Source organism: Budorcas taxicolor, chromosome 7 (genome assembly GCF_023091745.1).
Source record: "Budorcas taxicolor isolate Tak-1 chromosome 7, Takin1.1, whole genome shotgun sequence".
Lineage (NCBI taxonomy): Eukaryota > Metazoa > Chordata > Mammalia > Artiodactyla > Bovidae > Budorcas > Budorcas taxicolor.
In genome coordinates, this window is record NC_068916.1 from 16,608,218 (window position 1) to 16,730,113 (window position 121,896).

A 121,896-nucleotide genomic window follows, 5' to 3' on the forward strand; every position below is an offset into this window, starting at 1 on the left:
CCTCTTCTCATCCCCTATCACAATTTGTTTGAAGAATGGAATGGTTTCAGACTTCCGTGGTCATCCGGTGGTTAAGAATCCACTTGACCATCCAGGGGAAATGGGCTCGATCCCTGGTCTGGGAAGATCGCGCGTGCCACGGAGCAGCTAAACCCACGCACCACAACTATTGAGCCCCCGTGCTGCAAGTACTGAAGCCCTAGAGCCCGTGATCTGCCACAAGAGAAGCCATGGCAGTGAGAAGCCTGTGTCCCACAAAGAAGACTCAGCATAGTCAAAAATAAACATATATTTTTAAAAATTCTACTGTCATTTAAAACAATGAAACATTTTTGTTAGGTTTCGGTAGAGAATTGCATATGGAAATACAGTGAAGAAAGTTTTTCCCCGTTAACTTACGTGGAACCCAAACATCAAAGTGATTAACTTAATCAAGCTGGTGCAAATGATCTTCAACACTTGACTTGAATACTTTGAGTATATTGGCTATCTCTCGTGTGGTATAACATTGATTATTCTCAATGAACGTATTGATTTGATTGATATCAATTTCAACTGATCTACCTGACCATGGAACAATCTCCAGCACAAAACTTCATAGACCACTATTGACACCTTCACAGCACCTTCTCATACACTGCACAAATCTCTTTGCATTTCAGTTATGTTTTTTGTTGTTATTCAGTCACTAAGTCCTGTCCAACTCTTTGCAACTCCATGGACTGAAGCATACCAGGCTTCCCTGTCCTTCACTGTCTTCCACAGTTTGCTCAAACTCATGTCCTTGAGTCAGTGATGCTATCCAGCTCTCTAATCCTCTGTTGCCTACTTCTCCTCCTGCCCTTAATTTTTCCCAGCATCAAGGTCTTTTCCGATGCGTTGGCTAGAAAAGTTGCCTTTTTACCTTTCTTGAAATAATAAAGCATAGTATGCTAAAAATGTTGCTTTCTTTCCTTTCATCTTCAATATAAAATGGCCACCCAAACATTCACCAATTTTGATGAGTTTTTAAAAATGCATGCTGATATAATAGCTATCACAATACAATCTAACAAAATTGTTTCAAATGAAGTTAAAGACAACTAAGAACCACTGGAGCCATCTTATGGAAGAAAATGAATGAATCTTTTGGCCAAACCAATACAATCTTAGAACAATCAATGAATCTTCTTATGACTCAGTTCCCCATCTAAAAAATGGGAGAGTAAAATTAATAGTTTCTACTTCTTCAGATGGCTATGGGCTTATGAGTTAATATGTATAAAAGTTCTTTAAAATTCATGGCTATTCTTATTTTTATTCAATTATTTCAACTTTAATTTAAAAAACATCCCCTATTCTTACTTTCTTTGTGTGTGTGTTGTTTTATTTTTTTATTTTTTTCCCAAGTTTTATTTTGCTTTTATTGTTTTATTTTGGCTTTTTAAAAACTAATATGTCTATCTATGACCCAGCAACTAATGTCCTGGATGTTTATCCTAGAAAAAACAAAAAGTATGTTCACCCAAAATTTGTGTACAAATGTTTATAGCAGCATTGTTTATAATAGCCATTAAGTGGAAACAACCCACTTAAAAACTAACTTGTCAAGTGAGATTAATTCCTTCATTTTCAGTCCTTTATTAATGGACTGAACCATCCTTTCAATCCACCCTTCCCCCAACTCCTCTCTCTTACCTTCCACACATGCCCCTCGCCTTAGTTTTTTAAAAAAAAGAGTCTTCACATTTTTATCAGAAAACTCCTTTTGCTTCTCACTGAATCTCATTGTGGCTTTTCCCCCTCTCATTGTGGCTTTTGATCCTGTTCCCTGACTCCTGCAGATTTTGAGTATCAGTATGTATTAACTCTTCTGGTTTGTTTTTCTATACATTGTATCCTTTTTCCAACTTTTTCTATGAGATGGTTTAGGGTTTTTTTTTTTTCTTTATTAACTTAGAGAAGTTCTGTAGGTAGAGATACAAAGGCAAATAACATCTCCCAGGTAATGGAGGGTTCTTTCCATTTTTCTTGTGATGCTTTTGATTGCTTATTAATTAATAAGAAGAACCTGATGGGCACTCACTCTGAAACAAACGAGTAACTAGTTGCGTCGGTGGCCGTGGTCTAGAGCCCAGTGACCTAGGTTGACAAGAAGCAGAAACCACATGAGATATATAGCTCTGGGACATTTCTGTAACTTACACACACACAAGCACACCAAGTATGTATTTATATGCAAGGGTGTCTTTCACCCATTCAGAGAGGCTGGCCATGGTGTTGAGTTGGGGAGGATGATTAGACATTAAAAGTCAACAGTCAGACTTCCCTGGTGGCTCTGTGGATAAGAATCTGCCTGCCAATGAAAGGGACATGGGTTTGATCCCTGGTCCAGGAAGATTTCCACATGCCAAAGAGCAACAAAGCTCGTGCATCCCAACTACAGAGCCTGCGCGCCTGGAGCCTGTGCTCCACAAGAAGAGAAGCCACAGCAATGAAAAGCTCTCGAAGCACAAGAGTAGCTCCTGCTCACCAGAGAAAGCCCATGCAAAGAGAAAAAGAAAGCCCATGCAAAGCAATGAAGACCCAATGCAGCCAAAAATTAATAAAATAAAGTTTTTAAAAGTCATCAGTCCTGGGGAATTCGCTGGTGGCCCAGGGGTTAGGACTCTGCACTTCCGCTGCAATGGGCACAGGTTCAGGAACTAAGATCCCACAAGCTGCATGGAGTGGCCAAAACACAGTGATAACGACAACAGCAAAAGTCAGCAGGGCTCAGAGGCTGTGCAGGGCTGACGACGATTCCTGTCCACAGGATGGGAGGTTCCCACTCGTCTTTCTAGAAGTCCCCTGATTCTGAGATGCACAAGGCTTATCTTGCCTTTGTCATCAGAAATGGAACCTGAATCAACAGGGGCTGACAGCTGCCTTCCCAGCAGGAGGTTACAGAGGGGCAGGACATTCTGGGAGCGTGCACCCTCCTTCTAGGGCTCTCAAGGACAGCAAAACTCAGGAGGGTTGAGGGCTCAGTAGGAGGAAACGGAAGGAAAAAAAACCCACAAACGTTGCACAATCTCATTAGACTATGTTCTTGGGAAGGGATCTAGAAGGAATGGATTCGTCAGCCATTATGGAGGGCATTTCTATTTACTTTTGGTTGTCTTGGATCTTTGTAAAGAATCTGCCTGCAATGCTGGAGACATAGGTTCAATCCCTGGGTTGGGAAGATCCCCTGGAGAAGGAAATGCCAACTTACTCCAGTATTCTTGGCCTGGAAAATCCCATGGACAGAGGAGCCTGGCAGGCTACAGTCCATGAGGTTGCAAAGAGTCGACACAACTGAGCGACTGACGCACATATATGGAGGGCATTAGAGGAAGTTTTCTGGAAGAGGTGGCATTGGAACAGGGCCACCAAGAACTTGTGCACTGCTGACAGAGAGAGGAACAGTCCACCAGACAGAGGGCACAGCCAAGGCTAAGGCAAGGAGACAGGAAAGTAGATCTCTGTTGTACATACTTGTAGCTGAGGATACTTTGGGGGAGTGTGGGGAGGACAGGGGAGATGTGCGCCATTACCAGGCAACCAGAAGGCTGCCCACTTCCTGTCCCGTACTCAGAATTTTCCCACAGGGGAGGTTCAAAGGGAAGGGAGGTCCGAGGCACAAGACCAGCCACAGACTTCTAACATCTATCCCTGTCCTCCACCCAGGGAAGGAATGGAGACTCATCCTGGGAGTGGGAGAGAGAGAGCAAGGAGATGGGAAACATGTGACCAGGAACTTGAAAACAATGTGATGAGTCTAGGAAGCACAAGGGACCAGGAGAACCCCTAGAAGCATCTAACTCAGGCTGGAGGTTCCGGTGGGGCTTCCAGGAGGAGATGTTGCCTGAAAAAAACCCCAGAATTATTCCAGAGGACGAAAGAGCATGATGTTAATATTTGCTAAGATTGGGAGGAGAGAGGGCATAGGACTCTTCAGAGAAGCTGAGACTAATTCAGAGTGGTAATCTGAGGCTGGGGTGCCGGCTGGGGTGCCACCTGGGGCCAGATTGTACAAGGACTTGGATCATGGACACAGGGGGTTTGGATTAGTGTGGGAGGAAGGTGAAAGTCAGACTTCCCCAGGTGGCTCAGTGGTAAAGAATCTGCCTACAATGCAGGAGATGCAGGAGGCTCTGGTTTGATCCCTGGGTTGGGAAGATCCCCTGGAGGAGGGTGCGGCAATCCACTCCAGTATTCTTACCTGGAAAAGCCCATGGACAAAAGAGACTGGTGAACTACGGTCCATAGGGTCACAAAGAGTCTGAAGTGACTGAGTTCGCAAGGTGAAAGTCACAAGGTTCAGTCCCAAGGCCAAGACCACTCTGATTTCCATTCTTGCCAAAGACGAGAAGCTTGCTATTGACCAGGGTACCTGGTTTGGTGCAAAGCACATCTTGTGCTTTGGTCGCTGATGTTACTTTTGGGTTTGCCTTTTTATTATTAAAAAAACTAAGCATGTACACAGGTTAAATATGAAAAACCCCTTGCCTTCTACTCAGCTTTATCAAGTACTGACTTTGTGTTTTTTGAGATCTTCTTAAAAGTAAATAAATTGTAGCTGATATTCTCACATACCCACTCTAGTTTTATTTCTCTCCTTCCTTCCCCAAAGAAGATGCCCTCCCAAACTTTGTGTTTCTCATATTAAATCATATCTGAATCATGTGTGCATTTAAACAATTTATTGAATTGTTTCACACATCTGAAAACTTTGTCTAAACAGTACCATGTGGGCTACATCCTTCCACAATTTATTCTTGACCTTTCCACATTGCAGTTACAAAATATATCTATTCAATGCTAATTCTTCTTTAAAAAAAAAAAAAAGAAATAAACACACACAGAAAACAAACGGTGAGGTAAACAAAGAATGAGATAACAATTTCTTCTTTTGATAAGTGAGAATTTCTGGGAACCCACAGAAACGTCTTACTTGTGAATTAACACAACATTGTAAAGCAGCTATAGGGCCTCCTCAGTGGCTCAGTGGTAAAAAAAAAAATACACCTGCAATGCAGAAGACTTATGAGGCTTGGGTTCAGTCCCTGGGTTGGGAAGATCCCCTGCAGGAGGGCATGGCAACCCACTCCAGCTTTCTTGCCTGGAGACTCCCTTGTGGGTCTAAGTCCCAAGCTGAGTTACATAGTCAGTTTATACCATGGGATGAAGCTGAGACCAGGGAAGTGAGAAACGGAGTATTTCTTGCCATATTAATAAACAAGAGTGCCACAGTCATCAGCAATTGGAGCCTTCCAGGGCAACTGGGAAGAGAACAATACCTGCGATTTGACAGCCATTGAACTGCAGCCACTCTCCACTGTGAGCCCCAAGGGAGGGCAAGATGCAAAAACACGGGATACTGGCTCCAGTTAGCTGAGATGTATATGGAAGGAATGATTTTCAATGAGCCTAGACTCTTGCATCTTACCATGCATAGGTAAGCACTAAATTCCTTAACCTGGGATATCCGGTTTTCTTTAATTAACAATAATCTTCTGACGTTTAGACTACTGACCCTTTGTTGCAACACTTCTATATAACCTGGCTCCTCTCCTCACCTCCTTGGAGCAGCTCTTTCAAGGCTACTTGAGATGCTGCCTCCTGGCCTTGAAGTCCTAAAAATTCCCACTGAATAAAACATCACTCTTAACTTTTAGACTTTGACTAATTTTTAAGTCAACAGAGGGTAGAGGTGGATGAGAATGGGGTCAGGAACAGCATCTCTGATCTGCCAAGGACCACTGTAAAAAAGAACTTACAGTGAGCCACACCAATTAATCATTCTATCATTCTTTTACTCCTGTTTCTGCTGTTATTATGTTACTGTTGTTCAGTTGCTCAGCTGTGTCCGACTCTGAGACCCCATGAACTGCAGCACGCCAGGCTTCCTGTCCTTCACCATCTCCCAGAGCTTGCTCAAACTCATGTCCATTGAGTCAGTGATTCCATCCAACCATCTTGTCCTCTGTCATCCCCTTCTCCTCCTGTCTTCAATCTTTCCCAGCATCAGGTTCTTTTCTAATGAAAAGAAAGGCTTCTGCACCCATGGGCCCCACAGGGTCCTGCTCAGTTTCAGTCTTGAACATGGAGATAATTTTTAAATCCCTGCTTTATCTTGAGGAAGGAAAACAGAGGTGGGGGAATCAGGCTTCCTGAGCTTCAGGCTACATTACAAAGCTACAGTAATCAAAAAAGTATGGTACTGGCACAAAAATAGAAATATAGATCAACGGAACATAATAGAAAGTCCAGAGATAAACCTATGCACCTATGGTCACCTAATCTATAATGAAGGAGATAAGAATATACAATGGAGAAAAGACAGTCTCTTCAATAAATGATGCTGAGAAAACTGGACAGCTACATGTAAAAAAATGAAACTTAGAAAACTCCCTAACACCATATGCAAAAGTAAACTCAAAATGGATTGAAGACCTAAACGCAAAATGGGACATTATAAAACTCTTCGAGAAAAATATAGGCAGAACACTCTGACATAAATTGCAGCAAGGTGTTATTGATACACTTTCTGGAGTGATTAAAATAAAAGCAAAAATTAAAAAATGAGACCTAATTAAGCTTAAAAGCTTTGCACAGCACAGGAAACAGTAAACAAAATAGAAAGTAAGCCCTGGGAATGGGAGAAGATATTTGCAAAAGAAGCAACAGACATGGGATTAATCTCCAAAATATAATAATAGCTCAGGCAGCTCAATATTAAAAAAAAAAAAACTCAATCAAAAAATAGCAAGGAACTTCCCTGATGGCACAGTGGATAAAGAATTAACCTACCAATACAGAGAGCACAAGTTCAATCCCTGGTCCAGGAAGATCCCACATGCCGTGGGCCGCTACTACCCGCACTCTGGCCCCCATGCTCCACAACAAAGAGAAGCCACCACAATGAGAAGCCCGGGCATTGCAATTAGAGAGTAGTCCCCACTCACTGCAGCTAGAGAAAGCCCAAGTGCAGCAAAGAAGGCCCAGCACAGCCAAAAATTAAAAACTTAAATAAAAATAAACTAATTAAAATTTTGAATTAAAAAAATCAAATAGATAGTTAAGAAACACCTACTGCACAGCACAGGGAACTCTATTCAGTAGTAGGTAATGACCTATATGGGAAAAGAGTCTTAAAAATAAGTGGACATATGTATATGTATAACTGATTTACTTTGCTGTACGTCTGAAACTAATACAACATTGTAAATCAACAATATTCCATTTTTTAAAAATTCAGGTCTCCCCACCTATCTCTGCCACAAACAGAACAAACGAAAACAAAATCCACTAAATTAAGTCGATTTTGCTGCATTGGCATAAGTGGGCACCATCAAGCTGCCCGTCTGAACAAAAGGACAAAAGTAAATTCAGAGAGAGTAATTGGAAGCACCTCGAGAAAAAGGAAGGAAAAGAAAAAGATTTCTGACAGAGTTAAGGCTTATATTGATATCCAAAAAGTTCTCAAATAGTATCTAATCAGATCAAGTAACAACCTGATTTGTTCTTGTAGACATTATATATGTGTTAGTGTGTGTGTGTGTTTAATTCAACTTTCTAAAATTTGGTTTTATGATGTCTATTGGGCTTCCCTGGTGACTCAGATGGTAAAGAATCCACCTGCAATGCGGGAGACCTGGGTTCGATCCCTGGGTTGGGAAGATCCCCTGGAGAAGGGGGCATGGCTACCCACTCCAGTATTCTTGCCTGGAGAATCCCCATGGATAGAGGAGCCTGGCAGGCTACAGTCCAGGCATCACAGAGAATCAGACATGACTGAGCAACTAAGCACAGCACAGCACAGAATGAAAATACAGACAAAATCAACAAAGGAAAAAGTTCCTCTGAAGTGGAATCAGGAAGTAGAAGACAACTGTAAGTCAACACTCTAAAGAGAATTAAATGTAATCCAACAAACATTTCAGGATATGAAAAACCACTATACATCAAAAATTAAAAACTAGGGATTTCCCTCGTGGTGCAGTGTTTAAGACTTCACCTTCTGATGCATCACCTTCTGATGCAGGTCCAATGTTTAAGACTTCACCTGACCAGGCATGAAACCCTGTCGGGTAACTGAGATCCCGCATGCTGCAGAATGCAGACAGATTTTTTTTTTTTTAATTTAAAAGCTAAAGAGCCAAGTACTGATGTGGTGAAGAGATATTTGAATAAAGTAAGGAAAGAAATGGCAGAAAAAGACAAGCTTTTTTCAGAAATGCAGACTAAATAAGGTACCCAAGAGAGAATAAACTCAAATGAAAGTATAATAAAAAGACATTGGAAAAAGACAGAAAAACAAAGAAAGTGACAATGACATAAAGAGGAAGAAATGGAAAATCTTCAGAGACAGGGAGAAATGAATGGCAATGGAATTTTGGACATGGAAGGAGAAATACACACTTTTGGGGGGTCCTTGAAGAAACAAAACAAAACAGCAAAGATTTAAAGTCATAGGGAATCCCTTGGCAGTCCAGTGACTGGGACTTCACACTTCCCCTAGAGGGACCGTAGAGTCAATCCCTGGTGGGGGATCTAGGACCGTGCATGCCACACAAGCAAAAACAAAAATTAATCAATTTTTAAAAGGTTATGGGACTTCCCTGGTGTTCCAGTGGTTAAGAATTCATCTTGTGATGCAGGGGATGTGGGTTTGATCCCTGGTCAGGGAATTAAGATTCCACTGCTTTGGAGCAACTCTACCTGGGCACTACAACTACTGAGCCCGTGAGCCATAGTTGGAGAGTCTGTGCGCTGCCATGGAAGACCCTGCGTGATACAACGAAGACCCAACACAGCCAAATGAATAAAGTAAAATCATAATAAAATTTTTTCCTGAAATAGAAAATCACCTGAAAGTACACATTGAGAGGGCTGACTAGGTACCTGGGAAAGTAGCCCAGAAGGTCAACTCTGAGGCATATTCCTATGTCAATTTGACATAGGAAAAGCTACTTGATTTTGAAAATTAAGATAAAATTCTTAAGTCTTCCAAATCAAGAAATTTGCAAAGTCATAAGAATTATACTGGTATTAGACTTTTCAAAGCTAATATTCAAAGCAATACAACAGTGGAGGAACATCAGAAATTACTCAGTGCATGAAAGTATGAACCAAGGATTTGATATCCAGCTCAGCTGTCTTTCAAACATGTACAAGAAACAAAGGAATTTAATTTATGTGTGTGTGTATATATATATACACACACACACACACGTGCTTAGTCACTCAGTCGTGTCCGACTCTTTGGGACCCCATGGACTGTAGCCCGCCAGGCTCCTCTGTCCATGTGATTCTCCAGGCAAAAATAGTGGCATGAGTAGCCATAGCCTTCTCTAGGGGATCTTCCTTATCTCGGGTCGAACCTGAGTCTCCTGCAGCTCCTGATTGCAAGTAGATTCATTACCATCTGAGCCACCTGGGAAGCCCCAATCCCAGGTGGCTCAGTGCTAAAGAATCTACAGGCCAGTGCAAGAGATGCAGGAAATGCAGTTTCGATTCCTGTATCAGGAAGATCCCCTGGAGGAGGAAACGGCAACCCACTCCATTATTCCTCCCTAGAAAAATCCCATGGGTGGAGGAGCCTGGTGGGCCAAAGTCCATAGGGTTGCAAAGAGTCGGACACCACTGAGCATGCATGAAATGCACAAACAGGAGGGTGGCGGGGAAACACCAGGCAAACACAATCTGAGGAACAGTGGACAGAAACATTGACCAGCACGCATCAAAAATGACAAGAGAATGAAGGTTAGGGTAAGATTAGACCATTACAGATTGGAGGAGACTAACAAATGACGATTAAATGCTATTTGACATCCTGAGCCAGGAAAAGAACCAAATAAGTTTGGTTAATAATAGTGTATCAACATGACGTTCCTGGGTTTAATCATTATACTGTGGTTGATAAGACGTTAACATTGGCGGAATACGGATGAAGAGTATTTGGGAATTCGTGTCTATTTCCCCAACTTTTCTTCTAAGTCTTAAAATCATTTCACAGTACAAAGTAAAATAAATAAATGCACTCCAGTGCTTCTTTCACTCATAAATTTTATCTCAGCATAAAGTTTCTATTGCATTTGTGCCTTTCGTGGTTAGCCCACCAGCTGACCCCACACTCAGGTGTGGTTTCTTTGGGAGATGAACCTGAGAGGCTTGAGTAAGGCAGTGGGGATGTGAGAAATGAAAAAGTGGGAATTAAGATAGCAGATAGAAATAAGGTCTTTAGTTGACTTATCTGAAAATAGTGGGTTTAGACTGCTTATCCAGTGTGTGCGTGCTAAGTCACTTCAGTCATGTTCAACTCTTTGCGATCTTATGGAATAGCCTGCCAGGCTCCCCTGTCCATGGGATCGGAATGGATTGCCAATGCCCTCCTCCAGGGGTTCTTCCCAACCCAAGGATCTAGACTACGTCTTTTGTGTCTCCTACATTGCAGGCAGATTCTTTACTGCTGAGTCACCTGGGAATCCTATGCTTATCCAGTGGGACCAATGTAAGGGTCCTTTAAATGTGGAACAGAAGAAGCAGTGTTTGAGCTACACAAGGTGAGAAAGACTTGGTCATGGCTGGCCGACAATTGCAGGCAGCCTCTAGAAACTGAACAAGGCAAGAAAGCAGATTCTCCCCAGGAATATTCAGGAAGGAAAGCCGCCCTACTTGCTTTCAAGCCCATGAGACCCATTTTGGAGTTCTGAATTCCAAAACTGTAAGACAACACATTTGTGTTGTCTGAAGCCACTAAGTTTGTGATAATTTGTTACAGCACCAATAGGAAGCCAATATGTACTTAGTCACTCAGTCGTGTCTGACTCTTTGGGACTCTATGGACTGTAGTCTGCCAGGCTCCTCTGTCCATGGGGATTCTCCAGGCAAGAATATTGGAGTGAGTTGCCATGCCCTCCTCCAGGCGATCTTTCCAACCTAGGGATGGAACCCAGGTCTCCTGCATTGCAGGCCAATTCTTTACCATCTGAGCCACCGGGGAAGCCAAAACACACACCTAGAAATAGTGGGTTTTTTCAGATTCATATGAAGAAAATCATAAAACTTTACTGAAGAACATTTTTAAAGTACCTGAATAGGGGAGGGCAGGTGGGGAAGGGATAGACTGGGAGTTTCGGATTAGCAGATGCAAATTGTTATAGACACAATAGACAAACAACAAGATCCTACTGTATAGCACAGGGTAATATATTCAATATCCTGTAATAAAACCATAATGGAAAAGAATACGAAAAATATATATACATAAAATCACTTTGCTGTACACCAGAAACTAAGATAAAATTGTGAATCAACTATACATTAATAAAGTAAATTTTTAAAAACTAAAGTACCTGAATAATAATTGGTTCATGAATAAATGAACACATAGCTAGACAGACACATATAAACATATGCATATTGTATATATGCATGTTCCCAACCAAAATTACAAACTGATTCAGAACCCTATCTGGGGGCTTCCCTGGTGGTCCAGTAGTTGGGAGTCTGCCTGCTAATGCAGGAGACAGGGCTTCAGTTCCTGCTCTGGGAAGATCCCACATGCCGAAGGGCAACTAAGCCCGTGTGCCACAACTTCTGAAGCCTGTGGGCCCTACAGCCCAAGCTCTGCAACAAAAGAAGCCACTGCAATGAGAAGCCCACGTATCGCAGTGAAAAGTAGCACCCCTCCCCCATCCCATTCCCCGCTTACCGCAGCTAGAGAAAGCCTGCATGCAGCAGCGGAGATCCAGCACAGCCAAATATAAATAATTTAACTAAATTAAACAAAAACTGTATCTGGGGGACTTCCCTGGCGGTCCAGTGGTTACGACTCCATGCTTCCAATGCAGGAGGAGGGAAATACAGGTTCCATCCCTGGTCAGGAAACTAAGATCTCACACGCTGTGGTGCAGTCAAAAACAAAACAAAACGGTATCTGGGAAATCAACTTACACAAAAAAAGAGAAAAGGGTATTGAAAAAAGACAATGTCCTCCCTCCGGTGCATCAAACAGATTATCAAACTACAGGAACTCAAACAGTGGCAAAGGAACAAAAATAAGTTCAGTGGGACACATAATGCAAGGTATGACTTTATTAGGGGGATATCATGGTGGGACAGAGTGGGGAGCTGAGCCTGTCGACAGATGAAGAAAAATGGTCTATAGCTTGTGGAGAGATTGGTCTTAGAGGATCTCAAAGTCTTCTGAATAGTAAGGGGATGGGCATTCACCAGAGGGGAAAACAGAAAGGGGTGGGGCCCAAGAGGAACCCTCGGAGTGGATGTTCCAGTTGGCTGATCTCTGCTAACGGGGCGGGATCGGGAACGGGGCGGGATCGGGAACGGGGCGGGATCGGGGCGGGATCGGGGCGGGGCGGGGCGAGGTGGGAAGGTGGAGGCAGCAGCCCTCAGAGGTCTGGGCAGGGAGCCGAGGGCTTCTCACAGATCCAGGGGTTTTCTGTAACACATCTGCCATCATTCCAGCCATCGTTGTGCAGTTCCACACAATCCTCATCTCCGTGGTTGTTGGGCTCCCCTTTTTTCCAGAAGCTGTGAACCGCATCAGCGCAATGAGACCCCTACTCCACCCAGGGCCCACCCCCAATTTTGGAGGGGCTGGTCCCTGGACTTTGACAGCAAATTGCCAATCCCAGCCAGAGGTTGGTGAGGAACTAGGAGGCAGGGTTTTTGAAATGTGGGTTCAAACACCACATCCACCAGAATCAGTTCTGGGAAAGTTAAATGTGGGCTTCCCTGGTGGCTCAGATAGTAAAGACTCTACTTGCAATGTGGGAGACCCAGGTTTGATCCCTGGGGTTGGAAAGATTCCCTGGAGAAGAAAATGGGTACCCATTCCAGTACTCTTGCCTGGAGAATTCCATGGACAGAGGAGCCTGGTGGGCTACAGTCCATGGGGCTGCAAAGAGCCTGACACGACTGAGTGATGACACTAACACAGAATTAAATGCAGATTCCTGGGCCTGTACCTAGCCGTGTAGAATCAGACTCCCACCCAGCTCCTACCACTGCCCCCGGATGAAGGCAGGGCTCTGCATCTTCACCAAGCTTCTCAGGTGATGCTTTCCAGTCCAGAGTTTGAGCACCCTTGGTTTGGAGTTCCTGCCCACCTCTCCTGGGCTGTTGTCACTGGGAGGTTACCTGAGTTGGACAGGACTGTCATCCACCCACCGCCAGGAACCCTCACTGTGGTGGTCACTGAGGCCGATCCAGGTGGGTTTATTATTCCTGGCATACCAAAAGTTCAGGAATTTCTGCGGGTGGGTGGGGAGAGGAGTATCAGGAGGAGGATCCCTGAACGCCACACATCTCATGTCTGCCCGCATCTCCATGGTCCCCTGCCTCCCACAGAAGTTCTTCTCACAGTCTAGCCTAGAGGCCCTACTCAAGTTGTATGTGTTAACATGTGCATGGAGGCTGTGGATGTGTGTTAATGTAATACATATGTGGGTTTGTCTTGTGTCTCAGTTAACATGCATTGTATATGGCCTCAAGGGCACTCTGAATTCCCTTCGTATCCATACATGGGCTCCTCTCATCCATGTTCTTCTCTCACGTGACCTTCCTGAGTCCATTATGATTCCTCGTCCAAGAAGCCTTCCCTGATTGTATCTCACCTCTCATCCCCCTGCCACACCCCCAACTGCCCATCTCTCAGAGTGCAGAAGAGGGAGGCAGAAGGTTTTTTCTTGACCTGGCAATATGGCCCAGCCTCTCGGGGGACCTTGCCCAGCCCACCTCCTCCTCAGTACTATTGATGATAACTAGGTGGGCCCCAGTAAGCAGACAGGCAGAGACGGCAGATCTCCAGTCACTCTGGGTCCAGGAGAAGAAGTAGCAGCTTCCGCCAAAGAACTCCCAGTTCTGAGGACAAGGATGGCACAGGCCAGCTGGGGAAGAGGGGCGGAGTTGGAGAGGTTGCTTGGCTCCTAGGCTCCAGATCTTCGGAACCCAGGGCTAAGCCCTTCTCTTCAGCTGTCAGCTCAGTTCCTCAAGAAACCCATGAGGAACACCCCAGTTCTGCTCTGCCCTCCTCAGCCTGGCAGCTGCAGCAGGTGTGGCCCAGCCCCCACCCACCATCCTGTGACTTCCTCTTGACCTTGGTGTGGTTCCCTTACCCAGGGTGGCATTCATCCGGGTCAGGCGCTGTAGGATCTCCTCCAGGTTTGATTGCATCTGCTTCTGTGCAACTTCAGCTGGAGGGAGAGGACATCAATTATTAAGCACCTACTGTGTATGTGGTGCAGAGGGCCCCATGAGAACATCATGCGTGGATGTCAGGTGACCTGGAGAGCCCATCATACAGATGAGAAAACTGAGGCTTAGAGAGTGACTTGCCGGACATCGCCAATCCCCCAGGACCTCTTGCAGGGGTCTGGTCCCCTCCCCAACTCCTGCCCTCTCTCCTCCACCCCTGGCAGTGGTGGCTTGTCCACAGCCGTACAGCCCCAGAGCCCCCTCCCTACTCAGACTCCGGAACCTGGTGTCCAGCCATTTATCCAGGCTGTTGTTCTCATGGTCTCCCGAATCTCTCTGCAGACACCGGATCCTGGAAACTACAACGGAGCAGAGAATTCCCGCTTTAAGCATTGACCCTGAGCCGAATCTGCTTTCAAGGTCTCCCCACGGGGAGGATGAACTACCTTTCACATGAGGAAACAGACTGAGAGAGGGAGAGTTACTGGCCCATGGTCACACAGAAGGTGACACAGAGCCCACACTACCCAGCCCTAGTAGGTCTAGGGACTGCGGAAAAGGGCAAAGACCATCCCAGAGAGAAAACCCAAAGGGACCGAGGACCCTAAGCCCCTAGATGCTCACTCACCTTGAACCAGAGTGGTCAGCTGGAGCGTGAAGAAACCCAGTGAGACGAAGAGCAGCAGCAGGAGAAGCAGAGGGGCCCAGGTCAGACTCTCTGCAGGACCAGCAGATGGGTGGGGCTTGGGGCTGGGGGCAGACTCTGCCCCCACTTCACCCCCTACCCGCCCCCGTTCCCCCCAGCTGCCTGCTCCTGAACCAAGCACTCCCGTACCTGGCAAGCTCCTCAAACTGTGTAGCAGTCGAGGGCGTCTCTCAGCCAGTCTCTGGCCCCCAAATGTCTCCTCCTCTGGACAGAACAGAGCACACGCACTTGAACTTGGAAGTCTGCTGAGCCCTGCTCTCAGAGTTGCAAGCTGGCTGCCAGGCCCCAGCACCATCAGGACCCTGGGGCCCTGTCATCCCCACTATCACCCTAGACTGGGGGCCCAGCCTCACCAGAGTCATCTGGCTCCTTGTGTTCATACATCTCTGCCATCCTTCTCCCCTTTCTGTTCCTCTTCCCAGCTCTGGTCTGGACTATGGTTTTTATAACCTCATGTATTTCCCTCTGTAGCCCCTCCTCAGACCTGTTCTTTCTCAACTCACGAAGAATGAGGAACACGATAGGGATAAGACTTCCTCTCAGAAAAATCTGGGGACACATGAAGCGGCTGACACAACTAAGGAGGGGTCACTTAGGGCAGGGCAGAGGCCGGGCAGTCAACTTTGCAGCCAGAAGGCACTATTCCAACCCCTGTTCAACTCCGGTACCTGCAGCCACACGTTTCCAGAGCCTCAGTTCCCTCACCTGTGAAATGGGACAATTAGCCTGCCTAAAGGAAACTGACCCTGAATATTCCTTGGAAGGACTGATGCTGAAGCTGAAGCTCCAACACTCTGGACACCTGATGCGAAGAACTGACTCACTGGGAAAGACCCTGATGCTGGGAAAGACCCTGATGCTGGGAAAGACTGAGGGCAGGAAAAGGGGGTGACAGAGGAGGAGATGGTTGCAGGGCATCATTGACTCAGTGGTCATGAGTTTGAGCAAAGTCTGGGAGGGAGTGAAGGACAGGGAAGCCTGGAGTGCTACAGTTCACGGGGTCACAAAGAGTTGGACAGGACTTAGTGACTGGATGGTATCGATCCTGCTTCACATTATAATTGTGAGGTTGAATACAGTGCACTAGCAATGGATAGAAGCTGCCTCTTCTAATGATGAATACTCAATAATAACAGCACTGGAGCGTATGCCAACCATTCTCCTTGGTGTATGTTCTCCCTCACTGCTCCCAGTAATAAATCCAGATTCGTTAACCACAGTGTGTTCTTGGTGGTCTAAAAGTTCTCACAATAGCCCTAGGAGAAAGGTAGTTACTATCCTTCTTTACAGATGCGGAAACCTAGAGGGCAAGGAACTGCCTGAGGTCACACAGCTCAAAAGCAGTGGGGTTGGGAGCTGATCCCTGAATCCCTACTTAACCACTACACAAAGCAGTTACTTTTTCCCCCTTTAAAACTACTAACTATAATATAGACAGTCGCTTTGAAACTTTGTGTACCAAACTTCCAATTTATTTCTCTACGGACCCTATCTGATTCCACTGAGTATATATAACTATCTTTTTTCCCTTAATCTTAAAGTGAGTCTTTTGTAGACAGCATATAATGGGATCATCTGTTTGATTCTTTCTGTCAATCTCTACCTTTTAGTTGGAGGATTTAACCCTTTTATATTTAACATAATTACTGACACGGTAGACTTTCTATCTGCCATTTGCTGTTTGTTTTTCATATGTCTTATTTCCTTTTTATTCCTCAGTTCCTTTGTTACTATCTTTTTCATGTTAAATAACTTATTCTTTTTTAAAACAATGAAGAATAATTGATTTACAGTGTTAACTTTCATGTAAACTGGGAAACCAAAGAATTTATGTGGGTTGCTTCATTGCGGTATTTGCTTTATTGTGCTAGAACCAAAATTCACAATACCTCCAAGGTATGCCTTGTAATATAATATGGCAACTATGGATATCATATTCTACCTCCTCCTGAAGGTTTCTTGTCATTGCTATTTTCCATAGTAGTTGTTTCTTATTGATTTAATGATTTTTCTGAATTAATTCTTCAAAGTCTCTATTCTCTGTCATGTACGATCACTTAAATCTCTATTTAGCTTGGTGTTTAGCAAGTGATTGAACAAACTTCCTTGAAAATCTGAAACTAAAAGTCTCCCAGTCTTCACCCAGAATCTCTGTGTGTTTTGACACTCAGTCAGGAAGCTTGCAACCCAGCCTTAGCTGCCACTTCCGGCTTTCTTGGAGCCTTGAAGTCAGCCAGAATTAAGAGCTTAGGAACTTGTCAGATTATTCCTGAATATGCACACAGCCTTCCACATGCATGCGGCCTTCCAGATTCCCAGGAATACGTTGGAACTTTTCAAAGCTTCTTAGGTTCACGCTTAGTCTCTCAGTCATGTCCAACTCTTTGCAATCCCACGGACTATAGCCCGCCAGGCTCCTCTGTCCATGGGATTTCCCAGGCAAGTATACTAGAGTGAGTTGCCTTTCCTTCTCCAGGGGATTGTCCTGACCCTGGGATTGAACCCTTATTTTCTGCATCTCCTGCATTGGCAGGTGAATTCTTTACCACTGAGCCGTCTGGGAAGCCCCTTCAAAGTCCTTACGGACATCTCATTCCTTAACTTTTCTTTTTAAGACTGTTCGGTTAGGTTATTATTTGCCCCAGCTGTTATCCACCACCTCAGGGAGCTGTGATGTTAAAATATTTGACAGACACCACCTGAGGAGAGGTTTTTTAGCATTGGGCAAGTTCGAGAGAGGTCAATGAAAGATAATCTTTTCAAGGGTGGTCTTCCAGGGAACCACTAGATAGATCAGGTAATACTATTGCTTGGGAACAAGGCTTTATAAGAGCTCTGACTCCATTTTTCTTCCTGTACCAGAAATGTGACCTGTTATTTTTTAAGGCTATCTTGTTTTTAAATTTTATTTTATCGAAGTATAGTCGATTTACAGTGTTGTGTTAATTGCTGTACAGTGAAGTGGTTCAGTTATTCACATATATACATTCTTTTTCATATTCTCTTCCATTATGGTTTATCACAGGATATTGAATAAGGCTCCCTGTGCTCTACAGTAGGAACTTATTATTTACTCATCTTATATATAATAGTTTGCATCTTCTAATCCCAGACTCCCAATCCTCCCCACCCCCTTGGCAACCACAAATCTATTCTCTACGTCTGTGAGTCTTTAAAGCTATTTCTGTGTTGGAGAGTGGGGACTGGGACTAGGGTGAGTTAAAATTCCACCAAGCTCACTGTTCTTTATTGAGATTCAGCCGTATTTCTTGTCTAAATACTCCCTGAATTACTGTAAACGTTTGGTTGATTGCCAGTGTTCTAAAAGTGTTGATTCGGACAAATTCTGCAGTTTTTCCATTGCTTTCATGGAAGGGCAAAATTTTTACTCTGCCATTTTTGCTGACATTTCTTTTTTTTCTTTCTTTCTGTTTTTTTGATGGTTAGAGTGTCTTTGATTTGGCTAGTGGGAGCCTTTCACTCTGGCTCTGTGCCCATTTAACATGTGCTTATCAGTTCTTTTGCTGATCAGACTTTCCTTGCCCAAAGCCTGGAATCACCCATTTTCCAAAAGAGACCCAGTTGGTTTTAAGTGGAGAATGACATTCAGAAACCAAGACCTGAGTGTTAAGTGCATCGTTATTATTAGGGTGTCACTGATCCCAGGACCTCTGAGTAGACAGACAGGAAAACAGATACATGCACATTTATTTCTCCATCAGTCAGTTCAGTCGCTCAGTCGTGTCAAAATCTTTGGGACCCCATGGACTGCAGCACACCAGGCCTCCCTGTCCATCACCAACTCCCAGAGCCTGCTCAAACTCATGTCCATTGAGTCGGTGATGCCACCCAACCATCTCATCCTCTGTCGGCCCCTTCTTCTCCTGCCCTCAATCTTTCCCAGCATCAGGGTCTTTTCAAATGAGTCAGCTCTTCGCATCAGGTGGCCAAAGTATTGGAGTTTCAGCTTCAACATCAGTCCTTTCAATGAACACTCAGGACTGATCTCCTTTAGGATGGACTGGTTGGATCTCCTTGCAGTCCAAGGGATTCGCAAGAGTCTCCTCCAACACCACAGTTCAAAAGCATCAATTCTTCGGTACTCAGCTTTCTTTATAGTCCAACTCTCACATCCATACATGACCACTGGAAAAACCATAGCCTTGACTAGACAGATCTTTGTTGGCATATTTCTCTCTATATATCACAGAGTTGAGCGACTCTATATATCACAACTGAGCGACTAAGCACACACACATATATGTTGAAAACCATGAGTTCACACCAACACTAAATACAGTAGATTCATTTTTAATTTGCCCTCCATTTTTTTTTTTTTTTTGCCACACAGTTTTCAGCATCTCAGTTTCCCAAGCAGAGACTGAACTGGGGTCATGACAGTGAAAGCCTGGAATCCTAACCTCTAAGCCACAAGGGAATTCCCACTCCATTCATCTTTGTAACACTCTTCTCTGATGGTGGGAAAACCTGGTTCCCATTATCCTGGATGCATTTATTTACTTATTTCATCAGTCCCACCATATGTATAGCCAACCTCATCTTCCCATCACCAACCCTTATACTGTGTAGATGCACTGGGCACTGACCCCCTCCGGCCAGGCAGACAGGCCCTCCTGTTGTTGTCCTTCTTACCTCACTTGAGCTCTGACATCCCATACCACTCATCTCTCCACTAGGATGCTCTCCTCCCCAAGTCTGGACTCCAAGACTCTAGTGGCCGCCATTTTGAATGCTTCCTTCTGTCATCTAAGAACTGGCTGATCTATCTTGTCCCCAAAACACCTCTCCACCCATGTGCGCCTGTCCATACCCAGAGCTTGCGCCTGCCTGTCCTCTGGTATAGAAGCTGCAACTGCTGTTGGCTCACCTACAAGGAGTTTTTTTTTCTTGTTAATTAAAAAAAAAAAAAGTCACACCACATGGCATGTGGGATCCCAGTTCCCAGGCCAGGGGTCGAACCTGTACTCCCTGCAATGGCAGCAGAGTCTTAACCACTGGACCACCAGGGAAGTCCCTGAAGGGCTCATTTTTATTTCTGAAACCCAGCTCCTCGAGGCTTCCTTGCATTTACCACTCTGACTAGGAAAAGAAAAGTGTGGGGTCTTCTAGTTATCACCGTAGAAAGGAGGATCTTTGGGAAATTTCTGCATTCTCACCAGTGGAAATCCTGTCATCACACTTTCAACACTTATTTTGTGCTAAATGCTTTTCAGACATGATCTCAGCAAATCTCCACAACACAGCTACTACTGTCCTCATTTTACCTATGAGCAAACAGATTCAAGGGCTTCCCAGGCAATGCAGTAATAAGCAATCTGCCTGTCAATGCAGGAGGTAAAAGAGATGTGGGTTTGATCCCTGGGTTGGGAAGATTCCCTGGAGGAGGAAATGGCAACCCACTCCAGTATTCTTGCCTGAGAATCCCATGGACAGAGGAGCTTGGCAGGCTCCAGTCATAGGGTTGTAAAGAGTTGGACATGACTGAGCAACTGAGCACACACATACAAACAGAGGTTCAAAGGTCACACCAAATGTCCATGATCCATCAGCTTATAAATGCTGGGGTTTAGTCCATGAAAACACATCATTTTCTTTTCTTATATAGGTTCTTTTTTTTTTTTTTAGTTTTTGGTCATGCCCTGCTGCATATGGGATCTTAGTTCCCCCAGCAGGGATGGAACCCACACCCCCTGCGTTGGAAGCACAGAGTCTTAACCACTGGACCACCAGTGAAATCCCAAGCACATCATTTTCATTCATCGCTGTGTCTCTCAATTCAAACCAGCTCAAAAAATACCCATTGGAGTGCGGAGTGAGAATTGATAGTTTGCATCTCTTAACTGAGAAGTGTAAGAGAAAGAGAGCACCAAAGAATTGATGTTTTTGAAATGTGATGTTGGAGAAGACTCTTGAAAGTCCCTTGGACAGCAAGGAGATCAAACCAGTCAATCCTAAAGGAAATCAGTCCTGAATATTCACTGGAAGGACTGAAGCTGTAGTTAAAGCTCCAATATTTTGGCCACCTGATTCGAAGAGCTGACTCACTGGAAAAGGCCCTGATACTGGGAAAGATTGAGGGCAGGAGGAGGAGTGGGTGACAGAGGATGAGATGGTTGGATGGCATCACCGACTCAACGGACATGAGTTTGAGTCAACTCCAGGAGATAGTGAAGGACAGGGAAGCCTGGTATGCTGTAGTCTATGAGGTCACAAAGAGTCGTACACAACTGAGTGAGTGAAAAACAAGAAAAAGAGAGAAGAGGACAAGTTTCAGGTTTAAAAACTTGAACCTAGCTGTCTCACCCAGAAGGTAACCTTCTAGACCAAAAACTGGCAAATGTTTTCTGAAAAGGGCCAAATATTCTGGGTGTCATTTCCGCCACAGTTACTCCACTGTACCCCTGTAAAAACTGGGACAATATGTATCAGTGGCTGGGTGGGGCTGAGTTTCACTAAACTATTTATAAAAACAGCTGGAGCCAGCTGTTCAGAGGAAGGAGACCGATTCTGTTTTATTCACTGCTACATCCCAGTGTTAAGAACACTGACTGGCAAGTAATGGGCAATTCAAAGATGATAATAAATGAATTATCACTTGTGTATTCTTTTTTCCCCTTTATCTCTTTCTCTTTTTAAGTTTTTTTGGGGGGGGCATGCCATGTGGCTTGAAGGATCTTAGCTCCCCAAACAGGAATTGAATGCACGCCCTTAGCAGCAAAAGCACAGATTCCTAAGCACTGGTTGTTGTTCAGTTGCTAGGTTGTGTCCGACTCTTTGCCACCCCATGGGCTGCACCACGCCAGGCTTCCTGTCCTTCACTATCTCCCAGAGTTTGCTCAAACTCATGTCCACTGAGTCGGTGATGCCATCCTTTGAGTCGGTGTTGCCCACCCCTCCTCCTGCCCTCAATCTTTCCCAGCATCAGGGTCTCTTCCAATGAGTCAACTCCTCACATCAGGTGGCCAAAGTACTGGCGCTTCAGCTTCAGCACTGGTCCTTCCAATGAATATTACCTAACCACTGGACCACCAGGGAAATCCCATTGCTTGTATATTCTTGATGGAGAAGTAGTGATACAACCAGAGTGAGCAGTGCTGGTGGGATGGTTGGACAGAGCATGGGAGATTCAGCTGCGCAACATATTCAAGGTGTTTTGGAGGAGTTTTTGCTCTTTAAAGAAAGGAGCAGGAATGGGACTCCCATGGGGGTCCAGTAGCTGAGATTGCAAATTCCAAAGCAGGGGACACGAGTCCGATTCCTAGCTGGGGAACTAAGATCCCACAGGCTATGCCAAAAAAAAAAGTTTTTTAAAGGAGAGAAAGAAATGAATTTTATTGGGCAACTGTTTGGTGCCAAGAGACCTAACTTTTCTCATGATAGACTTGTGAGGTGGGTCTGTATTATAGACTGAATGCTTGTGTTCAACATCCCCACCTTGGTATTCCTACTTTGAAACCTAATCCCCAATGAAATGATATTCAGAAGTGGGGTATTTGGGAAGTAATTAGATCAAGAATGGGATCAACACTCTTATCAAAGAGATGCCAGGGACTTCCCTGGTGGTCCAGTGGTTAAGATTCCAAACTCCCAATGGAGAGGACTACGTGGTTCAGTCCCTGGTCAGGGAACTAGATCCCACATATTGCAACCAAGGGTTCACATGTTGCAAATAAGACCCGGCATAGCCAAATAAATTAAAAAAAAAATTTTTTTTAAGAGAGAGACACCAGAGAGCTTTCTCCCTGCTTCTGCCCCCTGAGGACATACCCAGAAGGAGATGGTCTTCCATGGATCTGGAGACATATCCTCAGGTTGTGCTAATGGTAAAGAACTCGCCTGCAATGCAGGAGGTGAAAGAGATGTGGGTTCAGTCCCTTGGTTGGGAAGATCCCCTGGAGGGGGAAATGGCAACCCCCTCCAGTATTCTTGCCTGGAGAATCCCATGGGCAGAGGAGACTGATGGGCTACAGTCCATGGGGTCACAAAGATTCGGACACGACTGAGCACACACACAAAAGTACAAAATCCTCAGCAGACACCAAATTTCACCACATATTGATCTAACTTATTTTATTTTGGGGCTGCACTGGGTCTTTGTGGCAGCATGTGGGCTCTTTGTTGTATTGTGCAGGCTTTCTCTAACTTAGTTTCCAAGCTCAAGCTTAGTTGCTCCATGGCAGGTGGTATCTTAGTTCCCTGACCTGGGATTGAACCCCCTGTCCCCTACATTGAAAGGTGAATTCTTAACCACTGGACTCCCAGGGCAGTCCCCTCACACGTTGATCTTAGACTTCCAGCCTTCAGAACTCTGAGAAATCAATGTTGGTTGCTTAAGCCCTCAGAAGTCTATGCTATTCTGTTACAACAGTCTGAATGGACTAAGATGATCTATGTCCCCATTTCTCATATGGGGACAACTGAGGCTCAGGAGTTGAGGAGACACACCACTCATGGCCTCAGAGCTAGAGACACAGTTGGGAAGGTGGTGGCTTTCCCATCTCCAAAGACACATCAGCAGAGTTGGAACACCGCCTCTCAGAAAGGTGAGACAAGACACTCTATTGGATGGGCTATTCCTACTACATTCATTATAAACCTCTCTGCCTTGTAGGGCTTCCTTGGTAGCTCAGCTGGTAAAGAATCTGCCTGTAATGCGGGAGACCCAGGTTCAATCCCTCAATCCCTGGGTCGGGAAGATCCCCTGGAGAAGGAAATGGCAACCCACTCCAGTATTCTTGCCTGGAAAATCCCATGGACAGAGGAGCTTGGAAGGCTGCAGTCCATGGGGTCACAAAGAGTCAGACACAACTGAGCAACTAACACACACTGCCTGGTGTTCAATACTTCGTGATTGGCTCCTGAACTGGCCACCCCGTTTTTCTCTCCTGGGGCTGCAGAGGCCTGCTGAAAAACTTTCTGTTCCTCTAGGAAGCCACATTCTCTTTCACTTCCCGACCTCTGCATGTGCTGATTGCCCGAACAGAAAACACCCATTCTCCAACCACCCTGTCCCATCTCCTCTTGAACAATCAGTCCTTCAGGATGTAACCTTTCCCCTAGAACATGATCTTAAGAAAGCTCCAGAGTATTTTCCAGCATCCTCGAGCCATTCTCCAAGTCTCACCGGACTCCAATGGGATGTCCTGCAGACTGAAGGCAGTTCTGACACCATCCACCTGGAGACCAAATGAAATCTGTTTAAAAAAAAAAAAAAAAAAGCAACTGCATATATGTTCAAGATCTCATTGGCTTTATCCAATGATGCATGAATCAGGCAGCATCCAGTTTGGCAGACAGAAAGGAGCTCTGAAGAGCTGTACAAGGCTAGAGGTTTTCTAGGCAGATGGGAGCAGGGTCAAGGAAGTTGTACCTGAAAAAAAGCGGGTGGGTCATTGCAAAGTTATTTTCCAATAGGGGGATGGCAGAGGTCTATCAGATGATTCCTGATTGGCTGGTTTAAGATTTCATTTCTGAAACAGCTGAAACTGTCATGAAGGCTGAGTTAAGCTTTATTGAGGCTTTCACTGGCTAAGTCAAAGATCTCCCTTGGTATTAATAAATGTCACATTGCACTTGAAAATATGTGCGTTACTTTAAAATATTTTTTGACATTGATTTCTGACATAATTCCACAGTGATAAGAGAACAGACTGTATGTTTCAATACCTTTAGACCACGAAATTTTTGCACCTTGTTTTATGTCCCTGGATATGTTCCAGTGTCTCCTAATTTATAGTCTATGGAAACTTGAATAGAATTTGTATCCTACTGTTGTGTGAAAACTGTATAAATTTTAATTATGTTGGATTGGTTCATAGTGCTTTTCAGGTCTACTATATCCTTCTACTTTTTGGTATATTCATTCTATTAATTTTTGAGAGTTTGATATTGAAACTCCAGCTAAAAATCTTAACTTATCTACTTTAAAAATTTGTAATATATAGTGGAACAATTGGAGAAGGAAGTGGCAACCCACTGCAGTATTTTTGCCTGGGAAATCCGATGGACAGAGGAGCCTGGCAAGTTACAGTCCATGGAGTTGCAAGAATCGGACACAACTGAGTGACTAAACCACCACCACCAGGTATATGTAACTTTGTTCTGTATTTTCCAAGTCTCCTGTAAATGTGTTATCATGCCTTCATAATTAAATTTTTTTTAAAAAAAGAAAGAGAAAGAAAAGACTGAGTTAGGTGTTGTGAGACTTACCATAAGTAACTCCACTTTTGGTCTGTTGTCTTGTTTTTTTTTTATCTTTATTTCTGTGCATGCATGCTAAGTTGCTAAGTCATATCTGACTCTTTGAGACCCCATAGACTGTAGCCCGCCAGGCTCCTCTGTCCATGGGATTCTCCAGGCAAGAATACTGGAGTGGGCTGCCATGCTCTCCTCCAGGGGATCTTCCCGACCCAAGGATCAAACCCACGTTTCTTATGTCTCCTACACTGGCAGACAGGTCCACTAGCGCCATCTGGGAAGCTCCAGTTATTTCTGTACATACCTTTATTTTTGGCTGTGTTGGGTCTTAGTTGCAGTGGGCTCAGTAGTTGAGGCCCTCGGGCTTAGTTGCACCCCAGGCATGTGGGATCTTAGTTCCCTTACCAGAGATTGAATTTGTGACCTCTGTATTGGCAGGTGGATTCTTAACCTGCCACTGGACCACCAGGGAAGTCCAGATATATTTCTTATTCTATCACAAAAGCTGTCCTAGGTTCCCTCCAGGCTGGGCCAGGTGCCTCTTCTGGGCAATCCCAACCCCCTTTTCAGGTATCACACAAAAGTTCTCTGCTTTCAGATCTGTGTCCCCCTCCAGATTGTGAGTTCCACAGGAGACCGTGTCCTTGGAATCAAAGCAGGTGTTCGACAAATGTCTAGTAAGCAGATGAGATGAGTGAAGAAATGTTGTCTCTTTCTATTGCCTATTTCATCTTCTTACCACCCAGACATGCGTAACTGCCCAGTCCTCCTCCATTCCCACCCAGAATCTCACCTCTCTCTTCCCCTGACAGATCACATCTTTTAATGCCACCTCCTCCAGGAAGACTTCCTTTCCCACCCACTTGGAGCCCCATCCAAAACCAGGTGAGGAGCAGACTCTGTCATCCCTTAGAAGGTCTCATCTGACAGCAGGAAGATTTCCCCAAAGACTTGCCCCAGGTTAGACCCCACCTTCCTCCTCTCAGACGAGTGCCATCCGCTGCTTTAGAGGTGTCATTGAAATAGGGCTCAATGGGCTGGCCTGGCCTTAGAGAAACTTGCCAGCATCAGAATTCCAGAACTTCAGCTAACATCGTAGACTGGGAGAAGACCATCCTGGGCTGTGGGCAGGAAATCAGGGAACCAACAGCCTATTGGGTTTCTCGCCAGGCTGGACAGCGCCACCCAGTGGTCAAAAAGGCTTCGACATAGGTTAACCAAACAGACACCTTCCTGCCTCCTTGACTTCGCGTTGGCTGGTCCTTTTGCCTGGCATGCCGCCCTTCCTCTGTCTCTTAATGTCTTACCTGCTCTTTAGAGTGACATCACAGTCCTCCAGTTTGCTCGTTTTCTCACCATGAGCCTTAGCTCCTCTAGAGCCCCAGGAAGGAAGGCATGTCCCACCACACATTCTACCCTGCAGTAAAATGTCCTGAGTCACCTGCTCCTCCAGCCTCGATGGCTCCACTCCTGGTCATGTGGGTAAACTGTGCCCCATGTCTTGGAACAGGAAGACTTCCAGGAACAGGACCACGCTTCTTCTATCTTTGGGGGGAAAACCTCTGGGTATCATCACACTTCTTAGAAGAGGGCTGTTCTCATTCTTGCCTTCACCCCCTCCCCAAATCACCAGTGACGGTATCTACCTTTCCTTTGAGAAAAACAGCAGACCCATTTTTGTCTTGGTCCCACCTGTGATAGGGGTGGCCACTTCCTCCTTCCTGCCTGAACTCCACTTTCCTGGGACTCCCCTGATAGCCTCACCTGCTGTGTCTCCCTCTTCCTCCTGGGCTGCTCCTGCTCCATCTCCCTTCCTCTTCTTTTGTCTGACCTTGCAACTTGCCTGTCACTGATGAATCTTTGCTATCCAAATCCTCTTCTTCTGTTAGGAGGACGAGAAAGGAAGAATGCCAAGGATGGACTGATTGTCCAGTTTCTCCAGGATTGCGGCCAGCCTGAGGTTGCAGAGGGCAGCAAAGTCAGAGGGAGACACCAGGGCCAGAGCCTAGTAAGAAATTACCCAAGATCCAATAGGTCAAAAGTGAAAACCCAGGGACTTTCCTGGTGGTCCAGTCGTTAAGACTTAACGCTTCCAGCCCAGGGACCTCCCTCCTGGCACTAGTGATAAAGAATCTGTCTGCCAATGAAGGAGATGCTAGAGACGCGAGTACAATCCCTAGGTCAGGAAGGTCCCCTGAAGTAATAGGCAATGGCACTCTGCTCCAGTATTCTTGGCTGGAGAATCCCATGGACAGAGAAGCCTGGCAGGCTACAGTCCATGGCATCATAAAGACTGAGAACAGGCACACCTGTGCGCGCGCGCACACACACACACACACACACACACACACACACTTTTCCAGTTCAAGGGGGCATGGGTTTGATCCTTGGTCAGGAAACTAAGATCCCACATTCTGTGTGGTGTCGCAAAAAAAGCAAGAATGCCCAAACTGGTTTTAAACACCAAATGGCCACAAGCTAGGGAGACCAGGATGAGGCTATAAAACCATCTTATCCTGATGCTGTTTCAGGTACTTGGTCTTTAATCATCTTCCTTTCTAGCGTCTCCTATGATGTTTAGTCTGCTCAGTTTTCAAACCTCTCCTTCCTGGATCCCTTCGGATATCTTGTGTTATTCTGTGGTCTATTTCCAAATTGTTCTTTGATTTGTTTGTTTCAACTCTGGCTCCTCTATATAAAAGTTATCTATTATCTATTATCTAATTGCTACACACTGAGTGGATTAACATACATTTATTATTCCAGGCTTTTGTGGCTTAGGAATGTAGCTATGTCTTAGCGGATCCTTTGCCTAGGGTCTTTCTTGATGACCTAGGGGGTGGGTTGGGGAGTTGGAGGGAGATTCAAGAGGGAAGGGATGTATGTATACATAGGACTGATTCACAACACTGCGCAGCAGAAACTAACACAACCATTGTGAAAGTTGCTCAGTCGTGTCCGACTCTTTGCAACCCCATGAATTATACAGTCCATGGAATTCTCCAGGCCAGAACACTGGAGTGGGTAGCCTTTCCCTTCTCCAGGGGATCTTCCCAAACCAGGGATTGAACCCAGGTCTCCCACGTTGCAGGCAGATTCTTTACCAGCTGAGCCACAAAGCTAAACCCAAGAATACCGGAGTGGGTAGCCTATCCTTTCTCTAGCAGATCTTCCTGACCCAGGAATCAAACTGGGGTCTCCTACATTGCAGGCGGATTCTTTAGCAACTGAGCTATCAGGGAAGACCAAAAATATGTGAAAGTCACTCAGTTGTGTCCAACTCTTTGCCACCCCATGAACTATATAGTCCATGGAATTCTCCAGGTCAAAATATGGGAATGGGTAGCCTTTCCCTTCTCCAGTGGATCTTCCCAACCCAGGGATTGAACCGAGGTCTCCTGCATTGCAGGTGGGTTCTTTACCAGTTGAGCCACAAGGGAAGCCCAAGAATACTGGAATGGGTAACTTATCCCTTCTCCAGAGGATCTTCCGGACCCAGGAATTGAACCGGGGTCTCCTGCATTGCAGGTGGGTTCTTTACCAACTGAGCTATCAGGGAAGCCCACAACCATTGTAGAGCAGTTATATTTCAGTAACAAAATAACTACCTTAAATATCAAGCTGGAAGACTCATACGTTCTGATTTTAAACAATGCAAATCTATGGTAACAAAACAGTTCAAAACAGTGTCGTTCTGACCCAAGAAAAGATGTATTACCAACAGAAAAGAATTAAATGTCCAGAAATAAACCCATGCATCAATGGCCAGTTGATTTTTCACAGTGGTGCCAAGTCCATTCAAAGGGGGGAAAAATAGTATCTTCAACAAATGTTACTGAGACAACTGGATTTCCACAAGCAAATGAATGAAATTGGACACTTGGATCACAATGCACATAAACATTAACTCAAAGTGGAACAACAGCCTAAATATAAGAGCTAAAACTATTAAACTCTTAAAAGAAAGCATAAGGGTAAACCTGTATGACATTGTATTTGGCAACAGATTTTTAGACATGACATGCAAAGCACAGGTGACTGAAAAAATAGATAAACTGGACTTCATCAAAATTTAAAACTTTCATGCATTAAAGGACATCTTCAAGAAGGTGAAAACAACCTACTGAGTGAGAGAAAAATATTTGTAAATCATATATCTGATAAGGACTTGATATCCAGAACATATAAAGAAAATCCACACCTCAATAACAACAAAAACATACAATTCAGTTTAAAAATGGGCAAAAGACTTGAATAGACATTAACCCCAAGATGATGTACATATGGCCAATAAGCACATAAAAAGATACTCAATATTATTTGTCATTAGGTAAGTGCAAGTCAAAGCCACAATGAGATAACAATTCACACCTACTAGAATAACTATAATTTTAAAAAATAATAATAAATATTGGTAAGAAGGTAGAGAAATTGAAACCCTCAGGCTTTGCTGCTTGGAATTTAAAATGGTGCAGCCACTGTAGAAAACACTTAGGTTGCTCCTCAAAAAGTTAAACATAGAATTATCATATGGTCCAGCAATTTCACTCCTGTTGTTCAATCACTCAGTTACAACCCCATGGACTGCAGCACACCAGGCTTCCCTGTCCTTCACCGTCTCCCAGAGTTTGCTCAAACTCACGTCCATTGAGTCGGTGATGCCATCCAACCATCTTGTCCTCTGTTGTCCCCTTCTCCTTCTGCCCTCAATTTTTCCTAACATCAGGGTCTTTTCTAATCAGTCAGCTCTTTGCATCAGGTGGCCAAAGTATTGGAGCTTTAGCTTCAGTGTCCGTCCTTCAAATGAACATTCAGGATTGATTTCCTTTAGGATTGACTGGTTTGATTGCCTTGCAGTCCAAGGGACACTCAAGAGTCTACTCCTGGGTATATATCAAAATAATTGAAAGCAGGGACTGAAATAGACACTTGTACACCTGTGTTCATAGCAGCATTATTCACAGTAGCCAAAAGGTGGAAACAACCCAAGTGTCCATTCACTGATGAGTGGATAAGCAAAATACAGTTTATGCAAACATCAGAATATGACCTAACTTTTAATAAAAAGGAAAGAAGTTCTAACACAACATGAATGAACCTGCAAATATTTGCTAATGGAAACAAACCAGACACAAAAGGACAAATATTGTATGATTCCACTTACGTGAAGTGCCTAGAATAAATTCATAGCGACAGAAAGTGAAACAGAGGTTACCAGGGTCTGGGCAGGGTAGGGGGTGGGTAATGGGGAGTTTCTAAATAGGGACGGAGTTTCTACATGGGAATGATGAAAAAGTTTTGGAAGTAGGTAGTAATGATTGCGCAGCATTGTGAATGCACCGAATGCCACTGGATTGTACATTTTAAATGGCAAATGTTAGGTTACATGTATTTTACCACAATCAAATATTCTCAAAAAAGAAGAAGAAGCTGCCATGTCTCTTAAGTTCTAGGCTCAGAACTAACTAGCCCAACATCACCTCTGATGTATTCTGTTGGTCAGAACAAGTGACAAAACCAGCTCAGATTCAAGCGATGGGAAAACAGACTCCACTTCTTCATAGGAGGAGCTATATGTATTATCCCCCTGTCTGCTCTTTACAAGACAAAGTATCAAGTCTGAGCCCACGGTGATCAATATCACAACAAACAAATTTTGAGTTAAAAATCTTAATCTCAAAAAAAATTTTGTGCTAAAACTTCTTATCCTCTAAATACTGAGAGAAAAGTAATTTAATCAGTTGAAAGATGCAAAATTTGACTCTGAAGAAATGATAACCACCTCCCCCACTACTGAAAAAAATCACAGAGAGAGACTTGACAGTTGGTAAAAGAAAAAAAAAATTGGACAAAAAGAACCCAATGAATCAAATGTTTACTGCAAAGATCACATGGAAAAAATGTTCCTGATAAAAATGATTTCAATCAAATAAAAGTAAACACTGAAAAAAAAATTGGGGACAGTTTAAGTGCACTGAATAAAAGCAAAGTTATCCAGGAATCTAGTTGGCTAGATGCAGCTTAGGATTCAAAATCTTTTCCAACAGAAACGTGTTGGATTTTTTTTCTCACTGAGCTTTTAAAAATGGAATCAAAGTGTCCCCAGAATAAAACCATCCTTTGTGTGAGCATGGCAGGGTGAGCAAGAGAAGGTCAAAAGCCCTGGGCATCTTTCTGGCATTTAATTTTATTCCCCAGACACCAGACACCAATTATCTCCTAGGCAAATTCCCAGAAACGATCCAGTCCTTACGTCTTTCTGGGCTTCTCTGGACCCCACCCAGGTTTGTGTCTCTGCAGACCCCTGTCTCCCAACCTCTCATAACAGTCCAGGTATTTTGTTCCTTGAAAGTTGTAGGTCACACTAAACTGTTCTTTTCTGGGGGTGAACCCCAAGATTTGTCCTCACTCCTCCAGACTGGGGAGCAATGGGCAGCCAACTCAGAAATTATCCCTTGGTGGTCACATGGCCCTCACCACATCCTGGGTATTACTCTTGCCCTCCTGACTCGAGACCATGTGTTCCATCTCTAGGGCTCACCTAGTGCTTCCCAGGGGGCACAGTGGTAAAGAATCCACCTGCCAATGCAGGAGATGCAGGTTCCATCCCTGACTTGGAAAGATCCCCTGGAGGAGGAAATGGCAACCCACTCCAGCATTCTTGCCTGAAGAATCCCACGGACAGAGGAGCCTGGTAGGTTACAGCCCATGGGATTGCAAAGAGTCGGACACAACTGAGCAACTGAGCACATCCCATATCTATGTCCACAGGGATCCTCCCCCCACCTCTTAAGTCTGCTAGGAATCAATGGACAATGTCCATGAGGTTCACTTCAGCTTCATACTCTGCAAATACAAGGCCACCTTGTGACTATGTCAGGACTATGAAACGTCTAGCACATAAATTTTAAACGAAGGGAGCAAATAGAGACTTCCCAGGTGGTCCAATGGTTAAGGCTCCACCCTTCCACTTCAAGGAGCATGGCTTCAACCCTGGCCCAGGCAATAAGATCCTCCTCCCCAAAAGGAGAGGGAAGGCAAAGATATGCTTTTCTGGCCATGTGGCATGCAGGATCTTAGTTCCTCAATCTGGACTCAAATCCCAGGCCCTTGGCAGTGAAAGCACAGAGTCGCAACCATTGGACTGCCAGGGAATCAAAGATGTGTTCTTTAAAAAAAAAAAAGAAGAAGTATGGGGAAATATGGGCATGTGGAGAAGGAATTCATTATAATTATTTTTACCATTGAGTTTTTAGAAATATGCTTCAAAGCTTTTCTGAACAGTTCCAGAATTTTAATAGATGCAATGTACAATAGATAGTAAGAGAGAGGGGGAGAGAGAAGACATCCACTGAGGGAGTACAGACAGTGGCGAGAGGGTGTAGACAGACTCAGAGTGGAGACAGAGACAAAGAGAGAGAAGGCAAGCAAAATGTAGATTAGACAGAGTGTAGACTGAGGCAGAGACAAATGACAGGGGCAGGGAGTGTGGCCTGATGTCGTTCACTGCTCCCCAAACCAGAAGGAACCTCCTACCTACTATTTAGAAGACTGAGATCTCAGACCTCAGTAGGTCCTGACATGGCCCATCTTGAGTCCCAGGCTTCCCGTTCCCATTTCTGTCTCTTTCCATTTTCAGCTCCATTCTGAGCTGACGATGTCACCCTATCTTCTGTGACAGGGTCCTTCTTCCCTGCCCCAGCCCCTCCAGGACCCTTCCCTGCATCTTGGGGTGTAAGCGTGTCCTTTTTGCTAAGTCTTGCCCCCTATCAGTAACTCCCCAGCCTGAATGATCCTTCCACCCTTCCCTTCCCTTCCCTGTTAATCATCTTGGGCCCGCCATTCATTCATTTATCAAATATTTTATAAACAGTCCTATGTGCCGGGCCCCTACTCAGCAATGCTGAGGACCACGGGAGGAAACCTGACCTAGGCCCTGCATCACTCCCACCCTGCCCCCGTGGGTCTAAGAGGTGTTGGGGGCGTGTAAGCAGTGATAACGGCATGCTCAGAGTTTGATGGAGGAACATTAGACACTTAAGAGAAGATATTTAACCTGGCCTAGACTAGAGGAGGGCCTGAGTCCCCGGTGTGACACCCCAACCCCCCAAAGCCCCGCCCCCAACACAAATAGGGCAGTGTGAAGATGCTGTCCCTCAGCTGCAGGGACTTCTGATAACGCCCCTTCTCAGACCCAACCCTTTAGCCTCTACCTGCTCAGCCCCTGTCCCAGGGCTGATCTAGGCCACGCCCCTCTCAGCCCCTCCCCTATTTCATTCACGCCCGAAGTCCCACCGCCCGGGAGGGCAACTGCTCAACAATGTCGCAATCTCATTGGCCAGAAAGCGTTACTTCACCGCCCTTCTTCAGTGTCATTGGCTCGCTAGATGTCAATTTTCTTTATAGCGGCCCAACAGTTGCCATGGCCGAGGTTTGAGGGACAGATAATAATAGACGTCCCAGGACGTCTCATTACTGGGCAAAAAGCCCGGCTCTGGGCGGGGCTTAGTGCCAAACGCTCGCCCTCCTCTGTCTGCGGTTCCTCAGGGACGCAGTCTTTCCTCAGAGACACACCCCTCTCTCCTCGCTATTGGTCATGCCAAATGTTGATCAACAGGGTGCCACATTTCGATAGGCAAAACTACCCGTCCTTCACTGCTTCCCTAACTTCAATTCGCTTCTCTCCTTAAAGGCGGCAACCTTCTGGCCGTAGCCAGGGCCCGCCTTACGATATGACCAAGGATTGGCCAAACACGCCATCACTCCTTGACAGTGGGCGGAGCCAGAGCGGCTGGGGGCGGTGAATTGGCTGACTGGGCCTCGGGGGCGGGGCAGCGGCTCCTGTCAGCGGGTGAAATGGCAGCGGCGGAGCCGGCGGCGACCGCGGTCCCGGGGGGCGGCTGAGGGGGCCGGGCCGGGCCGGGGCTGCGGGGCGAGCGACACGGCGGGGATCCGGCGGCGCGGCCCGGGACGGCGAGACTTGGCATGGCGATGGCGCGCTCTTCACAGGTAGGTAGGCGGCACGGGCCGGGCCTCCCGGGCGCCTTCTCAGGCCCGCGGCTCCGCGTTGCGGCCCACGGGGGCCGGGCAAGACCGGGACTCCGGGCCCCTTGCCCCGGAACCCGCCCCGGGAGCCCTCGGCACTCCCAGCACGGACACTGGCCGTCAACCTCGGGCCCTGGCCCCTGCACATCCTCGTTCCTGGAGCTTCCCGACCCCTCTGGTCCCCTCCCAGGACCCTTCCAGGTGCCCTCCTCCCCCACACAGCGCCCTTCCCGGGAGCCCCCCTCAGGCCCGTGACCCCCGCTTACCCTCTTTACTGATCCTCAGGACCCCTTTCCAGGCCCTTCAGGGCTCCCCCAGTCACCACCCCACTGACCCGCCCCCTACAAACGCCCCCTACCCCGCCGCAAGCCCAGGACCCCCGCCCTCCCTCTCTCCGGATCCCCCAAGACTCCTTTCGTCTGTAGACCCCTGGTCACGCCGTCCCTCTTCTCACTTCATATCCCATCCCTGGGCCCAGACCTGCCCCCACCCCCAAAGATACCAGCCTTAGAGCCATACCTCTCCAGTCTGACCCCTCCTCAGCCTCTGTAAATCTGGATTCCTGCCCACAAGCCTCACCTCAGCCTGCTGGCCCATCTCCCACTCCCAGAAGCCCCATGCCCAAGGGCACCCCCGAAAACCACTCCTGGGATCCTCCACACACACACCCCTGAACCTGATTCCTCTCAATCCCTGCTCCTGAAAATCCACCCTCACTTCATGCTTGGAACAGCCCAACAGATAGTCTGAACCCCCTCCCCAACCAGGGACACCCACCGCTCTGAGGGCCCCACTCACTTGCACAGACACACACACACCTGAGAGCTAACAGAGCAAAAGCTATGAATCCTCAACAGCTCATACTGATATGAGTATGAGGGGCCCAGGGTGGGTGTGATAGACGGCCTGGACCCCTCATACACAGACATTCAGGAGCCCTTCACACAAACACACACACACAGAGTCTGACTCTTGGATCCCCATCACACACAGAAACACTTAAGACCTCCAGCACAGACCCAGGCAGTTGGGAACCCCCCAACTTGCCTCCCATACACACACACACACACACACACACACACACACACCACACACTTGCCTCCCATACACACACACGTGTGCATGCACGTGTGCGCACACACACACACTTGTCTCCCACGCACACACACATGTGCATGCACACGCACACACACACACACTTGCCTCCCATACACACATGCGCATGCACACACACACACACAACTCCTCAGCACTTTAGCACTCCTCCTTGGTTTTCACCTGCCCAAGTCCTCCTGGAAGCCGCCACCAGCTCCCAGCTCAGGCAGAGACTCCGATGTCAGCTGCCTGCCCTGCCCCAGATGGCCAGCATTTCCGTCCACAACAGCCTGCCTGAACCGGTACCCTCACTGGAGCCTTGCAGGTGGCAGAGTGACCCAGAATCTCCCAGCATCCCTGTGGACACCTGTCCCAGACCTCTTCCCATTCATCCATCTCTCCCCATTCATCCATCTCTCCCCCTTCAAAGGGAAGGATGCTTCCTCTGTCTCTCCCCTACACCAGTCTCCACCAAAGACCCAGTGCCTTCCCCCTGATTGATGCCACCCATGGCATAGGGTGGGGGTGCCGGCTGCCCCTGGCCCCAGTCCTGAAGTCTGCTGGCCTCAGATGGCAGCAGCTCCCCAGATGCCGCCCATGACTGGCCCGGGAGCTCCTTCCCCCATGGCCAGTGTGTCATGAGAAAATGAAACAGCTTCCACCCACCCTGGCATTTGGGACCCGGTGGGGCTGGGTTTGGGCCTGCCAGAAGCAGGCAGCTCTTTGTTAAGGAATATTTTCAGAAGGGAAAAATGTGCTGAAGAGGCTCGGGTGGAACACGAGTGAGGAATCGGCTTGGTTTTTGTTTTTGTTTTTTTTTCCCCACCTTGGCCTGACTGGGATGGAGCTGGGTGACCTGTGTCCACATGTCTTTCTAGGTGTTCTGGCTCTTTCTGCCCAGCCGGCCCTGGCTGGCTGACCCACAGCCCACCCCTCGTGTCCAACCTGTGGGTTCCCCTAGGCTTCAGCAGTTGCCTGCAGGTGGTCCGGCCCTGGCACAGGGAAGGGGCAAGTCACAGAGGGGGCCAGATCAGAGAACTGGGGAGACAGCGTGTCCAGGACCACAAGGTTGAGGAGGAGCCCCAGGTCCCCCCCAAGGGGAGTCTGGATCAGTCCAGTGCTGCCTGCTGTCTCCATCTGACCTGAGCCTACCTGGAAAACCCCAGAGAAATAAGCTCAGCTTCTCTGTGGACATTCACCGGTGGTTTCTGGGTGGCTCTGGGGAAAAGTGCATCTTGGCTTGAGGCCTTGACTTACCCATCTGGAAAATGGGGAGAGAAATCCCACGACCAAGACCTGGGACTTCAGGGGAGCCAGCGAGATTAGGATGTGTCCCTGAGTGTCCCCCTGGGCACCATGTGAAAGAGGGGTCCATGGGGTCTGTGGTCGCTAGTAGAGTCACTGGCCTTCTCAGTCCCCTGGTTGCAATTCGCTGATGCCTTGGTGAGTAGCGGCTGTTCTTCCATGGCTGGGCTATGCTCAGGGCTGAGAGTCTGTTATGGGATTTGTGGTCACACAGGGACCTCCCAGAAGGACAGAGGGCAGTCGGGGGTCCACTGGCTGGCGATGCCCACACCCCATGGAGCCCTCTGATATGGGACAGAGCGAGGTTTGTTCTGTCCACGTGCTGAAGGGAGGAGAGAAGGGGAGACTGCTGAAGGTCACAAGGTACACAGGAAGCAAACTCCACAGCCTCCCTAGGGAAGGGGAGACTTTGTGCTAATGCACTGAGGTCAGGAGGCTCCCAGGACAGACTGTGAGCTCCTCAGGAAAAAACGAGAAGGCTCCCAAGGAGGGCTGGTGAGCGACATCTGGTGCCCTTTTACCCTGGTCTGGGGGTCCGGGGCAGGTCTTTGTGTCTGTGCTGTTGATGTACGGTACAGGGGGCACAGAGGATCCTGATCTCAGTTTCCCCATGCAGAATACAGGTGCTGGTTGGTTGTTCCAGGTGAGGCCCCCAGCAATGAACTGGGAATTGAGTCAGGGGTTAGGGTATGAAGGAATGTCAGGTGTGGCCCATGCCCTGTGTCTAAAGCCCCTCTCCATTTCAGGAGGCCAGAGCTGAAACCAGTAGGTCATGCCAATCAGGCCATGCCATGTGCCATGCCTGGTGCCAGCCCCATTTACATATCATCTCACTTAATCCCCCCAAACCACCTGGAAGAAGTGGCATTCCAGCCCCTGCCCTGACCACCACATCCCGTGTGGGAACAGGAGACAGATTAATGGATGGCATGTGCTGGGAGCAGAGGGAAGGGCCCGGCGCATCCCAGAGGCATCAGGGAAGGGGGAGCAGGGATGACGTATGAGTTGGGAGAGGAGCTCTCTGGCTCTCCAGGCAGGCGTGGCTGGGAAGGGCATTCAGGCAGCCCGAACGCTTGGACCAAGGCCTGGGCAGCAGGAGCGAGCGTGGCGAGTACAGGGAAGTGCGTCTCCTGGGTGGGTTTCATCCTATACACCTTCATGTCCTGCATGCAGTCCACGGGGCACATACTGGGGGACCCTCCCTGGTCAAAGAGGTCAGTATTTGGAACTGAACTTGGAACAGCAGTCAACCCTACCCTGCCCAGAGATGTCTGCAGCACGCATGCTCTAGAAGCCGAACACAGGGCAAGGGGGAGGTGAGTTAGGAGAGCTGACCGCCAGGGCCAAGGAAGAGATTGGGCCCTCCAGGGAGATCTCAAGGGCCTCACTGGCACAGTTCACCTGCACTTCTATTTCATTTCTCATCATGATGTGTTGGTGAGATCGTTTCTTTTCTTTTTCTTTAATCTTTCGGCTGTGCCATGCAGCATGTGGGAACTTAGTTCCCCAACCAGGGATCAAACCCGTGCCCTCTGCATTGGAAACGTAGAGTCTTAACCACCGGACCTCCAGGGATGTCTCCATGAGATTGTTTCATTGGCGGCTGTTTTCCAGTCCACAGGTCCCACAAGGGCAAGGCGCATGTCTGTTCATGGCTGAGTCCAAGGTGAGAACAGGGCATGCAGAAGATGTTCAGTAAACACTTAGTTGGTTTCAGGAGCTGAGCATCCTCCCTACTCACCCACTTCTGCAAGAGGGCCTGGATCTCTTCTGCAGAAAGAGGTTGTGTCCATCTACTTGGAGAGCCCCCAAGGACAGGGTAGATGCACCCCACCTCAGCCCCAAGCCTAGCCAGCCTTCACAGCAGGAAAGCTACCATCTTGACTTGAAGAGCCAAGAGCTGTACAGGATGCCATTTCTCTTACTCACCTGTCCCTGGAGGGCTTCTGGGGGCTTTAAATTGTTTTCTTTGTCATCCTCAGGGACACTGAAATATGGAGAAATGAAGGATTTGCCAGGAAGGAACTTGTGACAGTGGCAGGAAGTATCAGCTGCTGACATGAAGGATAGTAAAGTTCTGGGGTTTTTTTAGGTCAGAAGAGATTCCAATGGTCATAATAAAATCTGCCCCTCAGATTTTAGCCTGAGGTTGTTTACTGCTGCTACTGTTACTACTAATAAAGGTGATTATAGTTTTACTGCATTTAACACTTAAACAGAGACACCATGGAAGGGATGGGCCTGCTGAGGAGGGGAAGTTTGTTTCTTCAGTCCACAAATGTCAGATGCCTGATGGTACACTGGATGCTGGGGATCCAGTAGTGGGCAAGTCAGCCCCTGCCCTCATGGAACTTTTCATCCAGGAGACTATTACAGGCCAGTTCCCCTCCTAGGCACTTGACAGGTTTTAGCTTGTACATTCCTCCCAACAAAACCTGTGAAGTCGGTACTATCATCAGCCATGTTTTCAGATGAGGAAATTGGCATAAAGTGCATCATACCCAGATCAGAAAGCAAGAAACTGGGAGAAGAGGGATTTGAACCCGGGCTTCTGGCCCCGAAGTCCTCCTTGGAGACCAGGAGACCTGGGATCAGTTATCTACACACATGACCGGGGTGGGAGGTACATGGACATGGGAACATTCTGTGTGGTACAGAAGAGAGGCTAGAACTGGGGATGAGAGGAGGACCAGCAGTGACCACTTGGATTCCAGCAGCTGTCCTTGTTACCCAAGGGGCAGCTCGCCCATCAGATGCTCACCCCATTGCCAAGGGAAAGAGCCCAAGACATCAGAGTCAGTGTGGTCTGTGTGCCCCACCTGACAGTCCGTCAGTTGGGTAGATGGGGTCAGGTATCTTTGAAGACTTCAGGTTCAGAAATGATTCTATGTCCCTATAATCGTTAGAGGTAGAGCAGGGGACTTGCAGGCCAGGGACCAGTACTCCCTGTCAGATCAGTGGCAGCATTAGATTAGAAATAAAGTGCATGTACGTGTACTGTGCTTGAGTCATCTTGAAACCATCCCCCTGAACCCCTGGCCCATGGAAACACTGTCTTCCATGAAATCAGTCTCTGGTGCCAAAAAGGCTGGGGTTGGGGACGGGGGGCAGAGGCAGAGCAGGTAGGGAAACAAAATTAAAGGAACCATGGGGTCTTTCTTCCTGCCTCAGAATGATGGAGCACACACCCTCACTCTCCCTGGTGAAAAAGAGTAGCTCATTTACAGAGTGCCCACTGCACTCCACGTTTCATGTGAGTTATTTCTAAAGTATGCAGAGAGAGTGGCAGCTCAGCGGATTAGCTTGGGATTAAGACTCTAGAGTCAGAAATCCAAGTGCAGGGAATTCTCTGGTGGTCCAGTGGTTACGACTCCATGCTTCCAGTGCTGAGGGCTCAGGTTCGATCCCTGGTCAGGGAACTAAGATCCCTCAAGCCATGTGGTGTGGCGTGAAAGAACAAAATGAAGTGATCAAAAAAAAAAAACAACGCTTGAGTCACTCAGTATTTTAAAAAAGAAATTCCAAGTGTAAATCCTTTCCCTACCGCCTCATCTGGAGACCCTGTGAGTGGCACTACCCACAAGGGGACCTCTCCCTTGTTACCACTGTCCTGTACTTTTCTGTCTACCCTGGTACAGAATCTTTCTCTTTTTTTAAAAAATTTTCAAATAGGCTTTAGTGACTTCCCTGGTTGGTCCAGTGGTTAAGACTCTACAATTCCACTATAGGAGGCACTAGTTGTATCCCTAGTCTGGAAACTAAGATCCCACATGCCTCATGGTGCAATCAAAAAATAATAAAATTTTAAAATAAAGCAGACTTAGTTTTCAAAACAGTTTTAGGTTTACAGAGAAATTAAGAGAGCACAAAGCGCTCACACAGACCCCACACCCACACCCAGCTTCTTCCCCCTTAGTAACCTTACCTGGTATGTTTGTTCTAATGAATATATGGACCAGTATTCAGTTCAGTTCGGTCGCTCAGTCATGTCCAACTCTTCGCGACCCCATGGACCACAGCACTCCAGGCCTCCCTGTCCATCACCAACTCCCGGAGTCCACTCAAACTCATCTCAATCGCGTCTGTGATACCATCCAACCATCTCCTCCTCTGTCGTCCCCCTCTCCTCCTGCCCTCAATCTTTCCCAGCATCAGGGTCTTTTCAAATGAGTCAGCTCTTCGCATCAGGTGGCCAAAGTATTGGAGTTTCAGCTTCAACATCAGTCCTTCCAATGAACACTCAGGACTGATCTCCTTTAGAATAGACTGGTTGGACCTCCTTGCAGTCCAAGGGACTCTCAAAAGTCTTTTCCAACACCACAGTTCAAAAGCATCAATTCTTCGGTACTCAGCTTTCTTTATAGTCCAACTCTCACATCCATATATGACTGCTGGAAAAACCATAGCTTTGACTAGACAGACCTTTGTTGGCAAAGTAATGTCTCTGCTTTTTAATACGCTGTCTAGGTTGGTCATAACTTTCCTTCCAAGGAGTAAGCATCTTTTAATTTCATGGCTGCAGTCACCATCTACAGTGATTTTGGAGCCCCAAAAAATAAAGTCAGCCACTGTTTCCTCATCTATTTGCCATGAAGTGATGGGACCAGATGCCATGATTTTAGTTTTCTGAATGTTGAGCTTTAAAACAACTTTTTCACTCTTTCACTTTTATCAAGAGGCTCTTTAGTTCTTCACTTTCTGCCATAAGGGTGGTGTCATCTGCATATTTGAGGTTATTGCTATTTCTCCTGGCAATCTTGATTCCAGCTTGTGCTTCATCCAGCCCAGCATTTCTCATGATGTACTCTGCATATAAGTTAAATAAGCAAGGTGACAATATACAGGCTTGATGTACTCCTTTTCATATCTGGAACCAGTCTGTTGTTCCATGTCCAGTTCTAACTGTTGCTTCCTGACCTACATACAGATTTCTCAAGAGGCAGGTCAGGTGGTCTGGTATTCTCATCTCTTTCAGAATTTTCCACAGTTTATTGTGATCCACACAATCAAAGGCTTTGGCATAGTCAATAAAGCAGAAATAGATGTTTTTCTGGAACTCTCTTGCTTTTTTGATGATCCAGCAGATGTTGGCAATTTGATCTCTGGTTCCTCTGCCTTTTCTAAAACGAACTTGAACATCTGGAAGTGCACGGTTCATGTATTGCTGAAGCCTGGCTTGGAGAATTTTGGGCATCACTTTACTAGCGTGTGAGATGAGTGCAATTGTGATGTGAAAGGTGAAAGGTGAAGTCACTCAGTCGTGTCTGACTCTTTGCAACCCCATGGACTGTAGCCTACCAGGCTCCTCCATCCATGGGATTCTCCAGGCAAGAATACTGGAGTGGGTTGCCATTTCCTTCTCCAGGGGATCTTCCCAACCCAGGGATCGAACCCGGGTCTCCCACATTGGACGCAGACGCTTTAACGTCTGAGCCACCAGGGAAGCCCAATTGTGCGGTAGTTTGGGCATTCTTTGGCATTGCCTTTCTTTGGGATTGGAATGAAAACTGACCTTTTCCAGTCCTGTGGCCACTGCTGAGTTTTCCAAATTTGCTGGCATATTGAATGCAGCACTTTCACAGTGTCATCTTTCAGGATTTAAAATAGCTTAACTGGAATTCCATCACCTCCACTAGCTTTGTTCGTAGTGACGCTTCCTCAGGCCCACTTGACCTCACATTCCAGGATGTCTGGCTCTGAGTGAGTGATCACACCATCATGATTATCTGGGTCGTGAAGATCTTTTTTGTACAGTTCTTCTGTGTATTCTTGCCTCCTCTTCTTAATATCTTCTGCTTCTGTTAGGTCTGTACCATTTCTGTCCTTTATTGTCCCCATCTTTGCATGAAATGTTCCCTTGGTATCTCTAATTTTCTTGAAGAGATCTCTAGTCTTTCCCATTCTATTGTTTTCCTCTATCTCTTTGCACTGATCACTGATGAAGGCTTTCTTATCTCTCCTCGTATTCTTTGGAACTCTGCATTCAAATGGGTATATCTTTCCTTTTCTCCTTTGCTTTTGGCTTCTCGTCTTTTCATAGCTATTTGTAAGGCCTCCTCAGGCAGCCATTTTTCTTTTTTGCATTTCTTTTTCTTGGGGATGGTCTTGATCCCTGTCTCCTGTACAATGTCACGAACCTCCGTCCATAGTTCATCAGGCACTCCATCAGATCTAGTCCCTTAAATCTGTGTCTTACTTCCACTGTATAATTGTAAGGGATTTGCTTTAGGTCATACCTGGATGGTCTCGTGGTTTTCCCTACTTTCTTTAATTTAAGTCTGAATTTGGCAGTAAGGAGTTCATGATCTGTGCCACAGTCAGCTTCCGGTCTTGTTTTTGCTGACTTGTATAGAGCTTTTCCATCTTTGGCTGCAAAGAATATAATCAATCTGATTTCAGTATTGGCCATCTGGTGATGTCCATGTGTAGAGTCTTCTCCTGTTGTTGGACCAATATTGATACATTGTAATTAACTAGATGGTAACATGGTAAAGAATTCACCTGCAAATGCAGGAGATTCAAGAAATGCAGGTTCTTTCCCTGGGCCCAGAAGTTTCCCTGGAGTAGGAAGCTGGCAACCCACTCTAGTGTTCTTGCCTGAAAAATGGGCAGAGGAGCCTGGCGGGCTGCAGTCCATGGAGTCGCAAAGAGTCAGACAAGACTGGGCACACACGATTGACTAAAGTCCATATTTTATTCAGATTTCCTTAGCTTTTCCCTTTTTCTGTCTTAGGACCATATCCTGGATCCCACAGGACATTTTGTCATCACATCTCCTGAAACTTCTCTTATCTGGGACAGCTTTCTTAGGCTTTCCTTGTCTTTGATGACTTTGACACTTGAGGAGGACTAGTCAGGAATGCTCTAAAGCATCTCTTAATCTGGATTGGTCACATGATTTTCTCATAGTCTTGGGGAGGAAGACAGAGATGAAGGGCCCTTCTCATGTCAGCATATTAAGGGCACATGCTCTCCATGTGACTTATCACTCACTAATCCTGTTGACCTTGATCACCTGGCCGAGTGGCACAGGGACTTTTCTCTTCATTCATCCAGCAAAGACATTGATTGAGAACCTGCTAACGGCCAGATGCTGCCTTATAGGCTTGGATTAAAACATTAAGAAGACAGGCCTTTGCCCCCAGTATGTTCATGACCCAGTAGGGCAGGCAGGTGGATATACAAAGAATTGCTGTAGAATGTGTCTTGGGGGACTTCCCTGGTACTCCAGTGGTTAAGAATCTGCCTCCCAGTGCAGGGGATGTGGGTTCGATCCCTGGTGGGGGAACTAAGATCCCACATGCCGTGGAGCAGGTAAGCCCGTGTGCTGCAACTACCGAGCCTGCAAGCCTCAACTAGAGAAACTCATGTGCCACAACAAAGACCCAGAGCTGCCAGAAAAGCACCAAAAAGTGTGTGTTGGGCTGGGGTGTAGGGTTAGATATTTTCGGAGAGAGGGGAGAAAAGTGAGCCCGCATACTGGGGGTGGTGGGGTGGGAGGATTTACCAGGAAAGAGTTCACCACAAAAAGTCTGTTCCTTTTTATGGCTGAATACTATTCCGTCATATGGACAGACCACATTTCACTTATCCATTCATCATTTGGGTTGTTTCCACTTTCTGGCTATTGTGAATCAAGCTGCTATGAACAACCGTATACAGGTTTTCATGTGGATGTATGTTTTCTGTTCTCTTGGGTAGAATTCCTAGAACTGGAATTGGTGGGTCATATTGGTAACACTTTTTTTTTTTTAAGAGAGAGCCTATTTATTTATTTGACTGCACTGGGTGGTCCTTAGTTGCATCATAAAGGATCTTTAGTTGCAGCATGTGGGATCTAGTTCCCCAAATAGGGACCAAACCCCAGTCCCCTGCTTAGCCACTGGACCTCGAAGCAAGTCCCATATTGGTAACTATCCACCTTTCTGAAGAACTGCCAGACTGTTTTCCACTTATGTTGTTCAGTCGCTAAATCGTGTCCTAATCTTTGCTGCCCCAAGGAGTGCAGCACGCTAGGCTCCCCGGTCTTTCACTGTCTCCCAGAGTCTGCTCAAACTCATGTCCGTTGAGTCGGTGATGCCATCCAACCATCTCATCCTCTGTCACCCTCTCCTCCTCCTGCCTTCAGTCTTTCCCAGCATCAGGGTCTTTTCCAGTGAGTCGACTCTTTGCATCAGGTGGCCAAAGTATTCGAGCTTCAGCTTCAGCATCAGTCCTTCCAATAAATATTCAGGGTTGATTTCCTTTAGGATTGACTGGTTTGATCTCCTTACAGTCCAAGGGACTCTCAAGAGTCTTCCAGCACCACAATTTGAAAGCATCAGTTCACCGCTCAGCCTTCATAATGGTCCAACTCTGACATCCATCCACGACTACTGGAAAAACCATAGCTTTGACTATGTGCACCTTTGTGGGCAATATGATATCTTTGCTTTTCAGTATGCTGTCTAGGTTTGTCATAGCTTTCCTTCCAAGGAGAGAGAGTCTTTCAATTTCCACTGCGCCTCATCTTTTATTCCATGGGTTTCTTTCAATCAGTCATAGTAAGTTTGGGTGATCATTTCTGAGTCTCTTCTCCTCCCTGTTCCACATGCTCTGGGTGGGCAGGGGCTGTGCCTCTCTTTGCCCAGCAATCTTCAGTCCTCACCTCAGTGAGGTGAGGAAAAAGAAGGGAAAAGCTGGGGGCACGGGTGTCACAATCACAGACAAGCCTTTCTGTTCATTTAAGTCCTGAAAGCAACGCCACCAAGGGCCTGAAGGGATAAGGGCCAAGGCGAGGCCTGTGGAAGAAGGGGCCTCTTGCTGGGCTGAGGCAGAGGAGGAGTCCCAGGAGGCCAAGGAGCCCAGTGTCTCAAAACTATATGGGAGTGGACTTTGAGAAGGAGGAAGTGTAGGGGATTTCCCTGGTGGCCCAGTGGTTAAGACTCCAAGCTCCTAGTTCCATCCCTGGTCAGGGAACTAAGATCCCACAAGTCATATGGCATGGGAAAAAAATTATATTAACAGGAAAAAAAATTTACCAGGAGGAAGAAGCATGGTTGTCAGTGTCCAAATGCTCCTGCAAAGGAGGAGAAAAGAGAGGTAGAGGGACCCTGGCGTCTGGACCTCTCTGTACCAGCCCCACCCTGCCCCCGGCCCCAGCTCACCAGCAGTCTCCTCCCTCTCCTCCATGCAGCCAGCGTTTGGGGGCATGGAGGGTAGTGGTGCCAACAGAGGCTGTGTTAGGTGGCCCACCGCCCACTGTTTAGGCCAGGATCCTGCTTTGGGTGGCCACAGTGGAGCAGAAACAAAGGGCATTGAAGTTGAAGCTGTTGAGAGGCTGGGACCCCAGACCTGGAGGGTCTGTGTGGATCTCAGAGGCTAGTGGCTCCTCAGCACTCGAGGGGACCTGCTTGTCTCTGTGCCCAGCCAGCAAAGGGTGGGACGGCTGTATGCCCCGAGGAAGTGGGGGCTCATTCACCTGGTTCCACTCCACATCCCCTCTCTAGGACAGTGCAGGCCCTCAGACAACACCCAGTAAGTGCCAGGGGAGGAGAGGCTGAGTCAGTAAGAGTCCAGGCGCTCAGAATAGAGGGGGGTGGGAGACAGGCCTGCTCACAGAGCTCGGAGGGCAGAGAGCCCGTGTCCATTCCTGTCTACTGGATTCAGGCACGGGGAGCCTTGGTCAGTGCAGGAAGGGTGTGTGTGAGTGTATATGTGTGCGCATGTGGGCAAAGGGGTGTGTGGGTGTAAGATAGTGTATGAATGTGTATCTGAGTGTGTAGGTGTGTGATTGTGTGTGTGTGTATCAGAGCATGTGTGCATGAGCATGCAAGACTGTGTATTAGTATATCCGTGTATTGATGTGTGAGATGGTTTATGAGTGGGAATGCATCTGAGTGTGTGGGGTGTGAGGTGTGGGTAAATGTGAATGTGTGAGTGTGAAGTAATGTGCATTCATCAGCTTCCAGGCTGCACAGTATTTAGAGAGTTGGGGGTGAGTCAAGAGAAAGTGGGATTGGAAGATCCCGCCTCTCAGACTGCACATTTCAGCCCTGGGTATGGGATCAGGTTTATTTCTTGTGTGAAATACACATTAATATGTGATAAGTATCTGAGCAAACTCTGCGAGCATATGGCCCGAGTTGTTTCTTTTCATCAGAAACCCAGAGCTGAACCACTGGGCTCTTTTCAGGCCAGGGTGTAGGGTAGTGGGGTGGGGAAAGGCAATGCACTTCTGAGATTAGGGTTCCCCTCGGCGCAGCAGGGAAACAGTGGGCCCCAGCCCGAGCCACATGTGGCCTTTGTCCCTGAGCCCCACATGACTCTTCAAATCCAGCTGTGCTTCCAGACTTTGATCCTTCTCCCCACCTCTCCTCTCCCACCCCAGTCCTGATATCAGGAAACCCACACAGCCTTCCTGCCTCTGCCTGCCCACAGAGAGCCTTCCAAGTCAGCACTTGTTGTCCGCAGCCCATCTCTGTCCCGCAGCAACAGACTTTGACTCTGTGGGAAGCCCCAAGCGGCCCCCACGGTCCCTCTCTCAGGAATGATCAGCTCCTGGCTTGGAGGTGTGTGTGGCTTGGTCTTCAAGGCAGGTGGTCCCTGGGCCGGGCAATGGGAGGAAAAGTTCTTCCGGTTCTGAGGGGAGCCATCACCTCAAGTTTCTATCGCTCGCTAAAGCTAGAGCCCTCGGTGCCCACCCAACTCAGGGGGCCCTCGGGCGCCCGAGGGAGAACCAATTCCCTGGGGAGCCACAGAGTCCTGGGGTGAGAGTTCTGGGCACCCCCACGAGGTGAAAGAAAAATGGTGTCCCCCTCCCACCCCATGACAGCCCTGGGAAAGGAGACTAGACTCAAGTGCATGGCCAGGGCCAATTCCCACTGACCTGTGGGCTTGCGAGTGTTGGTAGGGGGCTGCACTTGGGCTGTGGGAAGGTGCCCAGTGACCTGAGGGTGTTAGGCAGGTATGTTTTTGTCCTGTCACTGTCTTGCTGCCACCTAGGGGACAAGATGCCCCTTCTCCAGAAACTGGCCAAGAGCCCCTCTGTGGTTGAGCTGTCCGAACCTCCACTGGGGTCCAAGGGAGCCTCACTTCAGATGCTGGTCCATTTGAGTCCAGAGCCTCTGTTTTTGGCATAGTGCTGAGCCACCTCTCCTGGGTCTGGCAGAGGGGAGATGCCAGTGTCCCTGAAGCTCCCAGGAGGGTGGGATCAGACCCTCCACAGGCAGAACAGCAGAGATGGGCCAGCACCAACCCGGCACATGGCAGGCCAAGATCAGGACACCAACCAGAGCCTGTGCCTCTCGCTCTGCACCCGCCAGAGCACAGATTCCCAGCATTTGGATGTGCCCCTGGCTTCCCAGCCCGGGAGGAGTTGGCTCTTCCGGCCATTGGCAGCACCAGACAATTAACAGTAGAGAATAATTGCTTTCTGGCTGTGCCAGCAGCCCACTCTGGTTGATGAGACAGGGCAGGTCGGATGCTGAGGCAAGGCTCTCAGGTCAGACCACAGCTGGGGACAGGGACCAAGGCTGACTAGAACAGGCACCAGAGCAGGGACGTCTGCAGGTCCTGGCAGGGGCCCTGAGTAACGAGCAGCCTTGGCCCCTGGCCCTGCTGAAGACTCAGGGGTGTCCGCTGGGAGTTGGTGTCCATGCCCAGGGAGAGCAGAATAGCACAGGCCCTGGCCGTGGCCCTCCTGACTCCTTGCTGGCATCTGGACCATAAAAGTGGGGAGCCTAGTAGCCAGCACCCGGAGCAGGAGGAGCCAGCAACTGGACTGGGGTGCCTGGGGACAAAGGGTGACCAAGTAAACAGACCTGAGGTGGGAAGCCTGGGGTGAGGAGATGTCTCAGGTGAGCAGCAGCCTCACTGGTCCAGAGCCAGCAGGATAGGGCAGGCACCCCTCCCAGTGCCGACCACACGTGTCTCTGGTCCCCAGACAGTGCTGTGACCTGACCCTGCTCACAGCTGAGGAGCCTGACCACCATGGCGAGCCCCACTCTGAGCCCCGACTCCTCATCCCAGGAGGCCCTGTCAGCCCCAACCTGCTCCCCCACCTCTGACTCCGAGAACCTCAGCCCCGATGAGTTGGAGCTGCTGGCCAAGCTTGAAGAGCAGAACCGGTGAGTTGGGCCCTGGGGGACCAGGTGGGGCCCCAGGGTACAGCCTGGGCCCCAAACGGAAGCTCCTGGGTGCCCCCTGCACCTAGAGCCCTAGGCCAAGCAACGCTCCTGCAGAGGCTAGGCAAGGGCATTTGCCATCACCTCCCAACAGACATTCTCCCATTCAGGTGAGGAGATCATGGGATCAGGGCCCAGTGAGCCCTGCCTGCACTTTCAAGCCTTTGTTGAAGGAAAGAGTAAAGCTTCTGACTCTGGAACTGGCCCTTCCCAACCTTCTTCTCTGGCTCAGCCCCCGTTTTAAAGTGTGGATTTTATTATTACGCCAGTAAGTCGAGGCCAGCAGATCAGGAGATGACCCCAGGAAGTCTGGGGACTTCCTTGGTCAGCATTTAGAACGCTGAGCTTCCACTGCAAGGGGCATGGGTTCAATCCCTGGTTGGGGAACTAAGATCCTGCATGCCATGTGGTGAGGCCAAAAAAAAAAAAGTTTGTTACTCATAGATTCCAAGAAGAGGGGCACAGTGCACCATGCACCCTGCGGGGCCACCCGGGGAAGCGCCAGGACCAGTCAGGAGGCAGAGGGAGTAAGAAAAATGTGGGTGAGAGCCTTTATTGTGGTTTCCACCAGGAGTGGTGAGGCAGTGTAATCAGGGTTAGGACTGGCTAGTCTGAGTAACTTCAGCAAGCTGGGGCACAGGGTCTGGGCCTGTTAGTCTAGTATCCGGCCCTGGGTAATTAAGGCAGAGGACAGTGGCCCTGAGTGCTAGCACCTAACAGAGGTGGTTGGTTTTGTGGACTCTGGATTGGTTGGTTTGCATATGATAGGTGCACTGACAAGCGAGTCTGTAACCATTTCTGCGGATCTGCTAGGCCTGGGAGGGGCTGTCCCTCCAGAGTCAGGGAGGCCCCAGATGTTAGAGCATCAGAAACAGCTGGTTAATGCAGCCTCTTGTGAGCCAGGGGCCCCCAGCCAGCCACTCACCCTCTCTGTACCTCATCTGTAAACACATCTTAACAAAGCCTGCCCCTCAGGACTAAATGAACTGATCCCCAAGCTTCTCAGCCCAGGGCACAAAGTGGGACACATGCATGGCAGCCTCTCCAGGGACCCAGGATCAAAACCAGAGCTCAGAGAGGTTAGGGCACCGGCCAAGGTCACACAGCAAGTGCCATGCAGGAAGAACAACTAAGACCCAATCTGGGACCCCAGGGAGGAGGGGCCGGGCTCTCTGGGGTCCAGGGGCTGGGGCTGGAAGTACCTGCAGCCACCCCCCACCCCCTGCCTGCCTGCCTAGGCTACTGGAGGCCGACTCCAAGTCCATGCGCTCCATGAATGGCTCCCGGCGGAACAGCGGCTCCTCGCTGGTGTCCAGCTCCTCAGCCTCCTCCAACCTGAGCCACCTGGAGGAGGACACGTGGATTCTGTGGGGCCGGATCGCCAACGAGTGGGAGGAGTGGCGACGCCGGAAGGAGAAGCTGCTGAAGGTGGGGGGACTGTGGGGCCGGGGCTGGCTGGTTGGTGGCTGGGGGCGGGCAAGGTCCAGGGCTGGAGGTGTGCCAGGTGGAGGGAGGAGAGGAGGGAGAGTGGGCGGGGCTGGCGTCCCAGACACCCCCGCCTGCTTCCTACCTGTGTGCTCCCTGACAGGCTAGAGCACTGTGGCACTCTGTGCCATGAGGTGGCTTAGCCAAGCTCTCTGGGCCTCCGGGGAGGCGTGGACAGGCCCCATCTCCAAGGCCCCGCTGGGCGGCCCTGGGGAGGCCACTCTGGGACCGGATCCAACCCGGTCTTCTGCTCCCCCTCTGACCGTTCTCCAGGAGCTGATCCGCAAGGGCATCCCACACCACTTCCGGGCCATCGTCTGGCAGCTCCTGTGCAGTGCCACAGACATGCCGGTTAAGAACCAGTACTCAGAGCTGCTCAAGATGTCGTCCCCCTGCGAGAAGCTCATCCGCAGGGACATCGCCCGCACCTACCCAGAGCACGAGTTCTTCAAGGGCCAGGACAGCCTAGGCCAGGAGGTCCTCTTCAATGTCATGAAGGTGAGCCCTGGCCCTGGAGAGATGCTCCGTGGTCGCTGGCCCAGTGGGACCCCACCCTGACTCCCGTGTGTTCTCGTGCAGGCCTACTCGCTGGTGGACCGGGAGGTGGGCTACTGCCAGGGCAGCGCCTTCATCGTGGGCCTGCTGCTCATGCAGGTAGGTGGCCTGGGTCAGCCCAGCCCGCTCTGTCAGTCCCTTGGAGGTGGACAGAAGCAAGTGTTCCCTCCATCAGTGTAGGCCTGGGGTCAGAGCCTCCCCCCGCCCACCTGTGACCTCCGACAGTCTCCCAACCAAGCACAGAAGGCTGGCCGCTGGTCCTCGCCACTATCCCATCCCGCTCGGTCACCTGCCAGGGTCAGATGGGGAACCCAGGCAGGGGACTTGGTTCGGCCAGTGTGGTGTTTATGGGACTGGGGGTTTCCTGTGGAGGCTCCGGCAGGCTCAGGAGGGGAGAATGGTGGGGACTGGATGAGAGGCTGCCTCCACCATGGGCTCTGGGGTTCAAGTCCCAGCTCCACCATTTCTTGCCAGGCGGCCTTGGGCTCGCGACTTCGGCCTCTAGACGCTTCCCATCAGTGAAACGGGGACAGTATTGACCGGAGGTTTGCTGTGGGGGTCCAGGCAGCCCAGCACCGTCTGTGTTCAGTCAAAGTAAACGGAGCAGAAACAAGCAAAGTCAGGAGAAGAGCAGCGGGCATCCCCTCCCATGCCACCCCCACTCACAGACAACCCCTGCCCCCAGATGCCTGAGGAGGAGGCCTTCTGTGTGTTCGTGCGGCTGATGCAGGAGTACCGCCTACGGGAGCTCTTCAAGCCCAGCATGGCCGAGCTGGGGCTCTGCATCTACCAGTTTGAATACATGTTACAGGTGAGCAGGCCCAGGTGGTCATGCCTACCCACTCCACCCCCCCATACCCTGCCAGCCACACTCACGGGTGCTGACCTTGGCCCTCCCAGGGAGTCTCTTCGACTGAAAATTCCAGGCCTGAGAACCCACCCAGACGCACCAGGGCAGAAAGGGGTCCTACTCCCCAAAGGGCCCTGGAGCACTGCCTGAAGGATGCTTCAGGGGCCAGTCTTTACAGTGGGGGCTTCTCAGAACTCAGGGTTCCCAGAGTCATTCAGGCCAGGATGGAGGGGTTGGCCTGCCTCAGACACACCCCCACACCATCCCTTTATATCTGCTCCCCAGTGTAGTGGAAGGGGGAAAGTGTTGTCTGCCTGCCTTTGCTGATTACTAGAGAGCTGCAGCCGCCTGTTTATAAATAGCAGCCCCCGCAGGGCCCGCTCCTGGCTGGCAGACAGCACCGGTGTACACACACACACACTCACACACTCCGGCCTGCTCCAGAAGCCAGTTGCAGGTGGGGCTGTGTGGCTCTGCACCAGTAGGCAGGATGCGTCTGGTTGTGAAAGCTCCCTCCTCAGGCCTGGAGGACCATGAGGTGCTGTCGGTCAAGGGGACCAGAAATGCCAGCCAGCAGATGGCCCAGAGCCACAGAGAAGGAGCCAAGAGCTCCCGTGGCAAAGTAGCTGGCCACCTGAGTCCGGAGGAGGCCCAGGGAAGGCCAGGGGACAGCCAAGGGTCCATTCTCCCTGTGGAGGACCAACAGGGGCTCCTAACATCTTCTGCAGCCTCAGTTTCCCCAGTTTCTGTCACTTTCCAGCCATCTAAAGTTCAGGCCAGTCAAAATATCCCTTAAGCATGTCTGGGCACAAAACGCAAAGCATTGTTGGGGGTGGTAGTGAGGATTCCCTGGCAGCTGGGCCTGCTATCCCTGCCTGTGTCTCCCCTCATGCTGCTCAGAGTTCTGGGGTGCTTCTGCCCCACCCAGGGACAGTGTGGTGGGAGGGCTGCCCAGGGCAAGTCAAGGAAGGCTCCCTGAAGATGCAGGTACTTCCGGGTAGAGGGAACCTGAGGGTGTGGACTGCTGTGCCCAGCGCCCTCCTCATGGTGCCTGGCCTCCTCCCTGACCCCAGGAGCAGCTCCCGGACCTGAACACACACTTCCGCTCCCAGAGCTTCCACACGTCCATGTATGCCTCGTCCTGGTTTCTCACACTCTTCCTCACCACCTTCCCACTGCCTGTCGCCACCCGTGTCTTTGACATCTTCATGTACGAGGTGAGGACCCCTTCCTCTCCTGGGCGCTCTGGATGGAGTGGCTCAGGTCCCCACTGGAGATGATCCCAGGGCTCAGGGAGGGCTCAGTGGCCCCCTGGAGAGCAGAACCAGAGATGCACTGCCTCCTCTGCCTTTGCAGGGCCTGGAGATCATCTTCCGGGTGGGCCTCGCCCTGCTGCAGGTGAACCAGACGGAGCTGATGCAGCTGGACATGGAGGGGATGTCCCAGGTGGGCAGGGGTCCAGGGTGGTGGGTTTGCCCCCAGCAGGGGCACCTGGGCAAGTGAACCCTTCCTGAAAGATGGGGAGACCCTGGACTTCCTGAGTGCCCTGATCCTTTCCCATCATCTCTGCCCCCCAAGATCTCCCTGAAGGGCCCGGCGGGGGGGTGGCCTGAGGAGCCGCCAGCTCTGCGAGACTTGGGCCAGGGGCCAGCAGCCTGGCAGCAGGGAGAGAGGAATGCCAAGCCCGGAAGTCCACCCCTCTTCACCTGCCCCCAGCTCCAGGTCCCCTAGAGCCTAATGTGACAAATAGCAATACTAGCCACACCTGGAGGCCTTGGGTGTGGTTTCAGCCCCAGCAACCAGGCCAGGCGAGGGCCCAGGAGGGAGTGAGGGTCTGGGGCTGACCCTCCCCTTGCCTGCCCCGGCCAGCTGCCCTGCCTGCGGAGAAGAGGCTGGCCTGCTTCTCACCACTGTGTCCCCCTCATGCAGGCCCCTGCCCCCTCCCAGCGGTCTCCAGCTGGTGGTTTGGGGAAGAATGCACAAAGGCCACAGTTGTGTTCACAAACACGGGCACCCATTGTCCGCAGCTGCCAGAGGGGGCCAGCTGGGCTGTGGAGCAGAGCCAGCCCAGTCCCAAGCTGCAGAAAGCTATGTCCACCAGCAGCGTGCGCTTAAACTGCGTGGAGGCCCCAGGGGCCCTGGGCGAGCAGGCAGGCCCCCAAGGGCTCCTTCTTTCGGCTTCCTCCCTGCCACCCTGATCCTTCAACCTCTTCCATCTTTTTTCACTGCCCTGGGTCAGTGGCATGGCTCCCCCTGCCCCTACCATGAAGGCCCCTCTTCTCAGACCCCACCCTGGCCTTCCCCCTCAGGAGCTCCCGAAGCCTGCTTCTCCTGCAGACAGAAGTCCTGGCCACAGGCAGCTCCTTCTCACGATTCCTGCTTCTCATTACTCGCTTGCTCGATCCACATACACTGATGGAGCGCCCACAGGGGCCAGGCCATGTAAGGCCCCAGGCCAATGGGCTCTGGCTGACACTACTGGCATGCCCAGGCCCCTCCTCCAGGGAAGCAGGATCTCCCAGGGACTTGAGTGGTCCCAGGTGGTCAGGGCCCACATGTCAGTGACCACCCATGTCCCCACAGTACTTCCAGAGGGTGATCCCCCATCAGTTCGACAGCTGTCCAGATAAGCTGATCCTCAAGGCTTACCAGGTCAAGTACAACCCCAAGAAGATGAAGAGGTCAGTAGCGGGCATCCGGGGTGCAGGCAGTAAGGGGGTCCCTGAGGGTGGGACAGTGAGCACATCGGCCCTCCCCTCTCTCTGCAGGCTGGAGAAGGAGTATGCGGCCATGAAGAGCAAGGAGATGGAGGAGCAGATTGAGATCAAGGTGAGTTCAGGTGGAGATGGGCCAGGCTGGGGCATGATGCCCCAGAAGCCCCCTCGATGAGGGTGGCCCCACGCAGCATGGGCCACACACCAGGGTGTCCCATGGCCTCGAGGGGTGATCCCTTGGCCCAGCTGCCCTTTCACTCACCACCAAGCCGCGTGAGAGCAAGAGCCACCCCCACCCCCTGAACTGGGGACATGGTTTAACAGGTGGAGTTTCCTGTGCATGGAGATTCAACTCCCAGCCCTCTCCCTTCCCTGAGGTCAGGCAGAAAGTTCCAACCCTCTCATCACAGGATCTGGCCACCTGGCTACCAGCCCCATGTTTAGGTGACCTGGGGGATTTCCAAAAGTCACCTCATTAACATAACAAGTAACACCTTGATTCCTTTCTAAGAAAATTCCCAGGGTTTTAGCAGTGCTGTGCCAGGACCAGAGATGAAGACCAAATATATATTCCTGGTAGATCACAGTATCAGAGGGTCTTTCCTGGGCATGCAGAGCCTCTACACAAAGACTCCCTTCCATCTCCTTCCCTCTGCTTTCAACCCTCCAGATATGATCTTGGTTATCTCTCCACAGGCATCTAGCAGGCACCTACTATGTGCCAGAATCATGGCAGAGACTGAGGGCCCCCAGTCCAGTCGGGGTGGGGGTCAGACACAGATGCAAACCCCAACACAGCCTGGCTCTGTCTTCTTCAGGGACAGAGTCCCACAGTGCCTGGGCCTGGCGTTCCACAGACTGGAGTTCAAATCTCGGCTCTACTACAAACCAGCTGGGTGACCTGCCAGGAACGTGAATGCACCTTTCTGAGCCTCAGTGTCCCCTTCTGCAAAATGGGGATGACACTTGCTCTACTGTTCAGATTGTTATTATGAACCACCACCATCATCCCAACTTCCTCTCGAAAGACAGAAACAGAACCTAGGTTATAATCCAGGTTACCTGCTGCCCATATCTGAGTGGGGAAAGAGGACCTTATTGTCCTGGCCCTGTTGGTAGGTTTTCTAAGAAAGTTTTGTGTCCTGAACTTTTAAGCATCTCCCTTTCTCAGGAATGGCAGCATTACTGATGCACCAGTCCAAACATGTACATGTGTCTTGCTCATGCAGACAAGGGCCTGCTCTCACCTGGTGGCCAGGAGGGCTCAGCAGTAGGGAGGGGTGCAGCAGACCCTCAGAACACGTGCCCAGCCTGGAAATCTCCCACAAGACGAGCCTGAGCACCCCCAAGGGCAGGGCAGGACAGATGCTTTGCCCCTTGTCCCTGCCCTGTGCCCTTTCACCTTTTGCCTGTTTTAAAGCAAACCTGGAATTTGTTTTCATCAAGTACAGTGAGGTGACAAACACAGACAACCGCCTTTAGAAGGACAGTTTGTTACAGTTCCCAGAGGGGCACACCTGCTGTGTGTGCAGGGCCACATGAGGAAACATCAGGGCAGGGCAGAAGAAAAGCCTGGGCCAGAGCTCTTGGGATTTCCATGGGAAGGGGTGGGTCATGGTTCAAGAGGGTGTGTAGGCAGGTTCAAGAGAGTCAAGATTGGCTGGTTTGAATAATTTCCAGGGCTCTGGGCTATAGGAGTGGTCACCACCTGTCCTGGGACAATTGAGGGCATGGGAAATAATGGTTTGGTGTGTGAGAGGTAAGGGAGGTAGGCAGGGGTGTGACCGGTTAGTATGTAGAAGGCAGACCAGCAGGCATGCTGTCTACTGTCCCTAGGAATTAACTAGTCCTAGGAAAAGCAGTATCTCCGGGATTAGCAAGGCGGCAGGATATCCAAGTATCAAAAATACAGAACAAAAAATTTTTCAGTATTGTGATTAGTACGTAGGCCCCCATAGTCCTTGTTCACACCCTATCTGGTTTTCTCCTGGGAGGAAGAGGAGCGAGGCGAGGTGTTGGTCAGCACACTCAGCTCCTCCGAGGATGGCTGAGCTTGGCCGTCCGTGCGTTGAGGCCAGAAAGTAGACAGAACCATCCAGGGGTCAGGGGTCAAGACTCTGGTTCTGGATCCCTATGATGGACAGAGACCTGGGCCTGCAACAGCTCTGACTCTGGCAAACTAGGAGCCTCCGTCAAGACCCTGCCTGCCTCCAACTCAGTTTCTCTTGACATGAGTCAGCGCCCATCAATCAAGTCTGTGATCCTCTCTGACCATAGCTGCTTTCTGGGTGTGTTCTGCATGTTTCCATCACCTTCTTCTCTCCGGAAGAATGTCCTGTGTGATACACAGGGAAGCAGGACTCTCGCTGACCCACTGATGGAAGGGCCCACTGCTTAAAGGGCCCGGGGGTAGAAACTAGGGGTGAGGTGGATGTCAACCTCCCCTGCTTCCCAGAAGGCTGTGGAGAAACCTAAAACCATGAGTACCCCCACCAAAACCACCAGCACAGTGGAAGGAAGGAAGGAAGACTGCCTCAAAAATTAGAGGGGGGGTGAGGGAGACAGTGACAACTGTCGGGCGCAGCTGGTTCTCAAAAGGACGCAGAAATGTAGTCATCAACAGCATGCACGTTCCACAAGACCCCTTTCCTTTCCTGGACCTAGACTGCAAGTCTGTCCTCTAAGCCTTGGGGCTCAAATCCAAGCTGTGAGGGGCAGGGATTGTCTGCCAGCAGCTTCTCCCAAAACACAGAAGGCTCTGCCCTTGACAGGCCCGAGTCGACTCCACAGGAGGACACGGATGCTGACTGCCCCCTCCATACCCCCTCCGCCCCCACCATACCCCCTCACACAGTGCATATCTACCCAAGCCATCACATTGGTTTTCCTGAACCAAGATTTGTTGTTGTTTTTTTTAAATACCTAGTGGGTCATTCCAAATGAGAATTGGCCTTGACTGTTTTCTGGAATCACCAACTTGGACCATTAGACTCTGGTGCCCTCCTGCCTGAAGATGGCCTGGCCCCAAGGGGACAGACTTCTTGGTGCACAGGAGCAGGACACGGGGCTCTGACTCACTCTCCCCTCTTCCCCCGACTACAGAGGCTTCGGACGGAGAACCGGCTCCTGAAGCAGCGGATCGAGACCCTGGAGAAGGTGAGGGTGTGGCTGCCAGCCTGCGGCAGCAAACCCTCCCAGTCCTAAGCAGGACCTAGCAGCCAGAGGGCTGGCCAGCCAGCCTCCCGCCCCAGGCGCAACCCCACCCTAAACTCCCACCAGAAATCCCATGGGCCCCACCATGTGTTTCCCTGAGACTTTGGCTGCTGTGTAAATTGGGGACCAAGGGGAAGCTTTGCCTGAAAGGGGACTGAGTTACAACCCCATTAACTGCAAACACAGAAATCCGTTTGGGTCTGGCTCCCTCCCGGGCTGCCTGGGTGTGGGCTGCTGTGACAAAAGAAAGGAGGAGAAGAGGGTGGCCGTGCACAATGGAGGGGGTGCCATAGCCTTGACCCTTGCCCCAACCTGTTTTTAAATATGAGAGTAGAGATGGGGGCTCTCAACTTCCAGCTCCCCGCTCAGTCTCACTTGACCCACTACTGACCGCAGGTGGAATTTGTCCTTGCCCCAAAGCCTTGAGTCTTGTTCTGCCTCCAAATTAGAACTGCACTCAGGGTCCAGGGCTCCCCCACTAACCGTCCTCAGGTGAGGCCCCATCCCCGCAGCTCCCATGGGTGACCCTGCTCCCCCCCACTCACACACAGACTCCTCCCCAGGACGGAGCTCGCTCTGGCTTTGGCCTTCCTCCCGGCCCTCTCCTGCTGGTTCTCTGGTTCTCCGGTCTCACTCCTCTCTCCCGCTTCTAGAGATAGCCCACCGCGTTAGTGACATGTGGTTCTTGTCTGTCTCCCCTCTCCTGTCCTGCGCCTTCCGCTCTGCCTCCTCCCCCTGTCGCTCGGAACCCCTCCGCCGGGTAGGAGAGCGCTGCTCTGGCTGATAGGTTAATACAGGTACTGTAGCTTTTCCTCTCCCTCTCCCAGTTCTTCCCGGTGCCCACACATGACCACCAGACGCCTCTGCCCTGGCCACTGCCATCCTCGGGAGAGGAGGGGGGAGGGAGCAGACCTGGCGCTGTGCATGGGGGCGGCTGGGGACCGCTTCTTCAGGAGACAGAGGCTTCCCTCTGGGGGAGGGGGCATGCGTGTGAAGGCCTGGTGCCTGTGGGCACGTGTGAGTGCACGCAATGCACAGGTTTCCTCTCTCCAGGGGACACTGGTAGGAATAAGGGTGGGGACCCTGAGCTTACATCAGCAACAGGCCCTGGTTGGTGTGTGCACAGCTGAGCCACCCCAACACACACACACACACACACACACACACATACACACACACACTCTCCCCTACCCTTATGGCCCCTCGTGCTCTTCTCTGCTCCGGCCTGCAAGGCTGTCCTCTTTTCTCACTCGCCTGCTTCTGCTGCTGCCTCTTCTTGAATGGCTATCTCTGGAAGCTTCTGCCTCACCACCTGGTGGCTCTGAGCCTGGAATGGGGGGCCTAAATTGGGGGTTAAGGGGATGAGGCTGGGGAGTCTTAGTCTTGGGCAGGTGGAAGTCTGGGGGCCCAGGACTGAAGAAGGTTGGGAGAGAGGTGCACCCCCAAACCTGGCCCCCAGGAGCCCGTCCTGAGCCTCTGGGCCCTCGGCTGTCCCCAGATCCCCGTCATCCCCGGCAGAGCCTGGCCTCTGCTGTGCTGTCCACCCTGTGGACAAGGACTTATTTCTCCTCACCTGGGACAGAGGCTGCAAGCCAGAGCCTGGGTCCCAGGTGGGTCTGTTCCTCCAGATTCCTCCTGGTTCCTGTTCCTGCCTGCCCCCCCAACATCCCCAGGCCCCACGGGGCACCCCATCCCAGGCTCTTGAGTGTGGGAGGTCCTTCTCCTCCTCCCACCCCGCCTCCACCCTCTCTGGGCCTCCCCCCTGGCAGGCCCCAGGCAGAGCTGGGGGTGTGAGCAGAGAGTCACGGCACTTCATCCTCGCTGTCCTCAGGGGCAGGTGACGCGCGCACAGGAGGCAGAGGAGAACTACGTCATCAAGCGGGAACTGGCTGTGGTGCGGCAGCAGTGCAGCTCGGCGGCCGAAGACCTGCAGAAGGCGCAGAGCACCATCCGGCAGCTGCAGGAGCAGCAGGTACCAGGCCGGTGGGCGGGGCCCAGGGCCAGGCCACGCCCTGTGCCTGGCTGCCTGCAGACCTCTAGGGCACCTGGCCCCAGTCAGCCCTGCCTCAGCCCCTGGCCCTCCTGTTCCTTCCTTGGGGACAGGGCACCCAGAGTCTCCCCCAGCCCCACACCCGGGGGGATCCTGTGGTTTCCGTTTCCCACCCACCACTGGGGCATCCAGCCTACCAGATTACTGCACTGAGGGCAAGACAGTCAGCCTCCCCGCCTCCCCCAACTGTCCCTGCAGGGACCCCGCCCTCCACTGGTAGAGCTGATTCCTTGGGGGAGCCTTGATGTCTCTCCAGGGTCTGAAGGGCTGTTGGGCTGTTATCAAACCAAACCTAGGCCCACTCATCTGACATGCAGCAAAACCAGCTACCAACACGGCTTGTGGTGAAGGAAACTACAGCGTCTTTTGCAAACAAGGAGAAAGGGCAGCTCATGCTCAAAAGAACCCAGAAAGTCCCCGATGGCTTTTTGGCAGGGGTTTTTTTAGTACTTTCATTTATTTATCTGGCTGAATCAGGTCTTGGTTGTGGCACTCAGGACCTTCTGTCTTCACTGCAGCACGTGGAATCTCTAGTTGCAGCATGTGAGCTCCTAGTTGTGGAATGTGGGATCTGGTTCCCCAACCAGGGATCAAACCCAAGCCCCCTGCATTGGGAGTGTGGAGTCTTAGCCACTGGACCCCCAGGGAAGCCCCTAGGCAGGGTCTTTTTTTAAGAGAGTGCCAGGGGAGAGGGTCTTAGTACACAGGGTCAGCTCATGGACCTTCTCCTAATTGGCTGGTGGTGAGGAAACAGGGTGATGTTTAGGGAACCTCAGTCATCATCAACCCTCTTGCTACAACCAGTCTGGGGCCTGGTGCTGGTGGTCAGTGTGTAGTCACCATGCTCCACCTGGCTGGGGCTCTTAATTTCTGCAGAAGAACTCAAAGACCCATGTCAAGTAGTTATCTCTACTCCGTCAGGAGGGCCTAGGCGTCCTGGGACTCTATGGTCCTCATCATTTACTGCCTGAGGCTGCTCTCTGGAACTCAGCGGAGGCCTTGGAGACTACAGCCTTTTTCTACAAACAAGAAACAGGGACACGGAAGGGCTTTTGTACCCAGGAGGGCCCATGGGATCCTGCTTGGTTTCAGCCCCCCATTTTCTTTGAAACTCAAGAGAAGGGTGGCACAGGAAAGGCAATAAAGTTTTGGGGGGTAGAGAGGTTAATCATACACTCAGCAGGGGAGCTCAGTTTCAGAGCTTCCTCAGGGGGTGCAGCCTTCCTCAGCCATGCATGGTAGGAGCTGGGATGAGGGAGGGTAACCCCCTCCAGTGCCCAACACCTTGCCCTCAGAAGAGGGTCTGGTCTGTGCCCACCAGCCTGAGCTGATGGGTTGGGGATAAGGTGGGGGGCAGCCCAAGTCTGTTGTGGAGTCATGAACTCAGGTGGGTGGTGGAGAGCCCATGAGCTGAAGCATGGCAGAGTCCACTTCCCCCAGAGAGGGCTTCCAGAACTCTCCTCCAGCCACACCCAGCAGCTGCCTTCCTGATGTGGTAACCCACTGGCAGCTGTGGCCTCCAAACTCGCAAGTATGACGAGCACAGGCCCCGAGGGGCAGGAAAGGGTGCTGTCAGCTCCCCACACCCCAGGGCTGAACCAGCAGGGCCTGGCAGTGAGGTGAGGGTCCCTGATGTGGAGAAACCACAGGGTGCTTGAGAAACGGAGGAGAGAAGGAATGGTCATTGGCTGAGGAGAATCCCTCCCCTACGTGTTGACCCTCTGCTCCTGGGGACAGAGGGGCAGAACTTCACTACTGCTGACCCACATCCACCTCCCGGCTCAAGCTCAAGTGCTGCAGCCCCACCTGGCTCTGAAGCAGCCAGGCCAGTGGGGAAGCTGAGGCTGGACTAACCCTACCCATGGCACAGTGCCCTTCGTCAGGCCAGGTGGAGAGACATTCACCTGCCCCCTCAGGGCTCCAGCCCTTAGGCCTGCTGCAGAGCTAGGTGAGGCAGGGAAGTCACTGCAAGGCAGAGGGATGCAGGGAGGGAGTGTGGGAGATGCCGGTGGGGCCCCTGGAAGAGATGCATCCGGGCAGAGCTGCCACGGGGCCCAGGGCCGAGAGAGAGCCACCCACACCCCTGGACTTCAGAGACCCCCAGTGGTCCAGGGTAGCAAGCAGACCTGGGCAGTTAGGCAGGAGGGCCCCATAAAGAAGACCTGGTCAGTGGGGAAGCGGGGGTGGGGCAACTGAGGAGCAGGGTGGCTGGGGCAACTTGCCAGAGAACTGCCCTGCCAGGCCACCCAGGCAGCAAGATGCAGGCTGTGCGCCGACCCCAGGGGCTTCCTTCCTCACTCTCAAGGTCTTCTATATGGGGCCCACCCGTCACCCCTGGGACTCCCAGGTACCTCTGAGAAGCCCCTGGACACTGACCAAGAAAGTGGTCTCAGCCAACTCTTTCCCCATCTGCTCCTCACAACCCCCATGGTGTGGTCAGGCCACAGACCACACAGCAGGAAGCAGCGCCCAGAGAACTCGCTCTGCATACTCACCCCAATGATTCTGTGAACCAGCCATTGGTGTCCCTCATGGGGCCTCCTGAGGCCATGTGTGGTGTTCCCAGGACCCCAAGACAAAGCATCAGGGCCCCTGTGGTGTTCTGCCCCTCCAGGGGATATGGGCTTTCTCCTTGCCCTCCTCTCCACCCACAACCTAAGCCCCGCTCCTGGCCCTGGGGGCGGAGGAGGTGGGCCCAGGCCTGGGCCCTCACCTGGCTGGCAGGAAAGCTGCCCACCTCTGACCGCAGCCTGTCGCCCAGCACAGCCCTCTGCCTGCCCCCAGGATAACCCGCGCCTCACCGAAGACTTTGTGGCCCACCTGGAGACGGAGCTGGAGCAGTCACGGCTTCGGGAGACCGAGACCCTGGGGGCACTTCGGGAGATGCAGGACAAGGTTCTGGACATGGAAAAGGTGTGACTGAGCGGCCGCTGGGTGCACCCTGGAGATGGGGCAGTGAGGGCGCCCCTGGGAGGTGACAGCTGGGCCCTTGCCAAGGATAAGGGAGGCAGCCCCAGGGACCTGAGGGCCAGGTCCTGGAGTCAGAGCCCTTCCCCTGCCTCCTCCCCCATAGTCTCCACAGCAAGGTATGTACCACTCAAGCCCCGGAGGCACGCACACACACACAAACACAGCAGCACGACTCATGAGAGCCACGCCTGCCCTCATATGCCAGCCACCAGGCCAGCAGCACAGCACAGCGGCTGTCAGGCCCCCTGGACAGCCCACCCTGACTGTGTATGTCCCCCTCAGGCCCTGAGCTCCAGGGGGAAGGGAAGGCGCAGGCCCATCAAGGCTGCTCCCCTCCACAGCCCCACCACCTAGGGGGCCGCCTTCTCCCACCTACAGCCCTGCAGGGAGCACCAGGCCTCTTGGTCCCTTCCAGTTCCTTCCACCCTGGTTATTGTCTCAATTCCTTTGAGCCACCAGAAGGGAAATGCCCTGGCCACCAGAGGGCAGTACTCACCCACTAGTGGAAGCCACACACGCACGCACGCACGCATGCACATATGCACACACGCACACACACACACTGCCCCAGCTTCAAGCTGCAGTTTGGGGTGTCCTCCTAGGTGGGGTATCTCTGCCACAGCCTTGCATGGGGCCATTGGCCTCACAGTCCCTAACAGACCCACCACCCAGACTGGGCTTTCCTCTCTCCTCTCTACATCAGAGGGAAATGTGGGCCCAGAAGTTTCACCACCCTCCCCCCAACTCCCAGACAAGGGGCAGCAAGAACCTCCTGCAGCAAGTTGGCTTTTGGTCCAAGAGGCTGGATCGTAAATCTCTCATCACTGAGCCCTTGGGAGGCCAGGATAGGGCCTAGGCCGGCCCTCTGTCCCCAGAGGGCTGTGCTGAAACCTCAGCTTCTGCTGGGCCAGGTCTGGGCCAGGAGAGCGAGGATCTCAGATTCCCAGGTGAGGAGCACCTGGCCTCGCTGCTCTCCTGGTGTTATCGGCAATCATTTATGGTGTGGGGGTTGCCCTGGACCAGCCCCCTGAGAGAGCAGGTGCTGTTACTACAGCCGGGTTTACAGACCAGTATTTCCAGCAGGGGCTGCGAGGGTGGGGTCTCCTCCCGGGGGCCTCCTCCTCATTCCCCTGGGCATCCGGGTGTCCAGGGTGCACCCTCTCCCAGCCCGACTGCCTGTGGTGAAGCCCAGAGGAGAAGGGGCTTGGGGAGTGAGGCCTAAGGGCAGCTCTGAGCGCTCCTCTCCCCGCAGAGGAACAGCTCGCTGCCCGACGAGAACAACGTGGCTCGGCTTCAGGAGGAGCTGAAGGCGCTCAAGGTTCGGGAGGGTGAGGCGGTGGCCTCGGCGCGGGAGCTGAAGCTGCAGCTGCAGGAGCTCTCGGACACCTGGCAGGTGAGGGCGGGCCTCGTTCCAGGCGGTTGAAAAGGCCTCGGGGGCCCGGGAGCAGGCCGACCGCCGACCTCTCCCCGCAGGCCCACCTGTCCCGCGGTGGCCGCTGGAAGGAGTCCCCGCGGAAGTTGGTCCTGGGCGAGCTGCAGGACGAGCTGATGAGCGTGCGGCTGCGCGAGGCGCAGGCGCTGGCCGAGGGTCGAGAGCTGCGGCAGCGCGTGGTGGAGCTCGAGACGCAGGTGGGCCGAGGCCGGCCCGGGGAGGGAATTCGGCGCCCGGGGTCGGGCCCTCGGCAAGGCCGTGACCCCCGCCCATCCGCCCCCAGGACCACATCCACCGCAACCTGCTGAACCGTGTGGAGGCTGAGCGCGCGGCGCTGCAAGAGAAGCTGCAGTACCTGGCGGCGCAGAACAAGGGGCTGCAGACGCAGCTCAGTGAGAGCCGCCGCAAGCAGGCGGAGGCCGAGTGCAAGGTGCCCGCACCCCCACTCCCCCCATCCCCTAAGCCCTGCCGCGCCCCTTGACCCCTTTTCCCCCACCCCCGCCCCCAGAGCAAGGAGGAGGTGATGGCCGTGCGCCTGCGGGAGGCGGACAGCATGGCGGCGGTGGCCGAGATGCGGCAGCGCATCGCGGAGCTGGAGATCCAGGTGAGCGGTGAGGCCGAGGGGTGGGGTGGGGGAGAGCGCCGCGGACTGGTTCGGGGACTGGACCCCGTGCTGACTGGCACGGCCCGCCCTCAGAGAGAGGAGGGCCGCATCCAGGGCCAGCTGAACCACTCGGACTCGTCGCAGTACATCCGCGAGCTCAAGGATCAGATCGAGGAGCTGAAGGCCGAGGTGAGCGAGGGAGGGGCGTGAGAGCCCCGGTGACCGCGGCCAGTGATGGGCCGGGCGTCGGCGTTTTGGGGAGCGGGAGAGGAGAGGGGCCCGGCGGCCGGAATCCGTCTATGGGGACGTCGATGCATGCCTCCAGCGCTCGGGTCCCACCTTACCCCAACCCCCTGCCCCAGGTGCGGCTGCTGAAGGGTCCGCCGCCCTTTGAGGACCCGCTGGCCTTCGACGGGCTGGGCCTGGCTCGGCACCTGGACGAGGACTCGCTGCCGTCGTCCGACGAGGAGCTGCTGGGCGTGGGCGTGGGCGTGGGCGTGGGCGCCGCGCTGCAGGATGCGCTCTACCCGCTGTCCCCGCGCGACGCGCGCTTCTTCCGCCGGCTGGAGCGGCCGGCCAAGGACAGTGAGGGCAGCTCCGACAGCGACGCCGATGAGCTGGCTGCGCCCTACAGCCAGGGCCTGGACAACTGAGGCCGTGCCCCGCGTGCTCGGAGCCAGGGCGCGGGGGTAGGCGGGTGGGCCGCCGCCAGCCCGCTCCTGCGTGGGCGCCAGCTCTTCACAGACTCCACGCCCTCGGCGGTTTCACCCACCCAGAGGGCCAGGCCCAGCACACAGCTGGGCACAGAGGGCAGGGCCGGAGGCTGGGGATCCTCACAGTGCCCTGGCAGGCCCACCCTCCCCAGCAGTGTTTACCCATCTTGCTCCGTTCCCTTCTCGGCCCATTTACCTGGAAGGTCTGCCTCTCTTAACAGCCAGGGCCAGGAGGACCCAAGGGTCCCAGGACTGCACCAACGGAAGCTCCCTCTCCTAGCTGGCCTCCTCCTGGGACAACAGCGGCCCTGCCGGGAAGGGCCCAGGCTCTGGGGCAGGCCTGAGGAGGAAGGTGCCCCTGTAGGCCAGACTTTACCACCCATGAAGGCCCTGGGGACCCTTGGCCTCTGGAGATAGATGGCCAGGCAGGGTTTCCCTGCCTGGTGCAGGCATTGTGGCCCCTGCAACAGAAACCAAAGTCCCCCCTACTGAGTGCAGGGCTGCCAGGGTGTGAGCGGCTAGCTGGAACCAGCCAGGGCCTGGGCAGTACCTGTCCCTATTTCCTAGAGGCCAGAGCAGCTGTAAGGAAGTGGAGAGACCTCCCCCTCCCCAGCACCCCACCTCTTCCTCTGTGGCAGCCCCATCACCCCAGCTTGGCCAGTGACGGGGGGGAGAGGGGCTCCCTATGCAGGCTAGCCTCCTCTCCAGGGGATCCCCAGCCTCCAAGTCCCTTCCTCCTCTGTATCCCTAGCCCCACCCTCCAGCCCCAGGGGAGGAGGCCTACTGGCTGAGTTCCCCCCACAACCTGCTCACAGTGGTCCCGTGGTCTCTGCTGAGTCAGAACCAAGAACGGTGCCAAAGTCCAACGATGCCCCCAGACCCGACCCCCCGGGACCTCATGACCCCCGGGCTGACCTTCTCGGTGCTCCTGGAGCCTAGAACAGCATCACAAACAGTCCCCCTGGCGCTTCCTGGGGTGGAGATCCATGCTCAGTCCCCCCTTCCCGGTCGCCCACTCAGTGTTACAAAGCCTGGGGACCAGGGTGGGCATCCCAGGGGCTCACCCACATGCCCCCCGCACTGCCCACCACCATTTTGCACACTGCCTGTTCACACTCCACATGTCGCCCAGGCGGGAAAGATGGAAAATAAAGTGTATTTACACAGTCACGACAAGGGGCGCTGAGTGGGGCAGGCCTGGGGGTCCCTGGCCCCTTGTGAAGCAGCAGGGAAGGGAGGAGGCTGTCTGTGCCCTTGGGAGCCTCCCACTGTCTAAGAGAACCAGGGGCACAGGTCACAGCAGACCAGCAGGGCCCCAAAGAGGCTGCCTAGGATGGGGTGCAGTGTGGAAGAGCAAAGTTCACACTGTGCGTGTTAAGATTAAGTGTGGGGGTAGGAAGAGAGAGGTCGGTATTGGAGGAACAGGTCAGATGCACCCTTAGAGCAGGCATTTTCAGGAGGATGGCTCTGGACATGGAGAGAGTGGGCCATGATTTCCCATCAGGGCATTTCAGCCAGGGCCTCCCCTGAGAGTCATGGAGAATGAAGGGGCTTGGGCTTGGGGCCTCAGGAGGATTCAGGATCTAGTTTCCTCCATTTGGCATGTACTTCCCGCGGCCTTCAGGGTTTTCTGCTCTGAGCCTGGTTCTGAGGGGTCCCAAGTGCAGTGGAGGAGACAGACAGGGATAAGCCTGCACTAAGAGTGGCAAGTGCCTAGATGAATGTGTAGGGAGATCAGGGAAAGTTTCTTGGAGGAGGTGGGGGGTGGATGCATCTCCAAGGGCAGAAGCATAAGGGTGAGATGTGGAGGGATCAGCAGGAGACACGTGAGATCTGTGAAGAAGGAGCAGGAGAAAGTGGGCATGGCCAGACTGGGAAGGGGGTTTTCAAATCAGGAGAAGAAAGATTTTTCACTTTGAACTGACGGTACTGAGGAGCCATGGAGGGCTTAGGTGAGAGGGGCACCATCAGAGGGACTACAGTCTTGGGGGTCAGCACAGAGACAAAACTGAGCCAGGCAGTGGGGACTGCCCTGGGGAAAGAAGACCCAGAGAGACAGGTTTTTTTTTTAGGGTTGCCCACAGAGCTGAGGTGTACTCCCAGCTAGCGCAGGGCGTCAGATCCAGGGATGGCAAGGAAGGCTTCCTGGGGGAGACATATAACTGGGTTCAGCCAGATACCAGCCTGGCCTTGGCCTCTACGCCCGGTGTGGACCCACAAAGTGTGCCCTGCTCTGCTGCATGATACCTGCGGAGCAGCAAGCAGAACACCTGTCATGCACCGGGACAGCTGCACCCCTCTCACACCACAGCTCCTGTAGACCCATCACCATCCCCACCACACAGTTTGAACACTGAGACCTTGACCATGGCTGCCTGCCTCTCCTGCTCCCACCGAGTAACTCTACCCGGTTAGCTCCCAGCATGGGGCAGGAAGTTGGGAGAACTCGGGCTCTGCCCTGCTCCTTCTCGAGGGCTGGCCTTGGGGCCTCAGCTACCCAACATGTCACGAGTCAGCCCCTACCCTCGGGCTTGTCTCAGCATCTGGAAACAAGGACACCCAGATCCTCACCAGGGCCCAGCTTAGAAAAGGAACCTCTGGAGTTTGTCACCTTAACTGATCAGCTCCCAGGGATGGAGGTGACAGTATCCCATCAAGACTGGGCCAATTTCTCTTCAGATCCTAGGTTGGGAGGCAGTTGCTTCTGGGGTGGGGACCAGCAGGAACCCAGCTTCAGGGACTGGGTCTATGGGCAGAGAAATAGCCCCACATGGGGTCCCTCTCTGTCCATCTACCTGTCCTGAGGATTGTGGTTCCCCTTGGGCCGCCATCATTTTGGGTGTAAAGCAGGACACCCTTGGGGAGGAAAGGCCTAGGGGATCCATTTCCTGCACAGGTACTTGGGAAGAAGGAGGGCCTGGGCTGTGGCTTAAAGGAGCTAGAGTCAGGATGACTGGACTGTGGGACGAAGGGCAAGGAATTCTGACTCGGGGAGACAAGCAAAGGCAGTGGTTGGCTCTGGTGAGGACCCTCGACACTGGTGCACAGGCAAGGATGCCTGGCTAGAGGGCTTAGGCGGGACATCCTAAGTTGGGATGAAAGGCAAGGCCCGTGGCTGGGAGGCAGGCCCAGAGGGGCATGGTGAGGGCACCTGGAGAGGAGTGGGCAACGGAAGCATGCCCAGATCTCCCATCAGCCTTGGAGAGGCTTCTCCTTCCCTGTGCTCCTCAGTGCGGTCCGCCCAGGAGGCAGTGACTCCCCTTCCCAAGCCCAGGGCTCAGCTGCGGCGCTGCTCTTTGCACTGCAGCCTCCTTGGTGAGCAGAGAACAGTGTGCCCTCTTGGGAGACCCTGGAGGGACCTGAGATGGCCATCAGTCTCAGGCCTCCCCCGTCTCCAACACCCCAGGGTGTAGAAAGTAAAAGGGTGCACACTGTGAGGAAGAACCTCAGGAAGTGGCTTGCGCCCTCTCCTGAGATCCAAGCAATCTCTCCCCAAGTGTCTCCCCCAACCCAGCAAGGAGTGCCTGCTCCCGTGGCAGAGTATGGGAAGAGCTTGGTCAGCTGGCCACACCAGGCACACCTCGTTCATTCACTTTCTCGCGCAGCCCCACCTGGGCCCCTCCTGCACTTGATATTTCCATGAGAAGTCAGGCATAAGAATGCCTACATTCACGCACGCTGGTGGGTGCACGGCGCTGGACCACGGGAACTCTCAGCGTTTCCCCTGCTTGCACGCCCCTACCCTCAGTGGAGGAAACCAGAGCTACAACCTGCTGTGCACAGCCGCCAGCAGGGCCTGCCTGGCCGCTCGCGCCGCCTTGTGGTCGGATGCACCCAGGAGGCCCCCAGCCCGAGACCGCGAAGGGGAAAGTGAACAGGCCTCAGTCTTCGCTTTATTGCAAACTCGGGCTGCGCGGAAGACAATACACTGGACACCGGGAAGAGTCTAGGCCGAGGAACGGACGGGGCTCGAGGGGTGCAGGAGCGCGTTCTAGGCCAAAGGCGAGGGGCTCAAGGGGAGGGCCTTGGCCAAAGGTGTGGCTGGGTCGCAAGAGTGAAGTTAAGTGAAGTCGCTCAGTTGTGTCCGACTCTTAGCAACCCCATGGACTGCAGCCTACCAGGCTCCTCCGTCCATGGGATTTTCCAGACAACAGTACTGGAGTGGGGTGTCATTGCCTTCCCCAATGGGTCGCAAGCCTGGACCAAAATTCTAGGGCTCTAAAGGGACTGAGACCATTCCACGGGAAGCCAGGCTCCTGGAGGAAGGGAGGAGGAAATCTAAGACCTTTAAGTGTAACCTGAGGGGCAAATCCTAAGGCAGGGGTCGGCTGGGGTGGGCGGGTGGGGACAGGGTCGGGCTCAGTGGAAGGTCTCCACCTCTACCACGGTCCAGTCACCCTGCGGGGAAGCCACGTCATCCGGGGAGAAGCTAGTGACTGAGGTGATGCTGGCGCGGGACTCGTCCAGTGGAGACAACAGTTCGGCCCAGCGGCCCAGTTCGGCGTCGCTCAACGTAGTGCGGGCGCCCCCCGCGCTGCCGCCACCCCCGGCGCCCCCTGGACCACCGCTGCCTCCCGCGGCCTCCTCGGTCGCAGCTAGCAGCAGCGTCCGGCTCAGCAGGTGCTGCACGACGCTCGCCTGCAGCGCCCCCAGCGGCAGCTCTCCCAAGCGCGCCGGCTTCGCGCCACGAGAGGCCGCACCAGCCGCAGCTCCGGCCGCCGCCTTCCCACCGCCCGCGCCGGACCCAGGCCCGGGATCCAGCGCGTCTGTGGCGGGGCTCGCCGACTCGGGACCTTCAGCCTCGTAGATGGTGCACAAGCCATCAGCAGAGCCCGACCCGGATGCAGGAGACCAAGGCAGGGGCGCTCCTGCGTGGTGGGGGCGTGATCAGAGGAGAGGGAGGGTCTTGCAGTGGGGTGAAGCAGAGGGTGAGGGGCCGGGATGCACAGAGAGAGCGGGAAGCCCCACCCCCGCCACGAGACTCTGCCCCTCCCTTCAGCTCCGCCCTCAGACCCAACTGTCCTGCCCCCGAGCCGAGCCTCCGACCCCGCCCTCTCACATCCCAGACCCTCGCCCCTTCTACTGCTCCGCAGAGTCCGGAGGACTGCTTACCTGGGGTGCTACGGATGGCCAGAGGCGGCGCGGAACCTCGGCTCCAAGCTGCCGGGTGGCAGGCGGCGAGCTCGGCATCGGCAGGCGGAGAGGCTGCGGCGCCTCCTTCGGGCCCACTGTCGTAGCCGCGCAGCTCCTCGGGCGTGCTGGTGGCGCTGCTGCTGTGGCCCGCCAGGTCCGGGCCACTCAGCGTACTGGATGGGCTGCGTGACGGCGGCGGCGGTGGGCCCGGGGCCAGCGCCAGGGTCAGCCGTGGGCCCGAGATGGGGGCATCGGGACCTGGGGTTGGAGGGCGGCGTGGGGCCTGCAGAGGAGGTGAGGCAGGGGGAGAGGGAGGGGTCTGCAAAGTCGGCAAGGCCAGGGAAGGTGGAGCACGTGGTGGGGGCGTGATCAGAGGAGAGGGAGGGTCTTGCAGAGGGGGTGAAGCAGAGGGGGAGGGACCCGCCTGCAGAGGGAGCGAGGACAGAGAAGGTGGAGCCTGCAGAGGAGGCAGGCTTTGAGGAGGAGTGGCCTGTAAAGGGGGCGTGCTCATAGAAGGCGGATCCCGCGGAGGGGGTGTGGCCAGAGGAGAGGGAGAGTCTTGCAGAGGGGGTGAAGCAGGGAGAGAAGGAGGGGCCTGAAGAGGGGGCAAGGCCAGAGAAGGTGGAGCCTGCAGAGGAGGCAGGCTTTGAGGAGAAGTGGCCTGTAAAGGGGGCGTGCTCAGAGAAGGTAGAGCCTGCGGAGGGGGTGTGGCCTGGGGAGAAGAAGAGTCTTGCAGAGAGGGTGAAGCAGGGGGAGAAGGGGGAGCCTGAAGAGGAGGCGAGGCCCGAGAAGGTAGACCCCTCTGTAGGGGCAGAGCCCGAAGAGAGGGAGGATCATGCAGAGGAGATGAAGCAGGGGGAGGAGAGGGTGGGGCCTGCAAAGGAGGTGAGACCAAAGAAGGTGGAGCCAGCAGGGGAGGCAGGCTCTGAGGGGAAGTGGCCAGTAAAGAAGGCGTGGTCAGAGAAGGTGTAGAGTGCGGATGAGGCACGGCCAGCGAAGGAGGGGTCGCCCGCAAAGGTGGTGAGGCTGGAGATGGGGTCTGTATAGGAGTGGCCTGTCGAGGGGAAGTAGCCAGAGGAGGTGGAGTCTGTAGCAGAGGCCTGGCCAGGGGAGAGGGAGACTCTGAACGGGGAGAACCCTGCAGAGAGAGTGTGGTCTGAGAGGGTGAGGCCTGTGGAGGGGGTGTGAGAGGCGTGTCCAGTGTATAGGGCGTGGCCTGAAGAGGTGGAGACAGAGGACTGGCCTGCGGAGGGGGCGTGGCCAGGGCGGAAGGAGCTTGAGGAGGGGGTGTGGCTAGGGGAGAGGACAGGTTCCTCACAGATGCTGCTTGAGACAGAGGGGCTTGTATGGGGGCAGCGGCTGGTGGTAGAGGACCTGCCGAAGGTGGCGTGGCTAAGGGAGAGGGGAGAGCTGGAAAAGGAGGTAAAGTCAAAGACGCCTCGGTGGGGAGTACACTATGCAGAGCGGGTGAAACTGGAGGGAGAGGGGCCATGGCCAAAGGAGAGGCGGACCCCTCCAGAAAGGATGTACCCAGTTGTGTGTGTGGAGCCTGCAAAGGAGGTGTGGCCGGAGGAGAGGGGAGGGTCAGCAGAGAGGGTGGAGCCGAAGAGGGAGGGGCTAGTGAATGGGGCGTGGTCGAAGACCGGCTGAGGGCCTGGGAAGGGGGCGTGGTCGGTGGAGAAGGAGGGAGCGCGTCCCGAGAGGGAGTGGCTGGGACACGCGGAGGCGGTGCGGTAGGACAAGGTAGAGAGGATGTGGCCAGAGGAGAAAGGCCCCTCACTGGGGCTGCGCCTTTCCTGGGGGATGTGGCCTGCGGGCCACGAAGGGTCTGCAGCCCTTTCGACTTGGGCTGAACAAGAGCCCGGGGTGTTCCAGCCGGGGAAGCTCCAGAGCGGACAGGGGAGGATAGAGGGGTGACGCTAGAGCCCAGGGGGCGCGAGGTTGGCCTCTGGAGGCTCCCGCCGGCGCTGGGTCGCCTCCTGGCGGCAGGGCTCGGCTCCGCCGCGCTGCGCTCTGGGGCGCTGTTCACTGATTTCCTGGAGGCCTCAGTCGTCGGGGGCCGGAGCCGGGCACTTGGAGCTGCCCGGGGGACACCCACCTCAGCCCCCGCAGCCCGAGGCCGACGGGAATTGACCGGGGAGGGTATGGCTGGGGTGGACCCAGAAGAGTCTGGGGACAAAACCGAAGGCCAAAGGTCACCAATACTTCACAGCTCAGGAACCCCGCCGGTTCCTCCCCCCAGGTCACATACCTCTCCGTGCCCCGGTACTCAGGGTGCTTCTTCTGGGTGAATCTGTGGCTTTTCCTCTGGCCGCAGGTTCCTCAGTTGGGGGACGGAGCCCCTTCTGCCCAAGAGGGCCTGGTCTGAGGACAGGAGGGGCTGCGATCAGGGCAAAGCTCCAGCTCCTGTTTCCTCTCCCAAGTCTACATTTCCCCATCTGTAAAATGGGGCATATGCTCTCTCTGCCAGCTAATAACAGCTTTCACCGATTTGCGCCCAGTGATCAGCAAGTGCTCCCACACACTTTAATTAAAGGCTTCCAGATGGAGACACTAACCCTTGCCTAAGGGACTGGGGGGTGGGGGGAAGCTTGTGTGTTACCTGGTGGGCGCACTGGCATGCCCGGGGCTAGAGATACAGCCTGAGCCTGGGGTCCTGGCAGGGGCCCGCTCTCCTCTCCCAGTCGCTGGGGGCCTGGAAGCTGTGGGGAGAAGGCCGAGTCAACACAGGTGCCCCAGATATCAAGGGGATGCTGGTGCCTCAGAGGAGAGGAGGCAAGATAGGGTCAGAATCAGGGAAAGAGGCTGAAGTACCTGGGCTCCGGGGGCCCGTCCCAGCACTCCGCGTTGGTCCCAACTGGGGAGTAACCTCCGGGAGAGCGGTTCCCCGGATGCCCCCAGTTCTCTCTGCCAGGGGCCCTCGCCCTGCGGCGGCTGCTGCTCCCAGAACTCGGAGAGCCGCGCTGGTTACTGGAGGAGGGGGTCGTGGAGACCCTGCGGACTTGGGGATCGGAAGGCCGGGAGGGCGAGAAGCGGGCAGGCGACCGGCGGCCGCTGCCCTGGACTTCTCCTTCTTGTCCATCCAGCACCTCACGAAGAAACAGATTAATCAGCATCCCAGGTCCTGGACCGCTATGCTGCCTGCAAGGCTCTGGGTCCTGGCACCTCTCTGCTCCTCCTGCGTCACCACCCATGGGGGCCCAAATCTCTGCTTGGATCCACTTCCTTCCACCCACCCACCATTCACCAGTGCAGCTGCTCATGGTGGTCCCCAAGTCTCGTCCTTATCGCCTTTCCTCCAGGCCACGCCTGCCTCTGCTCCCTCTCAGGACTAGAGATCAACCCACCTACCCCTCGCCCCCTCAGGGCCTTGACCACCAGGGTCGGGCCAGGGGGCCTGCCACAGGTTCCATATGAAGGGATGAGCACACACCCGGGTCCCCTCGCCAGCCCCCAGAGCAGTCCCGGGCCTCCGGGAGAGATGCCGGCACCTGCCGGGAGGAGGAGCGGTCCCGGCAGCCCGCGCACGGGCTTGGGAGACAAAGAGCCGCGTTCCGAGCCCGTCCCCCTGCGCCAGCTGGGCCCTGGTCCGCGCCGCCCTTCCACCTGCTCGCGCCACTGCTCACCTCGGGCTTCGGTCTTCCTCCGCTCCACGCTGGGTCGCCTGGGGTGGGGCCGGGTGGGAGCGCCGCGGCGGTGGCTGCGGCGAGCAGAGGGCAGGCGAGGGGAGGGGGCGGCGGGCGGCGGCGCCGTGAGGCGGGCCCGGCCCTTGGCGGCGGGCGGGGGAGAAGGGGGCGCGTGCTCTGGATCCAGACCGGGAAGGCGCAGGCGGGAGCGCGCGGAACTGAGTGGGGAGGGGGGAGCGCGTGGGAGCCACAGGCGGCTTCTTTGCGGCTGCGCCTGAGGACCTCAGACACCCAACCGGAGGGGATTCGCGGAGGGGGTAACCCCTTGGGGTGTCCGATCCAGTCTAACCCCCTCTTCCCCATCCGCTGCCACACACACACCTGCCCAGGCCCCCACCCAACCACCTGGAGACCCGAGGCCGGCCTGACCGCGGATAGGCTGGGCCCTGGCAACCAGGAGGGGCGGGACCATCGCGCCTCGTGCCCAGTTCGCCAATCCCGCCTCTTGATGTCCCTGGCCCAGTCTTTGCCTTCGCGACCGCAGGTGCTGCCCCCGGACCCAGGTTTCCCGGGGCTTCCACCTCTCTTTTACCCAAAGCTTTTTCACAGACCCCAGGAAACCTCCTATCTCGTTGAGCTCGGGAGACTGGTGGGAGAATGAAGCCCTGGGAAAGTAGGGGTAGGCCCCGATTTGGCGGAAGAGAGGAAAAAAGAATGAGGGGGAGAGAGAGACCGAGGCTGGTGAGAAGTGACCCAACCTTCTACAGGGCAGCGCACCCCCACTCTCCACACCCTCTCGGGTCAGATAAAGTCAAGTCAGCAAAAGCTTCTGGACAGAGCCAGGCTTTGGGGAGATGAGATTATTGGGGGTGGGGGGAGGGTGCTGGAGGTGTCAAAACCAGTGCATGAAAGAGCTGAAGAAATCCCGTTCGAGGTTTCCCAGCCCAGCCTGAGGGAGTAGGGGTGTCATTTTGGTGACTTGACAACTGGTGCAGGGGCCACCTGGAGTACCTTGATAGGGGATTGTGGCATGGAGGGGATAGAAGCATGAAGAGGGAGATGGCCATCTTCAGCTGCCCTGAGCTGGGGGACAGTGCCAGGCACCCTCCTGCACCTCTGCTTATACTCAAAACCACATTGGGGACTTCCCTGGTGGTTCAGTGGCTACCCTCCCAACACAGGGAACTAGACCCCACATGCTGCAACTAAGAGTTTGCCTGCTGCAACTAAAGATCCCGTGTGTCGTAACACAGACTGAAGATCCTGTGTGCTGCAACTGAGACCCAGTGCAGCCAAATCAATTAATTAAAAAATAAAAGACCTCATCGACCCAACAGAAACACTGGGCTCTCTGCTCTCAAGCCCAATCTCTCCAGACTCTTAGCTACCCACTATCCCATTCCAAAGAACCAGCTCCCTCTGCCCCACCTCGTCCCCATCACATTTGTTCATACAGAGAGCTTGAGAATGCCCTGCGTGGTCCCATTCATACAACCTTCCGGAAATTGCAAGCTAATCTATAGACAGTGACAGAAAGCAACTCAAGGGTTGTTGGGGTCCGGGGAAGGGAGACTTGCACCACTCATTGTAGCCACTGTCACTGATTCCTCACCCTGAGAAGCTGCACGTGAGCTCAGGTCCCTCAGTCGAGTCTGACTCTTTGTGACCCTATGGACAATAGCCCACCAGGTTTCTCTGTCCATGGGATTTCCCAGGCAAGAATACTGGAGTGAGTGGCCATTTCTTCTTCTGGGGATCTTCCCAACCCAGGGATAGAACCCTTTTTCTCCTCTGTCTCCTGCATTGCAGGTAGATTCTTTATTGCTGAACCACCAGGGAAGTCCTGAGTAACTGTCAGACAGTAAATTCTTGTTGTCTTCAGGAGTTAGGTTTTGGGACAGTTTGTTACACAGCAGTAGATAGCTACCTCAGGTTCACAAAACCTTAAAAGCTGGTTATAAATAAACAAGTACTGGTGAGAATGTGGAGAAATAAGAACACTTGTGTACCATTAGTGGGAATGTAAAACGATATAGCCACTGTGATCCACTTATATGAGGTCCCCAGAGGATTCAGATTCATTGAGATGGTATAATGCTGAGTGCCAGGGGCTGGGGGAGAGGAATAGTGAATTCGTGTTCCATGAGGAGAGAGTTTCAGTTTTTGCAAAATGAAAAAAGTTGTGAAGATGGATGGCGGGGATGGTTGCCCAACACTGTGAAATTACTTAATGCCACTGAAGTGAGAGTACTGGTTGCTCAGTCGTGTCTGACTCTTTGGGGACCCCAAGGACTATAGCCCTCCAGGCTCCTCTTGTCCATGGGATTCTCCAGGCAAAAATATTGGAGTGAGTTGCCATTTCCTTCTCCAGAGGATCTTCCTGACCCAGGGATCAAACCTGCATTGCAGGGATCAATCTGTATCTCAGGCAGATTCTTTACCTTCTGAGCCACCAGGGAAGCTCTTAATGCCAGGGAGCTGTACCCTTAAAAATAGTTAGGATGGCAAACTCTTTGTTACGTATGTGTACATTACCACAATTGTTTAAAAGCCTGGGTAGTGTGCATGTGGGGAAACTCAAGAACTACCAGTGGGAATGTAAAGTAGGCTGTCTTTCTGGAGGACCACTGGGCAGCATTGCATGTATGTCATATGGCTAAGACATCCCACTCAAGCATTTGTACCTGTGGCAGATCCCATACAGCCCCTCCCATACCCTCTGAGCACCCAGAGTCCCCACGTGCAGGGAAAGTCAGGAGTCCCAAGGCGTGAACGCCCCCCTCCATCCCCGTCTCCAGAGAAGCCCTCAGCCACGACAGACAGAAGCTGGCGCAACAGTACTTCCACTCCCCGCCACTTGGGTGGGTACACCTTGGAGGTGCATCTGCCATCATCTCCCAGAGCTACCCTCATTAACACTTACTGGCTTCCTTCTCTTCCCCACTGGCTCACCGTTAATGCTTCCTGAGTTCACCTTCCAGAGAAACTATTGCCATCTAATTCCTTGCCTCGGAGTCTGCATCAAGAAGAGCCTGAACTAAGCATCCATCCATCATTTACTGAATGCCCACTGTGTGCCAGGCACCATCTGAAGTGCCAGAAAAGATATGTGTCTAGGGCTCGTGGGGCTTCAGTTCCAATGACTGCAGAGACTATTGCTCAGAAGTGCAAAGCAGTGTGTAACAAGACACACATCCCAGCATATAGCTGAGAACAAACCCTCAGGGCATGGGTCTCAAGGAGCTACTCCAGAGGCTAGAGGAAAAGGAGAAACTATTCATCTCAAAAGGCCCCTTTGCTACCACTTCACCTCACCCTGTTTTGCTATATACACAGCATAAGTGCATGCTCAATCGCTCAGTCATGTCCAACTCTTTGAGACACCATGGGCTGTAGTCCACCAGACTCCTCTGTTCATGGGATTCTCTAGGCAAGAATACTGGAGGGGGTTGCCATTTCCTTCTACAAGGGTCCTTCCACACCCAGGGATCAAACCTGCATCTCCTGCACTGGCAGGCAGATTCTTTACTACTGCACCACCTGGGAAGCCCCTATATACACAAGCATTTGTCACAAATTGACATTATCTTGTTCCTTAATTATACACATCCTTACCCTCTCCCTCTCCCCACCCCCACCCACCCACCCACACACACACACCCCAATAGAGCAGAAGCTCTGAGAGAGAAGATAGCCTCACTTATCTTGTCCACACAAAGGTTTGTCTTTGGGCGGCCCATGGCCGAGCCCACAGGGACTTCTGAAGGGGGCCACGCCCATTGCCAGATTTCACAGAGGAACCTAAGCTTAGGGGGTGCCAACCCTCGAGGTTTCAGAGTATCTCTAATCTGGTGAACTTGTGGGCTTCTTTTCCCCATGAGATGGGGTCTCACTCTCCCACCTCCTCAGGTCTCCTCTCTCTTGAGTCTAGCAGACAGAGCAGATCAAGGTAAAAGTCTTGTCTGAGATCTAGGTCAGGCCTCCCAAAGTGGGGAGGAAATTGTGGGGGTTGGAACAGCAGGGTCTCCCTTTGAGAAGCAGATCTCCCAGATTGGACTCCAACCTTGGCTCCCAGAGCCCTCTGACCCCGGACTCTGTCTCCTCCCCAGTGGAGAGCCTCCCTTGGTTGGGTGGTCAGAGCAGGAAGGAGAAAGCGCCCCGCCCTCCCTTGGGCCCAGATCACTGATTCCCTGTTTGAGTTTCAAAGCCAAGTAGCTGCACCTGGGAGTGAAGGGAGGAGAAGGGCTTCCACCTGTTCCTGACTGGCCTAGACAGCTTAAATCCCAGAAAGCTACTCTCAGGTTGGCTTTGGGCGTCCAGCGCCTTCAGCCCCTCTCAGTGTCCCCCACGCCAGGTCCGCCCCACTGCAGTGGAGCGCAGAATTCTACCGTTCCTGCTCCTCCGACGAGCTCCTCCCCTCCCCGGGGACTCCAGGGTTAGAATCGCCTACCTCCGGCTCTCCGGCGGTACCGGGAGTCCGGGAGCGTCCGAAGGGAGGCGGGGCCGAGACGGCTGGTGGGCGGGGCGGGGCGGGGCAGCCCGCGGCTCCGGTCCCGCCCGCCCTGACTCACCCAGTCCTGCCCGCGAACTCCGCGGGAGTCCCGGCCGCTCAGCTCCCCGGGACACAGGAGTTGGAAACAGCGTCTGGCCCGTGAGGTGAGTAGGTGGCTCTCCGCGGTTGGGCACCGGGTAGCGGGGTGAGGACCTGGCCCACAGGAGGACAGCCCGAGATGCGGCTGGCCCTGCGACCTGAGCCCTAAGCCGTCTGGGGCACAGAGGAGCTGGGCGTTGGGGGGGGGGGGGGGGGGACGGTGGTGAGAGGGGGCGGTGCAGAGAGAGGCCCGGCCCTGGCCAGCCCAAGGGCGCCTATCCAGGGAGCCCGGCAGGCCTGACCAAGGACAGAGTGAAGATCGAACAGCTAGGGTCCACCCTGGGCATCTTGATACCTTGTTCCCCTCTCCTCTTGGCGGTGACAGTTCATCCCAGCGAGCCCCTCACCTCCCATAGCCCTAACACGTGGGGGCCTCCCCAGGCTGTCCCTTCCGGGTCCCTTGAACCTAAAGACTGCCCAGATCCCCCAGTTCTGGAAGGGCAGCTTGGAAAAGTTCTAGGTTGGGACTCCCCAGGCCTAAGGCCCAGAACTGGCTCTGCTGCTACTGCTCCCCGCACCCCTGACCATAATTTCTTCCTCGTGTAGAAGTCAAAGGTTAAACCGAGTGCCCTCCAAGGCCCATTTCGGGGTTGACAACTGTCACTCTTTGTTCTTTGCCGCTTAGCTTGGACAGTGGGTGGAAATGGGGGGTGGGGGGATCAGGGGCACCCACCACCGCTGCCAGTGTTTAGAGGCAACGTGGGGGCTTGGGGGAGGCCTGAGGGAGAAGCAAGGGTGAGGCATGGGTAGGCGGAGCTAAGGCTACGCAGGGGGCAATTTCCCGTTCAGAGGCTGACAAGGACAACTTAGCCTTGTAGGCAGGGCAGCCATCCTCCCGTCATCTCTTCTCTACCAGAAGGAGGCCCCTTCTGAGGCCCCCTGGCAAAGATGCTTCATCTCAGTGAGAGGTGCTTGCTCAACCTGGAACAGAGTGCCTGTGATCAGACGGACAGGACTCAGGGGGTCTCCCTCAAATGCTGCTTGTCACAAGCTGGGACACCTTGAATGAGTTATTTCACTTCCCCGAGTCTGGGAAATAAGGGTCTCCATATCCATGCTCCCGGAGTTGGGGGTCAAACAAGACACTGAAAACATCTGGTGGCCTTAAGTTCTCTGTCCCCACACCCCCATGATGCTTTCCCCCCTAGCCCTCCCACCAGCCTGGTTCAGACAAAGGGGGGCCAGTCTTGTGTCTGGGGAAACTTAATGGCAGGTTCCAAACGATCAAGATTGAGTCATGGAGACAGATAATGATAACCCCATGTCTGCCTTTGAGGCTGTTGTGTATACACCTTGCTCCATGGGAGCCTCTGACCCATCTGTTGGGGACTCTGGGTGTCTCTGCCTTCTTGCTTTTGATTGTGGGTCTGGGATGACCAGTAGCAGAGCTTCCACAACTGTGAGATGTGTCCTGAAGGGTGGCAGGGCCTCGGGGGCAGGAAGTTGGTCCTCCCTGCCTGTCTGTGTGGCATTTCTGCGAAGAGTCACCATTCTTAATTGAAGCAGTGTCCATTGCAGGGGCAGGTGGCCAGGGCAGGGAGAATAGTGGGTGGCCAGAACTGGAAGAGAGTGTATGGCTGTGTCTCTGGTACTGAGTCTCCCTTCAGCTTGTACACACGTGCACTGGTGTGTACACACTAGAATGCCCCCAAGGTTGTCCCAATCGGTGGCTGCAATTTGGCCCCTGGGGGCTGTGGAGTTGCCCTGGGTGTGTTTCTATTAGATTCCCTGGTGCCTGAAGCCTGTGATGCACTGGGGGGGCACCTTTACTAGGCTTGTTGTTGAGGACAGGTTGTGAAACTGAGTGCAAGGGCTGGGTCATTGGGTGAGGGATCCTGTGCTCTGTGTACCCCCTTGCGTGTACCTGGTGCTGGGTGAGTCAGGGCCTGAGTCAGGGGCCCCTGGAGACCGGGTGTAGGCAGGTGTGTCCCTTCCCTTTCATGCCATCCCTAGTGGGATTAAGGGGTGTGGCCGACTGCCCTGACTTCAGCCTGCAGGGCGGGGCCTGCATCCTATAGCCCCGCCCACTTCCACCTTGTCCTCATTCAGTAGCAATGGGAGGCCTTCCAGGGTTACGGGGACCAAAGAGGGAGGCACGGAGGTATCAGAGCGATTGGCTGAGGTGTGGGACAGAGACCAGGCCCTGCCCCCCAGGAGATGGGTGGGAGACTGGAGGATGATCCGATGACCCAGACGCCTCCCTTCCTTGCCCAGCCAGTGACAAGCTATCAGGATGAGGACCACAGGGCCCAGGAAACCTACATGAGAAACAGGCTTCCGTGCTCAGTCATGTCCGATTCTTTGCGACCCCATGGACTATAGCCCCCCAGGCTCCACTGTCCATGGGATTCTCCAGGCAAGAATAATGAAGTGGGAAGCCATTTCCTCCTTCGGGGGATCTTCCCCACTCAGGGATTGAACCCGCATCTCTCGCATCTCCTGCATTGGCAAGCAGGTTCTTGACCACTGTGCCATCTGGAAAGCATGAGAAGGATGAGAAACAGGGGCTTTATATTGGGGAGCATGGGTGCTGGGGAGGGGGGATGGACCGGCCTAGGAGCCCCCTCGGAGACAGCGGAGGCCTTGCTGCCTCCCTTTCTTTCCCCTTCCAGACCTGAGAAGAAGAGGCTCCAGGGCTGCCTGTCTGGGAGGGTGCTGCCCCAGCTTGTGGTCCACGCCCCCGAGTGACTTGCGCCTGGCTGGCTGTATCTGGAATAATGATACCTTGGTCTAAAATGAAACCCAGGGACAGACAGAGTAGGCTAGCCGCCCAGGAGCCTGGCAGCCCAGCCCCGTCCTAGACTTTGTAGTCGTAGGTGTCACCCTGGCTCTCTCCCTGTGTTTTCCATTTCCTGATTCTTTGCCCCTCAGCCCTTGCCTTTGAGGTATCGGTTTTCCGCAGCAGATCCTAAACACTGGCCCCACCAGAAACCCAGGTGTCTTCGTCACTGCCACCCCCCACCCCCCAGGGCCGACAAGCCTTCAGCTCCGCCACTCCCTGCCCCTGGGGCCGGTAACCAGAGCCAGGCTCCAGCCGGCTTTTCCGGTTGGAGGTTGGAGGTGGTGCCCAGAGCGCCCCTGAAGGGGGTGGGGGTCCACGCCCCGGAAGTCCCGAATCTCGGGACTCTCTGTGGTCCAGGGACGGAGGGATCCGGGGCTGGCCGCCTGGGTACCGGGTGTCTGGAGTCAAGGAAGCAGAGCGAAGTGTTTGGGACTGGCGTCAAGGGTGGGAGGAGATGCCTGGGCTTGGGGAGAAGGCCACACCGACGAGGAGCAGCGGCCTCGTGGAATGCCCCTTCTGAACTCTGAGTGGTCAAGCCCAGTCCCATCGGGGCAAGGGTGCCTGGGAACAGAGGTGGTGAGGACTTACCGAGCAGTAAGTACTTACCACCTTAAGCCAAGCATTCAGTCTTAGTCGCTTGGCTCCAGGAAGGAGGTGAGGTCTAGGGGACGGGGGAGGGGAAGGGAGCGCACAGCTGTGGGTTCTGCCGGAGTTCGGCGGGGCGGAGCGCGGATACTGGGAGCAGAGGCGTTGATTCTGGCTCTTCTGGGGGCCTGGCTCACAAGGCGCCCTTTCCTGAGCTTCCTGCTGTCCTCATAGGAAGGATGATTCCGGTGGCGGAGTTCAAGCAGTTCACGGAGCAGCAGCCCGCCTTCAAGGTGCTCAAACCTTGGTGGGACGTGCTGGCCGAGTACCTCACCGTGGCCATGCTCATGATCGGGGTCTTCGGGTGCACCCTCCAGGTAAGGGGCGGGGCGGGGTGGGGCCTGGATGGGGCGGGGTTTCCCAGGGGCGGGGTCTGGGAGATTCCGGAAGTCTTCCCTTATCCTATCATAGTTCTAGAGACTGGACATCCGAAATCAGTGTTGACAGGGATGGTTCCTTGCGAAGGCTGTGCCTCTCGTCTAGACTCTGGTGGCCTCAGGCATTCCTTGGATGATAGAGGACATTCTCCCTGTATCTTCACAGCATCTTCCCTCAGTGTGAGTGTGTGTGTGTGTCCAAATTTCTCCCTCATCTTAACTTGATTACATCTGCTCTGCAAACACTATTTCCAGATAAGGCATCAATCACAGGTCAGGTATGTGGGGCTTAGGACTTCAACATCTTTTTTGTTTATTTATTTACCTGCACCAGTTCTTAGTTGCCTCATGTGGCATTTTTACTTGCAGCCTGTGAGATCTTCATTTTTTTTTTAAGTTGGAGCATGAACCCTTAGGTGTGGCATATGGGATCTAGTTCCCTGACCAGGGATCAAACCCAGGCCTCCTGCATTGAGAGTGCCCAGTCTTAGCCACTGGGCCAGCAGGGAATTCCCTAGGTCTTTAACATCTTTTTGAGGAACACGAATCAACCCAGCTCTTTTATTTCCAGACAAAGTCCCACGCTCAAAGGTTTAATGACTCTTCCAAAGTTACAGCCAGCTGAGGACAGCTGGGGATCAAGGCAGACCTCTCCTGCTTGCAGCCTGCTTCCTCTCCCTATAACTTCCCAGGCCACCCCAGATCCTTCACCCTCGTTCATACCCTCGCCCCCATCCCCAGGTGACGCAGGACAAGATAATCTGTCTGCCCAGTCATGAACCCCGGGAGAATTTATCTGAAGCCCCGTGCCAACAGCTGCTGCCCCGGGGGGTCTCAGAGCCCATGGGGGACCTCCGGGAGTTGAGCGGCCTCAAGAACAACCTGGACCTACAGCAGTACAGCTTCATCAACCAGCTCTGCTACGAGACGGCCCTCCACTGGTATGCCAAGTACTTTCCCTACTTGGTTGTCATCCACACGCTCATCTTCATGGTCTGCACCAGCTTCTGGTTCAAGTTCCCCGGCACCAGCTCCAAGATCGAGCACTTCATCTCCATCCTGGGCAAGTGTTTTGACTCGCCATGGACTACGCGGGCACTGTCCGAGGTCTCCGGGGAGAACCACAAGGGCCCTGCCGCCACCACAGCTGGGCAGGCGACAGTGACCTTGACCACAACGGCAGGGGAGGGCGAGAGGGAGAAGGTGTTGCCAGAGCCTGAGAAGGTGGTGACAGAGCCCCCAGCTGTCACCCTGCTGGACAAGAAGGAGGGGGAGCAGGCCAAAGCCCTGTTTGAAAAGGTCAAGAAATTCCGTGTGCACGTGGAGGAGGGTGACATCCTGTACACCATGTACATCCGGCAGACGGTGCTCAAGGTCTGCAAGTTCTTGGCCATCCTGGTCTACAACCTGGTCTATGTGGGGAAGATCAGCTTCCTGGTGGCCTGCAGGGTGGAGACCTCGGAGGTGACGGGCTACGCCAGCTTCTGCTGCAACCACACCAAAGCCCACCTCTTCTCCAAGCTGGCTTTCTGCTATATCTCCTTCGTGTGCGTCTACGGGATCACCTGTCTCTACACCCTCTACTGGCTCTTCCACCGGCCCCTCAAGGAGTACTCCTTCCGGTCAGTTCGGGAGGAAACTGGCATGGGCGACATCCCCGATGTCAAGAACGACTTCGCCTTTATGCTGCACCTCATCGACCAGTACGACTCGCTGTACTCCAAGCGCTTTGCTGTCTTCCTCTCTGAGGTCAGCGAGAGCCGCCTGAAGCAGCTCAACCTCAACCACGAGTGGACTGCCGAGAAGCTGCGGCAGAAGCTGCAGCGCAATGCCCGGGGCCGGCTGGAACTGGCCCTCTGCATGCTCCCGGGGCTGCCGGACACGGTCTTCGAGCTCAGCGAGGTAGAGGCACTGCGGCTGGAGGCCATCGGCGACATCACCTTCCCCCCGGGCCTCTCGCAGCTGGTGCACCTGCAGGAGCTGAGCCTGCTCCACTCACCCGCCAGGCTTCCGTTCTCCTCGCAGATCTTCCTGCGGGACCGCCTGAAGGTCATCCGAATCAAGTGCGAGGAGCTGCGGGAGGTGCCCCTCTGGGTGTTTGGGCTGCGTGGTCTGGAGGAGCTGCATCTAGAGGGGCTCTTCCCCCCAGAGCTGGCCCGGGCAGCCACCCTCGAGAGCCTCCGGGAGCTGAAGCAGCTGAAGGTGCTGTCTCTGCGGAGCAACGCTGGCAAGGTTCCTGCCAGTGTGACTGACGTGGCTGGCCACCTGCAGCGGCTCAGCCTGCACAATGATGGGGCGCGTCTGTTGGCACTGAACAGCCTCAAGAAGCTGGCGGTGCTGCGGGAACTGGAGCTGGTGGCCTGCGGGCTGGAGCGCATCCCCCACGCCGTCTTCAGCCTAGGCGCGCTGCAGGAGCTTGACCTCCGGGACAACCACCTGCGTTCCATCGAGGAGATCCTCAGCTTCCAGCACTGCCGCAAGCTGCTCACGCTCCGGCTGTGGCACAACCAGATTGCCTATGTCCCCGAGCATGTGCGGAAGCTCCGGGGCCTCGAGCAGCTCTATCTGAGCCACAACAAGCTGGAGACGCTGCCCACCCAGCTCGGCATGTGCTCCAGCCTCCGCCTGCTGGACGTCTCGCACAATGGGCTGCATTCCCTGCCAGCCGAGCTGGGTCTCCTGCAGAATCTTCAGCACTTGGCTCTCTCCTACAATGCCCTGGAGTTTCTACCCGACGAGCTCTTCTTCTGCCGCAAGCTGCGGACGCTGCTCCTAGGTTACAACCATCTGAGCCAGCTTGCACCCCAGGTGGGGGCCCTCAGGGGCCTCAGCCGCCTGGAGCTCAAGGGCAACCGGCTGGAAGCACTGCCGGAAGAGCTCGGCAACTGTGGGGGGCTCAAGAAGTCGGGGCTCCTGGTGGAGGACACCCTTTACGATGGGCTGCCGGCCGAGGTTCGGGACCGGATGGAGGCGGAGTGAAGCCGGGGAGGGAGGACAGGTTGAGGTCAACGCCTCCTGGATGCTACCACCCTGGAATCTCTACCATTATCTTCGAGGGAGATGGTTAAGTGGGCCCCATCCAGGAGACAAGGAACAGACATGTCAGGTTGATGGAGCCTAGGCAAGATCCTGGGACGGGTTTGTCTGGGAGGCTGTGGATTTGGGGTGGAACATCCTGGAGGGATTAACTCAGTCAGAAGACTCTCAGACCAAAACCACACCCGTGTCTTTGGTTTGGCTGACCTGCCCCTAGCCCTGGGCCAGAGATGCTGCCCTCCCGCAGACAGCAGCCACAGTACCACATATGGGGGGTGGGGTGGGGGAGGCTCATCCCAGTGGGATTTAACCCTCTTCCCCTGACCAAAACAGCTTACATCTGGGGTTTTCTCCCAATGAGGGGACACAGACACAAGGGACCAACCTCCCCCACCCCCCGCCCCCAATTTTGATATTAATCCCTTATTTATAAGTTGCTTGCTATGGACACCTGAACTCAGAAAGCAATGGTTCTCATATTTGGCTGAAATCAACATCTCCAAAACAAAACATCCGAGGCCCCACCCTTGAAAGGCTGACTCAGGATGTTGGCTGGAGGCCAGGAACTTGCTGGTAAACAGAAGCATCCCAGGTAATTCTGATTCAGACCATCCCAGGCCTGAATGTTGGGAAATGCTGACCTACAGAGTAGATAACTGGGTGTCGAGAGCAGGGATTCTGAACTTGGTTTTAGATCCCTAGATGCTTTGAGAAATCTGATGAAAGCTGGGCACCTCCTTCCTCAGGAAAATGCTCCTGTTCACATAAGTTAAAAGCTCTGCAGACAACTTCAAGCAATCAACATTCCCCTAAGCCCCCCAGGGGGCTATTCTTGCCTGTGCTAAGGATTGGAACTCCTGCAAGGGGAGGTACATTTTTCTGTAGGCTGGGACTTTGTCTTTCAATGTTCCCTATGTGAGGGAGTGTATATCAGTGGATGCTTAATAAATAACACTATGAGAACTATATATATTTTTTTGGCTTAGCTGGGCCTTCCTCACTGCACTCAGGCTCTAGCTGTGGTGCATGGGTTTCTCATTGTGGTCACTTGTCTTTTGCAGAGCACAGGCTCAGTAGTTGCAGCACAAGGGCTTAGTGGCTCCGTGGCATGTGGAATCTCCCCAGACCAGGAATCGAACCCATGTACCCTGCATTGGCAGGTGGATTCTTAACCACTGGGCCACCAGGGAAGTCTGAGAATAAGTTTGATCCCTTGTGTCCACTCCAGCCATTGTCTAAGTCTTCTATTCCACCAGACCAAGTAGAGGCAAGTGGCAACAGTCAGGTTCCAGAATGAAGGCTATAAGCCTCTTCCCTGGGAGCAGAGGCAGAGAGAGACCTCAGTTAACCAGGAGACATCAGGTGGTCGTCTACCTAGCCTTTTCCCGTAGAAGTGCCTGTCCTTTACATTTCGTTATTCTCATGGCTCCACAATTTTGGATCTGCTTCACCTGTAAGTTGTCACCAGGGGAGTCATCAGAAACCTTCAGTTTTCTCGTGCTAGAGTGGGCAGGGCCTTGGCACAGCCTGCCCAACCCTGACTTCCTGGGATTCCCCACCCCCATGGTGTCTCCAACATGTGAGCCTCCTCCAGGCACCAGAAAGCAGAAGCAAGCTGCTCACCTGGGCGCCCCAGGGTTCCAGATGGGCACATTTTCCCAGCGCTCTTCAGGCCAGCTGAAGAAAATGTGTAGGTGGTGAAGACACTAGGTGGAGGAACCAAACCCCAAGTCCTAACTTCTGCATTGTCCAGGAGCTAAACAGATGAGGGATGCCTTCAAATTTCCCACGGCCAATCTGACTTGGAACTCTCCAGCCTTGACCTTGGCCCCATGTCGCTGAGGATAGGGATCACGCCGCTGGATTCCCACCGTCCAGACAGTGGCCCAAACCCTACCCCGCCCCTTCAAGTCCTCGTGGCCAACCCTGACCCCGCTGAAATGGAAAGGGCTTCCCACAGGTGCCTAATTATGGTGAGTAGGCAGCAATTAAGCACAACAGGGACCGTAACGAAGCACTGTCCGAGATGAGAAAGGCAGTTTTGGAAGGCGTGGGTGCCAGCTAAGGCCGGCCGGGAAGAGAAAGAACGAGGCTGAGGACACAGCCTGGCGACCACCGGGGACAGCGGCAGGAAATTAAAAATAGAGAAAAAGAGAGAGAGAGAGAGAGACCAGGAGTGCGCATGCGCAGCAGACGGCACGCGTGTGCTCTCGTCTCACCTTCTGTACGCCTGCGCGCTGCTTTCTCCGCCCACCGCTCTTAACTGAATGGTGAGTGGGTTTTCAAACATCGCCTCCTGCCGGAGCTCTCGGGGATCTGCACATGCGCATCACACTGGGAGGATGTGTACGCTGCCACCCGCGAGCTCTAGGAGGCGTCTTCCCTCCGGCTGGAACGAAGCACGCACGCGCGGAGGTTCGCACGCGGGAAGGGCGGGTGCGCGCCCCGGGCATGCGCCGTGCAGAGCGAGACGGCGGCTCGGCGGGGTCATCCAAGCGCAGGCGCAGTGCGGTGTTTGTCTGCCGGACTGACGGGCGGCCGGGCGGTGCGCGGCGGCGGCGGCGGCGGGGAAGATGGCGGCGTCCTCCCTGGAGCAGAAGCTGTCCCGCCTGGAAGCAAAGCTAAAGCAGGAGAACCGCGAGGCCCGGCGGAGGATCGACCTCAACCTGGATATCAGCCCCCAGCGGCCCAGGCCCAGTAAGCACGGCGGCGTGGGGGAGGGGGCGGGCGGGGCGGGGCGCGCGCCGCGGGAGGCCCCGCCCCCGCCGCCAGGCCCCGCCCCCGCTTCCGGGGCGCTCTTGCTCCTCCTCCTCTCCGCCCGGCTCCCCGCTGTCGGCCCGCGGGGAGAGGGTCACGGTGACCCGGGGGGCGTGGGGCCCGTGAGCTCCCCGTCAGTCCTCACCCTGCCTCGGGGCTCCCCCTAATGGGGCCTGGGAACCTAGTTACCGGCTCCAGGGTGAGGCCCTCCATCTGATGACCCGCCCCCAATCACCGGGAACCTCGGAGCCTCTGTCACCTACTCTAAGCCTTGGTGCGCCTACTCCATGCAACCGTGACCACATCCAGCTCCTCCGTATACGTGTACACATGCCTTTTCACCAGCTGATTCCACTGTCGCCATCTCAGAGACTGTCGAGAGGTCCCCTCCCCCGCCACCTGGGTCCTTGTCAGCCGGGTTCAGATGACACAAGTGCAGCTGACCTGGGGACACCCGACATCGCTGGACCATATATAACTGCCCCTGTGATTGTGTCTGGTGCCCCCTTCTCCCCGCTCAGGGATCTTGTCACTGGTTCAGCAGGCTCCCTCCCACCTACCTTTTTACCCACCTAAGCCAGGCCCCCTCCTCATACTCCGCGGACTAGTTTCACTGCCATCATCTTTCTGGATTCTCCAGAAATAAATACGAAGCTTCCAAGCATGGCAACTTTGTCACCTTGAATCAAAGCCAGTGTGAGGCTACCTGGGCATCCCAGGATATACACGTACTGCTACTTTGTGATCCCATGATCTCTGTGCCTGTCTCTCCGGAATCCTGTCCTCTGGCGTCAAGAGCTGCCCCTCAACACCCGCATCTGGCCCGGGATCACCATGCAACATCTAGTCTGCTTGTAACGTCCTACGGAACCCTTCCCCACATCCTCGAAGCTCACAGGGAGTCAGATTTTCCCCCTTCCTAGTGACCTGATGAAGAGCATTCCCCACGTGTTTTCTTTTCTTTACATAACTTTTTGGCCACTTCTTGTGGTATTTGGGATCTTAGTTCCACGACCAGGGATGGAACCCGTGCCCCCTGCCTGTGTTGGAAGTGCAGAATATAAACCACTGGACCACCAGGGAAGTCTCCTCCCACACGTGCTTTCTGTGTCCCTCTTGACCCAGCAAATTCCCCTTGTTAACCTCCCTGATATGACTCTTGTGGCTTATGTAGTTCCCTGTCGGGTCATCTTGAGAGGTGGGGAAGATATCTCCTCATCTGGGTACTCCCACCACTCCTTCGTCACCCCCCATTCTGGTGTATGGTCCACTCCCCACCCTCCCTTTTCTGCCCTTGGTCCAGGTGGGTTCCTGACTGGAGTGGGGAGGGGTCTCTAGGGGCCCAGGAAGAACCCTGAGGCAGCAGTGCTGTGTTAGACTCTGCCTGGGGTAGGAAGCCCAGCCAGGACTGGAGGGTCCCCACCAGCCCCAGCATGGATGAGACAGGCCTGGGTAGGGCCTGGGGTGCCTGGCGGGGTGGCTGTCCCAGATGGGCAGGAGGCACAGGGAGGCCCATGGAGAACATGCCTCGGGGAGCCCCCTCCTGGTGCCTGTGTCTGTCAGCTCCATCCCATTCTCTCAGCCCTCCCATCTCTGTTGTTCTCTGCAGTTTGGTGCCGCGTGCCTCCCCCCTCCTCCTTGTTATGATTTGATTTTCTTTTCTTTTGGACAAATCAGTTGTTTCTGTTGTGATTTATCGTGGTGTTGTTTTTCTTTTTTTTTCTTCCTTTTCCCCATCCAGTTATTGTGATCACTCTAAGCCCTGCTCCTGCCCCGTCCCAACGAGCAGGTACCAGCCTTTTTATCATCGCTGCTTGGATCTCTGCACCATTGACCTAACCGCTGCCCTGGCCGCAGAATGCCATCCCTCCTCCCCCCCTCCCTCATGCTCTGTGTGTGCGTGTGCGTCCCCCCATCCCACCCTCACTCTCTCCAACCACACGGTCAGCGTCTGGCCCACCTGGCCACTTCCTCTGTGTCCTGTCACCTCCTGCTCCTCTGTTCCTCTTGGGCTCAGGTTTGGACTCCCCACAGGAGGAAACAGACTCCCTCACCCTCCAGGAGTCTGTCGCCTGCTGAGAGAGTCCCAAGTGTCCGTGCGTGTGCCTGCAGGCGTGTGTGTGTGTATCTGTGTGTGTGTGCACATGTATGTGAGTGGAGGAAAGGAAGGTTGGGCTCCCTACCTGCTGATCCACTTCATCAGCTCAGTGGACCTGTGTCGCCTCCCACCCTGTGCTGAGCAGTGCTAGGCCTGGACTGAGCCCGTCTGTTTCAGGGGCTGGTGCTCCCCTGGGGGTGGGAGGCCCTGGGGGTTGGGGGGTCCTCCGGGCAGGGAGATGTGGAAGAGGCCCCGTGCCTTGGAGGAAAGGCCCAGTGGAGCAGGGTCATGGATTCTGCAGGGTTGGAGGGTGGGGGAGGGCGGCGGTTGGGAAGCCTGGGGAGAAGGTGGCATTTGAGCAAAGTCCCCTGGGAAGTGGGGGAGCACAAAAGTGGAAGTAAACAGCCCCCCAGGGCCCAAGAGGGAGCCAGACGTGCCTGTGGGGAAGGTGAGGGGTGGGGGGCGGGCTGGCCTCATTGATCCTTGTGTGCTAATAGGACTGGGTTGGGAAGTGTGTGTGTGTGTGTGTGTGTGTGTGTGTGTGTAAGAACATGAGAGAAGAGTTGGCTCTATTGGGGGTCCCGTGGCGTGTCGTCTGCACCTGCTTGTGGGTTTGTGCCATGCCCTGTGTGTGTATGCGTGTGTGCTCACTGACAGCCTGGCAGGCTGCATGCTCTACCCCACCCCATCGCCCTGTGTCTTCCCTCGTCCTTGCTCATTCATCCTCCTCTTTTTCTCTCTCCCCTTCAGTCTCTGGCTCTCATTTGGCCTTCCTGACCTGCCGTGGGCCCGGCACCACCTGTGTGATCTCTGTTCTCAGGGCCTTTATATACCTCCTCCCGTCTTACCCCCTTAGCCATCCTGCACCGGCTCCTCTTAAATACGTGCCGTGCTTCAGTTTGTGGGACCGGCTGGAAGCCTCTCTGCCCCCACAAACTGCCTTGGCCCCGGGCTCTGGGGGAGCCCTCAGAGGGCCCAGTGGACTGTGTGAGGGGTGGGGGGTGGGGGTGACAGGGCACAGAGAGGCCTGGGGAGGGGAGGGGAGGGGTTTGGCCCTCACCCAGGGAGCCGAAGACAGTGTGGGGCAGCCTGCCAGGGATCCAGGGTCTTTGGGAGCCCTGGAGGGTGTCCAGCCAGAGAGGGAGGGTTTAGGACCAGGCTTCTGGCCATGGTAGAGCAGGGAGGGCACCGGAGGAGAGGCCTCTGGGCCAGTGGAGGGGACTGGGCTCAGCCACGTCCTCGGGCTACCACAGCTCTTCCATCACTCTCGCCATGCCCTCCTGGGACTGGCAGGCCAGGCTTATAGGTCTGCTCCTCGCTTTGGCTGCAACCGAGGTCGTAGGCCAGCAGGGCACAGAAAGTGCCCAGGAGCCAAGAGCCACACTGCATCTGTCTGTGCCCGTTGGCCACTGGGCCCACGCCACCAGGCACCTGGAGAACTTGCAGGGGAGAAGCTCCGCCCCCCCGCCCAGCTCTCAGCCCGCTCTGCAAGGGGAGGTGGACCTGGGGGGTGCTTGTAGCCTTCGGCCTGCCCAGCCAGGGGCTCCCTTCTGGAGGCCGAGTGCCAGGGTCTCTGAGGTTCGCGGGTTCGCTGGAGGGCCGTCCACCTTTTCCAGGGCCACTCTGGCCTTTGCTCCCACTGTGTGGCCTGCCTGACCGGGAGGCTCCTTGTCCATCAGGGGCCTGCTCTCTGGTCCCCAGCCCCTCTCCGGCCTGTCTCTGCAGCGCCTCTTCTGGGCAGCTGGGCCCAAGTCTCAGCTCCCATCTGTCTGTCTCCCACCCTCCCGCCCCCTAACGCCGCCTGCCCATCCTGGGGTGCCCGCTGCCTGCCCGCTGCCTGCCCGCCTGCCTGTAGCATGCCCAAGCTGTCCGCATGCAGGCTTCTGGAAAGAACCAACCTCCCCACCTGGCCCGGCCCCTGGCCCTGGAGCCCTGCCGGCCCCTGGAGGGGCTGGGTCACCTGGCTCCCTTCACCTGAAGGACACAGGTCCAGCCTGGGCTCCTGCCCTGGCCGCATTGGCCCCAGCTCTGCAGGCCAAGCCGGAGGCTTACAGAGTCTGCTGGCCAGAGGGCAGCCCTCCCTGACCCTGAAACAGAACAGGCAAGGCAGCTGGAAGCCTGGGTCCCTCACCCACTCTCTCCCCAGTTCAGCGTTGCCACTTTGTGGGGGTGGTGGCCCTGAGCCTCTTCCTGGGCAGAGTGGGGAGGAAGGGGCCCCAGGGTAGGGGTGGCCTACCTGCCCGAGGTCCACTGGCAGCCTCAGGGCCTCCTTTCTCTATCAGGGAATACTTGGGGTGAACCCTCAGCCTCTGGGGACCACCCCTTCCCCCACCAGCCACTGCAAGCCCTTCCCAGTCATGGGGGCTGGGAGAAAGCACCCTGAGAGTGGTCTAGGATCGGGGCGCTCCGTGTCTGCCAGGGCTGGGGGCTGTGCCGGCCCACCTAAGGGATACCAGGGAGGGAAGGATGGGGGCACCAGGGCCTGCAGTTGGGGCCAGCCAGGAGCTAACCCCCTCCCCACCCCTGGTTCTCACCACCCCCCAGCCCTGCAGCTCCCACTAGCCAACGATGGGGGCAGCCGCTCACCGTCCTCCGAGAGCTCCCCGCAGCACCCCACGCCCCCCGCCCGGCCCCGCCACATGCTGGGGCTGCCTTCGACCTTGTTCACACCCCGCAGCATGGAGAGGTGAGCCTCCTGGTGGATGGTCGGGAGGTCAGGGGGCGCAGGGCCAGCCTCAGGGTGGCGCTGGTGAGCTCTGTGGAACCCTCTGCGCGTTGGAGGCTGGGGTAACCTCACGTTGGTCAGGACCCCCCTCCACCGGCACTCACTCCCTCTCCTTTCAGCATCGAGATTGACCAGAAGCTGCAGGAGATCATGAAGCAGACGGGCTACCTGACCATCGGGGGCCAGGTAACCTAACGCACTTCCCTTGGTGGCCCCAGGGAGGGTGGGCGCGACACAGCTGGGAGATGTGGGCCGGGGGTGAGGGCAGAGGCCTGCTGGATCCCCAGCCCTGGCTCTCCGCGCCAGCGCTACCAGGCGGAGATCAACGACCTGGAAAACCTGGGGGAGATGGGCAGTGGCACTTGCGGCCAGGTGTGGAAGATGCGCTTCCGGAAGACAGGGCATGTCATCGCTGTCAAGGTGAGCCCACCCCGCCCTGCCCATGGGAGCGCAACCCCCTTCCATGTCCCATGGGGCCCCTGCGCCCCAGGCTCAGCGCTAAGCCCTCGGCTGTCCCATGTAGCAAATGCGGCGCTCGGGGAATAAGGAGGAGAACAAGAGGATCCTCATGGATTTGGATGTGGTGCTCAAGAGCCACGACTGCCCCTACATTGTGCAGTGCTTCGGGACTTTCATCACCAACGTGAGATGAGGGCTTCCCCCAACCCCCCCATCTCCTCCCCCGGGCTCTGAGCCTGTCGGGTGGGCAGAGGGGTACAGCCACTGCTGTCCCTGCAGACGGACGTCTTCATCGCCATGGAGCTTATGGGCACGTGCGCAGAGAAGCTCAAGAAGCGGATGCAGGGCCCCATCCCCGAGTGGATCCTGGGCAAGATGACGGTGGCGGTGAGTGGCCTGGAGGACACAAGTGGGCAGGCAGGCGCCCCCCCAGCCTCGGCTTCCACGTCACCGATAAGTGCCCTCCCCTGCCTACACTGCAGATAGTGAAGGCGCTCTACTACCTGAAGGAGAAGCATGGCGTGATCCACCGTGACGTCAAGCCCTCCAACATCCTGCTGGACGAGCGAGGCCAGATCAAGCTTTGTGACTTCGGCATCAGCGGCCGCCTGGTCGACTCCAAAGCCAAAACGCGGAGCGCGGGCTGTGCCGCCTACATGGCAGTAAGTAGGGGGACCGGGGGTGCTGGCGGGAGGGGTGGCGCACCCACCCTGGGCCCAGGGCTCGTTCATCACCCTCTCCCACCTCCCACCTGCAGCCTGAGCGCATCGACCCCCCGGATCCCACCAAGCCTGACTATGACATCCGGGCCGATGTGTGGAGCCTGGGCATCTCCTTGGTGAGTTGGGGCCCCGGCTTTTGGAGGCTGGGTTTTCTCAGGGCCCAGAGGCAAGGAGTGGCAGCAGAAAGGGCAGGGCCCTGTCCTCCCTGGCCGGCCCAGCCCTGCCCGTTTCTCTCCCAGGTGGAGCTGGCGACAGGACAGTTCCCCTACAAGAACTGCAAGACGGACTTTGAGGTCCTCACCAAAGTCCTCCAAGAGGAGCCCCCGCTCCTGCCCGGACACATGGGCTTCTCGGGGGACTTCCAGTCCTTCGTCAAAGACTGGTGAGCACCCCCAGCCCTGCCCTCCAGTCTGGAAGGCAGGGCAAGGTCAGACGTGACCCTGAACTTAGGCCACTGGGGTGGGGCAAAGGGCCCCCTAGGATGGGGGTGGGGGGGCTGCAGACTCGAGCCAGAGCCCAAGCTCTAGGGGCTAGGAGTTGGGTCCAGACTCAGCCACAGGGAACCCCTAGCCCTGGGGTATTTGGCAGGGTGGTCCTTGGGCTTCACCAGGGGACTGTGAATGAGCACGGGTGTCCCAGGGCTGAGAGCTCAGAGGGTCCCATACCAATAAGCAGGGTGTCCACACAGGAGCTTTCCGGGGGGAGGGTGGAGAGGTGGGTGGGGGTGGGTGAGAAGCCCACCCATCTACCTATCCCCCCACCTACTTACTTCTCCCATGGGCGTCTCACGGTGCGTGTCAGGTTTTTGTCACAGGTAAGGGGCCTGAGTGCCAACCCTGGCCCCTCTGTCAGCACAAGGCTTGAGGGGCGAGGACATGGGCTCCGGCCCGCAGATCCAGCAGCCCTGAGTCAGTGGGGCGGGCAGCCAGGCCCTGCCTCCTGGCTCTCATTTCTCTCCTTTCTCTCTCTCTTTTCAGCCTTACTAAAGATCACAGGAAGAGACCAAAGTATAATAAGCTACTTGTGAGTACCCAGGACCCCTCCCAGCCCCCATCCGAAAACCCCTACCCCACTGGAGGCCAGGCGGCCAGGGAAGAGACACCTTGGTCCTGAGCCCCACCCCCTTGGGCCCCCAGGAACACAGCTTCATCAAGCGCTACGAAACGCTGGAGGTGGACGTGGCTTCCTGGTTCAAGGATGTCATGGCGAAGACGGAGTCACCGAGGACAAGCGGGGTCCTGAGCCAGCACCACCTACCCTTCTTCAGGTAGCCGCACGGTGGCGGCCGGCCCGCTGGGGGACGCGGCCTCAGGCCCCCACTTCCCTGCACAGTCCCCCAGCTGCCCACCAGGGGAGCCCTGGGACCCGGATGGCCGACAAGGGCTGAGGACAGATAGTAGGGGGCACCAACCCACCCCCGACTCCCTGCCCACCAGCCGTGGACAGATGGGCCTGCCAGGCCCCAGCCCTTTCCCATCCTGGGATCAGCCGGCCGTACACGTCCCCCCAACCCCGACAGACACTGTGAACGGAAGACAGCAGGCCGCGAGCAGTCTCGCTATTTATTCAGTTGTAACCTCTGGGCTGGGGCGGCCCCCAGGGGTCGGGAGAGAGCCGCCATTCCCTGCACCCTCCCACACCGCGCTGTCCCCACCACCCCCTCCATGCACACATGCACCCTGGCTCCATCTCCCTTTCTGCCACTTCCCTCTCTACCTCTCTGGCTTTCCCCGTCTCCCTCCCCGCCTCTGCCTCTCTCCTGGCCCAGGCCCTGCCACCCCCGGCAGGACCCCTGGGTCCACTTAGGTCTCTGGCCAGTGATGAGCCAGTTGGCGGGTGCCCTTCCCCCGGCAGGCGGGCTGGACATTGTGACTGCATCCGGACCCGGGCTGGTCTCTCTCTCTCTCTCTCTTTGATCTCAGGGGGTCCTTTTTGGAGTTTATTGTATTTTATTGTACTTGGTGGGGTGTTTGGGGGTGGGGGGAGGAGAGCTTGTTCTCACGGGCTTTGTTGGTACCTTCAGAAACTTTTACCAAAGTCGTGTTTAGCTGCTTGTGGCGGCGGCCCCCTGAACCGCCTGTGGGGACTGGGGGGCTGGGCTGGGGGCTGAGCTGTGGGGGCTCGGGCCACCACCCGGGAGAGACTAGTCCCAAAGGTGGGTTCTGGGGGTGGGGGATTGCTCCTCCCTCAGGGCTGGAGACTGGCCAAGCTTGCAGGGGTGAGTGGAGGACCTCAGGGGGTACGGAGGAAGCCCAAGGGGCCGTGGCCACACAGGGTGGCCTTCAGGGACAGTAGGCGCGGGGCGTGGTGGAGGGCAGCCAGCGCTGGTGTGGCAGGGAGGTGGCGGAGGGAACGGGTGACAGAAGGGGGTCCATGGGGCCCCGGGAGGCAGGGATGAGGGTGCACGGATTGGACGTGGGGGTTCGAGGATGTGTTGACAGGGACAGAGGTGGGAGCAGGCCAAGGGCTGGGCGTGTGCAGGCAGCCACGCCCTCGTAGTGGCCCACGAGTGCCCCTCGACTCACCCGGAGCTGGCCAGTCCCCAGCCCACCCTGAGGCCCCAGCGTCCATGGGGCCCTGGGCAGCAAGCAGCCAGAGCAGGAGGGACTGTGTTTCCTTGTTGGTGGTGATGCATGCGAATCAAGTGGACAGTAGAACAAAATAACATAACAGGAAAAAAAAAAAGGAAAAAACAAAACCCCAGAAAAACCACAAAAATCAACCAACACCAAAGGTGAGGAACCTCGCTGGATGTAGCTGAAGCAATCTAGACTAGGCATCACTGTACCCTCCATTTATCTCACCGAATCTAGTTACTACTAGGATAGTCACAAAACGCCGCATGTTTAAAAAGGACTCAAAGTCATCTTTGTCCCCCGCCCCAGGGGGTGGCCACCTTTTCTTGCTCCAGTCCCCATTGTGAGGGGAAGGGGGCAGGGTGTGGGGCCAGTAGGCATGGCCTCTGCCCTCCCTTGCCAGGGGCCTTTCTGGGTAGCCGGAAGGTTGTGTGGCCAGCCCCAAGGCCCGCACAGGCCTGAGGCCAGCTGCCTGGGTTTAATTTTTATTTAACTTTCTGTTTCGTGTGTAAGTGTCCACCCATGTCCCCCCTCCCCTTCAGTGTTAAATGGGAGCCTCTCCTTCCCCCCTCCCTCTCCTATGTCTCCCTCCCCCCGCCCCCCAGTCACCAGCCACCAGCCACCCCCTCTCAACCAGGCAGAGGGCAGAGTGGGCAGCCAGGGGCCTGGGGCGGCCTGGCCTAGCCCATCGGCCCACCACCCCTTCTCAGGCCGCCAGTATTGCCCCATCCCTTTTTAAAACAAAATGCCCTCGTTTGTAAATCCTTAGACGCTTGAGAATAAAACCCCTCCCTTTTCTTCCACTGAGTCTGTGGTGTGTGTCCTGAGCCTGGCAGCAAGGTGGGAAAAGGGGAAGGGGTCCTGAGGCCTGACCTTGGAAGTGGGGGGCTGGGGGCCATCCAAGTGGAAGAGGCCTATGCAGTGAGGGGAGGCAGGGCTGGGGGCCGGAGGGGTAGTTTGTAGTGACTTGCCGCATATTTAATGGCCAGTGTCTGGGACCTCCCCCTAATCTGATAGCCATAGGTCCAGTGGGAGAGCCCTTAATCCCTGGCAGGCCTTGGGCGCCAGGTCTGATGTTGACCCAACAGTCTGCTGCCCCCGCTCCTTGCCTCTGGAAGTGGCCACCCAGCCAAGGACAGGGCTGCGTGCCCACCTCCTGGGTGTGGGTGCTGCCTGGCTGTTGCCTCTGCCACCAGCCCTGTACGCTCTCACCTCAGCCAGGCCAGCATGCTGGGCACCGTGCCCCTGCTGGTGGCCCTGCTCCCGGGGACCACCGCCTTGCCCAGTGAGCCAGCTGGTATGTACAGGCAAGGGGACATGGCCCAGCACACCCCCATTCCTGTGCTGCCCTATCTCAATGCAACCTCTCATCTACCCTGCCTGGGGGAATGGAGGTAGGTGGGTGGAAGGTGGGGTCTCCCCCACCCTCCATTCCAGGTTGTCTTGGATCCCCAACTTCAAAGTCCCCAGCAGCCATGGTGAGGCCGAGGGCTGTGGGAGGGGAGTGGTCTGCACAAATATCTTAGGAGTGCTACACGTTTACATAACATCCTTTGAGAACATAGCTGAGTGCCTCCTGAAGGCAGATGCGGGCAGCAGGGTGATCACACACTCCAGTAGGGGCTCCCTGGTGCCTATTCCATTGCTGCTGCTGCCCTCAGTCCAGAAGTGAGGAACCAGACTTGGGGAAAAGCCCCAGACCCTGGTGGCTAGGCTGGGCTTCCATGGTGCCGAAAGGTTTGGAGGAAGACCACCTTGCTGTTCTCCCCAACTCTTAGAAAGGAGAGGGTGGGGTCAGCATCGTCCCCGCTAGACGGCCCTGCTGTGACCCCAAAGCAGCCCCTGGTGGGTGGGGATAGGGGAGGACCTCAGCCCCCACCCAGACAGACCATCCACTGCCAGGCGCCCTCAGCTCCTTCCCCGCCAGGGATCCTTTGCCCATTGCAGGTGGAGAAGAAGAGCTCTGGGGAAAAGGGCGCCTCTTCAGGAAGGTGCAGCTTTGCGCCCAGGCTCAGGGGCTGGGCTGAACGTCCTGGGGTTCTCCAGGGGGTACATCACAGCAGCTTTATGGCTGAGGGCGTGAGGCACAGGTGAATCCACCACAACTGCATCCATCTTCCAAAGAAGGTGGGGGAGGCGGGGAGGTCGGCCGGGGGAACCGAGAGACAGCGTGTCCTCCCTCTCCTGTGCCGCTCTTTCTCCCCTCCAGAGCCCCCGTTCCCTGCGGCGCCCGGGCCCTGGCTGCGCCAACCCCTTTTCAGTCTGGAGCTGTCGGACGCGGAGGACGCCTTCCCGCGCCGTGCGGGGCCGCTCGAGGTCCCAGCAGACAGCCGCGTGTTTGTGCAGGTAGACGCGGGACGCACGGAGGCCGGGTGAGGGCCGGTGGGGGCTGCCGATCCTGACGGCGACCCCGCCCCCCAGGCGGCCCTGGCCCGTCCCTCCCCGCGCTGGGGCCTGGCCCTGCACCGCTGCTCCATAACACCGTCCTCGCGCCCAGCCCTGGGCCCCGCCCTGGCGCTGTTGCGCGGGGGCTGCTCCGCCGACTCCTCGGTCACCTTCCCGCCACCGCGGCTGCTCCTCGGTGCCGCCCGTCCTGCGCGTTTCAGTTTCCGCCTGCGCCCGGTCTTCAACGCCTCCGTGCAGTTCCTGCACTGCCAACTGAGTCGCTGCCGCCGCCGCCGCCGCCGCCGAGCCCGCTGGACGCCTGCGCCTTTGACGCTGCCTCCACTGGCGCCGGTGCGCGGGCGCAGGAGCGCAGGACAGGGACCCTGGGCGCCCGGGCCCATCAGGGGTTGGGCGAGTGCCTCTGACATCCGAGGGAGAAACTCCTTAGGGTTTGGGCATCTGGGCGCTTTTGGACCTGGGGGCGGTGGTATCTCGAAACTGGGAGTAGGTACTGGGTCTCAGGCTGCGGTTGGGGGCAGAGACGTCCGAAGGGGCCAGATTTCCAGGGTTCTAGTGATGCGATCCCTGGTTGCAACAGAGTGCTGGACATTTAGATCTGCCTGCGGCCCAGTCCGTGGAGTCCGGCCCCTGACATTCCCGTCTCTTGTGCCCCCTCTCCTTGCAGTGTCTGCCTCAGGATGAGGCGTGCGCGGGCGCCGGCAGTGGCAACGATGAGAGCCTGGGTGCTAACAGCCCCCACCTGCACACACTGACGCAGCCCATCGTGGTGACTGTGCCACGGCTGCCCCCCAGTGAGCGCGCAGCAGTCCTCCGTGAGGGGATCTCTGGGGTCCAGAAGAGGGGTGGGGAGGACATCTGAGGCCTGATCCCAGTCTTAGCGTTGTACTTCTCACAGGGCTACCCAAGGGCTTCCCCGGCAGAGCTGTGCGCCCCGAGTCTCCCGCGCCGGCCCCGGAGGCCCTGGAGCCCGCGCCGGTGGTAGCACTAGTGTTGGCCGCTTTCGTGCTGGGCGCCGCTGTGGCCGCCGGCCTCAGCCTCATGTGCGCGCACTCAGGTACCAACCTCCGCCCTCCGGGATCTCCGCCTGGCCCCCAGTCTATTCCAGAGCGTCGGCCTGCTCCGCCCTGAACATCCCTAGACCGGCCTCCGCTACTCCCGCAGCAGCCTCCAGGGGTCGCTCTAGCTCCGGCCCTGCACACCGCAACCCCTACTCCTCAGCTTCCCTCTCTTCTCCAGCGCCCCAACTCCCCGGTCAGCCCCCGAGAGCCTCGCCCAGCGGCCCCCTGCCCAGGAGGCCCCAGTGAGGCGGGTAAGTGTCTGGGCGTAGGAAGGATGGGGAGCGTAACCTGGGGCGGGTTAGGGCTGATGGAGGAGGGAGAGGATGATAATGATCTTCATAGCCCGTTCTTTCTGCCAGGTGGAGTTCCAAATGATTAACGCATATTAATCCTTGTAACAACTTTCTACTATAATCCCCATAATAGAAGGAAAATGAGGCACTCTCTAAAATGGACTTGCTAAAGGTCACAAAAATTTAGTGGAACTGGGATTCGAACTCAGGTAGTGGGTGACCCGTAGCCGACTGCGGGTTTAGTGTCGTGAGAAAGGTTCTCAACACCTCACACAGGCACTAGGCAAAGAGAATTCGGGTTTCAGACTTAGCATCCACTCTCACCCGGCCACGCAGACTGATGAGGCGGCCAGCGATGGGTTGAGAAGGGGGTGACCAGCCTTAGCGTCCTCTCCCCACTCAGCCTGAGTCGTCTCTTTCCAGAGATGGCGCGCCCCCAGCAGGGTCCGGACACAAACCAGCCACGGCCTCGTATCAGGCCCGCCTCGGGGGACTACGGTACTCGCTGGAACTACGATCACTGCGCCCGCCTTCCTTGCTTCTCCTCCCACCCTCGCACCCTCCCACCTGAGCCCGAAATAAACCTCTGGCCTGGACTGCAGCTTTCTGAAGTCCGCGCGTGCGCGTGGCGCGGGGGTGGGGATTCCGGGCCGGAAGAGGTCCAGACTGGAGGGTGGGGCTTTGAGGAGGGGCTCACACGCCCTTATACACGTGTGCAGATACCGCCCACGGGCATTTTGTCCCTAACAAAAGGGAACACCCAATCCTACCAGCTTAAATAGCCTCGTCTCCTCCTCCAAACCTGCACCAGTACACCGGCCTTCTCAAAGCCTCTCCGCGCTCCACTCCCACCGCCCGGATCCTGCCCTTGCTAAGACCTCGAGCTCAAGTCTGCTCCAAGCTCCTCTCCGTCTAGCCTTAAGGTCCTTAAATCCCTCCTGCCTGACCTCACCCTCCTCACAGCATAGACAAGGGGGGATTTTAGCTCCATTTTACGGCTGAGGAAACTGAGGCTCGAAAGGCCACATCACTTAAATCACCAATCTGGGCCATCCGACCCCACACCTGAGGTTCTTGGCTACAAAGCACATAACAGGAGTTTCACAAGACTTATTCCTGGAATGGAGGGGAGGGATGAGATCTAAGGTCTCGGCTCCAGTTCACGAATGAGACAGAATGCGGGCGGTGGGGTCTCGTTCTCCTTAGCTTCAGTTAGATATCAGTCCCCATCGCTTCCGGGGTAGGCAGTTCCCTACGGGCCGGCAAACGCAGAGCCACGCCCCCATCCAATTCTGCTTCCGCGCGTGGTCTTTTGGACCCAGAGGCCGCCGTAACCCCGCCCACCAAGGAAACACTCCGGAACGACGCCGACGCCCTCACCCGCCTCACCGGCATGAAGCCACCGCAGCGGCGGCGAGCGATCCCGAGGCGCTATCTGGTTGAGGTGACTGGCCCCGCGGCCTGGAGAGCCAGCGAGAAGCGGCAGCTGTTACGACTACTGCAGGCGCGACAGGGCCAACCAGAGCTGGACGCCGCCGAGCTGGCCCAAGAGTTGCCGGGCCGGAGCAAGACGGAGGTAAGAGTCCCGAGATGGGAGCAAGGCTGGAGGCGGGGCTAGGATGTGTCCGGGGCTGGCATAGGGGCGGGCCCTGAGGGTGGGCTGGACGGAAGTGAGGCTTGGGGGCGGGGCCTTGGAGTGGGCCGGTCGAGGGTGAGGCGGGTCCGAGGCAGAGGTTGAGGAACCGGAAGAATGCCGGAGAAGGCGGGACTAGTGCAAGGCTGGGCCTTGTGTGGCTGCGAGAAGCTGAGGGCGGGGTGAGGGCGGGACAGAGTGAGTCGAGGGGCGAGGCGAGGAGGAGGCCGTGTCGCCGAAGTCTGAGAGGCGGAGCGAAGGCAAAATTTGGGGGCGGGGCGAGCTCTGAGTTCGAAAGGAGGCCCCAGAATGGGTCTTCTCTGCTGGCTCAGATGGTGAAGAAATCTGCCTGCAATGCAGACGGCACCGCCTGGGTCGGGAAGATCCCCTGGAGAAGGGAGTGGCTACCCACTCTAGTATTCTTGCCCGGAGAACTCCATGGACAGAGGAGCCTGAAGGGCTGCAGTCCATGGGGTCGCTAAGAATCGGCAACGACTGAGCGACGAACACTTTCCTTCACTTCCCAGAATGGGTGCAGGTCGCAGCGGGACTGGACGGGAATGAGGTTGAAGTGGGAGTCAGGAAGTGAGAGTCAGGGAAATAGAGCGGAGTGGAAGGAGCGGGTAGGTGACTAGGATAGTACTTAACCACGGGTGTGGGCTCTGGCTGCGGGGAGGAGCCAGAACCGGCCAGGGCCTTATATCTTGGTCAGGTAGCTGGTCATGCCTAGGGCCTTGGCCCGAGAACCCCGGGCAGAGTCCCTATGACCCTCGACCACTGGCCAGCGGGAGGCTAGGGAGCAGTGGCTAGCCCTGGAACAGGCAGGACTGCCTAGCCCTGGGCTTCTAGAAGGTCCATTTGGCCTCTTCTTACTTCCCAGATCCAGGACTTTCTCCGGCAGCTCAAGGGCCGAGTGGCCCGGGAGGCCATTCAGAGGATACATTCAGGTGGCCCAAAGGGTCCAAGGCGCTGGGAAACACAGACCCCAGCCCCCATCGAGGTGAGATGGGGCAAGGTTCCCCAGGGCTGGCCCCTGGGGAATGAAGTGGGAGTTCCGGGGGATAATCTGGACAGGGGAGCTCCAGGGAGGGATAGGGTATGGGGGACTCCTGAGGACTGATCCCGAAGTACCTTCTGCTTGTTCCACCCAGGTGTGGATGGATCTGGCTGAGAAGGTAACAGGCCCACTGGAGGAGGCGCTTACTGTGGCTTTCTCACAGGTACAGCCATCCCCCCCCCCCCGCCAGGCGGGATGGGGGTGTCCCAGAGGACAGGGTCATATATGTGAGTCTAAGCTGGACCTGGATCCCTTCCCTTTGCCAGCTCTGTGATTCTGACCTGTCATTGGTCACCCTAGCCTCCGTGTCCACCCTCTCAGCCTTCCTCAGGGTGGGAGGGAGGATTTGAAGGTTGTCTCCTGCAGGGCAGGGGAGCAACCCGCGGGGACACTTCTGCCCTTCCTTCCCTGAACTTTCTCTGCCTGCCAGGTGCTCGCCATCGCTGCCACGGAGCCCGTCAGCCTCCTGCACTCAGTGCCCTCCAAGCCTACGCAGGCTTGCGGAAAGCCACTGCTCCTCAGCGCCCCTGGAGGACAGGAGGACCTGAGTCCTGAGGCTTCCAGCCCCACCCCCGAGGCCCCCGGAGGGCGTGAGGTTCCTGGCTCTGCCCCCAAGACGCAAGGCCCTGCTCCTGAGGCATCCTCCGAGTCCCTGGCTGGCCAGTCTGCTGAGGGAGACTTTTCTGTGGACTTCGAAAAGATCTACACGTACCTATCATCCGTTTCCCGTGGTGGCCAGGGCCCTGAGCTTTCCGCAGCTGGTGAGGAGGGAGTGGCCGGCACTCTGGGGTGGGTTCTTTGGTGGCCAGCCCCGCCCTCCTGACTCATCCCCTTTCCATCCCTCACCAGAGTCTGCTGTGGTCCTTGACCTGCTCATGGCGCTTCCTGAGGAGTTGTCCCGTCTGCCCTGCGCCACCCTGGTTCAACACATGTCGGGTATGTACCGACACCTGACGGCCCCCCAGCGCGACCTTGCCGTTGGGGGCCTGGCGTCGGGAACTGAGGATAGTGGGGCAGGTTCCAGGGGTCAGGAGGAGACTGGCCAGGCCCGCTCTCAGGCCCCCGAGAATGCTGGCTCCAGCCAGCCCATATCCTCTTGGCAAGCAGCTGGGGTGTGCCCCCTGAACCCGTTCCTGGTACCCTTGGAGCTTCTGGGCCAGGTGGCAAGGTAGAGGCCTGGCAGGCAGGGGACACGCCAGACCTCGGTGAGCCCCCAGACCCTCAATCCTGCTTGGTCTGGCCCTGGATTGTCATGAGGATCTTGCCACGGTGGAAAGTCCCTGAGCCAATGTGCAGTTGCCTTGACATGCTTGATGCAGTGGGGGTCTCAGAGACAAAGCCCAGTTGTACAAGGAGGGGTTCAGCCACAGAACTGGCTGGCTTAACACCACCATCAAATATTTCCACCACTGGTTCCTCATCCCTTCCGAAGCCCAGTATCCTGTTTCCTGTAACAATGAATAAAGTTCTTGTCAATCCCCCGAATGACTCTCCTGTGAGTTAGAGGTGGGAGAGGGCTCAAAATGCTGGAGGGAAAATCTGAGCTAGAGAACCACCTGGGGTCTGAGGGGGATATGCCAGGCAGGAGGGTGTGGTGGGCAGTGAAGCAACCCTTGGTGATTGTTTGGAGGGTCTTGGCCTGAGCCTGACTGAGGTGGGGGAGTCAGGTCCCTGGCCAGGGGAGGGTGAGGGGTGGGTATGCCCATGTGTCAGGAAGTTGGAGGGAGGGGAGTGAGTCCCTGAGGTGGCCTTGGGGAGGGAGGGAGAGCTGGAAGGGGAGCAGAGAAGGGAGCAGAGCTGGGTAGAGGGTGGGGCTGGGCTCCCAGCTGCTGTCAAAGGCCTTATGTTCCCAGGGGTGCTCCTGGGTCTCTCTCCCTGCCCGGCCCCCTCCATCAGCCTCCCTGAGGGTGCGGAGGCAGGGACAGGCTGGTTCAGGCTGGGTGGGGGCACCAGGTGTCCTCGCACAGTACCGCCTTCCCCCAGATCTCACCAGTTCTCTAAGAGCCGGCGAATTTTCTGTTCACGGAGCCTGTGCATTCATACAACCTTCCTTTTATAGCAACACTCAGTTTCTCCCCACACACACTGCACACGGCTCCCCCGGGGCGCACAGCATTTCTCCCAGGCGGATCGTGGAACGGAGCCAGCCCACTCCGTGACTACGGCCCCACCACACCAGATCTGAGGTTCCTGAAGTTGATGATGGGACGGAGGGATCAGGTCAGAGTGGTTTGGGGCTGCAGGTATGGTCACGGTGCCAGGAGGCCACGTCAGGTCTCGGAGACAACCTCCAGGGCTGGCTGAGGGTGCCCCATTCCAGCTCCCTACCAGGCTAACTCCATCAATGGCCCCCAGAGTCACCCCAAGTTAAGGGAAGGAAGGGTGGTCTTGGCTCTTTCTGGAATGGGGGGAATTAGAGATGGTTAGCCTCAGTTCCCCAGAGCATGCATCTACGTGTTTCTCAGCCCTGGGCAGCTCTTAAGAGTGTGCAAAAGTCAGCCCTGGGTTCAGATTCTAGCTCTGGCAAGTCACTGAACCTGTCTGGACCCGAGTCCCCAGGCCTGTAGAATGATGATGCTAATAGGATCCTGAAAATACAAGAGGCCAAGTGCAGAGTCTCTACCTCAGCACACTGCTTGGCATGCAGTAAGCGCTCAATAATAGCTTTTATTAACAGCATGGGCTCAGAGGCAAGGAGGATTGAGAGGCCAGGGGAGGGTCTGGGGAGGGGGTGTGGCAGTGGGATCAGGGGGAGGTGGTAACAGAGCGAGGGGCGTGCTGACCTGAACTGGGGCCTGGGCTGGGGGCGGGAGGGAACCTGTCTGCCCTCTCCTCCTGTGGAAGGAGCCACCCATCCTGGACACAGCAGCCATTGTCGCTCTTCAGGCTCTGTCTCCGGGGCAGGCCGAGCAGGGCATATTGGTATGCAGTATCCCACCCTGTGAGCCGAGGAGAGCCTGCCCCGCAAGCCGGAGCTCGAGGAGGGGCTCAGTGCTTACGGGGGGGGGGGGGGGGGGGGGGGGTTGCGCGCGGTGGAGAGTGAGGATGGTCACAGAACAAGGAGGAAGGGAAAGGATTCGGGGGTCTCCGAATACAGGAGTGGACAGGACACTCATGCTGCTAGGCGGCAGGACAACAACAGAGAAACACCTACACGCTGGGGGCGGAGGGGTGGTACAAGGCAGGATAAAGGCACGAAGTGGGGCTCTGGCCTGGCCAGGAGGGAGGATGGGAGGGGTCTGAGGGGGGAGGGCTTGGACTTCTCATGCCCTCCCCACTCGGGCTGCGGGCTCGCGGGGCAGGATCCCGAGCGCGGTCCAGGCCTGGCGGCGCCCCTCGTCAGATCTGCCCTCCGAGAGAGACCCCGCCGAGGGCCGGCCAGGGGCGCCGCACAGCTCAGACCAGCGCGTAGTCGAACTGCCCGCGCTCGAGCGCCTCCTTGTGGTCGGTCCAGGACGAGGCGGGCATGCGGCTGTAGGGGTCGAGCAGGATACGCACGCAGCGCACCATCAGCAGCACCAGCACCACGAGCAGGCACAGCACGAAGGCGAACACGGTGCGCTGCTCTGCGTCCAGGCCCGCACCCACCGGGGGCCCCGTAGACGGCGGCAGCGGCTCGGGGGACAGCGTCCACGTCGCGCTCATGGCTCACATTGCCGCGCGCCCTGGGGAGGAGAGGCCCGCCCGGGATGCGGGGATGAAGCTGCGACCTCCCTCGCCCCCGCGTCGTCCCCTCCCGCCGCCGCCCCCCCACTCCCTGCCAAACCCCAGCCCCCGCCTGCGCCTCAGTCCCGGGGCTACGCCCATGCCCGGCCCGCGGGCACGCAACTCCGGGCGTGCTCGCAGGTGGGGAAGCTATGAACAAGGAGAGGAAACCCCGACCCGGCCGGTCCGCGCACAACAGGTGCGAACGCGCGGTCCGGGGAGGTGGCGGGGGCTAGACCCGGCTCCCCCGCCCCACTCCCTTTGTTCTTGCGTCCCGGGGACCCCCCTCCCCCACCACCTCCGTCCCGCCGCGCCCCTCACCCTGGCCTGAACCGGGACCGGGACCCAGCGCCCGGCAGCCTCGCTGTCTTCCGGGACCCGCACCTTGTCCGCTCTTGGCCTCTCCGCGGCGGCGTCCCCGGCTCTGCCCACCCCACCCGCCCCTGGAACCGCGGAGACCGAGGCAGGCGAGCAGAGCGAGAGCCGGGCCGCCGCGGCTGTTCCCATGGCGACGGGGGGGCGGGGCCGCCGCGGGGGGCGGAGGCTGCGCAGGGAGCCGCGGCGCGCCCGCGACCCCGCCCCGCCCACCGGGAAAACCGGGCCCCGCCCCGAGCCTCTGCATGGACCACTGGCCCCAAAGAACCGTGAACACCAAGGACTTCACCCTCCCACCCCCACCCAGTACTCCTAAACCTCCCAGCCCGACCTCAGCTCCCACACCCCCATTCTCCTCTGCAACTGACCCCTCAGTTTCCCTGTTTGGAGGATCCGAGTGCCCCCAAAACTCATTCTGTCGCTAAAGATCCTCTGGCCCCAGGGACCTCAACCTTAAGAGACCCCACCCAGGTCACCGAAAACCTCCATAGCTTTCCTTGTCATTGCCCCCCCTCACCCCCACACATAGCCAGGGTGGGCAGGGTCTTGCCCAGGTAAAGCTGCCCCCTCTTCTGTTGCCGCTTCTTTAGTGACCACGACCGCCTCCTCATCACCACTGGGCTGGCCCACCGCCCACCTCCTCCTCAATCCCAGCTCCCCCACTCCAGTGACAGACACCCTAGACAACCCAAGTTGTTCTCTTGCACTTTGGTGATTTATTATTTCCAAATCTCCACTTATATACAGGATAACAAGGTCACGGTTTAAAAAAAAAAAAAAAGGAGCTAAAATGGCCTGGCTGATGTGGCCAGTGGGCCCAGGCCCCACTGCTCAGTCCTGGGAGGGAGTGCCTGGTCTGAGGCCCACAGGCCAGCAGCCCACCAGGGGGCCGATGCAGCCCCCTACCCTCCCCGCCCCATCCAGCCGGGTGTTGCAGCTGGCCTGGCAGAGCAGGGGCAGAGCTGACAGTCCTGTCCCCAGAGGTCTGGCTACTGCAGGTGGACGCCAGTTCCCTGCATGTCCACAGTGAGGGTCAGCCCTGAGGGCCCGGGCATGGCCGCCATGCTCAGAGGACCTGCTCTGTGCTGGAGGCCGAGATGTCCAGGAGCCGCCAGGCTGCATAGGGGTTCAGCTCATCCTGGTCTCGGCAGAGAGCCCACACATACAGCATTCGCAGTACCTTGTCCTGCGGAACCCAGAGAGGATGAGGGCTGGAGGCAGGGAGCATCCGGTACCCATACCAGAAGGAGGGTGTGGGTACTGCAGCCAGATCAGGGCTGGGAGGGAGCAGAGAGTGGGTCTGGGGTGTTGGCCTGGGTCTGGAATCCAAAGCAGAGGCTTGGACTCAGGACTTGGTCAAACCAGACAGATCAGTGGCCCTCTGACCTCCACCAGGCCCAGTGCAACGTGCTGTCCTGGTGCCCTACACTGCAGGAACTCAGTGCGTGCCCTGCCCCTCCCTTCCTGCCCACTCACCGGGTCGCCCTCGACCACCTCGCCTTTGGGGTTCTTGATCACCATCACCATCTGGGCCTGGAAGGTGATGATCAGCACTGGCCCCTGCTCCATCATCTTGCCCATGGCCAGCTGCAGGGGGTGGGGACAGGGTGGATGGGCCTCAGAGAGTGGTCCCTGGTGCCTTCCTTGCGGCCCCCGTCCAGGGGCAGACCCAAGCTTCAGCACCCCAGGCCTCCCTACCGCCGCCCACCAGTCTGTTTTCAGTGGGCACTTCCCAACTGTGAGCAGAATCTGAATCGCTGAGGACCCAGACACGATCCCTGCACTGAGGCTTTGTGGACACACAGAGGCCTCTCAGAGGCACCTGTCTTCCATACGGGTGTGGGCTCCCCACACAGTCGTGGCAGAGAGACCAGTGGGGGCCTGAGTGGTCCCAAAAGAGCCCCCACCTTTCTCAGTGAAAGTGCAGGGAGAGCCCTGGCCTCAGGAGCCCCTGGATCTGGGCAGCAGCACCCCTGGGCCACCACTTGCTGGAGAATTCCCAACCCCAGGACTATGGAAACCCTTCAGTGAAAGCGACCCTACTCCTCCAGGGACAAGGAACTCACCCTTCCCAGCTGGGCACAATTCAGAGAAGCACCCTTGCCCCTCCCCCTCACCCTGGAAGAGGCACTCACATCGATGTTGTCAATGTCCAGGATACGGGAGTGGAACTGGAGGCCCAGAGCCTTGGCCTGTTGGATCGGGTGGGCCAGCTGGCTGTAGGTCTGCAACAAAGAGCCGAACATGCCCATGGGACCGGCCACCCTCAAGCAAGCCATGCCAAGGCACCTAGAAGCCAGGGGCACCACACACCCCAGGCCGGTAGTAGGCTCACAGGCGGGGTTTCAGGCTTTCAGCTCATGTATCTCCCAGAAAGGGCTCTCACGCCAGGAGTGACAGATGCCAGGAGCAGGCAGGCTGGTGCCACCCTCTTGCTGGCACGAGTCACACACTTCCCTCTCATCACCAAGAGCACTGTATCACCACTACTGAAAGCGGTATTCATCAGTGAGGTCGGGAACGCGCCTGGAACACAAACAGGAACATGCTCCCAGAGAGGTAAGTTGAGGCCTCTCTGGCTGATGCAGAACATTCTCTTGTGGATCCTGGCCTGGAACCAAACGCTTTTTTCTAGGATTCATCCTGCCCCACGGCTGCACTGGGGTGAGCTGACTGGGTCTGCCCGCTTCTCCCTGACCAGTGCCTGTGGGTGGCTCTCAGCCGCAGGCAGCCTGTTCCTTCTATGGGGCAAAGACACCATAGCCCTCTCGTGCCTACTCCCAAGCCTGGAATATGGCAATCTCGCATCTCAATGGAAGACATTCCAACAGCACTCACTTTTTATGCCACTAACGGACCCACCAAATGAAAGAAAAAAAAGGTGCCAATCTTGAGTTCTGATATGCTTTCTTAAAGACGACATTCTCAGAACGCCCTGAGGTGAGTGGCTTCAACCTCGGCTGTGTTTCTAGGGGCACCCGCAGCAGCTCGCGGGTAGAGATAACCAGTCACATCTCAACAGTCCCAAAGTAAAAAAAAAAAAAAACCAACCCACTCATAAACGCCTGCTGGATTAGTCACCGTGCAGGGGAGTATTTAAAAAGAAAACCTGACATCTTCTCCTCTGCTTTTCCCAACTTGTTTGTGAGCTGGGTAAAGCAGAGAATCAACCAAAAGAGATTCTGGATTATTTAGTATCAAGAAGCTGGGGGGGAAGAAAAACAAACTCCCAGAAGACACAGGTCAGGGAGCCAGAAGGATGGGGCAAGGTGGCCCCGTGGGGACAAGCAGGCTGCCAGGAAGGGACGGGGCAGACGGGGTGCTCCCGAGGCCGCCTGACTTGCCACCACGCAGCCCAGCCCTGCCCATGGCCTGGGACCTGGAGCTCCAACTCCAGGAACAGCTAGGCCTCCTTAAGACACGCAGCTCTTACCCACGCAAAAATATATCAATGTCTGCTTGGATCTATGTTTGAGGATCTCATGATGAGAACAGCAGCTAATGAATCCATCCAATGCCGCCTGTGTGCGAGCTCTGCTTTGGTGTCCCCGAAGCACCCTCTTGATCCCCAAGGGATGAGCCCAGTGATGTAACCCTGGCCTCGGGAAGAGGGGCCGTGGGGCCTCACACCCCACTTGGTGGCCAGCACCTGTGACCCCCACGCACAGAGTGAACATCTGATGCACCCCAGGGTTCTCCAGTGTCCCTTTCCACCCACTTCCCTGACCCCTGGATCCCCAGCCTGCAGCCACTCCCACCCCCGACACCCCCATCCCCATCGATCTTTTCCTGGATGGAGCCACCCAAGCAGATCTCCTCCAAACTGTTATTTCTTCTTAGGCCTAAACAGGACAAAAAAAAAACAACCAGCAAGCACTCACAGCTTCATAGCACCAGTCTTTGAGAATGTCGAGTTCCCCAGAAATCATGGCCTAAAACGGGAAAGACAAAAATCAAGTATGAGAATGAAAGTGGGGTTTGGAGGCAGGCAGATACTGCTGGAGAATGTTCTCCAGGGGGACCCTTTTCTCGCAGCCTCCCAGGCCCACCCTGAGGTCCAAGTCTGGGGAGGGGAGACCTGGCCAGGCTGGGGCAGTGGGAGGGGAGCTCCCGCAGCTAACAGTGGGGCAACCCAGGGTGGGTCCCCAGAGTCTGCGGGAAGGAACAGGAAGGTGGCAGTGGTCAGAGGTCTGGGTCCCAGCTAGGAAACTGAGCTGAGCTGGCCAGGCAGGGACAGCCTGCCAGCCCTGGGGACAAAGCTCTGGATGGCCTGGCCTAGGAGGAAAGGGGCAGAGCGGGGGCAGAGAGGAGGGCTCCCAGGGTGCGAGGAGAGAAGCTGCCACAGGAACTGGATGTGGTGAGGGTCCTAGGGGGTGGGAGGCACTGGGGGGGAACCACAGGGCATGGTGGGGGTGGGGGCTGAGATGACCTTACCCCAGAGGTTCCCGCCTTGGCTCGGGCTGCTGCTTTGGGGAGTTGCTACCTTTTCATCTCCTCCCAGCCCTGCCCCAAGTGTCCTGAGGAAACTGGGAACGCAGAGGAGGGAGAAGGGCCCCAAGAGGAGGGATCGGATGTTCACAGAGGACCAGGGGGCGGGGTTGGGGGCGCTCCCTGCAGTCCCACTAGGCCATGCCACAGGGCTCTGTATGGGCTGGGCTGCAGGACTCCCAGGCTCCAGCCAGGGCTGGTGGCCACGGAGGGGCAGGGACGTGGCGCACACCCACCTCCAGGACGTTGGGGATGATGTCGTTCTCGCACTGCTGCAGGAAGCGGTCCTTGTCAAAGGCGGGGTCCACACGCAGGATCTCTGTGAGCACCTCTGACATCTCTGTCTTCGAGAACAGGCCCCCTGGGATGGCCGAGCCGGCAGGGCAGTGAGGGCCTGGGACTCTGCCCCCTTGCCAGCTCAGCGTGAGGGGATGGTCTTGGGGTGGCCCACTCACCCAGCAAGTCCGTGACCTTGTCTGTCAGCACACGGGATGCCCGGATGAAGGCGTTGTCGCTCTCGTCATACTTCATCTTCATCTCGAAGAACCCTGTGGCAGGTAGCGGGTAGGGTCAGGGCTCAGGGGTCCCTTCCAGAAAGACACACCCCCTCCAACACAGCCACCCCGAGCAGACATGGTAACTGAGGGCCCCTCTCCGAGGCTGCTTCTTCCTCAAGAGACCAGGGCCTGTGGGTCAACCTCAGGGTGGGGGTGTGGAGACCCTGCCACCATGAGCTTGGGGGGCTGTGTGAACTGTGGGGGGCCATCTCCACTGGCAGCTGCTTTCACCGCAAAGGAAACACAGGCTTCTGGGAATCACCATGGGATGAAGGACAGGGCTCCCTGTCAGTGCGAGGGAAGCCAGGTGCCCCAGAGTGGGCAGAGCACGCTGGGCCTTGAGCTGGTTCCTGGCTTGTGAGGTGGGGTGTGTGGGGCCAAATCCACAGCTGCACCATCGGGGTGGGGACAGGGCCGGGGGGCGGGGGGCACTCACACCTGCCTGCCCCACAGCCACGCTGGCTCTAGTCAAGATGGTGACCCAGCCCCAACGGCAGAGCCCCTGCCGCCCGAGATGTACTGGGTGCTTCCCCTTGGGCCTCCTGAGGCCTGCACTCCGCTGCGCACACGCTGGGTGACTCTGCCGCAGTGCCTGGCTCTCTCAGACCCCAGCCTCCTCCGATGTCTGGTGCCCGCCCCCGGGGAGCGCTCAGGGAGTCTCTCACCGCCCTGCCGTTGGGCCGCTCAGAGATGGGGACACTCACGATTGAACACCACATTGTTGTCCCTGAAGTCCTTCCACTGCTGGTACCACTTGGAATCCTTGTGCAGCACAACCCCCAGCGCCTCTCTGGGGAAGACCAGGGAACCAGTGAGCGCAGCGCGGGGGCTGCTCCCACAGGGAGAGGCAGCAGCCAGACAGTGTGATGACCCTGGCCTCACCTCCTGGCCTCCTGCCTTCTCCTTTCCCCTGCCCATCCCTCCCCACCTCCATTCTCTCAGGAAGCCAGGGAACCTTGGGCAGAAAGAAATCCCACAAGCAGACTTGGGTCGGAACCCTGTGTGGTCCTCAGAGACAGACAACACTGCAGGTGGCTAAAAAGGGAGGTGGATATGGGGCGGGAAGGCCCCTGACCGGTCTGGTACCTACTCATTGGCCTCAAATACTTTCTCTTCCTTGAATTTCTCTCCAGCGAACTCCTTCCTTTTCCGGAGCCGCTCAGGTCGCCGATAGGGCCCGGTCTGTCCCAGGACGCTCTCGTCGATCTCCTTCTTGACAGACTCCACGCCCTGCAGAGCACAGCCGGGCATGTGGGAGTTGGGCGACCCCTGATCAGAAGCTGTACACCTACCCTGGCTCCAGGTCTCAAGGTCAGCTGCCTTGCAGGTGCAGGCCAAGGGTTCGTCAGAGCCTCAGGGGGAGGCAGACGCTCGCTGCCGAGAGGAGACCCTGGCTATCTGACTTCTGTCCCTGACTCCCCCTCCACCCCCATCAACCCCTTCTCTAACAGCAGCCCCCAGACGACCCTCACATTCTGAGGTCGATTCCCCCATCTCCCTGGAAACCTCCCTTCAGGTGGGGAGAAACCAGCAACTGGAGGGACATCCTGAGCGGCCCCTGCCCCATGACCCCCATCCAGGCTGACCCAGTCTGTGGATCCCGACTTCCCAAACCTCCGGAACCCATTTCCCTCCCGGCCCCACCACCCGACACTCTCCAGCCACCTCTGGGCCGCTGCCCGAGTCCTCGCTGGTGGCTGTGCTTTCAGGATAAAACCTGAACTCTTCCGTATGGCCCCCAGGCCCCTGCAGTGTCTCCGGTCACAGCCAGTTGGCCCCGGTGCCCCCAGCTGGCAATGCCTGCTCCCCTGGCCTGGAGCCGCCCCCGGACGCTCCTGTCATGTTACTCAGAACTGCCTGCCCCTCCCCTGTCCCCATGCCTGCCTTGTGATCCTTTGAGAGCAGCAACTCGGACCTTCTCTCCTGTGGCCCTGTGGCCAGCAGAGGGCCCAGTGTGCGGTCAGGTCTTCACAGAAGGAATTCAGGACCTCAAGTGACCAGAAGCGACAGTCTCGGGGTTCTGGGCCAGACCTAAGGGTGTCAGCCACTGACTGCAGGCTGGAGCTCTCGGTCTGTTAATCCGTAGCTCCCTAGGGGCCATGATTTGCCCAACACCACCCAGCTGGGAGGGGCTGAGCCCAGAGATGGGAACTCAGCTCCCGGGGGGTGGGAACAGGACAGAGCCTGGAGTGCCCACAGGCACAAGCGCAGCCCAGCTCACCTGGGAGAGGGCTTTGAAGGCAGCAGTCCGGCCAAGCCTCTCCCCGCCTTTGGACACTGACTCGGCAGACTGCTTGGCGGTCTTGGCTGCTTCTTCCACACCTTCCTTGATTTTCCGGCCAAGGTCACTTTTACTGACTTCGTCAAGACTCTACTGAGACGGAGAAAGGGGAGGTGTCAACATGGCACAGGCCGGGGGCTGCAGGAGCTCCCTCAAGGTTAAGGGCCAACCAGGCCGAAGAGGGGTGGAAGTAGACAGTCTGAGCATGTCTGGCTGGTGGAGCTGTGACTGGGGTATGTGTGTGCTCGAGAAGGGTGCCTACGACTTCTGGGGCACTGGGCCTGTGGCTGCAGGCACTGAGCAGACAGGAGCCCCAGGCCTCCCAGGATACACAGGAGTGGCAGCCACGGGTGGCAGGGAGGCAAGAAGAAGGTAAGGAGGTATGCATGGAGCTGGGCTGGCCTCAAAGTCCTGCCCCTCTCTCCTGGAGATGCAGGAGACTCAGGTTCGATCCCTGGGTTGGGAAGATCCCCTGGAAAAATGCATGGCCACCCACTCCAGTATTCTTGCCTGGAGAATCCCATGAACAGGGAGCCTGGACAGAGGGCTACAGTCCATCGGTCACAAGACTGAAGCGACTTAGCAGGCAGGTCCCTCTCTCCAGCCCAGGAGAGCAGAAAAACCAAACAGAAGCAACAAAGAAAGCCCTCCAGGAAAGTCACTCCCCACCTCCACCCTTGGAGGCAAAGTGCTCCCCTCCTATCCTAAGGAGGGAAGAAAAACATCCTCATTTGACCCTCCTGATTGTAGCACAGAGGCTTCTAACTTAAGCAGGCCAGTGGGCTGGTCTGACCTCGCCCTCCTTCCTGAGGGCACCCTGGACTCTATCTCCGGAAAGCCTCTGGAGTGGACAGGCTGCTCACCACCCCAGCCTACACAGTGCTGGCTGCCAGTTCCTCCTGAGGCTCCCAGCACTGCCTCCGCCCCCCAACTCCTCTGCCAGAGGTAAGAACAAACCAGCCCTGAAGCCTCGGCTAAGAGGCCCTGGGAGCCCTGAGGCCATTACCTCCTTGACGGTGCCTGTGATCTCCCCCAGCTTCTTCCTGATCACCTCGCTTGTCCGCAGGGTTTCCGATTCAATGGTTCTCTAGCGGGAAGGACATTGTGTCTTTGTGTTGTGATGCACAGTCCAAAGCAGCATTTTCTCAGCAGTCACCTCCTCCCTAGACACCTCTGCTTCTCTTGCCCCTCCCCCTCAGCCTGCCCAACGGGTCCCTCCCTTCCGGCAGGGTCCCTGGCTGCCCCGCAGCCTGGCATGAAGCCTGCACAGGGACCCACCTGAGCACAAAGCCCTAGGCCCCGAATCTCTCTCTGGGTGGCAGTGGGTGAACTTGCCTATCTTCTCATCAGCAATATGTTGAGGGCGGTAGTGGGGGGGTGTTGTTCCCACTCTGCCCCCACCCAGGCACCCTGCCCCAACCTCAGCCTCCTCTGCCCCCAGGTGGCCCCTCAGCCCACTCCTCTTCCTTAATGACAAGGAAGGGCACTCTCCCATAGGGTGGAATCCCCCACAGAGAGTTTAGCGGAGACTCGGAGGGAACAGGCCTCACTGTGCCAGCAGCCTGGGATCGGGGATCAACACAGCAAAACACCAAGGGACTTGAGGGACCTGGGGCATCTGGGACAAGCGCCCACACCCCAGGCTCAGCCGCCCACAGGGGAGATGGCGGGCTCTGCATCCACCTCGCAGAGCCCTCGCAGGCTGACAGATAAAGGGCCACAGGCCCGTTCTCAGGCAGCTGAAAGTTGTTTGGGTGTTTCCGTACGCTCTGAGGGAAAAATCCAAGTTTTTGGCCAAGCGACCATGTAACAGTTACACTAGCCCTGGAACCCACTTTCTACCCATTTCACTCAGAGGCCCTCCAGAGTATGCATCTCAAACCTAGTGCCTGAGAGACCTATGGAGATGCAGATTCTTTTCTTTTCTTTTTCTTTTTAATTGGAGATAACTGCTTTACAATGTTGTATTGGTTTCTCCTGTAGAGCAGTGCAAGTCAGCCATAAGTATACACATGTCCCCCTCTCTTGAGCCTCCCCCACAATGCAGATTCTGAGGCAGGAGGTCCAGAAAGCCCCCCGTGTGCTGGTCTGTGTGTAGAGGATGCCACAGGCTCGCCACCGACCTGATAGGCTGAGTGGCTCCCCTCGCCCCCTTACTCCCCATCGTCAGGGACCCTGACAGCCGGGGCACTGCGCTACAGGGATTCCTGGCTCCAGGGAGCAAGTAAGAGGTGAGAGAGGTTAATCAGTGATTAACATACTGGGTTGGCCAATAAGTCTGTTCAGAGACGAATCACGAAGGGGACTCACGTATTTCCTCCTGGCTTCCTGGAGCGCATCTGACTCTTCCAGCTTCTTGGCCTCGTCTCGGAACTTTTTTATACTTTCTTTCATTTCTTTGTTTTTGGCTAATTCCTGTTTGATGTTATCGAGCAAGCCGGAGAGAAAGCCTTTTCTGCTTCCAGAGGAATAGGATTTGGACTAGAAAGAATGTAGAAAGAGACAAAGGATTTTTTTTTTTAATTTTCTATTTTCTGTTGATACAGGTTTAACAATGAAGAGCTCTCTCTTTGCAGAAGAGTAGAAGAGGCACACTGAACAACTATTAGGTGATAAACTGTGGGGCACCCAGGCAACAAGCTATTATTCAGCGATAAAAAGAAATGAGGCCAGGGACTTCCCTGGTGGCACAGAAGATAAGAATCCGCCTGCCAATGCAGGGGACATGGGTTTGATCCCTGGTCCAGGAAGATCCCACATGAGGCCCCACTCCATGCACTGCCCTGCCCAAGACACGGGCTTTAGGGTCAGACACAGCTGGGTTTAGATCCTGGCTTCTCCTCCTTCGCAGGTTCAGGAAAGAGAAAGCTTCAAAAATTACTGTGAGCGAGTGACTCAGGTCACGGGGACATGGCCTCAGGTGCTTGGCTGCTCCCACTTCTGAGGGTGCACAGGGCCCACCACTAGGCTTAGGGAGTCACCCTACTAGCTTCAGGGGCAACAGCCTCCCTGTCTGCTATCGAGCCCCAGCAAAAGAGGCGGAAAGTCTGGGTGCTGCCCCAGAGGTGGTGTGGCCAGATCTGGTGCTGGCACGTAGCTGTCTGGTCCAGATGGGTCCTGGCCAGCCCTTCTCCACGGGAAACCCAGGTTCCAAGAGTGTCAGGGACTGCATCAGCTCACAGCAGCCCCACCACTCACCCCAGGGCTGGGGACTGGGTGGCAGTGGTGGGGGGCCAGGGCAGATCAGAGACGTGGACAACTAATGGGAAAGACACGTCCCACACCTACAACAGCCCCAGGACACGGCTGGGGAGACAGGCTGGCACAGGTAACTAGAGGGTTGTGCTGAGACTCAAAAGGGAAGGGAGGGTGTGGGCTGCTCAAGGATGTGGAAGTGGAGTCAGTGTGAGGTTTGGGGCTTTCCTCCCCATGGTGGTGAAACACCAGCAGACGCATGGTTGAGGAGGAGTGACGGGGAGGGCAAAAGCTCTAGAAAATGCTGTTTCTGACAAACAACGTCAAGAGTAAGAGAGGTATCGGGGCTTCCCTAGTGGTCCAGTGGTTTAGAATCCACCCGCCAACGCAGGGGACATGGATTTGATCCCTGATCTGGGAAGATCCCACTTGCTGTGGGGCAACTAAGCCCTGGCGCCACAATTACCGAAGCCTCTGAGCCCTAGAGCCTATGCTCTGCAACGAGAAAAGCTAATACAACGAGAAGCCCGCGCATGGCAACTGGAGAGTAGCCCCCACTCGCTGCAACTAGAGCAAGCCCCAAGCATAGCAACCAAGACCCAGGATAGCTATAAATAAAATTATGCAAATTTTAAATACAAATTTTATAAAAATATAAAAACATTATATAAATATATATAAAATTATATAAAAACAAAATTATAGAAATTTTGTACAAAAATATAAATGTAAGTTTTATAAATAAATACAATTAAAAAAAAAATAAAGGTAAGGACGGTCTAGCCTGGGGAAACCCAGCTCCAGGAGATGTGTGACTCTGTGAACGCAAATGCCCATGGGGCCGCCTCCCAGAAGCAAGGCCCAGCTTTGCTTGAAGGACCCAGACGTGCGACCCAGTAGGCGGTGCATTTCAGCTCCGCTACAGGGATCCCACTCCACTCTGGGAGACAGGAGCCCCACCCCCAAGTGTGCCGAGCACTTCCAGATACCAAGAGCACCAGGCCCACTGGGCTCTCTGACTCCAGAAGGCCTGCCCATCAGATGCCCCGGCAGTGTGGGCAGCATCCTGCAGGGCTCTTCTCTCACCTGTGCCTGACCCTCACACCGCCCCTTCCAGCCGGCTCGCTCACGTCTTGAGTCACTCACCAGGGTCAGCTCTCCACTAGGCCGGGGCAGCTGGTAGGTACCATGGGGCAGTGGCACTAGATTGTGGCTGGACAGGAGATGGACTCCGCTGCCAACACATCTCTAATCGAGGGAGAAGAGATAAAGATCCATTTAGAACAGAGGGTGATGAGCAAGGAATGAAAGGCCACCTAAAAGAGCAGAGATTGCTAAGGCTCATCTGACGATTTTTATCCCATGCCACCTGCATGCCTGATGCTCGACCATCTTCTCAAATTCTGAGAAGCCAGTGGAATCTGGTAGAAAATCTTGGAACTGTACCTGCAGGGCCTACATGTACCCTCCCGACTCTGAACCTAGGGAAAACCAGATGGGTCCTAGGAAATGCCAACCTATGGTGGAAGAACGCTAAAGGCTAAATGTGCCAGTCTGATTTAAGGCCTTAGTCTGAAAATGGGCATGCGGAGCCTTGATGCTGGTGGCAACCAGTCTTCTCTCACCAGCCTTCTCTACTTCTGCCAGCCTTGGAGGACCAGAGGCCTGGGCTTTCAGAGGTACACACTGATAACTTACTGTCCCAGGCACGACCTGGCAATAAACCTACCACGTCCTGATCCAGGGTTGGGATGTGAACAGAGCAACTTAGGGGAGTCATCTGGGCAGAGATGCTGCTAATCTCATGTGAAAGGCATTTCTTCTCTGACCCAATGATGAACTTAAGCTCCAGGAGGGAAGCTCCATGTAGGTCCTGTTCAGTGCTGCATCCTAGTACCCAGCATGGAGCCAGTAACACGGATGTCAGTGACCTGACAAAATCACATTTCCATTTCTACAATCCCTGGGCCTCTCCTCATCCTGTTCCATGCTTCCTGTCTCCAGGAACTCTAAGCAACATACAGACTTACACAGATGCTATGATCTCCTATAGCTACTCAAGAGTAACTCCTGTGACTTATCGAAACTTTTAACTGCTTTGTTGTTTTCTTCTTCTAAATGCCTACAGCCATTGGTCCTGGAGCCACCGATGTCAGCAGCAGTCTGAAGTTGAAGCGGATCACTCTCTAATTGGGAAGGAAAACCCCACAGGAGGACGGAACCTGAAGGTGGCTCCTCTTTTGTCTTGTGCCCAAATCAAACACCTGTACACGCAGCCTTCAAACTCTGACTCGAAAGACAATCCGTCCAGAAGAAAAGCTCTGCCCTGAGTCAGAAATACCTTGTTTCTCCTAACACTCAGATTCCTGTGAGATAACGCTCTTTCCTGACCTGAGGTTTGGACCAGGTCAACCACCCTGCTAGCTCTGAGATTGTGGGCAGCTTGCTTAGCACGACTGAGCTCCCAGTTTCCTAACCTGTTGAGACAGCATCAAACAGTAGCAACGTGAGTACTACTGTCCCAATGCACTTTATACGCCTTGACCCCCAAGGCATCTGTGAGCCCAGATTCTCAGCCAGGGCGACAACTACCTCCCGTACTTTCAGAGGATTAGGAGGAGAGACGGAAAGTGCTCCCGGTCGCGGACAAAGCATATAAAGCCGAGCCGTGACTGTCACGGTTTTCTGCCTTTTCCTCGCCACTGCTTCTCCACGGAGCGCCACGGTCACCATTCACTTCTCGGTACACGTGGGGTCAGCCAGAAATGAGGGGTGATCCTCTCCCTGCCGGCTCCATGCATTACTGCCCCTCGCCGGACAGTCTCGGCTCCCCAGCCCTCAGGCCTAGCTCCAGGCCCCACGTTACCGGGCCCCCGCCCCGGCCTCGGCTGACCCAGTGACCAAACTCTGAGTCTCTCGCGGAGCCCAGGGAAGGCGCAAAGAGATCAAAGATCTCAGGACTGCGAGATCCTGAAGGTCGCCGGTCCGGAGCTCCCTAGTCCCGCCCTCCTGGCCCCGCACATCTGCTCACCCGCGGGCAGCGGCACCAGCCTGCCCGCAGCGCCGCCGCCGCCATGCTGGAGGATCCCGTGTGACCTTCTCGGGGCGCGACTCGATACCGTCATCCGCCGCGTCTGCCTGGTAGGGTCTGGGCCTGGGAAAAACGAGTCCTGGGGGCGGGGTTTGTGAAAGGAAGGGCGTATCATTGGACAGGGCTCCCAAGGAAGGAGGGGCCGTGGAGGGAGTCCACAATGGAGGCGTGGCCTCACAGAGGGCGGGAGAGTCCTGGAGAGCTAGGCCTCTGATAGGGCAGAGTTTCGGAAGAGCGGGGCCTATGACTGGATGTGACCTGGGGGGCGTGTACTCCTGTGTGGCAGAGACCTATGGTTGGATAAGAAAGCGAAGAGGCGGAGCCTGAGGATGTGGAGTCTGTCACGAGCGAAGATTTTCCTACAGACAACACAGGGTTCGCGTGGCCGGAAAAACCGGTACAGAGCGACCCACCATAAGAACCGATTCAATTGGGTTCTGACTGATTGACCGATGGGCCTGCCCTTTGCCACTGACTCTGACTCACTGACAGTGACTGACATTGACTAACAGACGAGCAAGTGAGTTGCTTCAAGAGCAAGAGCGAATGAGCCCACATTTGTACAGCACTTTCGGAAGGCACCTGTTGGTCTTGGTCCAGAAAAGGAACGGGAAGCTGAGACCTGGCTGAGTGTGAGCCACTCTTCCCTCCATCCATTTAGTGTGAATTGATACACCTGGACCGGAAGAAGGTCATGCCTTTTTCACGTCAGCGCCCAGATGCTCTTTTCCATTTAGAGAATCCACCACCAAGTGGCGGTACCTGGACATGGTCGTGCAGCTGGGAAGAGGTGGTGTGCTGGTAGCGTTGTTGTTCAGTCTCTCG

General features: G+C 55.1%; 9 protein-coding genes across 16 annotated transcripts; 5 read left to right on the plus strand and 4 right to left on the minus strand.

Moving 5' to 3' along the window:
• Nucleotides 1-12,097: 12,097 nt before the first annotated feature.
• On the minus strand, nucleotides 12,098-15,389 carry LOC128051168 (CD209 antigen-like protein E). 2 transcript variants are annotated; one of them, XM_052643665.1, is made up of 8 exons: nucleotides 15,286-15,389; nucleotides 15,062-15,136; nucleotides 14,855-14,944; nucleotides 14,496-14,585; nucleotides 14,148-14,225; nucleotides 13,768-13,919; nucleotides 13,171-13,283; nucleotides 12,098-12,561 (listed from the first exon to the last, which is right to left on the minus strand). In XM_052643665.1, the coding sequence occupies exons 1-8, from the start codon at nucleotides 15,323-15,325 to the stop codon at nucleotides 12,420-12,422; spliced, it is 780 nt and encodes a 259-aa protein (XP_052499625.1). In that variant the 5' UTR covers nucleotides 15,326-15,389; the 3' UTR covers nucleotides 12,098-12,419. The 2 variants fall into 2 exon arrangements, with proteins under 2 accessions (XP_052499625.1, XP_052499626.1); XM_052643666.1 differs by lacking the exon at nucleotides 15,062-15,136 and having other exon boundaries at nucleotides 15,286-15,332.
• An 18,666-nt stretch (nucleotides 15,390-34,055) lies between these two features.
• EVI5L (ecotropic viral integration site 5 like) lies at nucleotides 34,056-66,515 on the plus strand. 4 transcript variants are annotated; one of them, XM_052644372.1, is made up of 20 exons: nucleotides 34,056-34,159; nucleotides 48,519-48,702; nucleotides 49,998-50,187; nucleotides 50,518-50,742; nucleotides 50,824-50,898; nucleotides 51,485-51,610; nucleotides 52,723-52,866; nucleotides 53,006-53,095; nucleotides 54,233-54,330; nucleotides 54,418-54,478; nucleotides 57,466-57,519; nucleotides 58,341-58,373; nucleotides 59,408-59,548; nucleotides 62,393-62,539; nucleotides 63,849-63,989; nucleotides 64,070-64,225; nucleotides 64,312-64,458; nucleotides 64,537-64,632; nucleotides 64,726-64,821; nucleotides 64,995-66,515. In XM_052644372.1, the coding sequence occupies exons 2-20, from the start codon at nucleotides 48,566-48,568 to the stop codon at nucleotides 65,283-65,285; spliced, it is 2,448 nt and encodes an 815-aa protein (XP_052500332.1). In that variant the 5' UTR covers nucleotides 34,056-34,159; nucleotides 48,519-48,565; the 3' UTR covers nucleotides 65,286-66,515. The 4 variants fall into 4 exon arrangements, with proteins under 4 accessions (XP_052500332.1, XP_052500334.1, XP_052500335.1 ...); XM_052644374.1 differs by having other exon boundaries at nucleotides 62,411-62,539; XM_052644375.1 differs by lacking the exon at nucleotides 58,341-58,373.
• Nucleotides 66,516-69,704: 3,189 nt separating this feature from the next.
• Nucleotides 69,705-73,560, minus strand: PRR36 (proline rich 36). Its single transcript, XM_052642800.1, has 7 exons — nucleotides 73,293-73,560; nucleotides 73,081-73,180; nucleotides 72,730-72,842; nucleotides 71,616-72,647; nucleotides 71,353-71,532; nucleotides 70,458-71,207; nucleotides 69,705-70,213 (listed from the first exon to the last, which is right to left on the minus strand). Exons 1-7 carry the CDS (start codon nucleotides 73,558-73,560, stop codon nucleotides 69,705-69,707), a joined length of 2,952 nt encoding a protein of 983 aa, XP_052498760.1.
• Nucleotides 73,561-82,361: 8,801 nt separating this feature from the next.
• LRRC8E (leucine rich repeat containing 8 VRAC subunit E) lies at nucleotides 82,362-85,538 on the plus strand. 2 transcript variants are annotated; one of them, XM_052644082.1, is made up of 2 exons: nucleotides 82,362-82,499; nucleotides 83,301-85,538. In XM_052644082.1, exons 1-2 carry the CDS (start codon nucleotides 82,362-82,364, stop codon nucleotides 85,536-85,538), a joined length of 2,376 nt encoding a protein of 791 aa, XP_052500042.1. The 2 variants fall into 2 exon arrangements, 1 of the variants encoding a protein (XP_052500042.1); XR_008199722.1 differs by lacking the exon at nucleotides 82,362-82,499 and adding an exon at nucleotides 82,712-82,739 and having other exon boundaries at nucleotides 83,301-83,438.
• Nucleotides 85,539-88,114: 2,576 nt separating this feature from the next.
• On the plus strand, nucleotides 88,115-97,729 carry MAP2K7 (mitogen-activated protein kinase kinase 7). 2 transcript variants are annotated; one of them, XM_052643022.1, is made up of 12 exons: nucleotides 88,115-88,292; nucleotides 90,094-90,141; nucleotides 92,995-93,136; nucleotides 93,295-93,361; nucleotides 93,482-93,595; nucleotides 93,699-93,818; nucleotides 93,914-94,021; nucleotides 94,117-94,296; nucleotides 94,392-94,472; nucleotides 94,596-94,738; nucleotides 95,334-95,379; nucleotides 95,493-97,729. In XM_052643022.1, the coding sequence occupies exons 1-12, from the start codon at nucleotides 88,169-88,171 to the stop codon at nucleotides 95,625-95,627; spliced, it is 1,308 nt and encodes a 435-aa protein (XP_052498982.1). In that variant the 5' UTR covers nucleotides 88,115-88,168; the 3' UTR covers nucleotides 95,628-97,729. The 2 variants fall into 2 exon arrangements, with proteins under 2 accessions (XP_052498982.1, XP_052498983.1); XM_052643023.1 differs by lacking the exon at nucleotides 90,094-90,141.
• A 430-nt stretch (nucleotides 97,730-98,159) lies between these two features.
• On the plus strand, nucleotides 98,160-101,235 carry TGFBR3L (transforming growth factor beta receptor 3 like). Its single transcript, XM_052643024.1, has 7 exons — nucleotides 98,160-98,229; nucleotides 99,142-99,278; nucleotides 99,354-99,668; nucleotides 100,003-100,129; nucleotides 100,234-100,392; nucleotides 100,575-100,647; nucleotides 101,113-101,235. The coding sequence occupies exons 1-6, from the start codon at nucleotides 98,160-98,162 to the stop codon at nucleotides 100,640-100,642; spliced, it is 876 nt and encodes a 291-aa protein (XP_052498984.1). The 3' UTR covers nucleotides 100,643-100,647; nucleotides 101,113-101,235.
• Nucleotides 101,236-101,915: 680 nt separating this feature from the next.
• On the plus strand, nucleotides 101,916-104,855 carry SNAPC2 (small nuclear RNA activating complex polypeptide 2). Its single transcript, XM_052643679.1, has 5 exons — nucleotides 101,916-102,265; nucleotides 103,203-103,322; nucleotides 103,474-103,542; nucleotides 103,810-104,140; nucleotides 104,229-104,855. Exons 1-5 carry the CDS (start codon nucleotides 102,083-102,085, stop codon nucleotides 104,549-104,551), a joined length of 1,026 nt encoding a protein of 341 aa, XP_052499639.1. The 5' UTR covers nucleotides 101,916-102,082; the 3' UTR covers nucleotides 104,552-104,855.
• Nucleotides 104,856-106,775: 1,920 nt separating this feature from the next.
• CTXN1 (cortexin 1) lies at nucleotides 106,776-107,024 on the minus strand. Its single transcript, XM_052644289.1, has one exon. It carries the CDS (start codon nucleotides 107,022-107,024, stop codon nucleotides 106,776-106,778), a length of 249 nt encoding a protein of 82 aa, XP_052500249.1.
• A 1,128-nt stretch (nucleotides 107,025-108,152) lies between these two features.
• Nucleotides 108,153-121,066, minus strand: TIMM44 (translocase of inner mitochondrial membrane 44). 2 transcript variants are annotated; one of them, XM_052643186.1, is made up of 13 exons: nucleotides 121,012-121,066; nucleotides 119,127-119,228; nucleotides 117,096-117,266; nucleotides 115,792-115,872; nucleotides 114,726-114,875; nucleotides 113,595-113,734; nucleotides 113,209-113,294; nucleotides 112,403-112,495; nucleotides 112,184-112,308; nucleotides 111,341-111,391; nucleotides 109,595-109,684; nucleotides 108,936-109,046; nucleotides 108,153-108,645 (listed from the first exon to the last, which is right to left on the minus strand). In XM_052643186.1, the coding sequence occupies exons 1-13, from the start codon at nucleotides 121,054-121,056 to the stop codon at nucleotides 108,526-108,528; spliced, it is 1,365 nt and encodes a 454-aa protein (XP_052499146.1). In that variant the 5' UTR covers nucleotides 121,057-121,066; the 3' UTR covers nucleotides 108,153-108,525. The 2 variants fall into 2 exon arrangements, with proteins under 2 accessions (XP_052499146.1, XP_052499145.1); XM_052643185.1 differs by having other exon boundaries at nucleotides 119,067-119,228.
• Nucleotides 121,067-121,896: the final 830 nt, after the last annotated feature.

Bases quoted from the DNA above. Each gene is read 5' to 3' on its own strand.
- TIMM44 (XM_052643185.1), bottom strand. From the start codon at position 121,056: ATGGCGGCGGCGGCGCTGCGGGCAGGCTGGTGCCGCTGCCCGCGG. The intron at 115,873-117,095 runs GTGAGTCCCCTT...CCTTCCCGCTAG, and splicing joins AGGAAGCCAGGAGGAAATAC to AGAACCATTGAATCGGAAAC. The intron at 112,496-113,208 runs GTGAGTGTCCCC...TACCTGCCACAG, and splicing joins CAACAATGTGGTGTTCAATC to GGTTCTTCGAGATGAAGATG.
- LOC128051168 (XM_052643665.1), bottom strand. From the start codon at position 15,325: ATGGCAGAGATGTATGAACACAAGGAGCCAGATGACTCTG. The intron at 14,945-15,061 runs GTACGGGAGTGC...CTGGTCCTGCAG, and splicing joins CAGTTTGAGGAGCTTGCCAG to AGAGTCTGACCTGGGCCCCT. The intron at 13,920-14,147 runs GTAAGGGAACCA...CCTCTTCCCCAG, and splicing joins CCGGATGAATGCCACCCTGG to CTGGCCTGTGCCATCCTTGT.
- MAP2K7 (XM_052643022.1), top strand. From the start codon at position 88,169: ATGGCGGCGTCCTCCCTGGAGCAGAAGCTGTCCCGCCTGGAAGCAAAG. The intron at 93,596-93,698 runs GTGAGCCCACCC...TGTCCCATGTAG, and splicing joins GGCATGTCATCGCTGTCAAG to CAAATGCGGCGCTCGGGGAA. The intron at 94,297-94,391 runs GTAAGTAGGGGG...TCCCACCTGCAG, and splicing joins GCTGTGCCGCCTACATGGCA to CCTGAGCGCATCGACCCCCC.
- TGFBR3L (XM_052643024.1), top strand. From the start codon at position 98,160: ATGCTGGGCACCGTGCCCCTGCTGGTGGCCCTGCTCCCGGGGACCACC. The intron at 99,279-99,353 runs GTAGACGCGGGA...CCCGCCCCCCAG, and splicing joins ACAGCCGCGTGTTTGTGCAG to GCGGCCCTGGCCCGTCCCTC. The intron at 100,393-100,574 runs GTACCAACCTCC...TCTCTTCTCCAG, and splicing joins CCTCATGTGCGCGCACTCAG to CGCCCCAACTCCCCGGTCAG.
- CTXN1 (XM_052644289.1), bottom strand. From the start codon at position 107,024: ATGAGCGCGACGTGGACGCTGTCCCCCGAGCCGCTGCCGCCGTCTACG.
- EVI5L (XM_052644372.1), top strand. From the start codon at position 48,566: ATGGCGAGCCCCACTCTGAGCCCCGACTCCTCATCCCAGGAGGCCCTG. The intron at 50,899-51,484 runs GTAGGTGGCCTG...CCCTGCCCCCAG, and splicing joins TGGGCCTGCTGCTCATGCAG to ATGCCTGAGGAGGAGGCCTT. The intron at 57,520-58,340 runs GTGAGGGTGTGG...TCCGCCGGGTAG, and splicing joins GGATCGAGACCCTGGAGAAG to GAGAGCGCTGCTCTGGCTGA.
- LRRC8E (XM_052644082.1), top strand. From the start codon at position 82,362: ATGATTCCGGTGGCGGAGTTCAAGCAGTTCACGGAGCAGCAGCCCGCC. The intron at 82,500-83,300 runs GTAAGGGGCGGG...CCCCATCCCCAG, and splicing joins TCTTCGGGTGCACCCTCCAG to GTGACGCAGGACAAGATAAT.
- SNAPC2 (XM_052643679.1), top strand. From the start codon at position 102,083: ATGAAGCCACCGCAGCGGCGGCGAGCGATCCCGAGGCGCTATCTGGTT. The intron at 103,543-103,809 runs GTACAGCCATCC...TCTGCCTGCCAG, and splicing joins TTACTGTGGCTTTCTCACAG to GTGCTCGCCATCGCTGCCAC. The intron at 104,141-104,228 runs GTGAGGAGGGAG...ATCCCTCACCAG, and splicing joins CCCTGAGCTTTCCGCAGCTG to AGTCTGCTGTGGTCCTTGAC.
- PRR36 (XM_052642800.1), bottom strand. From the start codon at position 73,560: ATGGACAAGAAGGAGAAGTCCAGGGCAGCGGCCGCCGGTCGCCTGCCC. The intron at 71,533-71,615 runs GTTCTCCCCGTT...TCCCCTCGACAG, and splicing joins GACCACACTCTCTCTGCAGG to GCCACTCCTATACAGACCCC. The intron at 71,208-71,352 runs GCCCCACCCTCT...CCTCTCTGCAAG, and splicing joins TGGTCTCACCTCCTTTGCAG to ACTCTTCTTCTCCCCAGGCC.